We start from the raw sequence: 106,518 nt of genomic DNA on the forward strand, positions 1-106,518 counted from the left end.
TGATCTGTACGAACAGCAGGCAAAACAAGCTTTTCACTCTATCTTGGTACATGTGACAATAATAAACCAATTCCAATACTCAGCTCCCGTGAGCTGGGGCCAGTCTCCTCTCGGTACCGGATACAGACACTTTAGAACTCGACCAGACTTGTACATTTGTCAGGATCTGCGGTGAGTCATTCACTCCTGAGGCCAGGCAGCTGTCTGCACGTTCGCTCAGATTCCACCCTTATCAACTGTGACACAAGGAATGAAAAAAAAACAACCAACAACGTTGAGCAACTCACACAGTTTAATCCCTCCAAGTCTGATGGAAGTGAAACTTTAGAAAATGCCCCACTCGATAATGAGATTATAAAACAAAATTCTGGAAATACAGAATAGTCCACGGTTGGGACGGGGACCACTGTGTGTGAGGCAAGTTATCTCCAACCCCCACAAACCCTCAATGGACCAATTTCCAGTAAATCCACCCTATACCAGAACTTGTTTCTTTATATATTAATAAATTTAAATAATCACAAACAGCGCAGTACAGAAAATGTAGTTATAGATAATTTTTAATACACACAGAACCCACACCCTGCTAACAATTCCAAAACCAGGGATCACGTTACCAGTGGACCTGGACGATGCATCATAACTCCCCTCAGTGTTAGCACGCAGCGCTGGAACTCACCCATCTGCTGGTCTGTGGTCAGCACCCACAGGTCCAGGTGTACATCCACCTGAGGTGGTCTATGCCTAGCCAGACCCTGCCCATCCCGACCCCCTGCAACGGGGCAGCTCGGTACTAAAATGTACCAGGTCTGACTGACTGCCCATAGTAGCTGACCACAGTGGCTGTGACCACAGACCCCCATCACCACAAGGAGCTAATAAGTCAGCTCCCACTGAAAGCGCCCAATTCCCATGTATGACGACAGCCCCAAGGCTAAGAGATTGGGGGGGGGGGGGGAAAGGGAGTGTCAGGAGAGAACCGTCACCACTGCCGGGTACAACAGCACCAAGGCTGGGGGGGAGGTGGAGTTGCCAGGAGAGAGATGCCTACCCTGCCTGGTACAACAGCACAAGGGAGTGAGGTTGGGGGGAGTGAGGTTGGGGGGAGTGGGGTGGGGGGAGTGGGGTGGGGGGAGTGGGGTGGGGTGGTGCCAGGAGAAAGATACCAGCCCTGACAGATAAACAACAGCACAAGGCCGAGGGGCTGGTGGGGGGTGGGGGGTGGGGTGGGGGGGGGGGTACCAGGAGAGAGATACCTACCCTGCCTCGTACAATAGCACAAGGCTGAGGGGCTGGGGAGTGCCAGGAGAGAGCCGCCACCACTGGCAGATACCATGACAACCTCAAGGACGAGAGGCTGGGGAGTGGCAAGAGAGAGCTGCCTCTTGAGTCAGATTATGTACAAACCAGGGCTTTGTTTGGAGGGGGTCACACACTCTCCCATTGCTCCATAGTGTTTAATTTTGTAGGAAGATTATGAAGGCATGAAATCTGGAAATGATTCAACTTGAAGCAACGAGGAAATTTCCCTAAATTTCTAACATGTTTGAGTTGGATCAAACAGACAAGCCTTGGACAGGTGTTTGTGTTGGTCAGTTTAATGCAGCTGCCTGTGTTTGGGGCTGCCACTAATGCCGGAATGTCGCACTTGCCTATCGCTGAACCTTCACTGCTCCTCCAGCCAGGATGGCTTCTCTGAGCTCGGCCCCTTCAGCTTCACGTTAAACTGCTTCAGCGTCTGCTCCAGCTGCTGCTGGTTGCCCGCAAAGTAGGCAGAGATGGCGTTGTGGAAGAGGAGAAGTTGTTTATGCATTACTTTCACCTACAGGAACAGACACAGACAGGTCAGTACAGAAAGGCTAGCCTGCCAGACCCAAACTGACCCTTACCCTTACCCAACCACTGGGCCCAGACTGACCTCATCACTCTAAAATCCACACGGACAATCTCTAATACTTCCTTTAATTTATAAATGCTCCTGGTTTCCTCCACAAAAATCCCAGTGCAATGAGTAAGGTAGGCCTTACTGACCATCTCCATCCAGTGCGGAGATGTACTGTCTATCCCCACCTCATACAGAGCCGTACCATCCATCCCCACCCCCATGTGCAGACATACCGTCCATCTCTGCCACCTTCTCCTCTGCAGAGAGGCAAAGACCATTCCGCACCGGAGACGTACTGACCGTCCCTGCCCCCACGCAGAGACGTACTGACCGTTCCCACCCCCGAGGTGACGTACTGACTGCTTCCCCCCCACCCCCCATGAGGTGACATACTGACTGTCCCCTCCCCCTCGTGAGGTGACGTACTGACCTTCCCCCACCCCCAAGCGGAGACGTACTGACCTTCCCCCACCCCCACGTGGAGACGTACTGACCTTCCCCCACCCCCACGCGGAGACGTACTGACCGTCCTCCCCCCCCCCGAGGTGACGTACTGACCGTCCCCCACCCCCGAGGTGACGTACTGACTGCTCCCCCCCACCCCCCGGGAGGTGACGTACTGACTGTCCCCCACCACCCCCCCCCCGTGAGGTGACGTTCTGACCGTCCCCTCCCCCCGTGAGGTGACGTACTGACCGTCCCCCACCCCCGTGAGGTGACGTACTGACCATTCCCCCCTCCGTGAGGTGACGTACTGACCATCCCTCCCCCATGAGGTGACGTACTGACCCCCCCCGTGAGGTGACTTACTGACCCCCCCCGTGAGGTGACTTACTGACCGTTCCCCCCCGTGAGGTGACGTACTGACCGTCCCCCACCCCCGAGGTGACGTACTGACTGCTCCCCCCCACCCCCTGGGAGGTGACGTACTGACCGTCCCCCACCCCCGTGAGGTGACGTACTGACCAACCCCTCCCCCGAGGTGATGTACTGACCAACCCCTCCCCCCGTGAGGTGACGTACTGACCATCCCCCCCGTGAGGTGACGTACTGACCATTCTCCCCCCGTGAGGTGACGTACTGACCATCCCTCCCCCGTGAGGTGACGTACTGACCCACCCCCGTGAGGTAACGTACTGACCCCCCCCCCCGTGAGGTGACTTACTGACCGTTCCCACCCCCGAGGTGACGTACTGACCGCTCCCCCCGGGTGAGGTGACGTACTGACTGTCCTCCACCCCCCCGTGAGGTGACTTACTGACCCCCCCCCGTGAGGTGACGTACTGACCGTCCCCCACCCCCGTGAGGTGACGTACTGACCCACCCCCCGTGAGGTGACGTACTGACCATCCCCCACCCCCGTGAGGTGACATACTGACCACCCCCCCCATGAGGTGACGTACTGACCATCCCCTCCCCCCCCCGGTGAGGTGACGTATTGACCATCCCCCACCCCCGAGGTGACGTACTGACCATCCCCCACTCCTGTGAGGTGAGGTACTGACCAACTCCTCCCCCCCCCCCGTGAGATGATGTACTATCCTCCACCCCCATGAGGCTTGATGACCTTTGGCTTGTTAGGGAAAGTGAAGCAGTGATAAACAGGAGCTACAGGAAGGTAGTCACCCCGAGGCTACAGGAGACAGATAAAGGGTGACTATTAAGAGAGGGAAGGGAGTACCCCTCTAGCCGTCCCCACATTTTAAGTAGTGTTGGAGGGGCGTCCTACCTGGGGAAAGCAGCAGCGGCCGTGCCTCTGGCACTGAGTCTGGCCCTGTAGCCCAGAAGGGTAGGGAAATGAAGAGATTGGCAGCAGTTATAGGGGACTCTATAGTCAGGGCGACAAATGGGCGGTTCTGTTGACGCGGAAAGGAAACGGATGGTAATTTGCCTCCCAGGTGTCAGGGTCCGAGATGTTTCTGGACATGTCCATAATATCCTGAAAAGGGAGGGTGAGCAGCCAGAAGTTATGATACATACTGGTACCAATGACATAGGAAAAAGGAGATCCTGAAAAAAGAACCCAGGGAGTTAGAAAGGAAGGTGAGAAGCAGAACCTCCTAAGTAGTAATCAGGGGATTGCTGCCCGTGCCACATGACATTGAGAATAGGAATAGAGTGAAGTGCCAGATAAATGTTTTGCTGAAGAATTGGAACAGGAAGCACAGATTTAGATTTCTGGATAATTGGGACCACTTCTGGAGCAGGTGGGACCTGTACAAAAGTGACCAGTTGCACTTGAAACCCAATATTCTTGCGGGCAGGTTTACTAGAGCTGTTGGGAGCGGTTTAAACTAATATAGCAAGGGGATGGGAATCAGTATGATAGAGCTGAGGATGAACATAGAACAGTTCAGCACATTACAGGCCCTTTGGCCCACAATATTGTGCCAACCCTCAAACCCTGCCTCCCATATAAGCCCCCACCTTAAATTCCTCCATATACCTGTCCAGTAGTCTCTTAAACTTCACTATTGTATCTGCCTCCACCACTGACTCAGGGAGTGCATTCCACGCACCAACCCCACTCTGAGTAAAAAACCTTCCCCTAATATCCCCCTTGAACTTCCCACCCCTTACCTTGGAAAGCCATGTCCTCTTGTATTGAGCAGTGGTGCCCTGGGGAAGAGGCGCTGGCTATCCACTCTATCTATTCTTCTTATTATCTTGTACACCTCTATCATGTCTCCTCTCATCCTCCTTCTCTCCAAAGAGTAAAGCCCTAGCTCCCTTAATCTCTGATCATAATCCATACTCTCTAAACCAGGCAGCATTCTGGTAAATCTCCTCTGTACCCTTTCCAATGCTTCCACATCTTTCCTATAGTGAGGCGACCAGAACTGGACACAGTACTCCAAGTGTGGCTTAACCAGAGTTTTATAGAGCTGCATCATTACATCACGACTCTTAAACTCTATCCCTCGACTCTTGAAAGCTAACACCCCATAAGCTTTCTCAACTACCCTATCTACTTGTGAGGCAACTTTCAGGGATCTGTGGACATGTACCTCCGGATCCCTCTGCTCCTCCACACTACCAAGTAATCTGCCATTTACTTTGTACTCTGCCTTGGAGTTTGTCCTTCCAAAATGTACCACCTCACACTTCTCAGGGTTGAACTCCATCTGCCACTTCTCAGCCCACTTCTGCATCCTATCAATGTCTCTCTGCAATCTTCGACAATCCTCTACACTATCTACAATATCACCAACCTTTGTGTCGTCTGCAAACTTGCCAACCCACCCTTCTACCCCTACATCCAGGTCGTTAATAAAAATCACAAAAAGTAGAGTCCCAGAACAGATCCTTGTGGGACACCACTAGTCACAATCCTCCAATCTGAATGTACTCCCTCCACCACCACCCTCTGCCTTCTGCAGGCAAGCTAATTCTGAATCCATCTGGCCAAACTTCGCTGGATCCCATGCCTTCTGACTTTCTGAATAAGCCTACCGTGTGGAGCCTTGTCAAATGCCTTACTAAAATCCATGTAGATCACATCCACTGCACTACCCTCATCTATATGCCTGGTCACCTCCTCAAAGAACTCTATCAGGCTTGTTAGACACGATCTGCCTTTCACAAAGCCATGCTGACTGTCCCTGATCAGACCATGATTCTCCAAATGCCCATAGACCCTATCTCTAAGAATCTTTTCCAACAGCTTTCCCACCAGAGACGTAAGGCTCACTGGTCTATAATTACCCGGACTATCCCTACTACCTTTTTTGAACAAGGGGACAACATTCGCCTCCCTCCAATCCTCCAGCACCATTCCCGTGGACAACGAGGACATAAAGATCCTAGCCAGAGGCTCAGCAATCTCTTCCCTTGCCTCGTGGAGCAGCCTGGGGAATATTCCGTCAGGCCCCGGGGGCTTATCTGTCCTAATGTATTTTAACAACTCCAACACCTCCTCTCCCTTAATATCAACATGCTCCAGAACATCAACCTCAACATGAGCCAGCAGGTTTACAAGTAGATGATGGGTGTAACATGAATGTAAGGAAGGACAAGCCAATGACTGGGTACAAATACAGACAGAACAAAGAGTTAAATTGTACCACAGGGGCAAAATTCAAAAGGGCAAAGAATGCAGGACTGAAGTTGCTGTATTTAAGTGCACACTCGGAATAAGGTGGACAAACTTATGGCACAAATAGAGATTGGTCGGTATGATGTTGTGGGCATCACTGAGTCGTGGCTGAAAGAAGGCCATAGTTGGGAGCTTAACATCAAATGATATACTTTGTATTGAAAGAACAGGCAGGAAGGCATGGGCGGGGGTGTGGCTCTGTTGGAAGGAGATGGGATTACATCTTCAGAAAGAGGTAACATAGGGTCAGAGAATGTTGAATCTTTCTAGTTACGAAATCGCAAGGGTTTAAAAGAAAATCATGGGAATCATATACAGGCTTTCAAATAGCAGCCATGATGTGGGGTTGAGATGCAAAGGGAACTGGAAAGGGCACATCATAAGGGTAATGTCACAATTGTGATGGGGGACTTCAATATGCAAGGGGATTGGGAAAATCAGATTGGTGTCAGATCACAAGATGGGAATTTGTTGAATACCTACAAGAGGGCTTTTTAGAGCAGGTTGTGCTTGAGCCTACTCAGGGAAAGGACAACTTAGATTGGGTGTTATGTAATAACCCAGATCCTATTAGGGAACACACATCAAAGTTGCTGGTGAACGCAGCAGGCCAGGCAGCATCTGTAGGAAGAGGTGCAGTCAACGTTTCAGGCTGAGACCCTTCGTCAGGACTAACTGAAGGAAGAGTGAGTAAGGGATTTGAAAGTTGGAAGGGGAGGGGGAGATCCAAAATGATAGGACAAGACAGGAGGGGGAGGGATAGAACCAAGAGCTGGACAGGTGATAGGCAAAAGGGGATACGAGAGGATCATGGGACAGGAGGTCCGGGAAGAAAGACAAGGCGGGGGGGGACCCAGAGGATGGGCAAGAGGTATATTCAGAGGGACAGAGGGAGAAAAAGGAGAGTGAGAGAAAGAATGTGTGCATAAAAATAAGTAACAGATGGGGTACGAGGGGGAGGTGGGGCCTTAGCGGAAGTTAGAGAAGTCGATGTTCATGCCATCAGGTTGGAGGCTACCCAGAAGGAATATAAGGTGTTGTTCCTCCAACCTGAGTGTGGCTTCATCTTTACAGTAGAGGAGGCCGTGGATAGACATGTCAGAATGGGAATGGGATGTGGAATTAAAATGTGTGGCCACTGGAAGATCCTGCTTTCTCTGGTGGACAGAGCGTAGATGTTCAGCAAAGCGGTCTCCCAGTCTGCGTCGGGTCTCGCCAATATATAAAAGACCACATCGGGAGCACCGGACGCAGTATATCACCCCAGTCGACTCACAGGTGAAGTGTTGCCTCACCTGGAAGGACTGTTTGGGGCCCTGAATGGTGGTAAGGGAGGAAGTGTAAGGGCATGTGTAGCACTTGTTCCGCTTACACGGATAAGTGCCAGGAGGGAGATCAGTGGGGAGGGATGGGGGGGACGAATGGACAAGGGAGTTGCGTAGGGAGCGATCCCTGCGGGATGCAGGGGGGGGGGGGCGGGAGGAAAGATGTGCTTAGTGGTGGGATCCCGTTGGAGGTGGCGGAAGTTACGGAGAATAATATGTTGGATCCGGAGGCTGGTGGGGTGGTAGGTGAGGACCAGAAGAACCCTATTCCTAGTGGGGTGGTGGGAGGATAGAGTGAGAGCAGATGTACGTGAAATGGGGGAGATGCGTTTCAGAGCAGAGTTGATAGTGGAGGAAGGGAAGCCCCTTTCTTTAAAAAAGGAAGACATCTCCCTCGTCCTAGAATGAAAAGCCTCATCCTGAGAGCAGATGCAGCGGAGACGGAGGAATTGCGAGAAGGGGATGGCGTTTTTGCAAGAGACAGGGTGAGAAGAGGAATAGTCCAGATAGCTGTGAGAGTCAGTAGGCTTATAGCAGACATCAGTGGATAAGCTATCTCCAGAGACAGAGACAGAAAGATCTAGAAAGGGGAGGGAGGTGTCGGAAATGGACCAGGTAAACTTGAGGGCAGGGTGAAAGTTGGAGGCAAAGGTAATAAAGTCAACGAGTTCTGCATGCGCGCAGGAAGCAGCGCCAATGCAGTCGTTGATGTAGCGAAGGAAAAGTGGGGGACAGATACCAGAATAGGCACGGAACATAGATTGTTCCACAAACCCAACAAAAAGGCAGGCATAGCTAGGACCCATACGGGTGACTATAGCTACACCTTTAGTTTGGAGGAAGCGGGAGGAGCCAAAGGAGAAATTATTAAGAGTAAGGACTAATTCCGCTAGACGGAGCAGAGTGGTGGTAGAGGGGAACTGATTAGGTCTGGAATCCAAAGAGAAGCGTAGAGCTTTGAGATCCCAAGATCTACAAACCTGCCTGTCCTGGCCGACCTATTGTCTCAGCTTGCTCCTGCCCAACCAAACTCGTTTCTGCATACCTCGACACTGTTTTATCACCCCTTGTTCAATCCCTTCCGACCTATGTTCGTGACACTTCTCACGCTCTTAAACTTTTCGATAATTTTAAGGTCCCTGGCCCCCACCGCTTTATTTTCACCATGGATGTCCAGTCCTTATATACTTCCATCCCCCATCAGGAAGGTCTCAAAGCTCTACGCTTCTTTTTGGATTCCAGACCTAATCAGTTCCCCTCTACCACCACTCTGCTCCGTCTAGCGGAATTAGTCCTTACTCTTAATAATTTCTCCTTTGGCTCCTCCCACTTCCTCCAAACTAAAGGTGTAGCTATAGTCACCCGTATGGGTCCTAGCTATGCCTGCCTTTTTGTTGGGTTTGTGGAACAATCTATGTTCCGTGCCTAAGCAGTCAAAGGATTAGGCTTGAAATTTACTTTAAAAAGTATCGAAAAGGTTTGAAATACTTCTTTCCAATATTTTCCAAGACTTGGACATGTCCAAAACATACGAATGAGTGAAGCTTCTCCATTTATCACAATACGGAGATATATCTAAATAAAAACGAGACAACTTATCCGTAGTCATATGGGCCCTATGGACCACTTTAAATTGAAGGAGAGAGTGACAGGCACATAGCGATGAAGTGTTGACCAATTTAAAAATTTGATTCCGAGTTTCCTCAGAAACTGAAGTCTGTAAATGTTGTTCCCAAAGATTTTTAATTTTATCTAAAGGAACACTTCTCATTCCCAACAGCATATAATAAATATTAGATATGATCCATTATACTGTAAAAAGGTTTCAGATTAAAGATTACATCTAGTAGATTCTTATCAGGACTTTTAGGGAATGTACTTATTTAAGAGTGTAAAAAATCTCTTACTTGTAGATATCGAAAAAAAAGTTTTGGGCAAACTATATTTAGTTGACAATTGTTCAAATGAAAAAAGACTTCCCTCTACAAACAAGTCCTGAAAGTATTTAATACCTAATCTATCCCATCTTTTAAAGTCACATCAATCATAGAGGGTTTAAAAAAATAATTAGAAAAAAATGGGACTCAAAAGAGAAAGTCTCAGTAAGCCAAAATATTTTCGGAATTGTATCCAAATCCTCATAGTGTGTTTAACTACCAGATTATCAGTTAACTTACCCAAAGACAAAGGAAGTGAGGATCCAAGAAGAGAAATAATAGAGAATAAAGCTTTCGACTGAATTGAATGAAATTATTTATTTACAACTTTAGAAAAATTTAATTTTGGACCTGTTTTCATTCAATGGATTAAATTACTTTATTTAGCCCCTTCTGCTCAGGTTATCACTAATTTTCATAACTCCAAACCATTTAAGCTTCAATGTGGCACTAGACAAAGGTGTCTGTTGAACCTTTATAGTCATAGTCATACTTTATTGATCCCGGGGGAAATTGGTTTTTGTTACAGTTGCACCATAAATAATAAATAGTAATAGAACCATAAATAGTTAAATAGTTATATGTAAATTATGCCAGTAAATTATGAAATAAGTCCAGGACCAGCCTATCGGCACAGGGTGTCTGACCCTCCAAGGGAGGAGTTGTAAAGTTTGATGGCCACAGGCAGGAATGACTTCCTATGACGCTCTGTGTTGCATCTCGGTGGAATGAGTCTCTGGCTGAATGTACTCCTGTGCCCACCCAGAACATTATGTAGTGGATGGGAGACATTGACCAAGATGGCATGCAACTTAGACAGCATCCTCTTAGCCATTGCTTTCCAAGAATCTAATGATATCACCGGTATTTTAAGGAGAGACACTATTCATAAAGTCTCGTTGTACGTTGATAATTTGCTGCTATTTATTTCTGATGTTGAGACTTTGTTACCCCATGTGCTTTCTTTACTCTCCTGTTTCAGCCAGTTTTCAGGTTATAAATTAAACCTACATAAAAGTGAACTTCTCCCTTTGAACAATTTGATACCAATAAATTCTAACCTTCCTTTTAAAATTGTAAGAAACCAATTTACTTATTTAGGTGTAACAATCACTAAAAATTATAAGTGCCTATTTAAAGAAAATTTTCTTACTTTATTGAATCATGTAAAAAGAATACTATTAAATTGGTTGCCTCTTTCGTTATCATTAATTGGTTGAATTAACTCTATCAAAATGAATATATTACCTAAATTTATATATATTTTTCAGGCATTGCCGGCTTTCATTCCTAAATCCTTTTTTGATTCTCTTGACTCTATTATATTTTCTTATATATGGAAGAATGAGTGTTCTAGATTAAATAAAATTCATCTTCAGAAAGATAAAAGGAATGGAGGATTCGCCTTACCAAACTTTAGATTTTATTATTGGGAATTAATATAAGAAATCTTACATTTTGGTTATATTATATAAATTGTGAGGATTGCCTGATGTGGATTTTTCAGAATTCTGTTAGTAAATCCTCAAAGAATTCAATCAGATTCATAAGGCATGACCTGCCCTTGATAAAGCCACTCTGACTATCCCTAATAGGTTTACGTTTCTCCAAATGCTTGTAAATCCTGTCTCTCAGGATCTTCAACAACTTGCCCACCACTGAAGTAAGACTCACTGGTCTATAATTTCCTGGGCTATCTCTACTCCCTTTCCCGAACAAGGGAAGAACATCTGCATCATTCCAATCCTCCGGAACCTCTCCCGTCCCCATTGATCACCAGAGCCTCAGCTATCTCATCCCTCACATCCCACAGTAGCCTGTCCGGTCGTGGAGATTTATCTAACAATGCTTTTCAACAGCTCCAGCACATCCACTTTCTTAATGTCTATATGCTCAAGCATTTCAGTCCGCTGTAAAATCATCCCCACATTGCCAAGGTGAATACTGAAGCAAAGTATTTATTAAGTTGTCCACTGCCTCCTCCAACTCCATACACACGTTTCCACTATTGCGCTTGGTTGGTCTTATTCCCACACGCCTCATCCTCTTGCTCTTCACATACTTGTAGAATGCCTTGGGGTTTTCCTTATTCCAGCTCGCCAAGGCCTTCTCATGGCACCTTCGAGCTCTCCTAATTTCATTCTTAAGCTCCTTCCTGGCAACTTTGTAGTTTTCTACAGTTCTAACAGTACCTAGTTTCTTGAACCATTTCTAAGCTGTTCTTTTCCTCCTAACTAGATTTTCTACAACTTCTGTACATCATGGTTCTTTTACCCTACCGTCTTTTCCTTGCCTCAATGGAACATACCTGTGCAGAACACCATGCAAATGATCCCTGAACATTTGCCACATTTCCGTGAGAACATCTGCTCCCAGCGTGCCTTCACCCTGCCTTCTGTAGCTGGATCCTGGACTTTCTGTCAGATATAACCATATAACCATATAACAATTACAGCACGGAAACAGGCCATCTTGGCCCTTCTAGCCCGTGCCGAACGCTTACTCTCACCTAGTCCCACCAACCTGCACACAGCCCATAACCCTTCATTCTTTTCCTGTCCAGATAGCTGTCCAATTTTACTTTAAATGACAATATCAAACCTGCCTCAACCAGTTCTGCTGGAAGCTCGTTCCACACAGCTACCACTCTCTGAGAAAAGAAGTTCCCCCTCATGTTACCCCTAAACTTTTGCCCCCTAACTCTCAACTATGTCCTCATGTTTGAGTCTCTCCTACTCTCAATGGAAAAGGCCTATCCACGTCAATGCTATCTATCCCTCTCATAATTTTAAATACCTCTATCAAGTTCCCCCCTCAACCTTCTACGCTCCAAAGAATAAAGACCCAACTTGATCAACCTTTCTCTGTAACTTAGGTGCTGAAATCCAGGTAACATTCTAGTAAATCTTCTCTGTACTCTCTCTATTTTGTTGACATCTTTCCTATAATTCGGTGACCAGAACTGTACACAATACTCCAAATTTGGCCTTACCAATGCCTTGTACACTTTTAACATTACATCCCAACTCCTATACTCAATCAACACACATAAAAATTGCTGGTGAATGCAGCAGGCCAGGCACCATCTCTAGGAAGAGGTACAGTTGACGTTTCGGGCCGAGACCCTTCGTCAGGACGAACTGAAAGAAGAGATAGTAAGAGATTTGAAAGTGGGAGGGGGAGGGGGAAATCCAAAATGATAGGAGAAGACAGGAGGGGGACGGATGAAGCTGGAAAGTATTGACAAAAGGGATATAAGAGGATCATGTGACGGGAGGCCAAGGGCCTGGCCTGCTGCGTTCACCAGCAATTTTTATGTGTGTTGATTGAGTATAGGAGTTGGGATGTAATGTTAAAAGTGTACAAGGCATTGGTAAGGCCAAATTTGGAGTCTTGTCATCTTCAGAAGTTTTCGGATGACTCTGCCATAGTTGGATGCATCAGCAGGGGAGATGAGGCTGAGTACAGGGCTACGGTTCGAAACTTTATCACATGGTGTGAGCAGAATTATCTGCAGCTTAATGTGAAAAAGACTAAGGAGCTGGTGGTAGACCTGAGGAGAGCTGAGGTACCGGTGACCCCTGTTTCCATCCAGGGGGTCAGTGTGGACATGGTGGAGGATTACAAATACCTGGGGATACGAATTGACAATAAACTGGACTGGTCAAAGAACACTGAGGCTGTCTACAAGAAGGGTCAGAGCCGTCTCTATTTCCTGAAGAGACTGAGGTCCTTTAACATCTGTCGGACGATGCTGAGGATGTTCTACGAGTCTGTGGTGGCCAGTGCGATCATGTTTGCTGTTGTGTGCTGGGGCAGCAGGCTGAGGGCGGCAGACACCAACAGAATCAACAAACTCATTCATAAGGCCAGTGATGTTGTGGGGATGGAACTGGACTCTCTCACGGTGGTGTCTGAATAGAGGATGCTGTCCAAGTTGCATGACATCTTGGTCAATATCTCCCATCCACTACATAATGTATTGGGTGGGCACAGGAGTACATTCAGCCAGAGACTCATTCCACCGAGATGCAACACAGAGCGTCATAGGAAGTCATTCCTGCCTGTGGCCATCAAACTTTACAACTCCTCCCTTGGAGGGTCAGACACCCTGAGCCAATAGGCTGGTCCTGGACTTATTTCCTGGCATAATTTACATATTACTATTTAATTATTTATGGTGCAACTGTAATGAAAACCAATTTCCCCCCGGATCAATAAAGTATGACTATGACTATGAGAAAGAAAGGGGGAGGGGGGAAGCCCAGAGGACAGGCAAGGAGTATAGTGAGAGGGACAGAGGGAGAAAAAGAGAGAGAGAAAAAAAATTATATGTATGGTAATAATAAACAAATAACGGATGGGGTACGAAGGGGAGGTGGGGTATTAACAGAAGTTAGAGAAGTCAATGTTCATGCCATCAGGTTGGAGGCTACCCAGACAGAATACAAAGTGTTGTTCCTCCAACCTGAGTGTGGCTTCATCTTGACTGTAGAGGAGGCTGTGGATAGACATATCAGAATTCCAGCATCTGCACATTTCCTCGTGTTTGTGTCCTATACTCAATGCTCTGATTTATAAAGGCCAACAAACCAAAAGCTTTCTTCACCACCCTACCCACATGAGATTCCACCTTCAGGGAGCTATGCACCATTATTCCTAGATCCCTCTGTTCTACTGCATTCTTCAATGCCCTACCATTTACCATGTATATCCTATTTTGATTAGTCCTACCAAAATGTAGCACCTCACATTTTTCAGCATTAAACTCCATCTGCCATCTTTCAGCCCACTCTTCTAACTGGTCTAAATCGCTCTGCAAGCTTCGAAAACCTACTTCATTATCCACAACGCCACCTACCTTAGTATCATCTGCATACTTACTAATCCAATTTACCACCTCATCATCCAGATCATTAATGTATATGACAAACAACATTGGACCCAGTACAGGTTCCTGAGGCACACCGCTAGTCACCGGCCTCCAATCTGACAAACAGTCATCCACCACTACTCTCTGGTGTCTCCCATCCAGCCACTGCTGAATCCATTTTACTACTTCAATATTAATACCTAACGATTGAACCTTCCTAACTAACCTTCCGTGTGGAACCTTGTCAAAGGCCTTACTGAAGTCCATATAGACAACATCAACTGCTTTAACCTCGTCAACTTTCCTAGTAACCTCTTCAAAAAATTCAATAAGATTTGTCAAACATGACCTTCCACGCACAAATCCATGTTGACTATTCCTAATCAGACCCTCTCTACCCAGATAATTATATATACCATCTCTAATAATACTTTCCATCAACTGACGTCAAACTCACAGGCCGATAATTGCTAGGTTTACTCTTAGAACCCTTTTTAAACAATGGAACAACATGAGCAATACGCCAATCCTCCAGCACCATCCCCATTTCTAATGTCATTTGAAAGATCACCAGCATGTGGTAAGAGTGGGCTCCCTCACGTCTGTCCCTCAACACAGGAGCCCCCCAGGGCTGTATCCTAAGCCCCCTCCTTTACTCTCTGTATACCCATGACTGTGTTGCCACCCACAGCTCCAATCTGCTGATTAAATTTTTTGATGATACTACACTGATTGGCCTCAGCGCAAATAATAATGAGGCAGCCCACAAAGAAGAAGTCATCACCCTGACACAGTGGTGTCAAGAAAACAACCTCTCCCTCAATGTCGCAAAAACAAAGGAGCTGGTTGTGGATTACAGGAGGAATGGAGACAGGCTAACCCCTATTGATATCAATGGATCTGGGGTTGAGAGAGTGAACAGTTTTTAAGTTCCTCGGTATAAACATCACAGAGGATCTCACATGGTCTATACATACCGGCTGTGTGATGAAAAAGGCACAACAATTCCTCTTTCACCTCAGATAGTTGAAGAAGTTTGGTATGGGCCCCCAAATCCTAAGAAATTTCTACAGGGACACAATTGAGAGCATCCTGACTGGCTGCATCACTGCCTGGTATGGGAACTGTACCTCCCTCAATCGCAGGACTCTGCAGAGAGTGGTGTGGACAGCCCAGCGCATCTGTAGATGTGAACTTCACACTATTCAGGACATTTACAAAGACAGGTGTGTAAAGAGGGCCTTAAGGATCATTGGGGACCCGAGTTACCCCAACCACAAACTGTTCCAGCTGCTACCATCCGGGACATGGTACCACAGCACAAAAGTCAGGACCAACAGGCTCCGGGACAGCTTCTTCCACCAGACCATCAGACTGATTAATTAATGCTAATACAATTGTATTTCTATTTTATATTGACTGTTGTGTTGTACATACTATTTATTATAAATTACTATGAATTTCACATTAAGATTTTTACTCCTCATATATATGAAGGATGTAAGTAATAAAGTAAATCCAATTCATGTTCCCAAGTTCCTGTCTAATAGCATCATATTTTCCCCTACCCAAATTGTCTGCTCCTATCCCTCTCCAGCGCTATGGTAAAGGAGATAGAGGTGCTCACTATCTCCAAAATGCTCTCCCACTGAGAGATCTGACACCTGATCAGGTTCATTTCCCAATACCAGATCAAGTACAGCCTCTCCTGTAGTTGGCTTATCTACATATTCTGTCAGGAAATCTTCCTGAACACACCGAACAAACTCCACCCCATCTAAATCCCTTGGTCCAAGGAGATACCAGTTCATATTAGGAAAGTTAAAATCACCCATCACAACAACCTTATTATTACTGCACCGTTCCAGAATCTGCCTCCCTATCTTCTCCTCGACATCCTTGTTACTATTGGGGTCTATAAAAAGCACCCAGTAGAGTTATTGCCCCTTTCCTGTTTCCGACTTCCACCAACACTGACACAGTAGACAATCCCTCTATGACTTCCTCCTTTCCTGCAACAGTGATACTATCCCTGATTAGTAATGCTGCTCCCCCACCTCTTTTGCCTCCCTCCCTGTCCTTTCTGAAACATCTAAAGCCCGGCACATTCTGCGGCCATTTCTGCCCGAGACATCCAAATCTCTGTAATGGCCACAATATCATAGTTCTACATACTGATCCACGCTCTAAATTCACCCGTCTTGCTTATGTTACTCCTTGCATTAAAATGGACACATCTCAAACTATCTTTGCTCCATCATCTGCCTATCTTTCCTCACGAACTCTCTACAAGCTGTCACTACTTGTGAGCCAACTGCCCCATCCTCTGCCTCTTCACTTCAGTTCCCACCCCCCTGCAAATCTAGTTTAAACTCTCCCCAATAGCCTTAGCAAACCTTCCTCCCAAGATATTGGTTCCCTCCAGTTCAGGTGCAACCCATCCCACTTGTACAGGTCACCCCTTCCCCAGAAAAGGTTCCAATGATCCAAGAACTTGAAACCCTGCCTCCTGCACCATCTCCTCAGCCACTCATTCGTCTGTGCTATCTTCCTGTTCTGACCTTCCCCGCTCATGGCACTGGGAGTAATCCGGAGATTACCACCTTGGAGGTCCTGCTCTTCAGCCTCCTTCCCAACCCCTGAACCTACTGTGCACAGGGCCTCTACCTTCTCCAGCCTATGTCACTGGTACGAACATGTACCACGACCTCCGGCTGCTCACCCTCCCCTTCAAGAATAAACGCTCAGACAGCCTAACCCTGGCATCCAGAAGGCAACACACTATCTTGGCGTCTCTTTTGCTGCTGGAGAATCTCCTACCTGTCTCCCTAACTATAGAGTCCCCTATGACTATGGCTCCACCAGACTTCTCCCTACCTTTCTGAGGCTCAGAGCCGACCACAATGCTATTGGTCTGGCTGCTGCTGCTGCCTTGCCCAGATAGGTCATCCCCTCAGCAGTATCCAAAGGGGTATACCTGTTGCTGAAGGGAATGGCCACAGGGGGACCCTGCATTGACTTCTTTCTCCCTTTACCTCTCTTGGTGTTCACTCCCTGAATTCCACACTCTGGGTGTAACCACCTGCTCAAAGGTCTTGTCTATCAATTGCTCTGCCTCCCAAATGATCCTTAGTTCATCCAAATCCAGCAGGTAAAGTCATCAGGTTCCATGAATTCCCACATCCTACAGGAGGAGCATTCCACTGCCATATCTGCCATCCTGCCTGCACTGTACTATGGACAACCAAGACCAAATTAGCAATAACTAAAGGAAAAACCTAACCTTCTTGACTGTTTCTTTGGTGTCAGCCTCAGCTTGTCGAAGCCTCCTAAGTCAAAGCCTCTAAGTTCCCACTCTGACTCTGGCACCCACTCAACGATGGCAGCTCCGCTCGACGCCAACTCTCTTTTATGGTTTATGAAATAAAAAACGCCCACGCAAGGAGAAAGAACTCACCGTGTTTGGTGGTGCTCCACCTGCCAATGCCTTGAATGCTTCTCGCGCCTGCACACTGGCTACTGTTTTTAAGAAAAAAGCCCACACAAGGAGAAAGAACTCACTGCCTTGCGCTGCTGCCAATGCCTTAATGAGTACTCTGCCTTCACTCTGGCTGACACCAACAGTGTGCCAGAGAGCAGCAGTGAGTGCCATTGCTATTACAAAGGGAAAGGTGCTCGGCAAACTCAAAGGTCTTAAGGTGGATAAGTCACCTGGGCCAGATGGACTACATTCCAGAGTCCTGAGAGAGGTTGCTGAAGAGAGAACGGATGCATTGGTCATGATCTTTCAAGAATCACTTGATCCTGGCATGGTTCTGGAGGACTAGAAGATTGCAAGTGTCACTCCAATCTTTTAAAAGAGGAAGGCAAAAGAAAGAAAACTACAGTCTAGTTTGCCAAACCTCAGTGGCTGGGTAAGTGTTGGGGTTTATTATTAAGGATGAGGTTTCGGGGTCTTGGAGACTAATGAGAAAATACAAGGGGTGATTGATAAGTTCGTGGCCTAGGGCAGAAAGAGTCGATTTCAGAAAACCTAGCACATTTATTCTTCAACATCGTCACCTCCTTAGTACACACTTAGTCCAGCGGTTGTGGTTCATATGGTTCCCTTCTTTGTAGAAGTGGTCCACAGCAGGGGTGATTGATAAGTTTGTGGCCTAGGGTAGAAAGAGATGAGTAATAAACTTCAAACTTTCTGCATCACTGCATGTGCATGTAACGAGAGCTTCTTGGACCTCCAGGTGGTCCACACAGGGGTGATTGATAAGTTTGTGGCCTAAAGTAGAAGGAGATGAGTTATACAGCTCTCGTTACATGCACGTGCAGTTCAACTCTGAGTGAAAATGTAGAAAGTTTGAAGTTAATAACTCATCTCCTTCTACCTTAGGCCACAAACTTATCAATCAGCCCTGCTGTGGACCAGTTCTGGAGGTCCAAGACGCCGACTTCTACAAAGAAGGGATCCGTATGCTCCACGACCACCGGACTAAGTGTGTAAATGTAGGAAAAATAAATGTGCTAGGTTTTCTAAAATTGACTCCTCCTACCTTGGGCCACGAACTTATCAAGTCAAAAGCAGCATGGTGTCTGTGAAGGTAAATCTTGCCTGACAAATCTATTAGAATTCTTTGAGGAAGTGACAAGCAGGGTGGAAAATGGAGAGGAAGTGGATGTCATTGACTTGGACTTTCAGAAGACATTTGATAAGGTGCCACATGAGGTTGCTTAACTAGATAAAATGGTGCTACAGGAAAGATACTGTCATGGATAGAGGAATGGCTGACAGGTAGGAGCCAGCAAATGGGAATAAAAGGGGACTTTTCTGGTTGGCTGCCAGTGACTAGAGGTGTTCCTCAGGGGTCAGTATTGGGACCGCTACTTTTTACATTGCTTGTCAATGATCTAGATAATGGAATTAATGGCTTTGTGGCAAAGCTTGCGGATAATTCGAAGACAGGTGGAGGGGTAAGTAGTGCTGAGGAAGCAATGCGAACGCAGCAGGTCTTAGACCATAAGACATAGGAGCAGAATTAGGCCATTCAGCCCATCAAGTCTTCTCCACCACTCCATCAAGGCTGATCCCGGATCCCACTCAACCCTATACACCTACCTTCTACCAACATCCTTTGATGCCCTGACCTATCAGGAAACGATCAACTTCCGCCTTAAATATACCCACGGACTTGGCCTCCACTGCAGTCTGTGGTAGAGCATCCATAGATTCACTACTCTCTGTCTAAAAAAAATCCTCCTTACCTCTGTTCTAAAAGGTTGCCCCTCAATTTTGAGGCTGTGCCCTCTGGTTCTGGATACCCTCCACAATAGGAAACATCCTCTCCACATCCACCTTATCTAGTCCTTTTGGTAGGTTTCATTGAGATCCCCATGCAGTCTTCTCAATTCCAGAGCTGCCAAATGCTCGTCATATGTTAACCCCCTTCATTCCTGGAATCATCCTTGTGAACCCCCTCTGGACTCTCTCCAACGACAACACATCCTTTCTGAGATAAGGGGCCCAAAACTGTTGATAATACTCCAAGTGTGGCCTGATTAGTGTCTTATAAAGGCTCAGCATTATCTCCTTACTTTTATATTCTATTTCCCTTGAAATAAATTCCAACATTGTATTTGCCTTCTTTACCATAGACTCAACCTGTAAATTAATCTGCTGGGAGTTTTGCACGAGGACTCCTAAGTCCCTCTACACCTCTGATGTTTGAATTTTCTCACCATTTAGATAATAGTCGTACTATTGTTCCTTTTACCAAAATGCATTAGGGTCAATGTGGAGAGAATGTTTCCTATGGTGGTGGTATCCAGAAGCAGAGGGCACAGCCTGAAAATTGAGGGGCGACCCTTTAGAACAGAGGTAAGGATGAATTTTTTTTTGCCAGAGAGCAGTGAATCTGTGGAATGCTGTGCCTCAGACTGCGGTGGAGGCCAAGTCCTTGGGTATATTTAAGGCAGAAGTTGATCACTTCCTGACTGGTCAGGGCATCAAAGGACATGGCAAGAAGGCAGGTGTATGGGATCAGCCATGATGGAATGGTGGAACAGACTGGATGGCTGAATGGCCTAATTCTGCTATGTTTTTGGTCTTATTGTCATCCGTGCCCACAGGGAGACTTACTGATCTTACCTGCCTGTGCAGTGATGTACAGACCTCAGGCGCTCAATATTTAGCACATGCTCTCTAATCCAGAAGACATCCTGGTAGATCTTCTACACCCTCTTTGAAGCCTCAACATCCTTCCGGTAATGGGGTAGCCAGAACTGTGTACTACTCCAGATGCAATCTAACTAGAGTTTTATAAAGCTGCAGCCTAACTTCCCAACTTTTGAACTCAATGCCTTGACTAATGAAGCCTGCCACATGCCTTCTTAACCACCTGTGCAGCCACTTTCCGGGAGGCATGAACTTGGACCCTAAGGTCCCTCTGCTCATCAACAGTTAAGGATCTTGCCCTCGACAGTGTATTGTCTCTTCACATTTGACTTACCAACATGTCAGATTTCACTGGGTAAAACTCCATCTGTCATTTCCCCATCTGCAATTGATCTACTGTATATCCCACTGTATTCTTTGCCAAATTTCTACGCAATCTACAACACCACCACAAATCCTTGTATCTTCTGAAACCATACTAACCCACCCATCCACGTTCTGACCCAGATTATTTCCACTCATCCCACATGTCAGGCTAAAAGAGCCTGCACCCACTACAGCCACTCGGCACCTTGTTTTCCTCCAGGAATTTCAGCTTGATAGTGACGTCACTGCGTAACCGTTCATACTTCTCCTTGTGCACCGTGTACAGCTGCTGCGCCAGGTCAATCTTTGGTAGTGTGATGGGGTCCCGAGGACCCAGGTTCAGCTCCTCCAGGTCTGTGCGGTAAGCATCATATTCCAGCCTGTCACCAAAACAACAGGTCAGACACCGAGCTCCCTCTGCACTGTCCCATCACACACACCCTGGGTCAGACACAAAGTGAAGCTCCCTCCACACTGTCTCGTCACACACTCCTGGGGTCAGACAGAGTGAAGCTCTCTCCACACTGTTCCATCACACACAGCCCGGGGTCAGACACACAGTGAAGCTCCCTCCACACCGTCCCATCACACACTCCTGGGGTCAGACACAGAGTGAATCTCCCTCCACACCATCCCATCACACACTCCCGGGGTCAGATACAGAGTAAAGGTCTGTCAACACCCTCACGCTAGAGTAGTAATCTTTTGATATGCCCCGTCCTTTATTTCCCTCCTAAAGCTGCTTTGGTTTTCATGGTCCAACCAACTGGGAACAAGCACGGCAACAAGCCGATCGGCCCAATATGGCCATGCCAGCCCTCAAATCCCCATCTGTACCAATTCCCCCGTCTATATTAATCCCATTTACCGGCACCACTTGGTTGACTGACTTCGAATCAACTTTAGTTACTGTTGACACACACCAGTGAGGAAAAGAATAGAAAGATATGGCAGGTGACTGCGTGGCTGAGGAACTGGTGCAAGGGGCAGGGGTTCAGATTTACAGATCATTAGGATCTCTTCTAGGGAAGGTATGACCTGCACAAAAGGAGTATTTATACCTGAACGCGAGGGGGACAAATATCCTTGTGGTCAAGTTTGCAAGCATTGTTACGGAGGGTTAAAAATGATTTGGCAGGGGAATGGGAACCGGAGTGTTATTGCTGAGTATGAGGTAGTTGATTTACAAACAGAGGCAGTGTGTAATGAAACAGCTAGCAAGGAGAGGCTAATGAGAGGACAAAATTTCAGCCAATAGGATGAGTTGCAATGTAAACGGCAGACAAATTTGAAAAGGGTGAATACAGGATTGAAGGTGTTGTATTTGAATGTGCGCAGTATACGGAATGAGGTAGATGAACTTGCAGCACAGTTATGGATTAGCACGTATGATCAGCATGTATGACGTTGTGGCATCACTGAATTGAGGCTATAAGAAGATTATAGCTGGGAGCTGAACATCCAAGGATACACATTGTATCAAAGAACAGACAGGAAGGCAGAGGGGGTGGCGTGGCTCTGTCGGTAAAAAAGTGAAATCAAATCATAAGGAAAAGATGACATAGGGTCAGAAGGTGTTGAATCATTGTGGGTAGAGCTAAGGAACCGCGAAGGTAAAAAGAACCTAATGGGAGTTATATACAGACCCCCAAAGTGTAGGAAGGATGTGGTCTACAAATTACAATATGAGATAGAAAATGTATGCTAAAAGGGCAAAGTTAGAATAGTCAGGGGTGTTGTGCAATAGACCGGAATTTATTAGAGGGACTTAAGGTAAAGGAACCCTTGGGAGGCAGTGATCATAATATGATAGAATTCACCCTGAAATTTGAGAAAGAGAAACTAAAGTCAGATGTATCAGTATTAGTGGAGTAAAGGGAATTGGAGGCATGAGAGGGGAGCTGGCTAGAATTGATTGGAAAAGACACTGGCAGGGATGATGGCAGAGCAGCAATGACTGGAATTTCAGGAAGCAATTCAGAAGGCACAGGATATATACATTCCAAAGAGGAAGAAGTATTCTAAAGGCAAGATGACACAACTCTGTCTAACAACAGAAGTCAAAGCCAACATAAAAGCCAAAGAGAGAGCATATAATAATGCTAAAATTAGTGGGAAGTTAGATTATTGGGAAGCTTTTAAAATCCAATAGAAGGCAACTAAAAAGTCACTCAGAAGGTAAAGATGGAATATGATAGTAAGCTGGCCAATGATATTAAAGAGGATACCAAACGTTTCTTCAGATAGATAAAGTGTGAAAGAGAAGCGTGAGTGCATATAAGATCACTGGAAAATGATGCTGGAGAGGTAGTAATGGGGTACAAGGAATTGACGGATAAACTTAATGTATTTTCCATTAGTCTTCACTGTAGAACTGGGCCAGAAGTTCTAGGGTGTCAGAGGGGAGAAGTGTGTGAAATTACCACTACTTGGGAGAAGGTTCTTGGGAAACTGAAAGGACTGAAGGTAGATAAGTCATCTGGACAAGATGGAAAGAGGTAGCTGAAGAGATTGTGGAGAGGGTAGTAATTATCTTTCAAAAATCAATTGAGTCTGGCATTGTTCCAGAGGATTGGAACAATACAAATGTCACTCCACTCCTCAAGAAGGGACAGAGGCAGAAAGGAGAAAATTATAGGCCACTTAGTCTGACCTCAGTGGTTGGGAAGATGTTGGAGTCGATTGTTAAGGATGTGATTTCTGGGTACTTGGAGATACATGACAAAAATAGGCAGTAGTCAGCATAGTTTCCTCAAGGGAAAATCTGGCCTGACTGTTAAGGGAATCATATATAAGCTTTCAAATAGTAGCCAAGATGTGGGGTTGAGATTGCAAAGGGAACTGGAAAGGGCATATAATAAGGGTAATGTCACAATTGCAATGGGGGACTTCAATACACAAGGGGATTGGGAAAATCAGTGGTGTCAGATTGCAAGAATAAATTTTTAGAATGCCTATGAGATGGCTTTTTAGAGCAGCTTGTGCTTGAGCCGACTCAGGGAAGAGGCCATCTTAGATTGGGTGTTGTGTAATAATCCAGATTTTATCAGGGAGCTTAAGGTAAAGGAACCCTTAGGACACAGTGATCAGAATATGATAGAATTCATACTGTAATTTGAACTAGGAGGAGCGCAAGTCGCATGTATCATAATGGAATAAAGGGAATTACAGAGGCATGAGAGAGTAACTTGCCCAGATGGATTGGAGAAGGATACTGGCAAGGTTGACGGCAGAGCAGAGGTGGCTGAAGTTTCTGGGAATAGTCCACAAGGCGCAGGATAGATATGTCCCACAGAAGCTGTTGCTCTGAGATGGCAAGTGTAAGCAACTATGGCTGACAAGGAAAGTTAAGGACTGCATAAAAGCCAAGGAAAGGGCACATCAGGTAGCAAAAGTGAGTGGGAAGTTGGATGACTGGAACATTTTTTAAATCTAGCAAAAGGCAACTAAAAAAAGCCAAAAGAAGGGAAAAGATGAAATATGAGGGCAAACTAGCTAACAATATAAAGCAGGATACCAAAGACTTTTCAGTTATATAAAGAGTAAAAGGGAAGTGAGAGTTGATACTGGACCACTGGAAAATGATGCTGGTGATGAGGAAGTAATGGGGGACAAAGAGATGGTGTGTGAACTTAATAAGTACTTTGCATTGGTCTACACTGTGGAAGACACTAGCAGTGTGCCAGGTGTCCGTGAATGTCAGGAAGCAGGAGTGAATGCCATTGCTATTACAAAGGAAAAAGTGCTAGGCAAACTGAAAGGTCTTAAGGTGGATAAGTCACCTGACTGGATGGACTACATCCCAGGGTTCTGAAAGAGGATGTAAAAGAGATAGCAGATGCATTGGTTATGATCTTTCAAGAATCACTTCTTTCTGGCATGGTCCCAGAGGACTGGAAAATTGCAAATGTCACTCTTCTCTTTAAGAAGGGAAGAAGGCAAAAGAAAGGAAATTATAGGCCAGTTAGCCTAACCTCAGTGGTTGGGAAAGTGTTGGAGTCTATTATTAATGGTGAAGTTTTGGAGTACTTGGAGACTAATGATAAAATAAGTCAAAGTCAGCATGGTTTCTGTGAAGGGAAATCTTGCCTAACAAATCTGTTAGAGTTCTTTGAGGAAGTAACAAACAGGGTGGAACAAGGACAAACAAGGGAAAATCCACAGATATTGCAGAGTGACATCCAAAGTAAAGTTGTTTAAATAAAAGAAAAATGTGTCCTTGTGGTTTGGACGTCAACAGTGAAAGAAGAGGATGGTTTCCAATTATAGGACCCTGCCAGCATTTGATGACAGCAAGCCTTGTGAAATTGGAATACGGACTCGATTTACGGAACTGGAGAAGACAAAGCAAGCCTTGACTGTTGCATTGTTGCTTTTGGGAAGAGCAAGAGAGACGCAATGGGAATATCGCTGGTAGACTTGAACACAGATGACTGTACGAATATGCTAATAAATACACCACTTTTTTTAAGAAAGAAAAGAATCAAATTTATGAGGCATGTTCAGACTTTGACATAATTTATAGAGACAATTCTAAAAACTATGGCTGATTGTATTATTGATTTTGAACTAAAGTACAGTCTCATGCATAAATACTTCCTGACGCTGTATCAACTTTTAAATTGTTGTATACTGCGTGTCTAGACACAAAGGACAAACAGCTAGCGTTAACTGCTGAACAGAACGTAATAATCTGTAGCATTTGCATCTATGAAATCAGCAGTGAAGAGAATTTTTGGAGAAAAAGCCGCGAAGACAACAGTCAGAATTAGTCTGAGTCAGGAAACAGCACACTTCACTCAGCAGAGACAAGAATATAGCAAGCACAGATCCCAGAGGGATCAGACAAGGGTAATGGTACCTGGCACAAATCTAATACACAAGTAGAGTAGAAGATCAAAATGTGTGGTATGTCAAAGTATTTACCACTGGGGAAAAAAAATTGTCTGCACAAAACCAAACAAGTTAGGCTAATTGAAGAATCTGAAGATGTAGAAAAGTCCCATATCACACTGTCTGAAAAGGAAGCACTTACAAATTAAGAGATATCTGAGGCAGAGATTTTTTTAATAGAATCTCTAGGATCTGCTGTTACTGATATGCTGTGCATATGCACAATGTGTGGAGAAAAATGGCTTCAAAGCTATGTAAGTGAATGAAACCAGAATGAAGTGCAGAAAATGGTGAACACAGATAAACCTAGTACAAAGCATTCAAATTTGGAGATGGAAATATTGTATGTTCCACAAAAAAATGAAAATTCCCGCAAAAATAGGGCAGACAAAATGTTACATTGGAACAAAGGTGGTACCAGTGAACATTCCATTACTCTTGAGTAAATCTTCCTTAAAGAAAGTAGGAGCAGTACTAGATACGAAGAATGATCAAGCAACGATGTTTCAACTCACCAGATCTGGACATGACTGTGTGAACATTCTAGATAAAGATAGTTACAGAAAAATCAATGTGGGAATGAAGTACCAACCGTCACACAAAACATAGAACACAGAAACATAGAAATCTACAGCACATTACAGGCCCTTTGGCCCACAATATTGTGCAACTAAGTAACCTACTCTAGAAACTGCCAAGAATTTCCCTACCGCATTGCCCTCTATTTTTCTAAGTTCCATGTACCTATCGAAAAAAAAGACTCTATTGTATCCACCTCAAACAACAGGAATTCTGCAGATGCTGGAAATTCAAGCAACACACATAAAAGTTGCTGGTGAATGCAGCAGGCCAGGCAGCATCTCTAGGAAGAGGTGCAGTCGACATTTCAGGCCGAGACCCTTCGTCAGGACTAACTGAAGGAAGAGTGAGTAAGGGATTTGAAAGTTGGAGGGGGAGGGAGGTATCCACCTTTACCACTTTGATGGCAATGCATTCTGTGCACCCACCACACTGTGCGAAAAACTTAATCTCTCACGTCCCCCTTGTACCTACTAACAAGCACCTTAAAACTATGCCGCTTCGTGTTAGCCATTTCAGCCCTGCGAAAAAGCCTCTGACTATCCACACAATCAATGCCTCCCATCATCTTATACACCTCTATCAGGTCACCTCACATCCTCCGTCGCTCCAAAGAGAAAAGGTCGAGTGCACTCAACCTATTCTCATAAGGCATGCTCTCCAATCCAGGCAACATTCTTGTAAATCTCCTCTGCACTCTTTCCATAGTATCCACATTCCCCCTGTAGTGAGGTGACCAGAAATAAACATAGTACTCCAAGTAGGATCTAACCAAGGTCTTATATAGCTGTAACATTACCTCAAGGACCTTGAACTCAATTCCATTGTTGCTGAAGGCCAACACATCAAACACCTTCTTAACAACACTGTCAACCTGTGCAGCAGCTTTGAGTCTCCTATTGAGGTGGACCCCAAGATCTTGCTGATCCACCACACTGCCAAGAGTCTTGCCATTAATATATTGTGTCTTTAAATTTGACCTACCGAAATAAACCATTCCATACTTATCTGAATTGAACTTGATCTGCCACTTCTCAGCCCATCCCATCAATGTCACACTGTAATCCCTGACAACCCTCCAGACTATCCACAGCACTCCCAACCTTTCCGTCATCAGCACACTAACCCACCCTTCTACTTCCTCATCCAGGTCATTTATAAAAATCACAAAGACAAGGGGTCCCAGAACAGATCCCTGAGGAACACCACCGGTCACCAACCTCCATGTAGTATACGAACCATCTACAACCACCCTTTGTCTTCTGTGGGTAAGTCTATTCTGGATCCACAAAGCAATGTCTCCTTGGATCCCATGCCTCATTACTTTCTGAATGAGCCTTGCATGGGGAACCTTATCAAATGCCTTACTGAAATCCACAGACACTACATCCACTGCTCTACCTTCATCAATGTGTTCTGTTACATCTTCAAAAAATTCAATCGGGTTCATAAGGCACGACCTGCCGATGACAAAGCCATGATGAATATACTAATCAGATTATATCTCTCCAAATGCTCATAAATCCTGCCTCTCAGGATCTTCAACAACTTGCCCACCAATGAAGAAAGACTCATTAGTCTATAATTTCCCAAGTTATCTCTACTCTCTTTCTTGAAAAAGGGAACAAGGTTTGCAACTCTCCAATCCTCTGGTATTTCTCCCGCCCCCACTGATGATGCAAAGATCGCCAGAGCCTCAGCAATCTCCTCCCTCGCCTCCCACAGTAGCCTGGAGTATATCTCGTCCGATGCCGGTGACTTATCGGACTACCAATAGAGATTTCTCGGTCAGCGGCAGTTACTTAAAAAGAGAGCTTCGAGAGCATTTGCCCACTGTACGCGGCCTATCAGTGGCGTCAACAGAGCTCTACCAAGAGGGATTTCTTGCAGGCTGGCAACGGTTATTTAAAAAGGGAGCATTGAGAGCATTTGTCCATTGTATGTAGCCTATCAGCGGCATCAACAGAGCTCTACGAACTAAATAAAAGTACAGGAGGGATTAGCGGAGTGGCCATTGTCGGGAGTAGGCCAGTGACGAGAGCAAAAGTGACAGGCTTCGGCTAGAAAGAGGCATCAGCTCTGTGCAAAGAGTCTGTTAAGGTTTCCTTTTTGGTTTTTTTTTCCCCCCTCTTACTGTAATATTTAAATGGCTGTGGTGTGCTCTTTGTGTTGGAGAACTGGGAGACCCACAGTCTCCCGGGGAACTACATCTGCGTGCTGCATGCAGCTGCAGCTCCTTGAAGACCGTGTTAGGGATCTGGAGCAGCACCTGGATGACCCCCGGCTTGTATGGGAGAGCAATGAAATAACTGATCAAAGTTACAGGGAGGTCGTCACCCCGAAGTTGCAGGACGCAAGTCAGGAGAAATGAAAATAGGCAGTTAGAGCAGAGCACCCCTGTGGCTATTCCCCTCAAAAACAAAGATACCGTTTGGATATTTTGTGGGGGATGACCTCCCAGGAAAATGTCACAGCAACTGGGTTACAGGCACTGACCATGGGTCTGTGGTGCAGAGGGGAAAGAGAGAGAAGGGAGCAGTAGTGACAGGGGACTCAGTAGTGAGGGGAACAGACAGGAGATTCTGTGGGTGTGAACGGGACACCCGGATGGTAAGTTGCCTCCCAGGTTCCAGGGTCAGGGACGTCTCATATCATGTCCATAACATTTTCGAGAGGGAGAGAGAGCAGCTAGATGTCTTGCTACATATCGGTACCAATGACATAGGAAGGAAAAGCAATCAGGTCCTAAAAAGAGAATTCAGAGAGCTAAGTAGAAAGCTGAGCAGCAGGACCTCCAGGGTAGTAATTTCTGGATTGCTGCCTGTGCCACGTGCCAGTGAGGGTAGAAACAGGATAATTTGGCAGATAAAATGTGGCTGAGAAGCTGGTGCAGGGGGCAGGGCTTCAGGTTCTTGGATCATTGGGATCTCTTCTGGGGGAGGTATGACCTGTTCAAAAGTGACGGGTTGCATCTGAACCCAAGCAGGACCAATATTCCTGCGGGCAGGTTTGTTAGAGCTGTTGGGGAGGGTTTAAACTAACTTGGCAGGGAGTGGGAACCGGAGTGAAGGGACTCAGGTAGGACGGATGGTAAAAAGGTAAAGATAGCGTGCAGTCAGACTGTTAGGAAGGGCAGGCAGATGATGGGACTTAGTTGCAGCCAACAGGCTGAGTATCAAATCATTAGGGATGCAGAATCAGAAAGGTTAGCAAATACAGTACTCAAGGTGTTGTATCTAAATGCGTGTAGTATAAGAAATAAGGTGAATGATCTTGTTGCAATATTACAGATTGCCAGGTATGATGTTGTGGCCATAACTGAATCATGGCTGAAAGATGGTTGTAGTTGGGAACTGAATGTCCAAGGTTACACATTATATCGCAGGGATAAGAAGGTAGGCAGAGGGGCTGGTGTCGCTCTACTGGTAAAGAATGGCATCAAATCAGTAGAAAGATGTGACATAGATCAGATGATGTTGAATCCTTGTGGGTTGAGTTAAGAAACTGCAAGGATAAAAGGACCCTGATGGCAGTTATATACAGGCCTCCCAACAGTGGCTGGGAGGTGGACCACAAATTACAACAGGAAATAGAAAAGGCAAGTCAAAAGTGCAATGTTATGGTAGTCATGGGAAATTTTAACATGCAATTCAACTGGGGATATCAGGTTGGTAATGGATCTCAAGAGAGAGTTTGTTGAATTCTAAGAGTTAGCTTTTTAGAACAGTTTGTCGTTGAGCCTACTAGGGGATCAGCTATACTGGATTGGGTGTTATGTAATGAACTGGAGGCGATTAAGGAGCTTAAGGTAAAAGAAATATTAGGAATCAGTGATCACAATATGATTGAGTTCAACTTGAAATTTGATAGGGAGAAAGTAAAGTCTGATGTAGCAGTATTTCAGTGTAGTAAGGTAAATTACAGTGGTTTGAGAGAGGAATTGGCCAAAGTAAATTGGAAGGAGCTGCTGGCAGGGACGTCAGCAGAGCAGCAATGGTGTGTGTTTCTGGGGAAAATGAGGAAGGTGCAGGATATGTGTATTCCAAAAATGAAGAAATACTCAAATGGTAAAATAGTACAAACGTGGCTGACAAGGGAAGTCAAAGCTATTGTAAAAGCAAAAGAAAGGGCATACAGCAAAGCAAAAATTAGTGGGAAGGTAGAGGATTGGGGAGTTTTTAAAAACCTACAAAGATCAACTAAAAATATCATTAGAAGGGAAACAAGGTGCCACACATGAGGCTGCTTACCAAGTTAAGAGCCCATGGTATTACAGGAAAGTTACTAACATGGTTAGAGCATTTGCTGATTGTTAGGAAGCAGCGATTGGGAATAAAAGGATCCTTTTTTGGTTGGCTGCTAGTGACTAGTGGTGTTCTGCAGGGGTTGATGTTGGGACCGCTTCTTTTTATGCTGTATATAAATGATTTAGATGATGGAATAGATGGCTTTGTCACTAAGTTTGCAGATGATACGAAGATTGGAGGAGCGGCAGCGAATGTTGAGGAAACACGTAGGATGCAGAAGGACTTAGAAAGATTGGGAGAATGGGCAAGAAAGCAGCAAATGAAATATAATGTTGGAAAATGTATGGTCATGCACTTTGGTAGTAGAAATAAACATGGAGACTATTTTCTAAACAGGCAGAAAATCCAGGAATCTGAGATGCAGAGGGACTTGAGAGTCCTTGTGCAGAACACCCTGAAGGTTAACTCATGGGTTGAGCCTGTGGTGAGGGAGATAAGTGCCATGTTAGCATTCATTTCAAGAGGTCTAGATTACAAGAGCAAGGATATGATGCTGAGGCTTTATAAGGCACTGGTGAGGTCTCACCTTGAATATTGTGAACAGTTTTGGGCCCCTTATCTTAGAAAAGATGTGCTGGCATTGGAGAGTCCGGGAATGAAAGGGTTATCATACGAGGAATGTTTGATGGCTCTGGGTCTGTACTCGCTGGAATTCAGAAGGATGGAGGGGGGGGATCTCATTGAAATCTTTCGAATGTTGAAAGGACTAAACAGAGTAGATGTGGAAAGCATGCTTCCCATGGTGGGGGAGTCTAGGACAAGAGGGCACAGCATCAGGATAGAAAGGCGCCTTTTCAAAACAGAGATGCAGAGAAATTTCTCAGCCAAGGGTTGGTGAATTTGTGGAATATGTTGCCACATACAGCTGTGGAGGCCAGGTCGTTGGGTGTATTTAAGGCAGAGGTTGATAGGTTCTTGATTGGATATGGCATCAAAGGTTATGGGGAGAAGGTCAGGAATTGGGGTTGAGGAGGAGATTTTAAAAAAAAGGTCAGTCATGATTGAATGGCGCAGCAGACTCAGTGGGCCAGATGGCCTAATTCTGCTCCTATGTCTTATGGTCTTAATATCTTTCAACAGTTCCAGCACATCTTCTTTCTTTATTCCTATATGCTCAGACCTTTCAGTCTGCTGTAAGTCATCCCCACAATTGCCAAGGTCTTTTTCCCTGGTGAATACTGAAGCAAAGTATTCATTAAGTACCTCTGCTACCTCCTCCAGTTCCATGCACGTTTCCACTATCACACCTGATTGGTCCAATTCTCACACGGCTCATTCCCTTGCTCTTCACATACATGTAGAATGCCTTGGGTTTTTCCTTAATCCTGCTTTCTAAAGCCTTCTCATGGCCCATTCTAGCTCTCCTAATTTCATTCTTGAGCTCCTTCCTGGCACCCTTGTAATTTTCTACAGCTCTAACTGTACCTAGTTTCTTGAAACTTTCATAAGCTTTTCTTTTCTTAACTGGATTTTCTACATCCTTTATACACCATGGTTCTTTTACCCTACCATCCTTTCCCTGTCTCAATGGAACATACCTATGCAGAACGCCATGCAAATATTCCCTGAACATTTGCCACATTTCTGCCATGCATTTCCCTGAGAACATCTGCTCCCAATTTATGCTGCCTAATAGCATCATATTTCCCCCCACCCCAATTACTGTAAATATTTTCCAAAAATGCCTGCTCCTATCCCTCTCCAGCACTATGATAAAGGAGATAGAGTTGTGATCACTACCTCCAAAATACTCTCCCACAGAGAGATCTAACACCTGACCAGGTTCATTTCCCAATACCAGATCAAGTACAGCCTCTCCTCTAGTTGGCTTATCTACATATTGCATTAGAAAACCTTCCTAAACACAGCTAACAAACTCCACCCCATCTCAATGCCTTGCTCTAAGGAGATGCCAGTCAATATTAGGAAAGTTAAATTCATCCATCACAACAACCCTCTTCTTATTGCACTGTTCCAGAATCTGCCTCCGTATCTGCTCCTCCATGTGTCTGTTACTATTGGGGGCGGGGAGGTCTATAAAAAAGACCCAGTAGAGTTATTGCCCCCTTCCTGTCCTTTTTTAAACATTTAAAGCCCAGCACACCATATAACCATATAACAATTACAGCACGGAAACAGGCCATCTAGGCCCTTCTAGTCCGTGCCGAACTCTTAATCTCACCTAGTCCCACTGACCTGTACTCAGCCCGTAACCCTCCATTCCTTTCCTGTCCATATGGCTTTAACTTCAAATGGCAACATCTAACCTGCCTCAACCACTTCTGCTGAAAGCTCGTTCCACACAGCCACCACTCTCTGAGTAAAGAAGTTCCCCCTCATGTTACCCCTAAACTTTTGCCCTTTAACTCTCAACTCATGTCCTCTTGTTTGAATCTCCCCCACTCTCAATGGAAAAAGCCTAACCACGTCAATTCTATCTATCCCCCTCATAATTTTAAATACCTCTATCAAGTCCCCCCTCAACTTTCTACGTTCCAAAGAATAAAGACCCAACTTGTTCAACCTTTCTCTGTAACTTAGGTGATGAAACCCAGGTAACATTCTAGTAAATCTTTTCTGTACTCTCTCTATTTTGTTGACATCTTTCCTATAATTTGGTGACCAAAACTGTACACAATACTCCAAATTTGGTCTCACCAATGCCTTGTACAATTTCAACATTACATCCCAACTCCTATATTCAATGCTCTGATTTATAAAGGCCAGAATACCAAAAGCTTTCTTCACCACCCTATCCACATGGGATTCCACCTTCAGGGAACTATGCACCATTATTCCTAGATCCCTCTGTTCTACTGCATTCTTCAATGCCCTACCATTTACCATGTATGTCCTATTTTCATTAGTCCTACCAAAATGTAGCACCTCACATTTATCAGCATTAAACTCCATTTGCCATCTTTCAGCCCGCTCTTCTAACTGGCCTAAATCTCTCTGCAAGCTTTGAAAACCTACTTCATTATCCACAACTCCACCTATCTTAGTATCATCCGCATACTTACTAATCTAATTTACCACCCCATCATCCAGATCATTAATGTATATGACAAGTAACACTGGACCCAGTACAGATCCCTGAGGCACACCACTAGTCACCGGCCTCCAATCTGACAATGTTTTCCACCACCACTCTCTGGCGTCTCCCATCCAGCCACTGCTGAATCCATTTTACTACTTCAATATTAATACCTAACGATTGAACCTTCCTAATTAACCTTCCATGTGGGACCTTGTCAAAGGCCTTACTGAAGTCCATATAGACAACATCCACCACTTCACCCTCGTCAACTTTCCTAGTAACCTCTTCAAAAAATTCAATAAGATTTGTCAAACATGACCTTCCACGCACAAATCCATGTTGACTGTTCCTAATCAGACCCTGTCTATCCAGATAATTATATATAGCATCTCTAAGAATACTTTGCATCAATTTACCCACCACACTCAGCAGACATTCCTGCCCCTGAGACATCCAAGTCTCTGCTATGACCACATGACCATAGATGAGAAATGCAAGTATTGCTCACACCTCACAAGCATCTTGGACACACTTCAATTGATATGACTTCAGAAACTGCTCAGCAGTTCAGGCAACAAGATGCAGATCATTTTTTCATTCCAAAGCAGATAATTGACAGCTGTGAGACGTGCCAAAAGTTGGAAAGCCCAAACCTAAGCCTACAGTTGGTCTGGCAGTAGAATATGAATACAATGAAACAGTAGCCATAGACCTGCATGAATTGGGTCTATGAGTGTGGAATCCCCACATTATCGATGAGTGCTGGGAGCATCGTAAGTACAAAGAGACCCGCAGAAACAGTAAAAAAAGTTCATCCATTCCTGGATAAGTGTGAATGGTCCACCTCAGAAAGTATTCAGTGATAATGGTGGTGAATTTAATAATGATGAATTCAGTGATATGGCAGAGAACAGTCATATGGCAGGAGGAGAGATAGCAGCGCGCCGTGCGCGCGCAGCCCTCCGGTGAAAATGATATCGTATCTGTTAAATAGGGGCCGTGGACAATTCTGATTTGATGGAGACAGACGTGAAAGCACAGAGGAACATCCGGAGAAATTTCTGAAACGCTGGTTCGCTGCTGCTGCTGTTACTGTGCGATCGAGAATCTTCTGGAGGGAAGGCCCCAAAATCCCTGGCTTTGCCTGCTGTTGGCAACCGAGATTGAGGTTGAATTGTTCGGATGGTGCTCAGTACTCGGTGTCGGAGAGCTGATCAGAGGCTCGAAGTTTTCGGACGACTCAGAGCCGGACTGTGGTCGGGCATGGCAGGGAGAGTTTTTCTTCCTTCTCCCGTCTGCGTGAGATGTGGGACATTTGAGTGACTTTGAACTTTTACTGTCCTCATGGAATTCTTCATCAAGTTATGGTATTGTTGCACTGTTGTAACTATATGTTATAATTATGTGGTTTTGTTAGTTTTCTCAGTCTTGGTCTGTCCTGTGTTTTGTGATATCACACCGGAGGAAATATTGTATCATTTCTTAATGCATGCATTACTAAATGACAATAAAAGAAGACTGCGTGTCTTCATAATCTAAAAAAAACTTGAACACTGAAACAAAAACAACAGTGGTATATAGTCCTTGGAGTAATGGACTTCTGGAGCAACACAATCAAAAGCTTACTGAAATAATGCTGCAGGTAAAGAAAAGCAATGGCTGTGATTGGAACACAGTCCTCATGGCGAAGAAAACCTTGCAGAACGTACAAGGTTATAGCCCATATCAACCAGAGTTTGGCCAGATTCCAAACCTTCCCTCTGTACTGGTTGACAGGCCAGCTGCTGTAGCGGGCAGTACAAGGAGTGAGTGGATGGGAAACATTTTTCAGCACTGCATGCATCAAGGAAGGCAGTCACTGAAGCAGAGTGTTCAGAGAAATTCAAAGAGCACTGAGGCACAGATCTGACCTACAAATGGCAAATATGACACAGGGGGCAAAGTGTATTACAAAAGAGCGGAATGTACAGAATGGAAAGGTCCTGGAGTCGCCATTGGTCAGGAGTTGTGGTATTCCTGAGACATGAAGGTACATATGTGAGGATACGTCATTCCAGACTACATAAAGCACAAACTGAAGACCATCAGAACTCCATGGAGAATGGCACAAAAAATGAAAAGCATTTCACTGGCACACGGTCATATAGCAGAGACAGGGATGAGGAGAGTGCAGCTAAGGACCCAACAGAGTTGCTGTACAGGGGTGCAGACAGCGTGAAAAGAGTGCAATTGAGTACTCAACGGACTTGCCTGAACAGAAATGATCACAAATGCAAAGACAACATGGAAGTTTCAGTCTTAAAACAGGATAAGCTGTGAGATTTGTACACCAAAGCACTGGTGTCTCACACAAAGCTGAAGTCTTCGGGCGAGCAGGAAAAGCCAGTGGGAGAAACAAAAGTTGGTACAACTGGAGTTACCTAGAACCAGTCACTGTCGATGGCACTGCAGGGTCAGTCGACATGTCACGTGTAGACAGGCTTCATACTGAACCAAGTATACATCAGGCAGGACCATCTGAGAAATATCAAGATGAAGATGTCCTAGTAACTAAAGGGGTGCCGTTTGAATCTGTAAAACAGGATGAAATCAGAAGTTGGAGAAATAATGGAGTGTTCGAGGAACTAGAGACAATGGCTAAAAGACAACATGCACCCTGCAAGAAATCCCAACAGGAATTATACCAAAAGCACGTCTGGTGGCTAGAGCTTTTGAGGGACTAAATGTAGAAGACCCTGAGAAGACTCACCAACCTGTGCTTCAGAGTCTCTCCGACTACTTCTCTCAGTGCTATGTCGAAAGCATTGGCAACCCCATTGCATGGACGTAAAACCCACATTCTTCCAGGGAATGGAGCTGTCAGTGACACTTACATTAAACCTTCTCCTGAAGCGAAGGAACTCTGTGGAAACTCAAAAAGTGTACGAAAGGTCTAGCAGATGCATCATTCTGCTGGTATAAAACGGTCAAGGAAATAATATTGAAAACAGGTGGAAAGATGTCACAAGTGGATCCAGCTGCTTTTCACTGGCAAGATTCAGGCTATCATGTGAATGGAATACTTGCCTGTCATGTAGATGACTTCATATGGAAGGTTCGCAAAACTTTACCACAACAGTTTTCCCTCAGCTTAAGTCAGCCTTTCATGTTGGACGTGAGGAACATGACACATTCTGCTATGTAGGGTAGACATCCTTGCTGTTGACCGAACAGTTCAACTGCACCAAGAAAGCTACATCAGGAATCTTCAGACAATCCGCATGGAGTCCTCATATGCCACACAGCGGGATGCATCCCTCAGTGAAGCTGAAGCAGAACAGCTTAGATCAAATATAGATCAGATTCTATGGATGGCAGGGCAGAGCAGACCTGACATCATGTTTGATACCTGCAACTTGGCATCCAGCACAAAAAATGCCACAGCACAAACTTTACACGAGGCAAACAAGATAGTGCGCACAATTCAATCAGAAAAAGTAGCCTTAAAGTTTCAACAGCTTGGGAAAGATGGCTCACTGAGGCTCATTGTCTTCAGTGATGCCTCACTTAGAAATCTTCCTAATGGGGGTACTCAGGGGAGCATTTTATTGTACTAAAGGGAGAAGAGGGAAGATTTTCACCTCTGTATCAGCAATCAAAAAAAATCTGAAGAGTTGTACAGAGTACATTGGCAGGTGAAACCATTACAATGTCTGAAGGCATTAACAATTCTGTTTTCCTGGCCACACTCTATTCTGAGCTTTTCCATGCTGACCCAAAGAAGAACAGACAACTACTCTTTGGTTGATGCCATCAAATCCACCAAGTCAGTTACAGAGAAGAGGCTTTGTCTAGAGATAAGTAGCATCAAAGAACTTATCCAAGCACGGTAAATTCATCATGTGCTTTGGTCAACTACGAAAGAACAACTAGCTGACTGTCTCACAAGGAAGGGAGCTCCAGTGCTTGTGCTGTTAAAGGCACTTAGTGAAGGCATTTGGTAACTTAAGAATTGTATTAACTTCAATGGTTATGATATGGAAACTAATTCCCATGTCCTAATGGACATTTGAATTGTCTTTAAATTTGTTTCAAATTTAATTTTTTTAATATCTACATAAAAAGGGAGATTGTTGAGTTTTGTTCATTTGGAATATATATTTAATACACACCCACAGTTTCCCTGTTATACACGTGGAGGGAGATGAACTGTGGAATGTAAAGGTGGTGGCCCTCAGGTATTGAAGAGGGACGTTGAGAGAGGTTCCAGTGATGTCATCGTCCAGAATGGCAGCTTAAATCAATAGCTCCTCTAGAAAATCTCATATTTTGCCCCATTAATCCATCAAATATAAGATCTTTCAAAAATATCTAAATTGACAAGGGGGCAAGAATGGAGATAAAAAAAAGCATCGCTGTAGAGCCTATGGAAGTGAGAGGCACGACGAGCGGCTCTCCTACACGTGCGTGTGGTGACAGGGCTGACCCGGGGCCTCGTTTAGGCAAAGCGGCAAATATGATAAGGATTCTGGAAAAGATAAGGGAAGTCCAAAAAGATATAAAACAGCAACTAAATGATATAAAGTCAGAGGCTCGCCAACGTCAATCAGAAAATAGCGATGGCAGAGACTCGAATTGAGAAGGTGGAAGATCGCGTGCAAAACATGGAACAGATACTAAGTAAGATGGGAAGATCGCGACAGAAAAATATCAGGATTTATAATGATCCCGGAGGGGATGTCGATGATGAAGTTTGTAGAAAAGTTGCTGCGGGACACGCTGGAGATTCCCCCAACTGTGGAGATTGAAATTCAGAGGGCGCATTGTGCGCTCGTCCCGAGGCCTCCAGGAGACAGAGAAAGTAAGCCGCGCTCAATAGTACTTAGATTCCTTCGATTCAAGAGCAAGGCGGAGATTGTACGAAGGGCCTGGGGTAAGAAGAGGGTGCTTTGGAATGGGAAGTTAATATACTATGATCATGATTATGCCCCGGCGGTCCTACAGAAATGGAAGAGTAAGACCATATATTTTGGGTATATACCTCAAGAATGGTTGAAAAGAGATAAATATTTAATGAATATACTGCTGGTGGCTGGTAAAAAGACCCTTACCAGGAAATGGTTATCACAGGAGAGCCCAACTTTAAATGCATGGATGGAAATTACAATAGACATTTACAAAATGAAGATAACAGCATCTGTTAATCATAAGTTGGAACAATTTGATTCATATTGGGAAAGATGGTTTAACTACATAACATCTCATAGGCCTGATTTTATTCTCACAAGTCAATGAATATGTTGTAAAAAAAAGATCACTCCCTACTTTGTACATAGTTTTCTTCTTCCGATTGTTCTTTCTTTCCTCTCCTTTCTGTAAGTGCATACCTCAGAAAAACATGTGGAGATTTATGACAAATATGATTATATGATATATATGTACAGTATCTGAATTACAATTATGGAAACGTTTGTTTGATGATGAGCTTCAATAAAAAATAAATAACAAAAAAAAGAGACATTGAAAGTAAAGTTGTTTACACAAAAGAAAAACCTTGTCCTTGTTTTTTGGGTGTTAACAGTGAGGAAGGCAAATGTGATGTTGGCATTCATTTCAAGAGGACTAGAATATAAAAGCAAGGATGTAATGTTGTTGCTTTATAAGGCATTGGTGAGACCTTACTTGGAGTATTGTGAGCAGTTTCGGGCCCCTTATCTAAGAGAGGATGTGCTGACATTGGTGAGGGTTCGAAGGAGGTTCACAGAAATGATTCCAGGATTGATAGGCTTATCATATGAAGAGTGTTTGATGAGTCTATGCCTATACTCACCAGAATTCAGAAGAATTAGGGGTGACCTCATTGAAACCTATTGACTGTTGAAAGGCCTTGATAGAATGGGTATGAAGAGGATGTTTCCTATGGTGGGGGGAGACTAAGACTAGAGGACACAGCCTCAGAATGGAGGGGTGCCCTTTTATAACGGAGATGAGGAGGAATTTCTTTAGCCAGAGAGTGGTGAACCTGTGGAATTTACTGCCAGGGGCAGCTGTGGAGGCCAAATCACTGGGTACATTTAAGGCAGAGGTTGATAAGATTCTTGATTGGTCAGGGCATGAAAGGATACGGGGAGAAGGCAAGTGACTGGGGCAGAGAGGAAAAATGGATCAGTCATGATGAAATGGCGGAGCAGACACAATGGGCCAAATGAACTAATTCTGCTCCTATATCTTATGATCTATGTCACAGTGCTTGACGAGATACTCCTGAGATGTAGTGAGAACCTCTGACTCCTTCAAACAGTGCCTTCCAGATTCCAGGGAAGGGGGTGTAGTTTTTCTAACCCCTCAGTCTTCTACACCTCAGTCAACTTCTTAAGCTTGAAGGTAGCTTTAATATGGATGTTGCAGGAGGAAATTAAACTGGAGCAGGGCAAATTATGAGAGCATCAGGCAGGAATTAGAGGGAGCGTGGAAGCCATAGAAAGGGTGCAGAGGAGATTTACAAGGATGTTGCCTGGATTGGGGAGCATGCCTTATGAGAATAGGTTGAGTCGACTCGGCCTTTTCTCCTTGGAGCGACGGAGGATGAGAGGTGACCTGATAGAGGTGTATAAGATGATGAGAGGCATTGATCGTGTGGATAGTCAGAGGCTTTTTCCCAGGTCTGAAATGGTTGCCATAAGAGGACACAGGTTTAAGGTGCTGGGGAGTAGGTACAGAGGAGATGTCAGGGGTAAGTTTTTTACAGAGAGTGGTGAGTGCGTGGAATGGGCTGCCGGCAATGGTGGTACAGGCGGATACAATAGGGTCTTTTAAGAGACTTTTAGATAGGTACACAGAGCTTAGTAAAATAGAGGGCTATAGGTAAGCCTAGTAATTTCTAAGGTAGAGACATGTTCGGCACAACTCTGTGGGCCGAAGGGCCTGTATTGTGCTGTAGCTTTTCTATGTTCTATGTTCCAGTTAATTGGGAACAGATGTTTTTTGGCAAGTCCATACCTGGCATGTGGAGAGTATTTAAAGACCAACTGCATAGAGTATAGGAGATCTTAGATCATATAGGGGGTATATAGAAATGTCAAAGAATTGATTGGGTGAATTTAGTCAGGAAGGTAAAGGAAAAAGGTTTAGGAAGTTAGAACCAAGCACAGCCCTTGAGGATTATAAAGCCAGTAAAGAACTCAAGAAAGGAATTAGGAAAGCCAGGAGAGCCAATAAAAGTCCTTGTCAAGTAGAATTAAAGAGAATACCAAGGCTTTCTATACATACATCAAGAGCAAGAGGACAACCAGGGAGAGGGTGGGACCGCTCAAGAATAAAGGAAGGAACTTTTCTTGCATGTGGAGAAGGTGGGTGAGATCCTTAATGAGTATTTTTCATCAGTATTTATCAAGGATAAGGATGTGGAGGATAAAAGGATCAGTACATGCTCATTTGGTTTAGCATTTTCAGATAAAGGAGGTACTGCTGGGTCTCTTAAAGGACATAGAAGAGTACAACATAATACAGGCCCTTTGGCCCATGATGTTATGCCGACCTTTTAACCTAATCTCAGATTAACCTAACCCTTCCCTCCTACATAGCTCTGTAATTTTCTTTTATCCATGTGCCTATCTAAGAATCTATAAAATGTCTCCAATATATCTACGTCAATCACCAGCCTTGACAGTTGTGTTCCATGCAGCCACCACTCTGTGTAAAACAAACTACCTCTGACATCCATCCTATACTCTCTTCCAGTCACCTTAATATTATACCCTATCATATTAGCCATTTCCACCTTGGGAAAAAGACAGGCACAACACCTTTAAGAGGATGAAGGTTCATCAGCATGGTCAAAATCTAGTTAGGAGGGAGGGTGGGGATACAAGCCAGGCTGAAACACAGAGGGATGAGGCCTCCTCCATCCAGTCCTTTGTTGGCAAATGCGCAGTTACTGGAGAACAAAACTGAGGGCCTGAGGGCAGGATTACTGTATCAGAGAGAAATGAGAGCCTGTTCTATTGTAGACTTTCTCTGTATCAGAGAGAAACGAGAGACTGTTCTATTGTAGGCTTTCTCTGTATCGGAGAGAAACGAGAGACTGTTCTATTGTAGGCTTTCTCTGTATCAGAGAGAAATGACAGCCTGTTCTGTTGTAGGCTTTCCCTGGTCATGCAAGATAGTGATCAGACCCGAAGTTTCTCAGTTTAAGAAAGGACTGAATTGCTGATTCAGAAAAGTTAAAAGGTGGAGATGTGTGTTTCATGATAAACTCTTGGTGGTGCTCCAATGAGGCGGTTTTGTCAAACTAATGTTCCGCTGACTTGGAACACCTAATGGTCAAATGGCATCTGTTCCACTTACCTAGAGGTTCTCACCTGTGATCCTGACTACAATTTACATACCACTAGCAGCCAATGATAATCAAGTGCTCGCGATACCACATGATACCATCTCCAAACAAGAAATAGTCCATCCCAAGCATTCAAATCATAGTTGGTGACTTCAAGCAGGCTTGTTTGAAGAAAACCTCACCCAATCACCATTAGTATATAACCTGTAGCACCAGAGGTCCCACCATACTGTTCTACTAACATAAGGAATGCCTACCATTCCATGCCGAGACAGGCTGGTGCGTTTACTGAGATCATTAATCTCTTGCTTCGGCAGTGTGTGGTACCCACCTGCTTCAATCACTAGGGGACCAGCTATTCTGGATTAGTTGTTGTCCTATGAACTGAAATTGATTGGAGAGTTTAAGGTAAAACAATACCCTTAGCGGTAAGTGGTCATAACATGAACAAATTCACCCTAAAGTTTGAGGAGATGCTAAATTCAGATATATCAGTGTTATAGTAGAGTAAAGGGAATTAGAGGCATGAGAGAGGAGTTGGCCAGAATTGATCGGAAAAGATGACTGGCAGGGATGACGTCAGAGCAACAATGGCTGAAATTTCTGGAAGCAATTCAGAAGGCAGAGGACACATACATCCCGAAAAGGAAGAAGTATTCTGAAGGAAGATGACACAACTGTGGCTAAGAAGAAAAGTCAAAGCCAACATTAAAGCCAAAGAGAGGGCATAAAATATAACAAAAAATCATGGAAAGTTAGAGGATTGGGAAGCTTTTAAAAACCAACAGAAGGCAACAAAAATGTCATTCAGAAGGAAATGATGGAATACAAAGGTAAGCTTGCCAATTATATTAAAGAGGACACCAAATGTTTCTTCAGATACATAAAGTGTAAAAGAGAGGTAAGAATGGATGTTGGGCCACTGGAAAATGATACTGGAGAGGTAGTAATGGGGGACAAGAAAATGGCAAACAAACCTTAACAGCCTTAACTGTGGAAGACACTAGCAATATGGTGGAAGTTCCAGGTGTCAGGGATCAGAAGTGGATGAAGTTACTGTTACTAGGGAGAAAGTTCTTGGGAAACTTTAAGATCTGAAGCTAGATATACCACAAGGACCAGATGGTGTACACCCAAGGGGGTCTGAAAGAGGTGGCTGAAGAGATTGTGAAGGCATTAGTAATGATCTTTTGAGAATCAATTGATTCTGGCATGGTTCTAGAGGAATGGAAAATTGAAAATGTCACTCTACTCTTCACAAAGGGAGAGGGGCAGAAGAAAGGAAATTATCGGCCAGTTAGTCTGACCTCAGTGGTTGGAAAGATGTTGGAGTTGACTGTTAAGGCTATAGTTTCGGGGCACTTGGAGGCACATTATAAAATAGGCCATAGTCAGCATGGTTTCCTCAAGGGAAAATCTTGCCTGACAAATCTGTTGGAATTCTTTGAAGAAATAACTGGCACGACATACAAATGAGAATAAGTTGATGTTGTATATTTTGGATTTTCAAAAGGCTTTTGACAAGGTGCCAAAGATGAGGCTGCTTAACAAGTTAAGAGCCCATGTTATTATTGGAAATATTCTAGCATTGATAAAGCAGTGGCTAATTGGCAGGAAGCAAAGAGTGGGAATGTAGGCAGCCTTTTCTGATTGGTTGCCGGTGACTAGTGGTGTTCCACAGGGGTCTGTGTTGGGACGGATTCTCTTTACGTTCGATATCAATGATTTGGGTGATGGAACTGATGGCTCTGTTGCAAAGGTTGCAGACAATCTGAAGATATGTGGAGGACTGATGAAGGGTCTCAGCCTGAAACGGTTGACTATACTCTTTTCCATAGAGGCTGCTTGGCCTGCTGAATTCCTCCAGCATTTTGTGTGAGTTGCTTGGATTTCCAGCATCTGCAGATTTTCTCTTGTTTGAGATGGAATAAATGTTGGGAAGTGTATGGTCATGCACTTTGGTAGAAGAAATAAAAGAGTAGGCTATTTTCTAAATCGAGCCAAAATTCAAAAATCTGAGGTGCAAAGGGACTTAGGAGTCCTTGTTCAGGATTCCCTAAAGATTAATTTCCAGTTTGAGTCTGTGGTGAGGAAGGCAAATGCAATGTTAGCATTCATTTCAAGATGACTAGAATATAAAAGTAGGGAAGTAATGTTGAGACTTATAAAGTATCGGTGAGGCCTCACTTGGAGTATCATGAGCATTTTTGGGCCCCTTATCTTAGAAAGGATGTGTTGACACTGTAGAAAGGAGGTTCACGAAAATGATTTCAGAATTGAATAGCTTCTCATATGAACAGCGTTTGATGGCTCTGTGACTGTAATCACTAGAATTCAGAAGAGGAGGAACTTCTTTAGCCAGAGAGTGGTGAATCCGTGGAATTCGTGCGACAGGCAGCTGTGGAGGCCAAGTCTTTACAAATAGCTAAGGTAGAGGTTGATAGATTGTGATTGGTCAAAGCATGAAGGTATATGGGAGAAAGCAGGAGATTGGGGCTGAGAGGAATAATGGATGAGATTTGATGGGCTAAATGGCCTAATTCTATTCTTTTACCTTATGGTCAATTTGCCTATTGGAAGGGGTCCACAGCAGATGCCATCTCCTTGGAGCTTTACTCGACTCTGGAGAGATGCACACATCAGGATGCTCTTTACTGACTACAGATCAGCATTCAATACCAACATCCATTCAAAGCTAATCAATAAGCTTCAAGACTTTGGCCTCATTATCTTCTTGTGCAGCACACACAAAATGCTAGAGGAACTCAGCAGGCCAAGCAGCACCTATGGAAAAGAGTAAACAGCTGATGCTTCGGATATTTGCAGATCTTCTCATGTTTGTGGACCTTCTTGTGAAATTGGATCCTGGATTTCCTTACTTGCAGACCTCAGTTAGTTCAGATTAGCAACATCTCCTCCACGATCTGCATCAGCACAGTGCATCACAAAGCTGTGTGCTTAGACTCCTGCTCCACTCACTTTACACTTATGACTATGTGGTTAAGATTAGATTAGATTAGATTCAACTTTATTGTCATTGTGCCAAGTACAGATACAAAGCCAATGAAATGCAGTTAGCATTTGACCAGAAATGCAAAGAATAGTGTTATTTACAAAATAACTGGGAATAAAAAGTATAACAAAATAACTGCGAAGAAATGCTACAGCACACACATATAAAAGTACTGAGACAGTACAATATGGGTGCAATACTGCTTAGCGCTGTGATGTGAGGCTCAACAGGGTCACAGCCTCAGGGTAGAAGCTCTTCCTGTGCCTGCTGGTGCGGGAGCGGAGGCTCCTGTAGTGCCTACCAGATGGGAGGAGAGTAAAAAGTCTATGGTTAGGGTGAGATGCATCCTTGATAATGTTTTTCGCCCGCCCAGGCAGCGTTTATGGTAGACGTTCTCAATGGTGGGCAATTGGGTGCCGATAATCCGCTAGGCAGTTTTCACCACACACTGGAGTGCTTCGCGGTCCGATACGGGACAATTGCCATACCACACTGAGATATGGTTGGTGAGTATGCTCTCAATGGTACAGCGGTAAAAGTCCGTCAGTATCCTGGGACAGAGGTGAGCTTTCCTGATTCTCTGCAGGAAATAAAGGCGCTATTGCGCCTTTTTGATCAGGATAGAGGAGTTCAGGGACCAGGTGAGATCCTTGGAAATGTGGACACCAAGGAATTTGTAGCTTGGTACACGCTCTACTACAGCTCCACTGATGTAGATGGGGATGTGAGTGTGGCTCCTAGCATGCCTGAAGTCCACAATGATCTCCTTGGTCTTCTCTGTGTTAAGGGCCAGGTTGTTGTCAGTACACCACGCCGCCAGGTGCTGGACTTCATCCCTGTAGGCCGTCTCATCATCCCCTCTGATCTGGCCAACCACCGTGGTGTCGTCTACGAACTTGATTATGGAGTTAGAACCATGTACAGGAACGCAGTCATGGGTGAAAGGGGAGTACAGAAGAGGGCTCAGCACACAGCCTTGAGGTAGGCTGGTATTCAGGGTGAGAATGGAGGAGGAGAGGTTGTCTAACTTAACTGACTGGGGTCTGTTAGTCAGAAAGTCCAAGGTCCAATTGCAGAAGGGTGAGCTGATAACAAGCTGGCGAAGTTTGGCGATCAGCTTGGAGGAGATAACAGTATTGAATGCCGAACTAAAGTCAATGAATAGCATTCTGATGTAAGAGTTGGGGCTGTCCAGGTGGGTCAGGGCAGAGTGAAGTGCCGTGGAGATGGCGTCCTCTGTTGACCTGTTGGTGCGATAGGCAAATTGATGGGGGTCCAGGGTAGAGGGCAGACAGGATTTCAGATATGATAGAACCAGTCTCTCAAAGCACTTTGCAATGATGGGTGTGAGTGCAACAGTTCCATTGCCATATTCAAGTTTGCTGATGTAGGCCAAATCAAAAGTGATGATGAATCAGCATATAGGAGGGGAGACTGAAAATCTGGCTGAGTGGTGTAATAACGACAAACTCAATGTCAGCAAGACTAAGGAACCAATTATAGACTTCAGGAGGAGGAAACTAGAGCTCCATGAGCAAGTCCACATTGGAGGATCAGAAGTGGAAGGTTACCAACTAAGTTCCTGGGTGTTAATATCTCGGAGGACCTGGCCAGGGTCCAGCATCGGTGCAATTACGAGAAAAACACGGCAGTGCTTCAGACTTTACGGAGATTTGGCATGACATCTAAAACTTTGACCAACTTCTATAGATGTGTGGTGGAGAGAAAATTGACTGGCTGCATCATAGCCTGGTGTGGAAACACCAATGCAACATTGCCTTGTAGCTCTTCAACTCAAATTCCCCAACTAGTGAAGAACAACGCACCACATGCCTTCTTAACCACCCAATCAACATGCGTGGCAACTTGGACCCCGCAGTTCCTCCACACAGCTAAGAATCCTGCCACTAACCCTGTATTCTGTCTTCAGGTTCGACCTTCCAAAATGCATCTTAACACTCTTGATTACCTTCATCTGCCATATCTCAGTCCAGCTCTGCATCTTCACAATAACCCACTGCAACCTACAACAATCTTCTGCACTATCCACAACTCCATCAACCTCCGTGTCATCTGCAAACTTTGTAACCCGCTGAAAAAGGATCTAGTGCTGTCCCAGCTTATATGATGAATAAACTCTTCTCAGGCTACCAGCCAGGTACAGGCACTGATTATAACCAACGCTTTGATGACGTCCGTGTTTATCTAACCTGATGGTTATTATACCCCCATAGTCTGTCCCTCCTGATTGGTTAGTTCTCATCCAATCAGGTTTCAACTCTCCCACCTTATTTTCAATTGAATTCCAGTTCTTACTTCGACTGATAGATAGATAGATAGATAGATACTTTATTGATCCCAAAGGAAATTACAGTGTCACAGTAGCATTACAAGTGTATAGACATACAAATATTAGAAGTAAGAAAGAATAAAATAAAAGTTACCTCAAACTGTCTAACATGGCGGGTGGGGGGTTGTCATTACTTCCCTGGCTATAAGTTGACTCATTATAAAGCCTAATGGCTGAGGGTAAGAATGACCACATATAGGGCTCTTTGCAGCACCACAGTTGTCTTAGTCTATTGCTATAAGTGCTCTTCTGTTCAGCCAAGGTGGCATGCGGAAGGTGAGAAACATTGTCCAGAATTGCCAGGATTTTCCACAGGGTCCATTGTTCTAGCACAGCATCCAGGGTTCAGTTTGACTCCAATAACAGAGCCAGCCTTTCTAATCGGTTTATTGAGCCTGTAGGTATCACCCATGTTGATGCCATTTCCCCAACACACTGTCACGCAGAATATTATACGAGCAAAAACAGACTGGTAGAACAGAGGGAGACCTTTGTCTTTGTTAAAATTCTTTTCCTCTAGTTTTATTTCAATGGCTTCCTTTGCCAGGCAGTCCCAAAAACCATTGGCACGGCACAGGAGATTTGCATCAAATTCAATCCTATGGCCATTATGAGCGCAATGTTCTGCTAACACCGATTTCTCTAGGTAACCCCAACGGATACATCTCCTGATGCGGGTTTCCCCTATGCATTCTGTCTGGCCGATATATATCGCTCCGCATTCATGGTATCCTGTAAACCAGGTCACCGTTGATCTGCATAAACTGTGATTTGAGCTTCCTGACAGGTTTGTGGATGATATTAATCTGATATTTCTTTAGGATCCTGACAATCCTTCCAGAAGCCATGGAAATATAGGGGAGACAGGGGTAGCGATGGGCTCCTCTTTGTGTTAGGTTTCCTGGTTTTTCCACTGACCCTTTTAAGGACCCACTTGGTTTCCCTCAGCTTGTAGCGATTCTGTAGAAACATCACGTGTAATCATCTTATTTCCTCGGGGAGACTCTCTGGTCTGAAATAGTTTTTGCATGGTTAATTAAAGTACAAAGAACCACTTTACATTGGGAGGCGTGATGGTGGCTATTATTGTTGAAGTAAAAGTCTGTGTGAGTGAGTTTCTGATAAATGCCATGTCCGAGGCTACTGTCCGGTTTCCATTGTATTAGAATGTCCATGAATGGGAGGCAACCAGTCTTCTCCAACTCCATCGTAAGTTGAACGCTTGGATGTATGCTGCTCAGATGGTCATGGAACTGTTGGAGTGACTGAAGTCCATGAGGCCACACAACGAAAGTGTCTTTGATGTATCTGAAGAAGCACTTGTGGCATAAGGGCGAGGAACTCAGAACCCTCTCCTCAAAGTCCTCCATGTAGAAATTGTAACCCACCCTTGCACTTCCTCATCCAAGTCATTTATAAACATCAGAAAGAGTAGGGGTTGCAGAACAGATCCCTGTGAAACACCACTGGTCACCCAACTCCAGGCAGAATATGCTCCATCAACAACCCTCAGAATTCTATTGGCAAGTCAATTCTGTATCTACAAAGCCATGTTTCCCTGGATCCCATGCCTCCTGACTTTCTGTATGAAGATTATCATGGGAAACCTTATTAAATGTCTTACTAAAATCTAATTACAGATATGGAAGGAGAATTGACAGCTGGAGTTTAACCCAGCTAAATGTGAAGTGTTGCACTATAGGAGATCAAATGTAAAGAGACAGTACACTGTCGAGGCAAGACCCTTAACAGTGTTGATGAGCGGTGGGATCTTAGGTCCAAGTTCATGCCTCCCGGAAAGTGACTATGCAGGTTGACAAGATGGTTAGGAAGGTCATGACATGCTTGCTTTTATTAGTCAAGGAACTTAGTTCAAAAGTCAAGAAGTTATGTTGCAGAATTTTAAAACTCACTTAGGCCACATCTGGAGTATTGCATGCAACTCCAGTTGCCCTATTACAGGAAGGATGTCGAGACTTTGGAAAGGGTGCATAAGAGGTTTACCAGGATGCTTCCTGGATAAGAGAGCACATGCCATTAGGAAAGGTTGGACAAATGAGCTTTCTCTGGAGGAGCAGAGGCTGAGGGGAGACCTAATGGAGGTTTATAAGATTAAGAAAGGCCTAGATAGAGTGAACAGACAGTATCTTTATCCCTGGGTTGAGATGTCTAATACCAGGTGAGAGGGGGCAAGTTCAAAGGGGAAGTGCAGGGCAATTTACTTTTACAGAGAGTGGTGGGTGCCGGAAGTGCCCTGCCTGGGGTGCTGGTAGAGGCAAACCAGTAGAGGTGAGAGGGATTGGGGGGGGGGGGGGGGTCTCATTGAAACCTACTGAATATGAAAGGCCTAGATAGAATGAATATAGAGGGTATGTATCCAATAGTGGAGGAGGCTAATACCAGAGAGCACAGCCTAGAACAGAGGGATGTCCATTTGTAACAGAGATGAGGAAGAGTTTCTATAGCCAGATGATGGCAAATCTGTGGAATTCGTTACCACAGGCAGCTGTGGAGGCCAAGTCATTGGGTGTATTTAAGATGGAGATTGATAAATTCTTGACTGGTCAAAAGTGTGAAAAGCTATGATAGAATGGCGGAGCAGACTTGATGGGCCGAATGGCCTAATTCTGCTTCTATTTCTTATTGTCTTATAGGTGTTTAAGAAGCTTTTAGATGGGCACATGATGTGCAGGGAATGGAGGAATATAGACATTGTGTAGGCAGGGGAGATTTGATTTAGTTGGACATTTGATTTCTTTGTCACAGTACTGTGGGCTGACTGTGTTCCTGTGCTATAGTGTTCTACATATAGTCTCACTTTCTTCTTCTATTCAAATTCTTAACTTCCTTCATCATTGCTATCTGAACGGCTACAATTGAAGCAAGCGTGATTAACCCAAGGACAACCTGTCCTACACCCTGAGGAGGGGAACCCCAGACAGACCTGGCATTCTCGAAGAGTTTGATTGTGAGCAGAGTATCCTCCATGGTTTTGTTGACAAGGGTGTTGATACTGGACACAAAGAAATTGACAGCACCAAGTAGTGTCTCCCCATTCTTGCAGAGTAGTTTCTGAGTCTCAGCGTTGTATCCAAACTCCTCCTGGAGGGATGGGGTGGGGGCACACACAACATACATTTATTTATTTAGAGAAACAGTTTTGAACAGGCCCTTCTGGCCTAACAAGCCTCATCACCCAGCAACCCACCTACTTAACACTGGTGTAATCACAGGACAACTTACAATCACCAATTCAGCTAGGTTTTTGGAATAAGACTATAAGACATAGGAGCAAAATTTGGCCCATTGAGTCTGCTCTGCCATCCCATCATAGCTGATTTATTATCCCTCTCAACCTCATTCTCCTGCCTTCTCCCCATAACCTTTGATGCCCTGACAAATCACGAACCTATCAACCTCCACTTTAAATATACCCAAGGACCTGGCCTCCACAGCTGTCCATGGCAATGAATTCCACAGATTCACCATCCTCTGGCTGAGGAAATTCCTTCTTATATCTGTTCTAAAGAGACATTCTTCTATTCTGAGGCTGTGCCCTCTGGTTCCAGATTCACCTACTAATGTGGGAGGAAACCTACACGAACACTGGAAGGGTGCACAATCTACTTACTGATGACACCTGAATTGAACTCTGATACCCCACGCTGTAGTAGCACTGTGTTAACCCCTACGCTATAGTGGCACGGCCATACCCCCATGGGGGGAATGTGGAAGGGAGCAACAGGAGAAGAAAAGCATTGTTACTCCAATACAGCACAAAAAAACCACAATAAGATAAAGCACACAATAAATATAAATACATATGTCCCAGACCCTCCCTGCACTCAGTGTTCCCTTGCTCACCCCTTCCTTTCTCCTTTCTCTGTACCACAGCCCAGTTTCCCCTCTGCTCTCCCACGTCCCCGCACCTGGCACCCTTGCTCACGAAACGTTTTGCAAGCCCTACTTGCTCACCTGCAGCTCTGGGGATTTCTGGCTGAGGTCGGAAAAAGCCTCTCCCAGGGCTCGCTGGGTCTGCACAAGGCTGTAAAAGTGAGTGGTGAGGGCACGCGACAGACGCAGCACGTTCTCATACTTGCGCTTGGTGTCCCTGAGCACCTCGATCTGCGCTTCCAGCTCCAGGTCGACAGTACGAGAGCCCCGTCCGAAACGTTCCGAGATCAGCTGTTTGGTGCACTGCGGGTGGAGGGAAAGAGTGGGAGAGCAAGTGGCATCATCAGTGGAGCAAAGGATCAATGCCACCCACGCAGCACAGCAATCTGCAAGGTGTTCACTATTTTGCTCAGTCCTAAAGAAGGATCTCAGGCCGAAATGTCAACTATACATTCATTTTCATAGATTCCACCTGACCTGTTGAGATTCTCCAGCATTTTGTGTGTTACTCTACACTATTTAGCTGTACTGTGCATTACATGCATTTTGAATTATATTTTATTAACTTACCTGTGAGGCTGAACCTGGAGTATTGTGTTCAGTTTTGGTCACCAAATTACAGGAAGGATATAAATAAGGTTGAAAGAGTGCAGAGAAGGTTTACAAGGATGTTGCCGGGACTTGAGAAACTCAGTTACAGAGAAAGGTTGAATAGGTTAGGACTTTATTCCCTGGAGCGTAGAAGAATGAGGGGAGATTTGATAGAGGTATATAAAATTATAATGGGTATTGATAGAGTGAATGCAAGCAGGCTTTTTCCACTGAGGCAAGGGGAGAAAAAAACCAGAGGACATGGGTTAAAGGTGAGGGGGGAAAAGTTTAAAGGGAACATTGGGGGGGTTTCTTCACACAGAGAGTGGTGGGAGTATGGAATGAGCTGCCAGACGACGTGGTAAATGCGGGTTCTTTTTTAACATTTAAGAATAAATTGGACAGATACATGGATGGGAGGTGTATGGAGGGATATGGTCCGTGTGCAGGTCAGTGGGACTAGGCAGAAAATGGTTCGGCACAGCCAAGAAGGGCCAAAAGGCCTGTTTCTGTGCTGTAGTTTCTATGGTTTCTATGGTTAATATTTTGTTTTATGTGCTGTGTGTGAAATATGTTTTATAGGTGGACCATGGTCTGGAGGAACATTGGTTATATGGTCAGATGACAATAAACTTGAAATTGAACTTGAATTAAGCAGCTCTGGGCCCTATGAAGCAATCACATAGCACCCGGCACCAGCGCAATACACTGCAACTGACATAACAATAATGCAGCTCACCACCTGAATATTCATTCACATGTCTTAGCACTGCACGTCCCGTAATGCAGACCTTGAACATGCAGCTGGATGCCACCAGCCACACCCCCACCCACCATTCCCTCTCAACATCAGGACCGCAGGGTAACTGCAGCCCTGTGTGTTGCATTGGTAGAACTCACCCCACCAACGTTGCCCACCCTCCACACCATATTATATGGAGACTGGCCACAAGAACTAAAAGGGCTTTTGAAACCTATTGAATATCAGAAGGCCTAGATAGAATGGATGTGGAGAGAATGTTTCCTACAGTGGGGGAGTCCAGGACCAAAGGGCACTGCCTCAGAATAGTAGTTTAGAACAGAGATGAGGAAGAATTATGTATTTTTTATTATTGTGTTCTTTATCTTATCGTGCTTCATTTTAGATCATAAGACCATAAGATATAGGAGCAGAATTAGCCCAATTAGGACAGAGACCCTCTATCCTGAGGCTGTCCCCTCTGGTCCTAGACTCTCCCACCACAGGAAACACCCTCTCCACATCCACACCCACACTGTCAAGGCCTTTCACAATTTGAAATGAGGTCACTCCTCATTCTTCTGAATTCTGGTGAATACAGGCCCAGAGTCAAACGCTTTTCATATGACAAGCCATTCAATCCTGGAATCATTTTTGTGACTTCTTTTGAACCTCTCCAGTTTCAGCACATACTTTCTAAGTGCCCAGAACTCCTCACAATACTCCAAGTGAGGCCTCACCAGTTCTTTATAAAGTCTGAACATTACATCCTTGCTTTTATATTCTAGTCCTCTTGAAATAAATGTTAACATCGCATTTGCCTTCCTCAGCCAAACTCAACCTGCAAATTAACCTTTGGAGAATCCTGCACAAGGACTCCCAAGTCCCTTTGTGCCTCAGTTTTTTTTTATTTTCTTTCCATTTAGAAAATAATCAACCTTTCATTTCTTCTACCAAAGTTCAAGACCATACACTTCCTGACATTGTATTCTATCTGCCTCTCTACTTCCTCAAAACTACCTGCACCTCCACTTATCTTCATATCGTCTGCAAACTTTGCAACAATGGCATCAATTCCATCATCCTAATCATTGATGTATAACGCAAAAAGAATCAGTGCCACCAAAGGCCCCTGTGGAACACCACCAGTCACCAGCAGCCAACCAGAAAAGGCTCCCACTCTTTATTCCCACTCTTTGCCCCCGCCAATCAGCCACTGCTTTATCAATGCTAGAATCTTTCCTGAAGTCAGACTAATACCATGGGCTCGTAGCTTGTTAAGCAGCCTCATATGTGCCACCTTGTCAAGGGCCTTCTGAAAATCCAAGTACACAACATTAATCGATTTTCCTTTGTCTATCCTGCTTGTTATTTCTTCAAAGAATTCCATCTGATTAGTTAGGCTAGATTTTCCATTGAGGAAACCATGTTGACTACGGCCTAGATTTACACATACCTCCAAGTACCCTAAGACCTCATCCTTAATAATCGACTCCATCTGCCCAACCACTGAAGTCAGACTAACTGGCCAATAATTTTTTTTCTTCTGCCTCTCTCCCTTTTGTGTGGGAGAGTGGAGTGGCATTTGCAATTTTCCAGTCTTCCAGAACCATTCAAGAATCTAGTGATTCTTGAAAGATTAGTAATGCCTCCACAGTCACTTCAGCCACCTCTTTCAGAACCCTGGGGTGTACACCACCTGGTCCATGTGACCTATCTACCTTCTGAACTTTCAGATTCCCAAGAACCTTCTCCCTAGTAACAGTAACCACACATGACCCCTGAGGGGCAGAGCTTAGGACGATGGCACCTAACGGCGACTCCTCTGCTTGCATCTTCAGAAACAGCTCTATTTCCATCTTTAATATCAATTTTTTTTCCTTTTCAGGGTTCTTTTGAAGACCCTGACCTGGAGTTATATGCTGACTTTGGTTCTTTACGGAAATGGGACCCACTCTCAGGGCACCATGACCAGCCACTTTTCAACATGCCAAGGATGCGGCCTGGAAGACTAGCGCACTTTCAGGGTGCTGGATTTTCATGGCTCTGGAGGCAGGAGGATTCGAGGCCGGTGTTGCCGTCATCTGATGTGTCATGAGAGTACATGGAAGATCGAAAGCAGCGAGCTGGCTACTGACTGTGTACCCAGTGCCCCGAATTCTTTGGGCACAGAGTTCGGAAAAAGCGAGGCAACAGACTTTTCACACCATAAATCAGCAAGTTGTTTTGTTAATGTCTCCCTCTTGCTGTGAAACGGGGCCACCTCTTTTTCCCAATTTAGGGAGAGACAGAGCTTGAGGTATGTTGAATTACCAGGTGAACAAGTAGTCTTTGGGGGAATGCAAGTCTGTGACATTATTGATATTTTGCTGCACACGAGCGCACAGTGGCGGGTGCAGAAAGTTTTTTGCTGGTGGGGGAATCGTTGCTCTGCTGCTGTTTACGCATGGGAGGGAGGGCCACTGGGGGGGGCTTTGGGGTTCTAACATTTAACTGTCATTCATTCTTCGGGGCACTCTTCTGTTTTTGTGGATGCTTGTGAAATGTATATTGTATACATTTCTCTGACATTAAATGTACCTATTGAAAACTATTGACAGCTGGAACATCCACCATACTGTTAAGTGTCTTGCACAGTGAAGACTGATGCAAAATACTTATTCAGGTCACCTATCGTTTCCTTGTCCCCATTACTACCCCTTCAGCATTGTTTTCCAGGAGTCCGATATTCACCTTCGCCTCTCTTTTATACGTTACCATATCTGAAGAAACTTTTGGTATCCTCTTCACTATTATTGGCCAGCTTACTTTCGTATTCCATCTTTACCTTCTTAATGACTTTAGTTGCTTTCTATTGCTTTTCAAAAGCTTCCCAATCATCTAACTTCCACAACTTTTTGCTTTAATATATGCCATCTCTTTGGCTTTTATGTTGGCTTTGACTTCTTTCATTAGCCATGGTTGCTTTACATTTCCTTTAGAATACTTCTTCCTCCTTGGGATGTATAATCCTGTGTCTTCTGAATTGCTTCCAGAAAATCTAGCCATTGCTGCTCTGCCATCATCCCTGCCAGTGTTCTTTTCCAATCAATTCTGGCCAACTCCTCTCTCATACCTCTGGAATTCCCTTACTCCACTGTAATACTGATACATCTGACTTTAGCTTCTCCTTCTCAAATTTCAGGGTGAATTTGATCATATTATGATCACCTGCCCCTAAGGGTTCTTAACCAACTGTGCTTCATTGCACAACACCCAAACGAGAATAGCTGGTCCCCTAGTGGGCTCAACTATCAGCTGCTCTAAAATGCCATCTCATCTAGAAACTCCCCCTCCTGGACTCGAGCATCAATCTGATTTTCATAATCTACCTGTATATTGAAGTCCCCCATGACTATTGTAACATTTCCCTTTTGGTATGCATTTTCTATCTCCCGTTGTAATTTGTAGGCCACATTTTAACTACTGTTTGGGGCTCTGTTTACAACTCCCATCAGGGTCTTTTTATCCTTGCAGTTCCTTAGCTCTATCCACAATGATTCAACACTTTCTGATCCTATGTCACTTCTTTATAATGACCTGATTTCATCTTTTACCAACAGAGAACATCACCCCTCATTTCCTGCTGGACCTCTTGATACAATGTGTATCATTGAACATTAAGCTCCCGGCTATAATCTTCTTTCAGCCATGATTCAGTGATGCCTACAACATCATACTTGCCAATCTGTAACCGTGCTACAAGTTCTTCTACCTTATTCCATATACTGCACGCATTCAAAGACAATACCTTCAGTCCTGTATTCACCCTTTGAAATTTGTCCACTTTTTACATTGCAACTCATCCTGTTGACTACAGTTTTGCCCTATCAACAGCCTCTCCTCACTACACATTGCCTCTGTTTGTACAACAGCTACCTCATCTTCAGTATTATTATCTGCCTTTCCTACGATACTACTTACATTCAGGATACTAGTCGCACCATGCTAAACCTTTTGATTCCTAACTTTATCTGAGGTCTTACCAACAAGTGTCTCCACAACGTCTCCACTAACTGTTCTGGCTCACTGGTTCCCATCCCCCTGCAACTTTAGTTCAGACCCCGCCGTGCATCATTAACAAACCTTCCCACTAGGATATTAGTCTCCCTCCAGTTCAGGTGCAAATCATCCCTTCTGAACAGATGGCACCTTCTCTGGAACGGAGCCCAGTGATCCAAAAATCTTATGCCCTCCCTCCTACATCAACTCCTAGCCACATATTAGACTGTATAATCTTCCTAGTTCTGGCCTCACTTGCACGTAGCATGGGTAGCAATGCTGAGATAACTGCTCTTTAACTTAGCACCCAACTCCGTGAACTCTCGATACTGAACTTCATCTATCATCCTACCCATGAAATCAATACCTACATGGACTACAACTTTTGGCTGTTCATCCTCCCAGTTAAGAACGCTGAGGACTCAATTCAGTCCCTGGCACACAGGACTCGTACTCTTGCCCGCAGAACCTTCTGTCCATTTCCCTAACGAATTTCCTATCACCACAGCGTGCTTTCCTCCCCCCTTCCCTTCTGAGTCGCAGAGAGACTCTTGGTTGTAGTTACCTCTCTATGTGTCCTATCTATCACCCCCTCAGCCTCCTGAATGAACATCAAGTGCCAGCTCCAACTCAGACAATGGCCGCTGCACTTCCTCTGCCTTCCTTTACCCTCTTGCTAATCAGAATCAGGTTTATTATCACTGGCAAGTGACGTGAAATTTGTTAACTTATTGATGGCCGGTCAAAGCTCTTTTTTGCTGTAGCGATCTGCTGCTGCCTTTTGTACTCGGCCAGTGGACCTGATTGGAGTATTCTCCTCTCAAAACTTCCTACATCCAGACTGGCCCCTGGTCCAAGCTCGTTTTTGCTGTAGCAACCCTCTATATGGGATCCAGAGAAACAATTATACTGTTCTCCTTCACACTTGTGTACTGGAAATTACATTAAACAATTGTGAATCTTGAAGGGAGTGAGGGCTCGGGAGTATCAGTGACTGTTTGTTTTTGGTGTCAATGGTTTTCCACAGAGTCCATACTGAGCCTGTTCATGTCCCTCCTGACTTGCCCCCTCCTATAGCTCACTCTGTTCCCCATTTCCCCCTTCTATAGCTCACTCCGTTCCCCATTTCCCCCTGGGAGGGGAGACAAGGCCATGGCAGCATTGCAGTTAGCAGTTAGCGCAACACTATTAGAGCTTGGGGCATTGGAGTTTGCAATTCGATTCCAACGTCCTCTGTAAGGAGCTTATACACCCTTCCCCTGTATATATGGGTTTTTCCAGGTGCTCCGGTTTCCTCCCACATTAGTGGTTGAATCTAGAACCGGGGATACAGCGTCAGAATAGCAGGATGTCCCTTTAGAACAGAGATGAGGAGGAATTTCTTCAGCCAGAGGGTGGTGAATCTGGGGAATTCACTGCCACAGATGGCTGTGGAGGCCAGGTCGATGGGTATATTTAAAGTGGTGGTCAATAGGTTCTTGATTGTACAGGACATCAAAGATTATAGAGAGAAGGCAGGAGAATGGGGTTGAGAGGATTAATAATCGGACACGATGGAATGGCACAGCAGACATGATGGACCAAATGGCCCAATGCTGATACCATGTCTTATGGTTAAATTTTGCTCACAGGATTGGCAGAGAGAGAGGGATTTAAGGGGAAGCTGGAGAGGCTGAGAGGGGAGAAGGACAAAGGATCCTGCTGATGAGTGGATCCATCACAAGAAGGCTTGAGTGTCCAGGCTGAGGGGCCAGGTTACTTGTCTGTAACGCTGTACACAGCGACAGTCGAGTGGGACAGTATAGACCATAAAACCATAAGACATAGGAGCAGAATTAGGCCATCTGGCCCATCAAATCTGCTCCACCATCCAATCATGGCTGACCCTTTTTTTATTCTCCTCAACCCCAGTTTCTGGCCTTCTCCCCTTAACCTTTGATGCCATGTCCAATCAAGAACTTATCAATCTCTGCCTTAAATACATGCAACGACCTGGCCTGCATGTGGCAACAAATTCCACAAATTCACCACCACCCGTTGGCTAAAGAAATTTCTCCTCATCTCTGTTTTAAAAAGGCTCCCCTCTATCCTGAGGTTGTGCCCCCTTGTCCTAGACTCTCCCACCATAGGAAACATCCTTTCCACATCTACTCTGTCTAGGCTTTTCAACATTCAAATGATTTCAATGAGATCCCCCCCCCCCTCATCCTTCTGAATTCCAGTGAGTACAGACCCAGAGCCATCAAACTTTCCTCATATGATAACCCTTTCATTCCTGGAATCATCCTTGTGAACCTCCTCTGGACCCTCTCCAATGCCAGTGCATCTTTTCTAAGATGAGGGTCCCAAAACTGTTCACCATACTCAAGGTGAGGCCTCACCAGTAACTTATAAAGCCTTAGTATCACATCACTGCTCGTATTCTAGAAATGTATCCTCTTGAAATGGATGCTAACATGGCATTTCCCTTCCTCACCGACTCAACCTGCAAGTTAACCTTCAGGGTGTTCTGCAGAAGGACTCCCAAATCCCTTTGCGTCTCAGATTTTTGAATCTTTTTCCCCATTTAGAAAATGGTCCACATATTTATTCCTACTACCAAAGTGCATGACCATGTATCTTCCAACAATGTATTTCATTTGCCACTTTCTTGCTCATTCTCCTAATCTGTCTAAGCCTTTGTATCTTACCTTTTTCATCAACACTACCTGCCCCTCCACCAATCTTTGTATCATCTGCAAATTTGGCAATAAAGCTATCTACTTCATCACCTATATCACTGACCCCTGCAGAACAGCACTAGTCACTGGCAGCCAGCTAGGAAAGAATCCTTTTATTCCTAATCACTGCCTCCTACCAGCCAATGCTCTAACCATGTTAGTAACTTTCCTGTAATACCATGGGCTCTTAACTTGGTAAGCAGCCTCAGGTGTGGCACCTTGTCAAAGGTTTTTGAAAATCCAAATATACAACATCCACTGCATCCCCTTTATCTATCCTACTTGTAATCTCCTCAAAGAATTCCAACAGGATTGTCAGGTAGGATTTTCCCTGAAGGAAACCATGCTGACTTTGTACTATCTGTTCCTTGGAGTTAAGTTGTCAAAACAGCTGACACGGACCACCAACACCTTGCTGTTTGTAAAAAAGGCAGAACAAAGACTCTTCTTCCTCAGAAGGCTGAAGCAGGCCAAACTCCCACAAAAGCTGTTGCTTAACTTCTACAGAAGCACAATTGAAACCACCCTGACCAGCAGTGCCACCGTGTGGTATGCCAGCTGCACAGCCGCTGAGCGACAAGACCTGCATCGCGTGGTGAAGGCGGCCCAGCGAATTGTCAGGATGGAGCTCCCAGGACTGGACACCATCTATTCCAGCAGACTCAGGAGGAAAGCAATCAGCATAACCAGAGACACCACACACACCAGCCACTCCCTCTTTGACCCGCTGCCGTCCAGCGACAGGTTCAGGACACTAAAAGCCAGAACAAATAGACTGAGGAACAGCTTCTGTCCCAGAGCTGTGGCCTCCATCACACCACTCCCACAGAACAATGACTGAAACTGTGAGCACACACAAGGACTCAAATACTTGCACTAACGGCACTTTGTGCATCACTGTGATACTCTGGTGCGGCTGCCACTTATTTTCTGCACTTATCTATTTAATACTGTTTTTCTATTACTGTCTTGTTTTTATCTACTGCTTTATTTAATTGCCTGAGAGGAAGCCAAACAGAGTTTCATTGTACCTATGTATAATGACAATAAAGATCACTCAATTCAATTCATCTTGTCCTGTGTCACCAAGTACTCCATCACCTCATCCTTAATAATTGATTCTGACTTCTTCCCAACCACTGAGGTCAGGCTGACTGGTCTATAATTTCCTTTCTGCTGCCTTCCTCCTTTCTTAAAGAGTGGAGTGACACTTGCAATTTTCCAGTCCTCTGGCACCATACCAGAGTCCAACGATTTTTGAGAGATCATTTCTAATACAACCACAATCACTAATGCTACTTCTTTCAGAACCCTAGGGTGCAGTTCCTCTGGTCCGGGTGACTGATGTACCTTTAGGTCTTTTAGCTTTTTGAGCACCTTCTCTCTTGTAATAGTAACTGCACCCACTTCTCTCCCTTCACACACTACAACATCAGGCATACCGCTGGTGTCTTCCACAGTGAAGACTGATGCAAAATACTCATTTAGTTCATCAGCCATCTCCTCGTCCCCCGTTAGTATTTCTCCTGCATTTTCCAGTGGTCTATGTCCACTCTCATTTCTCTTTTTTCTAAACATACTTGAAAAAACTTTTACTATCCACTTTGATATTATTTGCTAGCTTGCTTTCATATTTCATCTTTTCCCTTCCAATGATATTTTTAGTTGCTCTCTGTAGGTTTTTAAAAACTTCCCAATCTTCTATCTTCCCACTAATTTTTGCTTTGCTGTATGCTCTTTCTTTTGCTTTTACAATAGCTTTGACTTCCCTTGTCAGCCATGGTTGTACTATTTTACCATTTGAGTATTTCTTCATTTTTGGAATACACATGTCCTGCACCTTCCTCATTTTTCCCAGAAACACACACCATTGCTGCTCTGCTGACGTCCCTGCCAGCGGCTCCTTCCAATTTACTTTGGCCAACTTCTCTCTCATACCACTGTAATCTCCCTCACTCCACTGAAATACTGCTACATCAGACTTTACAAATTTACATCCCTATCAAATTTCAAGTTGAACTCAATCAGATTTTGATCACTGGTTCCCAAGGGTTCTTTCACCTTAAACTCCCTAAATGCCTCCAGTTCATTACATAACACCCAATCCAGTACAGCTGATCCCCTAGTAGGCTCAATGACAAACTCTTAGGCATCTCTTAGGCATTCAACAAACTTACTCTCTTGAGATCTATTACCAACTTGATTTTCCCAATCATCCTGCATGTTAAAATCTCCCATGACTATCATAACATTGCCCTTTTGACTTGCCTTTTCTATTTCCTTTTGTAATCTGTGGTCCACCTCCCAGCCACTGTTGGGGTGCCTGTATATAATTGCCACCAATGCCCTTTTACTCTTGCAGTTTCTTAACTCAACCCACACGAATTCAACATCTTCCAATCCTACATCACATCTTTCTACTGATCTGATGCCATTCTTTACCAGTAGAGCGACACCAGCCCCTCTGCCTACCTTCCTATCCCTCCGATATAATGTGTAACCTTGGACAATCAGCTCCCAACTACAACCATCCTTCAGCCACAATTCAGTGATGACCAGATCATCATACCTGGCGATCTGTAATATTGCAGCAAAATCAACCATTTCACTTTTTATCCTACACGCATTTAGATACAACACCTTGAGTACTGTATTTGCTAACCTTTCTGATTCTGCATCCCTAATGATTTGATACTCAGCCTGTTGGCTGCAACTAAGTCCCATCACCTGCCTGCCCTTCCTAACAGTCTGACTGCACGCTATCTTTACTTTTTTACCATCTGTCCTATTCTGACTCCTTTCACTCCAGTTCCCACTCCACTGCCAAATTAGTTTAAACCCTCCCCAACAACCCTAACAAACCTGCCAACGCTGAAGGAAGTATGGAGTGTCCAGGCTGAAGGGCCAGGTTACCTGTCCATTACCTCGTATTCAGTGACTATTCAATGGGACAGTATGGAGTGTCCAGGTTGAAGGGCCGCGTTACCTGTCCATTACCTTGTATAGAGCGACCGTCCTGCACACTCACCTTGTAGGTGTTGATCCCCCACTTTTTCACAACGTCAAACTTTTCCACAGCGATGCCACGGGCGGGCTCGCTGCTCGCCGTCACCGAGTGGCTCTGGGTCTGGTGAACATTACTGGACCCTGAAACAGACCAAGGAATGAGGATCAGAAGAACGCAGAGCTGGGAGCCTCCCATCGCCAGGCGGAACTGTTGGAGGCCGAGAGGCAGACAGATCTGCTCCCACATCAACCCGGTTTCTCAACATGTAAAGAAATGAAGAGACTCCACATGCAAGGAATGCAAGCAAACAGACTGGTGCAAGTGTGAACACGGCAGCAGCCTGCTGATAACAAGCAGAGGTGGACTGTGCACAGGAAGACCACAGGGGAGAAGGGTGGTGGGGCTAAGACAGCCTTTCCCTGAATAGGTTCAAGCACAAACTGTTCTAAAACTAGAGGGCACAGCCTCACAACTGAGGGGCAAGCTTTTACAACAGAGGTAAGGACAGTAGTGAACCTGTGGAATGCTCTGCCACAGGCTTTGGTGGAGGCCACATCCATATATTTAAGGTAGAAGTTGATAGTTTCCCGATTGATCAAGGCATTAAAGGATATGGCGAGAAGGCAGGTGCATAGGGTTGAGTGGGATCTGGGATCAGCCATGATAGAATGGCACAGCAGCCTCAATGGGCTGAATGGCCCGTTTCTGCTCCTATGTCTTATGGTCTTATAAGATATAGAAGCAGAATTAGGCCATTTCGCCCATCGAGTCTGTTCTGCCACTTCATCATGGCTGATCCAATTTGCCTTTCAGCCCCAACCTCCTGCCTGCTCCCCGTACCCCTTCATTACCTGACCAATCAGGAAACTATCAACCTCAACCTTAAATATACTTAAAAACTTGGCCTCCACAGCTGCCCGTGGCAACAAATTCCACAGATTCACCATTCTCTGGATAAAGAAATTCCTCCTCATACCCTCTATTCTGTGGCTGTATCCTCTGGTCTTAGACTCTCCCACCATAGGACACATCTCCACATCCACTCTATCAAGGTCTTTCACCATTTGATAGGTTTCAATGAGGTCACCCCTCATTCTTCTGAATTCCAGAGAATACAGGCCCAGAGCCATCAAATGCTCTTTGTATGACAAGCCATTTAATCCTGGAATCATTTTTGTGAACCTCCTTTAAACCCTCTCCAGTTTCAGCACATCCTCTCTAAGAAGAAGGGATCAAACCTGCTCACAATACTCCAAGTGAGGCCTCACCAGTGCTTTATAGTCTCAACATTACATCCTTGCTTTTATATTCTAATCCTCTTGAAATGAATGCTAACATTGCATTTGCCTTCCTCACCACTGACTTACCTGCAAATTAACCCTCAGGGAATCCCGCACAAGGACCCCCAAACCCTTTCACACCTCCGTTTTTTGTATTTTCTCTCCATTTAGAAAACAGTCAACCCTTTCATTTCTTCTACCAAAGTGCATGATCATACATTTCCTGACACTGCATTCCATCTGCTATTTCTTTGCTCATTCCCCTAATGCGGGCATTAATGAATCACGGCTGAAAGAAGACAATAGCTGGGAGCTCAACATCCAAGGGTACACATTGCATCGAAAGGACAGGCAGGTAGGCAGAGTGTGGTGGGGGGGCTCTGTTGAATAGAAATCAAATCATTAGAAAGAAATGACATCGGGTCAGAAGGTGTTGAATCATTGTGGGTAGAGCTAAGGAACTGCAAGGGTAAAAAGACCCTGATGGGAGCTGTAGACAGCCCCTCCCCCAAACATAGTAAGGAAGTGGGCTATAAATTACAGTGGGAGATAGAAAGTGCCTGCCAAAAGGGAAATGTTACAATAGTCATGGAATATTTCAATATGCAGATAAATTGGGAAAATCAGGTTGGTGCTGGATCCCAAACGGCTGAATTTCTAGAATGCCTACCAGATGACTTTTTAGAGCAGCAGGATAGACAGAGGAGAACCTGTGGATGTTGTGTACTTGGATTTTCAGAAGGGCTTTGGCAAGGTGCCACAGATGAGGCTGCTTAACAAGTTAAGATCCCACAGTATGACAGGAAAGATAGTAGCATGGATAATGCAGTGTTGATTAGCAGGAGGCAAAGAGTGGGAACAAGGGGAGCCTTTTTATGTTATATGTCAATGACCTGGATGTGGAATTGGTAGCTTTGTTGTCACGTTTGTGGATGCTACCAGGATAGGTGGAGGGGCAGATAGTTTTGAGGAAGTAGAAAGGCTGCTGAAGGAGACAGAATAGGAGAACAGGCAAAGAAGTGTCAGATGGAATACAATGTTGAGGAATGCATGGTAATGCACTTTGGTAGAAGAAATAAAAGGGTAGACTCTTTAAATGGAGAGGAAATGGAAAAATCAGAGGTGCAAAGGAACTTGGGAGTCCTTGTGCAGGATTCCCTAAAGGTTAATTTGCAGGTTGAGTCAGTGGTGAGGAAGGCAAATGCAATGTAAGCATTCATTTCAAGAGAACTAGAATATTAAGTGATAGAGTATCAGTGTACTCGTCAAGGACACTGGATATTCTTCAGACATATGAAGTGTAAAAGAGAGATGAGAGAAGACCACTGGAAAATGATGCTGATCCAGTGGCCACAATGCCATTAGTTTCAAAGTAAACGTGCAAAAAGATAGGTCTAGTCTGCCAGTTGAGATTCTAAATTGGAGTAGGGCCAATTTGATGGTATCAGAAATATCTGGTAAGTGTGGATTGGGACAGGCTGTTTTCTGGCAAACACATACTTGGTCAGTAGGACCCCTTCAAAAGTGAAAAGTTGAGAGTACAAAGCTTGTATGTGCCTGTCAGAATAAAAAGGTAAAGATAACAAGTGTAGGGAACCTTGGCTTTCAAGCGATATTGAGGCGCTGGTTAAGAGAAAAAAGGTGCAGCAGGAAAAGGCAGGTAGGAACAAATCAACTGCCTATGCAGGAAGTGCAAGGGAACACCTAAGAAAGAAATCAGAAGGGCTAAGAGAAGGCACGAATCACTCCAGCAGACAACGTGAAGGACGATCGTAAGGGATTCTACAGATATGTTAACAGCAAAAGGACTGCAAGAGACAAAATTGGTCCTCTGGAAGATCAGAACAGTAATCCATTCATGCAGCCAAAACAGAATTCTTTTGCATCTGGATTTACTCAGAAGATGGATACAGAGTCTACGGAATTGAGGGAAAGTGGCACCAATTTCATGGACCCTGTACAGATTACAGAGGAGGCGTTTGCTACTGAGGCAAATCAGAATAGATAAATTCCCAGGGTATGGCAAGGTGTTTCCTTGGACCCTACAGGAGGCAAATGCAGAAATTACTGGGGCCCAAGCAAAGATATTTAAATCACCCTTAGCAATAAGAGAGGTACCAGAGGATTGAAGGATAGCCAGCGCTACTCCACTGTATAAAAAACCGCTCTACACATAAACCAGGAAATTATAGGCTAGTGGACCTGACACCAGTTGTGGGAAAGTTACTGAAGATATTCTAAGGAACCAGATATACAAGTGTTTGGATAGACATGGACTGATTAAGGATTGTTAACATGGTTTCATGCTTAGTAGGTCATGTCTAACCAAAATATAGAGTTTTTTGAGGAAATTACCAGGAAAGTGGATGAAGGCAAGGCAGTCACAAACAAGGGAAAATCTGCAGATGCTGGTCCTTCTGAAGGGTCTCGGCCCAAAACGTCAACTGTACAGTTTTCGATAGATGCTGCCTGGCTTGCTGAGTTCCTCCGCATTTTGTGTCTGTTGAAGTCAATGCAGTGCATGTTGTCTACATGGACTTTAGCAAGGCATTAGACAAAGATACATGTGGGCGATTGGACAAGAAGGTTCAGTCACTCGGCATTCAAGATGAGATAGTAAATTAGATTAGACATTGGTTTTGCAGGAGAGTGACAGTAGCTGGTTGCCTCTCTGACTGAAGGCCTGTGACTACTGGAGTGCTGCAGGGATCGGCACTGGCTCTTTTGTTGTTTGTCATCTATGATCTGGATGATAATATGGTAACTGGATCAACAAATTTGCGAATGATATCAATTGTAGTGGACAGCGAGGAAGGCTATCATGGCTTACAGAGGGATCTGCATCAGCTGGAAAAGTAGGCTGAAAAATTGCAGATGGAATTTAATGTAGACAAACGCGAGGTTTTGCACTTCGGTAGAACCAACCAGTATAGGTCTTACACAGTGAATGGTAGGGCACTGAGGAGTGTGGTATAACAGAGAGATCTGGGAATAATTTGTTGAAAGTGGCATCACTGGTAGGTAGGGTCGTAAAGAAAACTTTTGGTACACTGGCCTTCATAAATCAATATATTGAGTACAGGAAATGGGCTGTTATGTTGAAGTTGTAAAAGATGTTAGTGAAGCCTAATTTGGAGTATTGTGTACACTTTTGGTCACCTACCTACAAGAAACTCACAAAGAAGGTTGAAAGAGTACAGAGAAAATTTACAAGGATGTGGTTGGGTTTGGAGGACTCAAGTTATAAGGAAAGATTGAATGCGTTAGGACTGTACTCCTTAAAATGTAGAAGATTGAGAGGACATTAGACGGAGGTATGTAAAATTATGAGAGGTATAGGGTAAGGCAAGAAGGCTTTTTCCACTAAGGTTTGGTGGGACTACAACCAGTGGTCATGGGTTATGGGTGAAAGGTGAAAAGCTTAAGAAAACATGAGGGAAATTTCTTCACTCAGAGGGTGGAGAGAGTGTGGAATGAGCTGCCAACACAAGTGGTGTATACAAGCTCAATTTCAATGTTTGAGAGAAGTTTGGGTGTGTACATGGATGGTCGGGGATTGGAGGGCAATGGTCCCGGTGCAGGTTGTTGAGAGTAGGTGGTTTAAATGGCTCGGCATGGACTAGATGGGCCAAAGGGACTGCTTCTGTGCTGTACATCTCTATGACTCTATAAAAGCAAGCATGTAATGTTGAGACTTTATAAAGCACTGGAGAGGCCTCAATTGGAGTATTTTGAACAGTTCTGGGCTCCTTAGAAAGGATGTGGTGACACTGGAAAGGGTTCAAAGGAGGCACATGAAAATGATTTCAGGATTGAACAGCTTGTCATATGAAGAGCATTTGATGGCTCTGGGCCTGTATTCACTAGAATTCAGAAGAATGAGGGGTGACCTCATTGAAACATATCGAATGGTGAAAGGCCTTGATAGGGAGGATGTGGAGAATATGTTTCCTATGGCGGGAGAGTCAACGACCAGAGGGGACAGTCTCAGAATAGCGGAGCGTCCTTTGGAACTCAGATGAGGAGGAATTTCTTTAGCCAGAGAGTGGTGAATCTGTGGAATTTGTTGACACAGGCAGCTGTGGAGCCAAGTTTCTGATGTATATTTAAGGCAGAGGTTGATAGATTCTTGACGAGTCGGGGCATGAAGGGATATGGGGAGAAGGCAGGAGAATGGGGCTGAGAGGAAAATTGGATCAGCAATGGTGAAATGGCAGAGCAGACTCGATGGGCCAAAATGCCCAAATCTGCTCCAATATCTTCTGGTCTTAAGAGGTGGCCCTCACAGTGTTCCCACAGGCCCAAGCCAGCTGAGATCCAACCAGAACACCCACGTGGGGTCCTTACAGACCCTGGCCAGCTGAGATGTACCATAACAGCCCTCAGAGGTCTGACAGACTCGAGAGGCTGGCAATCACCGTGAATAGGTCCAGTGCAGACACTTCAGTGAACTGCAGTGTGCTTGGAATAGAACAGCTTAAGCTTAGCAGAGGGAGTGGGGCAAGGGGTGCGGCAGGTCAGGGCGGGGCAGCAACAGAGGGGCAGTGTACAGCTGTACCTGGTGACGAGCAGCCCTGATTGGCTATCCGGCTGGCCGCTGACCTGCTGGGGGAGATCAGGAGGCCACAGGGTGCAGGGGTTTTCACAGGAGCACCTGAACACAGCCAGGATACGGGCCAGGATGGGAGAGTGGAGGGACATGGCCGGGGGGGGGGGGGGCGTGAATTGGTGGGACGGTGGGACAGAAGGGCAGAAGGGTGGAGGGACAGAGAGACAGTGGGGTGGAGGGATGCGGGATGGAGGAGTGGAGGGATGAGGGGAGGTATTAGAACAAAAAGAGAACAAATCAATGGATCAGAGTGTGACAACTGATGAGCGATGGAGGCAGTACAAACAGTCAGGAGCTGTAACACTCAGTGCATAGCCAACAGGTGTTCAAAACAGTATTAAACAGTGTAACCCTCCCTCAGTACCACCCCCTTTTTTAACAAAACTCTAAAAGCTTATTTATACACAAGGTACAGTAAGGTACAAGACAGTAAGTATACTCAAATTAAGTATGATTACTACCATCTATAAAGCAGTCAGTACCCCGGGTGGGGGGCACCGCTCCCGGAAGCCCCCCAGTGTGCCCGCTGGGACCACTTGCTCCCTCTCTAAGGACAACTGGGCACGAACGTATCCTCGGAAAAGGGGGGCGGGCAGGCAGTCGTCCCGGGCAGCAGCCTCCACTTTCCGCCACCGAGACCTGTGAATGGTCATCTTGGCCAGACCCAGGCCCAAGCCCACCAGGAGATCCTCCCCACGCCCCGCTCCCTTCTGTACTGGGTGCCCGTATACAAGGAGCAAAGGACTAAAGTGCAGCCAGAACCTCAGCAGCAGCACCCTGAGAAACTCAAACAGGGGCTGAAACCTCTCACGTTCTGTGTACGCATGGTACACTGACTCCTGGCCACAGAATGGACAGGTGGACGGGGTGTCAGAGAACCTGCTCAGGAACCTGTTGTACGGGACTGCCCAATGCAACACCTTCCACCCCAGGTTCCCACTGTACAGGGGAAGGACCCCAGTGTAAAGAGATTTCCACTGGGGACCTCCTCTGCTGCCTGACGGTAACACGGATCACCAAGGCAAGGAAATGAAAGGTGAGCAGGAGCAGCCCATAGAAGAAACACTTTGAAGCTTCACGGAACAGTAGTCGGCAGTCATCAATCCCAGGGGAACATGGGTTTGCGCCTCTGGTGGACTGTGTCCTCTCCAGCGCAGGAAGATTTGAAGAACTGGCTGTTGCCAATGCAGCTGGTTCCCCCTCTCCACGTCACTGATGTAATCCAAGGGAAGGGCAAGCGCTAATACAGCCTGGCACCAGTGTCGTCGCAGAGGTTGCCAGAGTGAAGTTGTAAGCAAGATCAAACTGCCTTAGGGACCTTGGCACTGGATTTCTTCTTGGGGTTTACTCCTGAAGCCTTTCCCATGGATGGTATGGCTGCAAGGCAGCGGAGGTTTAAACTCAGAGCTTTCCTTCTTCCAGGTGAGCTGCCTCCAAGGCTAAGGAGCCCCACCTGCCCGAGGTCACGGAACGGCATAGTGGGCACCCCCGCGAGACGGCTTATGTTGTGCGGGACCCTCTCTCACATGGTCTCTCCAGGCCTGGGTCCGAAGAGCATATTGGGTGGTAGTGCAGCTGGAACCCTTCCACTTGCCCACACCCACCCGACACTCACTGTAATCGGATCAGGACCAATCCACCCCCCCAGCAGCCAGAGCACCCTGCCTGGATGAGGCTAGACCACACACCCCCTCTACAGACCCGGCAGAAGCGGGGTAGAAGCACGCAGACTTAGACCCATTCATCTCTTGCAGAGAAGGCACAGGAATGACTCCAATGCAAACCGAATACAGCTGACTCGACATGGGGCACCCCCATGCCAAAGCAAAAGGGTGCTATCAGGGACCATTCACCTTCACTAGGCACTCCACGGCAGCATACAGCAGTCGGACGTGGCCAAGACCGAACTTTCACAAAGTCCCAAAGAGGTACACATGGTTCACCCTTTCGAACACCTTCCCTTGGTCGAGAGAGAGAGAGAGAAAGGCAACCGACAGACCAGTCCCCCGTACAGGGAAATTAGATCCTGGACAAGATAGGACTGATCAGGTTGGACCACTTCTGCCAGCACAGAGCCCAGGCATTGGCCATCGCCCGGGCAAAGACTCTGCGCTGAGGAGGGATATTGGGTGCCAATTCTGCAGGCTACAGAGATCCCCCTTCTGTGGCAGCAAGGCCACGACTGCTTTGCCCCAAGAAAGGGGTTTCTCACCTGTCACCATGCTCTCCCCCAATACCCCTGCATAATCAGCCCCTAGGATGTCCCAGAAGGCCTGGAGAAACTCCACCGTGAACCCATCTAGTCCCAGGAACTTGCCTCCCGGCAGCTGGTTGAAGGCACTGGTCAACTCCACTAAAGATAGTGGTGTATCGAGCTGATCACCCCCCAGTGCTGACCCTCGGCAAGTCCTCCCACAGAGCCCTGTGTGCACCCTCACTGCGCCAATCTGGTGAGAAGAGAGCCTCGTAAAAGGAAAGAACTTCGTCGGATCCGTGAAGGAGGAACCATCCTCTGCTAGCAATTCCACCAGCTGCCTGCGGACACCCCTCCTCCTCGAGAGAGAGAGAGAGAAGAAGGGCGAGGCATGGTCCAGGTCCTCACGTAAGCACCTCAGGACCTCTCGAGCTACAGGTGCCTCAGTGCCTCCTTCCTCCGCTGGTACTCATCCCAGAGGGGCTGGTCCCCATTGGTCAGCCCCAGCCAAGACTCCAGGTCGACCAGCTCCTTCTCAAGCCGATCGATCCCGGACATCCGCCGCTTGGTCAAGCCGTGCGCATATTCCCTGCAGAACAGCTGGATGTGAGCCTTGTCCACATCCCACTAGAGCCTCAGGGAGGGGAAACTCCCCGCTTCTCCTGCCAGGACTCCCAGAACAACCGGAACGCACCCTGGAACCGGCCGTCCTCCAGCAGCCGGTTGTTGAAATGCCAATACACAGACCCCGCCCGTGCAGGCAGCACACTCAGCTGCATCCACACCAGGTGGTGGTCCAGGCACGTAACCGGCCACATGGAGACGGCCAACGCCCAGGAGACGTGCGCCCTAGTTATCGATCCGCGAGCCTCCTTGAGAAAGCACACAAGTCAGGGTGAAGGTTCCAGCAGACATCGACCAGGTCCGATGACACGGCCAGCTCCCAGAGCTGCCTCATCGATGCTCGGCTACTCTGGGGGCCGGTGCGATCCCGTCCCACGAGGGTGCAGTTGAAATCAGCCTCCATGATTACGCACTGGCTCTGACCTACGGACGCCAACAACGCAGACACGTCTCGGAACAGGCACGCCTGCATCAGGCCAAGCTCAGGGGCGTACACATTGACAAAGGGCATTGGTACGTCACCCTGATGCACAGCGAGGTGAAGCAGACGGCCTGGCATGAGTTCTTGGACCTTGATTACGTTGGGCAGGTAAAAGGGGGCCAACAGGATGGCCACCCTGCTGGAAGTGGAGCCGAGGTAGTTTTAAGGCAGGGATATGTTCAGCACAGCTTTGTGGGCCAAAGGGCCTGTATTGTGCTGTATGTTTTCTATGTTTTGTGGACCACCCCCTCCCCCCACGTCATTCCAGGAGCCAGGTGGATTCGTTTCCTGGAACAGTATGGGTTTCCTGCAGGAAGCTCACTGCATATCTCCCGTCCTGGAGGACAGTGAGCTGATGAAATCTGCAGAGAGCCCCCCCGACCGCCACTTATGTTCAGGGTCGCGACACTGAACTTCATGGCGCATTCTTACTGGGACCCCTCACCAGAGCCCCTGGACAAAGCAGCAGAGTTTTCCTTCGAACCCTCCCCTGCCTTCACCCTCTAAACCTTCTCCAGGGTCTCCAGAAGCCTCTCGAACTGACACCGATCCTTATGTATCTTCTCAGCTCCCCTCCCCTTCTTTTGGAGGATCATGCGGATCGACTGGACGACCCCTCCCTGACCTGACCAATGATCAGTAGCCAACTGGGCCTTGAAAGACATCCTCCAGTAATCCTGCAAAAACTGCCAGATCTCCTCAAGACAGATGAGCTGCGACTCGGTGCTGGGGTCGAGCAAGTTGGTTATCTCGGCCTCAAAAGAGTCCCCTTCTTCCTCACCAGGTGCACCGCTCTTATCCCCCTCCAGGCAGTTGTCATCAACACCCGATGTGACCACCTCACTCCTTACCCGCACTGTAGGCCTGACCACGGGCTCTACCCCATCTCCGGGACCAGTGACAGAGGGAAGCCCCTCCAGCTCTGGATCCAGAGTACCTGCCACATCCTGGGCACGAGCTTGCTGGGTCGTATCCAGCTCTACACCCTCACTCCCTTCCCTGCAAACAACACTGGCAGAGTCCCCTCCCTCCTGACCCCTCAAGACACACTCCTTCCGTCTGGCTGCAAGGGGTGACACTTCCAGGTTGCACTGGCTCCCCTTGTGGACTGCGCGCGCCTCAGCTGAGCACTTTGCCTCAGTCGAGGCAACAATTTGGAAGACCAGTCCCCCGGTGACCCGTTACCCAAAGGTGACCCATGTCCCACAGGGCTTTGCCCTTCCCCAGGGAGTAAGCACTCTGAGTGCACAATTCCAAATGGAGACAGGTCCACCTCCCCACATGGCTCCCCCTTAGTGGTGCCACTCATGGGCCTGGAGGCCCCGCGTTCCGGAGATGTCCCCCCAGCACAGGGCCCCTGCATAACAGGGCAATCCTCCAGCCCTAGGGGGACAAACTCTGCACACACGGTCTTAACCAGGGGTACATCTTCCTCCGTTTCAGGCTGCAAATGTGCTGAGGCACACTGATCTCCACCTCAGAGGCATCCTTAACCTCCGGCATTACCTCCCCTCCCGACTTCCCAGGCTCTTGCTGAATTTCTGGAGCCACGGGACCCTCTGGGCTCAGTTCAACAGCAACAACCTGCTCCTTCTCTGGGGGAGAAGCCTTCAGAAGCTTTATTTTCTTCTTTGCCTTCCTGGCCACCACATGAACCCACCTGTCCCGGTCACCCGCCCCGTGTCCAACCACGACTTCCACAGCCGGTGACACAGAAGGGGGTAACGGGGAGGCTGGACAGTCAGAGGGGGGGTCAGCGCAGGAAGGCCCAGCGGCATCACCCTGTGCCTCCAAGGCCAAGTTGGCAGCCTGACAATTTGGGCAATTCTTCCAAATATGCCCAAATTCTTTACAGGCATTGCACCTCAGGCAACCCACAGACCAGGGGATGGTATCGTATTGCCCCTCAGCATCCCTACCCTGCTCCAGCTGCATAAGCAGATGGTGCTGGAATGAGAATAGGTGCTCATAGCCCCACGGAGGTGCCCTATACCATATCGGGGTTATTTTTGAACACACCTTGCCGATGGAGCACAGATAGGGAAATAGGGACTTGTCAGGGAGATGAGGGTAGACGTCAGGGAGTATTACCACCTGCATGGGGCTCCACCTACATAAAAACCCTCCCCACCCTTAACCCCTGACTCAGGGCCAAAACCACACCCCTCAGTGACATCAAATGGAAAGTAGTTTTCCCATTCAAAACCGCTACCGCAACAATGCCCTCACGGCCTCCAACAGACTCCGCCATGGCCTTTATGGCAGCATTCCTACGGACTGAAGTAGGCACAGTACACAGTACAGCGTTCTTTAAGGTCAGGAATCTGAACGGGTGGCCCTCTTCGTCAGCTGCCGCTCCTGAGCCAGTAGTTTGCATGTAGGACTTAGGCCGCGCCATCTTGGAGCCGCGCCCAGCCATGACGCAGTTCAAGTTCAAAAGTTCAAACAGTACCGTTGGGGGGGGTGGGGAACACAGTCTACACCCAGCGGAACACCAGCAAACAGTTAAAAATACCATTCAGAGATGAAACTGGACCAGACGGGAGGAGAAAAGGAGTGGATGGACAGGGAAGTCCGTGCAATGTTAGAAGAAACCTCAGCGCCCTCTGCGCAGCAATCACGAAGAGATGAAACTCTTCCCTGGCCAGTCCACTGCTCGAAAGTCCAAAGCCCTCTTCACCGAGCCGCCCTGGACTAAGCACTCCGAACAGGAGGGGCATTTCGTTATTACAAAGGGAATAAATCGGTCCCTGTTCCCGGCAAGGTCAGACTCACACTTTGGCAAACCGCCAGCTGCACTCACTGCTGAGCGCTGAGAAAACTTCACCGAAGTAAATCCTCCCAGGCAAAGAAACTGTTTCAGTCATTGCCGAGGTGATATTTCACTCTCCCAAAGTCTCCAAAACAGTTATCTGGCAAATTTTGCCGCAAATTCTAACTTTAGGAGAGAGAGCTCCCACAGTGTGAGCCTCTCTCAGTACAGCCCTGCCCACACAATTTGGTCAAGGCAGGCAGTGGGAATTTAATCCACAGCCATGTACACAAAGTTAGCAACACAGCAAGCAACAGTTGAACTGCACTGCAATGGGCAAACTTGCAGCTTGCGGACCAAACTGGCCACCTCAGGAAGTGAACACGGGTCAGAGGTCGGTGATGGTGCATGGTGATGCGCACTGAACCAGAGCCATAACCTTCATTGAACACGAGAGAGTCTGCAGACACTGAAAATCTGGAGCAATACACACAAAATGCTGGAAGAACTCAGCACGTCAGGCAGCTGCCCACCTGCCAGCTTGCCACTTCTCCCACATCTTCTGGCTTCTTCCCCCTTACTCTCTAGACTTGATGAAGGATCTCGGTCTGAAATGTTGACTGTTTATTCCTCTCAACAGATTCTGCTTAACCTACTGAGTTTCTCCTGTATTCTGTGTGTTACACTTTTACGGAGCGGGACAGGTGTAAATGAAGCCAACCCCTTCTGCATTCACATCAGATAGTGAGCCACTCGGGCCACTCTGCCATGCTAACCCTCTGGGAGTCCTCGGCATTTACCACACCTCTGGCTGGTCCGTATTGCCCTTCCCCTTTCCTGCGTCCAGCTGGGCTGGCATGGTAGCATAGTGGTTAACACAACGCTTTACAGTACCGCGCTGCACGGAAAGCAGTTTGTATGTTCTCCCCGTGGAATGCGCAGGTTTCCTCCCACAGTCCACAGACGTACAGTTTGGTAGGTGAATTGGTCACTGTAAATTGAATTGTGATTAGGCTAGAGTCAAATAATGGGTCACCGGGCAACATGGCTCAAAGAGCCTGTTCTGCACTGAATCTCAAAATAAGCTCTGCAGAACCTGCTCAGAGCCCAGATTACAGCAGGGAAAGTCCATCCACACTGCCTTGATCACAAAAGGTTATGCCCTGTGGGTACGGTCCCACATGCACACACTGACCCTCACTGGGGAACGGACCCACACACACACTGACCCTCACTGGGGGATGGTCCCACACACACACACACACTGACCCTCACTGGGGGACAGTCCCACACACACACTGACCCTCACTGGGGGACGGTCTCACACACACTGACCCTCACTGGGGAACGGACCCTCACACACACTGGCCCTCACTGGGGAACGGACCCACACACACACTGACCCTCACTGGGGGACGGTCCCACGCACACACTGACCCTCACTGGGGAACGGACCCACACACACACTGACCCTCACTGGGGGACGGTCCCATGCACACACACTGACCTTCACTGAGTGATGGTCACACAGGCACACTGACTCTCACTGGGGGACGGTCCCACACACACACTGACCCTCACTGGGGGACGGTCCCACACACACACACACACACACACACACACACACACTGACCCTCACTGGGGAACGGACCCACACACACACTGACCCTCACTGGGGGACGGTCACACACACACACACAGACCCTCAATGGGGGACGGTCCCACACACACACTGACCCTCACTGGGGGACGGTCCCACACACACACACACTGACCCTCACTGGGGAACGGACCCACACACACACTGACCCTCACTGGGGGACGGTCTCACACACACACTGACCCTCACTGGGGGACGGTCACACACACACACACACACACACACACACACACACACACACACACACACAACGGTCCCACACACACAGCAGGATAGAGTGGAATTCGTTGGTGGAGGTGAAGTTAAGATGGCGCTAAACAGCAACTCCTTTGCTTGCATCTTTCCAAACAGCTCTATTTCCATCTTTAATATCTTTATTTTTCCTTTCAGGGTTCTTCGGAAGACCCTGACCTGGAGTTACATGCAGACTTTGGTTCTTTGCGGGAATGGGACGGGTTCTCGGGGTTTCAGGACCAGCTGTTGTTCGGCACACCAAGGGATCGGCCTGAGAGGCGGCTTAGTGTTTGTAAGCCTAAGATGTTATTTGTCATATACATTAATGATCTGGATGATGGGGTGATAAATTGGATGAGTAAGTATGCAGACGATACTAAGATAGGTGGCGTTGTGAATAATGAAGTAGGTTTTCAAAGCTTGCAGAGAGATTTAGGCCAATTAGAAGAGTGGGCTGAAACATGGCAGATGGAGTTTAATGCTGATAAATGTGAGGTGCTACATTTTGGTAGGTCTAATCAAAATAGGACATACATGGTAAATGGTAGGGCATTTTAAGAATGCAGTAGAACAGAGGGATCTAGGAATAGTGGTGCATAGTTCCCTAAAGGTGGAATCTCATGTGGATAGGGTGGTGAAGAAAGCTTTTGGTATGCTGGCCTTTATAAATCAGAGCATTGAGTATAGGAGATAGGAGTTGGGATGTAATGTTGAAATTGTACAAGGCATTGGTAAGGCCAAATTTGGAGTATTGTGTACAGTTCTGGTCACTGAATTATAGGAAAGATGTCAACAAAATAGAGAGAGTACAGATTAGATTTACTAGAACGTTACCTGGATTTCAGCACCCAAGTTACAGAGGAAGGTTGAACAAGTTAGGTTCTTATTCTTTGGAGCGAAGAAGGTTGAGGGGGGACATGAGTTGAGAGTTGGGGGGCAAAAGTTTAGGGGTAACATGAGGGGGGACTTCTTTACCCAGAGAGTGGTAGCTGTGTGGAACAAGCTTCCAGCAGAAGTGGTTGAGGCAGGTTCGATGTTGTCATTTAAAGTAAAATTGGATAGCTATATGGACAGGAAAGGAATGGAGGGTTATGGGCTGAGTGCAGGTCGGTGGGACTAGGTAAGAGTAAGCGTTCGGCACGGACTAGAAGGGCCGGGATGGCCTGTTGTGCTGTAATTGTTATATGGTTTATAAGATCTTGGGGCTCTGGAGACGGGTGGATCGAGGGTCGGTATCACGGCAGGAGACTCGTGTGTTGTCGGGGAGGCGGAAAATCTGTCGCCATGGGCCTGAAGACCTGAGATCTTTGCGATCTTCGGGCACAGAGCTCGTAAAAAGCGACGAAATGGACCTTTTAACATCGTAAAACAGTAGGTTGTGCACTACAGCAGGCAGCGCAGCAGCAGTGGCCTTTCGGATCTGGTGTTACTTTAATTTTTTAATTTAATTTTAAGGCACAATTTTTGATTAGGGCACATGGATAACAGAGCGACTATCTACCATCACCAGATACTGCTACAATACAGAGACCACCCAAAAACAAACCTTCATGAAGATCTGCTGGTTAAATTACGCGACCTCGGCTTGCTGAGGGGATCGGGCCTACTGTCCTCGGAGTCGCCTGATGCCAGTGGCCGGAGGTGAGAATGTCGTAAGCGATGTGCGAGGAAGCGGAAGCAAGGCAAGCAGGCAGGAGACCGTGCCAGGCAAAAAGCAAACCCTAGCCGGCTGGCTCTCCCGTCCATTCTGCTCTCCAATGTCCACTCCCTGGACAATAAATTGGACTATATCCGACTCCAATGAAGTACTCGGTGGGAGTGCAGAGTGCAGAAACTGCTGTGCATATATTTTCACGGAAACGTGGCTCTCCAGTGGAATCCTGGACGCCGCTATTCAGCTGGGCGGGTCCGTCTTGTTTCGAGCGGATAGGGATGCAGCTCTTTCCAGTAAGACTCGCGGTGGCAACTTGTGTGTTTACATCAATACGGAATGGTGCAAGAACTCTGTGCTGGTTTCAAGATACTGCTCATCGCTAGTGGAGTTTGTGCCTGTTAGATGCAGACCATTTTATTCCCCACGAGAATTCACCACTGTCCTTATAGTTGGTGTCTACATTCCCCCAGCGCTAATGCTAAGGAGGCGTTCTGTGAACTGCATGGGGCTATTAGTGAACTGCAGAACGCACACCCTGATGGACTGTTTATTGTTGCCGGAGATTTTAACCACGCGAGCCTTAAATCAGTGCTCCCCAAATTCCATCAGAACGTGGACTTTGCAACGAGAGGGGCGAACGCGTTGGACCTTGTTTACACAAACGTTCCCGACGCTTACCAGACGGAGCCCTGCCCCCACCTCAGTTACTCAGACCACATCTCTGTTATGATAATCCCAGCATACAGACCGCTCGTCAGATGCTCCAGAACAGTTCTGAAGCAGGTGAAAACCTGGACAGCAGGAGCCATCTCTGCTCTTCAAGACTGCTTTGAGTGCACTGACTGGCACATGTTCAGGGAGGCTGCAACCAATGGCGACTCTACCAACTTAGAGGAGTACAGGGCATCAGTGACTAGCTACATCAGCAAGTGCATCAATGACATCACTGTGTCCAAGACCATCACTACACACGCTAATCAGAAGCCATGGATGACCACGGAGGTGCGTGCACTGCTGAGGACCCGTGATTCCACCTTCAGAGCAGGTGACAAGGCAGCCCTAACAACAGCGAAGGCCAAACTGTCCCGGGCCATCAGAGAGGCAAAGCACTCACATCCATCATCATGAAGTGTTTCGAGAGGCTCGTCATGAGGCACATCAAGACCCCCTGCAGTTCGCATACCGTCCCAACCGTTCAACAGACGATGCCACTGCCATCACCCTCCACCTGGCCCTAACCCACCTGGACAAAAAAGACACGTACGTTCGAATGCTGTTCATAGACTTCAGTTCAGCATTCAACACAATCATTCCTCAGAAACTGAATGGAAAGCTGAAACTGCCGGGCCTGAACACATCCCTCTGCAACTGGATCCTAGACTTCCTGACTGGGAGACCTCAGTCAGTCCGGATTGGAAGCAGCATCTCCAACACCATCACACTGAGCACGGGGGCACCCCAGGGCTGTGCGTTCAGTCCACTGCTGTTCACTCTGCTGACCCACGACTGTGCTGCAACACACAGCTTGAACCACAAGTTCACCGATGACACGACCATGGTGGGTCTCAACAAGAACGATGAGTCAGCATACAGAGAGGAGGTGCAGCAGCTAACTGACTGGTGCAGAGCCAACAACTTGTCTCTGAATGTGAACAAAACAGATGGTTGTTGACTGCAGGAGGACACGGAGTGACCACTCTCCACTGAACATCGACGACTCCTCCATAGAGATCGTTAAGAGCACCAAATTTCTTGGTGTTCACCTGGCGGAGAATCTCACCTGGTCCCTCAACACCAGCTCCATAGCAAACGAAAGCCCAGCAGCGTCTCTACTTTCTGTGAAGGCTGAGAAAAGTCCATCTCCCACCCCCCATCCTCACCACATTCTACAGAGGATGTATTGAGAGCATCCTGAGCAGCTGCATCACTGCCTGGTTCAGAAATTGCACCATCTCAAATCGCAAGACCCTGCAGCGGATAGTGAGGTCAGCTAGGAAGATTATCGGGGTCTCTCTTCCCGCCATCACAGACATTTACACCACACGCTGCATCCGCAAAGCAAACAGCATTATGAAGGACCCCATGCACCCCTCATACAAACTCTTCTCCCTCCTGCCATCTGGCAAAAGGCACCAAAGTATTTGGGCTCTCACGACCAGACTATGTAACAGTTTCTTCCCCCAAGCCATCAGACTACTCAATACGCAGAGCCTGGACTGACACCAACCTACTGCCCTCTACTGTGCCTATTGTCTTGTTTATTATTTATTGTAATGCCTGCACTGTTTTGCGCACTTTATGCAGTCCTGAGTAGGTCTGTAGTCTAGTATAGTTTTTGTGTTGTTTTACGTAGTTCAGTATAGTTTTTGTATTGTTTCATGTAGCACCATGGTCCTGAAAAACATTGTCTCATTTTTACTGTGTACTGTACCAGCAGTTACGGTCAAAATGGCAATAAAAAGTGATTTGACTTGACTTATGTCTCCCGCTCGCTGTGAAAATGGAGACACCTCGGAGAGGGAGAACCTGTGGGATGCTGAATGCCGGTTGAAATGCGATAGTCTTTGGGGTAACTGCAAAGTCTGTGTCTTTGCTTTCGCTTAGCTCACGCTTGTGCTTGCCACTTACACACGGGAGGGGAGATCTTTGGGGTTCTTACATTTAACTGTCGTTCGTTCTTTGGGGCACTTCTCTGTTTTCATGGATGTTTTGCGAAGAAAAAGCATTTCAGGATGTATATTGTATACATTTCTCTGACATTAAATTGAACCTTTGCATTCATCATAGTCAGTCTGAGCCAGTGTGCAATGGGGATCTCTATACTGGTTATATAAACCAAGCACAGCAAGTTAAACTAGAACTACCCCAACTGTAACTGGTCAGAGTTCTTTGACTGGGCAATGCTCCTTGGGGACCCTGTTCTCCAGATGCAACATAACTCTTGGATACATCGCTCTCAGTGTGTAATTAACTGTGATAACTATAACATTAGCCTTAACTGTTAACAAGCTAGTTAATAATTCACTGCCTACTAGGTTTGCAAATCCTGACTTTCGGCAACAGATTGAACAAGGATTTTCCGTCCTTGGGACTTCCTACTGCCCTGTGCTTCCACGGAAGATCTACTGCCTCTAGCTTGGCTGCAAGTTAGAAAAAGAGGAGAAATTAGACACAGGCCACATCTTGTTTAACTGGCAGAATTGCAGCAGAGATGTTCCTGTTCCTACCTACTTCATCCCCGGTGTACCATCGCAACCTCATCAAGACTCCACTCACCCTCCATCCGAGCCCTGTGGATATGGCCATCCACCTCCCTCCCAATGGACTGTCCAGCCCAACCCTGACCACAGCTTCCACCACTTCCACCCAACAGACAGGCTAGGCCATCCCTGACCACAGCTTCCACTACCTCCCACGCAATAGATAGCCTCGCCCATCCCCGATCCCACATTCCACCACCTCCCATGCAATGGACTGTCGAGCCCATCCCTGACCCCAGCTTCACCACCTCCCACACAATGGAGAGCCTCAACCATCCCTGACCACAGCGTCCACCTCCTCCCACCCAATGAACTGTCCAGCCCATCCCTGACCCCAGTTTCCATTAACCCAAACCCAATGGACTGCCCAGCCCATCCTAGACCACAGCTTCACCACCCCCCACCCAATGGACTGCCCAGCCCATCCCAGACCACAGCTTCCATCACCCCCCCACCCAATGGACTGTTCAGCTGATAGAAGACACTACTCTTCACATTGTTTGTCAATAATTTAGATAATGGAATTGATGGCTTTGTGGCAAAGTTTGCAGATGATATGATGATAGGTGGAGTGGCAGGTAGTGCTGAGGAAACAATGTGATTGCAGCAGGGCATACAAACTGGAAGAATAGGCAAAAAAGTGGCTGATGGAATAGTGTTGGGAAATGTATGATAATATATTTTCTGTACAAGGAACAATACTACGAACTATTATCTAAAAGGGGAGAAAATTCAAACATCAGAGGTGCAGAGGGGCTTAGGAGTCCTCGTGCAAGACCCAGAAGGTTAATTTACAGGTTGAGTCTGTAGTGAAGAAGGCAAATGCAATGTTGGCATTCATTTTAAAAGCAGGGAGGTGAGGCTGAGCCTTTATAAGACACTAGTCAGGCAGCACCAAGTATTATCAATGGTTTTGGACCCCTTATCTCAGAAAGGATATGTTCTCAATGGAGAGTCCAGAGGAGGTTCACGAGAATGATTCCAGGAATGAAAGGGTTAACATATGAGGAGGCCTGTACTCACTGGAATTTAGAAGAATGCGGGAGGATGTCATCGAAACCTACCAAATGTTGAAAGGACTAGATAAGAGTGGATGTGGAGAGGATGTTTACTATGGTGGAGGGTATCCAGAACTAGAGGGCACAACCTCAAATTTGAGGGGACAACCTTTTAGAACAGAGGTAAGGAGGATTTTCTTTTTAGCCAAAGAATAGTGAATCTGTGGAATGCTCTGCCACAAACTACAGTGGAGGCCAAGCCTGTGAGTATATTTAAAGTGAAAGTTGATAGTTTCCTGATTGGTCAGGGCATCAAAGCATGTGACGAAAAGGCAGGTGTATGGGGTTGAGTGGGATCCGGGATTAACCATGATGGAATGGCAGAGGAGACTTGATGTGCTGAATGGCCTAATTCTGCTCCTATGTCTTATGTGCCTACCTAAGAGTCTAAAACATACCCCTATACTTTCCTCATAAAATTACTCCCCCCCGTGGGCCATTCTAGGGAAGAAGTCTGGCTATGCCTTTATCATCTTGTACACATATATCAAGTTAACTCTCATGCTTCTTTCATCCAAAGAGAAAAGTTGTAGCTCACTCAACCTCCCCTCATAAAACCTGCTGTCTAATCCAGGCAGCAGCCTGGAAAATCTGCTCTGCAAGTATAGATGGGCAAAAGGTTAGTATGACTGTGATGGGCTGAAGAGACTATTTATGTTCTGTATACTCTATGACCTTAGGAATCTTGTTATGAATTGCGTTGCTCAGAACTTATCCACAGCATCCCCCCTACCCCAGAGTTGTGCCTAGCTTGTCACATATCACTGCCTAACGAATACCTCTCATTGCAGACACAACTTTTGACAGTCCAGCTGGCCCAATACTCAACTTCAGCGAGACTAGACACTTTCAGATCAGATCAGCCCGTGAAATGGAAACACTCTGTTTTATCAAAAGCACAGACACAAGGGAAGCTAGAGGGCAGCCCATCAGTGTTATGAACCACTTCCCTTTCCACACACAGTCACAAAGATGTGCCTAACAGGGACACCCTCAGAACTTAAATGTTTACGATGACTAATGGCAACACTTCAGGCTGAAAGGGGCTGCTAGTGTGACCACCCCTCCAACCCCCCCCCCCCATTTACCACTTCACAACACATTCTCCCTTGTCCATTCCACTAACAGGATCCTCCAACAATACAGAACCCACTCCCCAATCATGTCTCCTGCCCCCACCCTGAGAAGCTCACTGATCCACTCCTCTCCCCCTACCTCAGACACCTAATCTTAGACCCAGTGCTATAAGGCCTGCACTAACCACCAAGTTCCATGGTGTCTGAGGAGTAGATCAACCATCCCCAAGTGAGGGTGGGGGCAGGGGAGAGGATATGTAGCAGTTAGCGCAATAACCCCTTCCTTATCCATTCCACTTTCCCAGAATCCTCCAACAATACAAACCCCATTCCCCAATCCTCTCTCCTGCCCATCCCAAGGAGTTTGCTAATCCGCTCCTCAGACACCAAAGTGCATGGTGATTAGTGCAAGGCTCTAAGATTAGGATTCAATCCCCATTGCTGTCTTTAAGGAGGTTGTACATTCTCCTCGTGACCACGTGGGTTGCCTCCGGGTGCTCCAGTTTCCTCCCACATTCCAAAGACATACGGGTTAGGGCTAGTAAGTTGTGTGGGCATTCTATGTTGGTGCTGGAAGCATGGTGATATTTGTGGGTTGTTTCCAGCACATCATCAGCTAATTTGATTTGGCACAATGTATTTAACTGTATGTTTCGACGTACATGTGACAAATAAAATTAATCTTATTTTTTCAATTACCTAGTCTCTTTCCCAGGTAATTCCTCAGTCTGTCAGAACACACATTGACCTTGCAACTCTCTCCCGTCCCTCAGGCATAGACTGTTCCCCACTGCAGGGGCAGGCCAATCTTCACCACACCATTCATTATGATCACAGCCGATTGGACCTACCTTTGATAGTGCCGCTGGCGATGATCCCCTCTGCTGTCCCTCCGTAACCTCCGGAAACAATACTGGTCTCATTGAGATTTGGTCCAGAAACCATCACCTGCTGGAGGTCCTGCAGACCAAGGAGAGAGAACAGAACCAGTTTGAGTGTGGAGCAGCCTGGTGTTTAAGACAGCCTCAGCGGGATCAGCGGAGGGTGGTCTCTGCGGCAGCATCCCGGCAATCACAGAGACCTGTGCCGACTGATATATAGCACACGCTGCAGTAACTAAAAGCCACTGGCTGGGATTCAGCCTGAGCTGACAGCCAGGGGTGAGGGTGAATTCAAGGGACAAGGTCTGAGGATGAATTACTGTGGGTTTTGGTAGCAGCAAGCGCAACAATTTACAGTACCAGTGATCTGGATTCAATTTCCGCTGCTGCCTGGAAAGAGTATGCACATTCTCACCGTGACCACGTGGGTTTTGTTCCAGGTGCTCAAGTTTCCTCTCATATCCCAGAGATATAGCAGTGAGGGTCAGTAAGTTGTGGCCATGCTACTTTGGCACTGGAAGCACGGTGACACTTATGGGCTGCCCCCAGCACATCCTTGGAGTGTGTTGTTTCACTCTATGTTTTTATGTACACTGACAAATAAAGTAACCTTTAATCTTTATCTTTCCATATTTGAGGGTGGGAACAGGTCTGCTGGACAGGGTCCGTGAAGGGCTGCAGAAGCAGTGAGTTGCATGAACGTGTTTGAGATTGAGTCGGAATCTTTCAAGGTCTATTTGGACTGAGTTTGAGAGTTGAGATCTGAGTGAGTGTCAGTGTGTGTGAGGAAGTCTGAGTGTGCAGCAGGGTTAGAGTTGAGTGTGTCAGAAATATCTACAGCTTACGGCCTAACCCTATCAGGACCTTGCCATCTTCTTACAACAACCATCAGGCAGCAGGTACTGAAGCCTGAAGTCCCATACCACCAGGTTCAGCAACAGCGACTTCCCTTCAGCTATTCAGTTCCTTAACCAATTGGCACAACCCTAATCACTAGTTTAAAATCAGAATCAGCTTTAGTATCACTGGCACATATCATTAAATTTGTTTAGCAACTCTATGACTACTTTAGCAATATACACAAAATGCTGGATGACTAGTGAAGGGTCTCAGCCCGAAACTTTGACTGTTTATTCATTTCCACATATGCCATCTCATCTGCTGAGTTCCTCCAGCATCTTGTGTGTGTTACTCTGGATCTCCAGCATCTGCAGAATCTCTTTGATCATTTTGCACTACATACTCTTTTTTTTGTTCTAATTGTGAACTTTCTTGTAAAAATTTGCATAATTTCTGTTTATCAAACACTCTGCCCCTGTGATACTTCTGCATGTTTTTCATTCTACCTGTGTGCACTTAACCATATAACAATATAACAATTACAGCACGGAAACAGGCCATCTCGGCCATTCTAGTCCGTGCCATGCTCTTACTCTCACCTAGTTCCACCAACCTGCGCTCAGCCCATAACCCTCCATTCCTTTCCTGTCCATATAGCTGTCCAATTTAACTTTAAATGACAACATCGAACCTGCCTCAACCACTTCTGCTGGAAGCTCGTTCCGCACAGCTACCAGTCTCTGAGTAAAGAAGTTCCCCCTCATGTTTCCCCTAAACTTGTACTCATGCATCGGACAATAACCTTGACTTTGACACAGTGAAATCTACAGCGTACACAATGCCTGGATATTCACATTGTGCTCCTCCGTAGGGAGGGAATGAGTGTGGATCAAGTTGGTTCTTCAACTGGGAAAGTACACGAGTAAAGTTTTGGACAAAAACAAAGATCTTGTAACCTCATCGCCAACACCAGTCCACATCCGTGCTGGGGTGCGCTTGCAATCACATCAAGGAGTAGTGACTTGTTCCCCAACACCATTCCATATCTGTTCTGGGACATTCCTGCCTAACACAATGAGGGACCATTACCTGTTCCCCAACACCAGTCTACATCTGTACCAGGGCATTGCTGCACTTACCTGCTCCAGGCTGTCGTCCTCTGGCAGCTGGGCACTGTCACCGTTGCTGTTTATAGTGATCTCCATCGTGGCAGCTTTCCCCATGATCCCGTCACTCATTGTTTACGTCTGCTAGGGACACACAGAATCCAGAGAACAGTGGGTCAGTACAGTGACATCCTCGGGTCCCAAATCCTTTCATGTTCCAAGTATAAAATGGTTCCCATATTGGCCAAGGGAAGCAAGAGGGGAAGGGTGGGAGCGACAGGAATACAGACACACTCTTAAACAGACTGGAAACAGCAACAGAGGGGAATAACTGACCTTTGCTCTTCCAATGATCCTCACACCCTCATAACACACTGTTAGCCTGTGAAATCGATTGGCACATAGAACAGTAACACACTGGACACCAGTCCAGGGTAGGGACAGGAGTCAGCCACTAACCTGGTGAGCCTGTGTAATCGATTGGCACATAGAACAGTAAAGCACAGGGACAGGATTTTCAGCCCACAATGTTACGCTAAAACAATTAAATTAGTAATCAAATGGCCATCCAAACTAATCCCTTCTGTCAACACAATGTCCATACCCTTCCATTTTCTCACATTCATCTGCTTATCTAAACATCTCTTAAAAGGCCCTGATGTATCTGTATTTACCACCATCTCAGGCAGTGCATTCCAGTCACCCACCATTCTATGTGTAAAAATACTTGCCCCTTGCATCACCTTAAATGCATGCCCTCTGGTACTAGACATTTCAACCCTGAGAAAAAGATATTGTCTGTCTCTCATAAACTTTGATCAGATCTCCCCACAGTCTCCACCGCTCCAGAGAAAACAACCCAAATCAGAGTTGATCTGAATGTCACCTTAGCCCGGAGGAAAAGTTTTATTATTGTCACAGGTACCAAGTACAATGAAAAGCTTGTCTTGCAAACTGTTCATACAGATAAGAATACAGAGCACATTGAGGTAGAACAAGGTAAACAATAAATATAACAGAACAAGATAAAGGCCTTTGTCAACTGGGACATTGAATACAAGAACAGAAGGGTTCTTGTATGACTTTGTAAAACACTGGCTAGGCCACACCTGATGTACTGTACAGAGTACATTGGTTAGGTCACAGCTAAAGTACTGTACAGAGAACACTGGTCAGGCCTCAGCTGGTGTACTGCACAGAGAACACTGGTTAGACTTCAGCTGGCATACTGCACACAGTACATTGGTGAGGCCACAGCTCATGTACTTACTCTACAGAGAATAGTGGTGAGGCCACAGCCCATGTACTTACTGTACAGACAACACTGGTGAGCCCTTAAGACCATAAGACATAGGAGCAGAATTAGGCCATTCAGCCCATTGAGTCTGCTCCACCATGGCCGATTCCAGATCTCACTCAATCCCATACACCTGCCTTCTCCCCATATCCTTTGATGCCCTGGCCAATCAGGAAATGATCAACTTCTGCCTTAGATATACCCAAGGACTTGGCCTCCATCGCAGTCTGTGGCAGAGCATTCCACAGATTCACTACTCTCTGGCTAAAAATATTCCTCCTTCCCTCTGTTCTAAAGGGTTGCCCCTCAATTTTGAGGCTGTGCCCTCTAGTTCTGGATACCCCCACCATAGGAAGCATCCTCTCCACATCCACCTTATCGAGTACTTTCAACATTCAGTAGGTTTCAATGAAATCTACACCATTCTTCTAAATTCCAGTGAGTACAGGCCCAAAGCTGCCAAGCGCTCCTCATATGTTAACCTCTTCATTTCTGGAATCATCCTCGTGAACCTCCTCTCCAATGACAACACATCCTTTCTGAGAAATTAGGGCCCAAGACTGTTGACGATACTCCAAGTGTGGCCAAGACTGTTGACAATACTCCAAGACTAGTGTCTTATAAAGGCTCAGCATGATCTCCATGCTTTTATATACTACTCCCCTTAAAATATTTGCCAACATTTCATTTGTCTTCTTTACCAGACTCAACCTGTAAATTAACTTTGTGTCCTTGCATGAAAACTCGCAAGTCCCTCTGCAACTTAATGTTTGAATTTTCTCCCCATTTAGAAAATAGTCTGTACTATTGTTCATTTTACTAAAATGCATTGTCGTACATTTCCCAACAATGTATTCCATCTGCCACTTCTTTGTCCATTCTTCCAACTTCTCCAAGTCCTGCTGCATTCACATTGCTTCCTCAGCACTACCTACCCCTCCACCTATCTTCGTATCATCCACAAACTTTGCCACAAAGCCATCAATTCCATTATCTAAATCACTGACAAACAATGTGAGAAGTAGCGGTCCCAATACTGACCCCTGAGGAACACCACTAGTCACTGGCAGCCAACCAGAAAAGGCCCCTTTTATTCGCACTCGCTGCCTCCTGCCTGTCAGCCATTCCTTTATCCATGCCAGTATCTTTCCTGTAATGCCACAGGATTTTATCTTGTTAAGCGGCTTCGTGTGAGGCACCTTATCAAATCCCTTCTGTAAATCCAAGTAAATGACTGCCTCTCCTTTGTCAACCCTGCTTGTTATTTGCTCGAAGAATTCAAACAGATTTGGCAGGCAAGTTTTCCTTTTACAGAAACCATGCTGACTTTAACTTATTTTATCATTAGTCTCCAAGTACTCCAACACCTCATCCTTAAGGCACACACTCAGCGATTCAGGAACAGCTTCTTCCCCTCTGCCATCTGATTCTTGAATGGACTTTGAAGCTTTAGACTCTACCTCACTTTTTTTAATATACAGTATTTGTTGTTGCACATTTTTTAATAATCTATACGTAATAATACGTAATTGATTTACTTGCTTATTTATTATGCTTTATTTTATTTTATTTTTTTTCTCTCTCTGCTAGATTATGTATTGCATTGAACTGCTGCTGCTAAGTTAACAAATTTCACGTCACATGCCGGTGATAATAAACCTGATTCTGATTCTAAATAATAGACTGCCTACTTATTTCTTTGACCAAAGTGCATGACCATACACTTTCCAACATTGTTTTTCATTTGCCACTTCTTTGCCCGTTCCCCTAAACTATCTAAGTCCCTCTGCAGGCTCTCTGTTTCCTCAACACTACCTGCTCCTCCACCTATCTTTGTAACATCAGCAAATTTAGCAACAAATCCATTAGTCCCATAGTCCAAATCACTAACGTACATCGTAAAAAGCAGCAGTCCCAACATTGACTCTTGTGGAACTCCACTGGTAACCAGCAGCCAGCCAGAATAGGATCCCTTTATTCCCACTCTCTGTTTTCTGCCGAACAGCCAATGCTCCACCGAAGCTAGCAACTTCACTGTAATTCCATGGGCTCTTATCTCACTAAGCATGGTGCATGGAGCTTAGAAAAACAGAAGTCTATGGGTAAGCCTAGTAATTTCTAAGGTAGGGACATGTTTGGCATAACTTTGTGGGCCAAAGGGCCTGAATTGTGCTGTAGGTTTTCTATGTTTCTCTGTAAGCAGCCTCATGTGCGGCACCTTGTCAAAGGCCTTCTGAAAATCCAAGTACACCACATCTACTACATCTCCTTTGTCTACCCTGTTTGTAATTTCCTCAAAAAATTGCAGTAGGTTAGTCAGGCAGGATTTTCTTTTCAGGAAACCATGCTGGCTTTGGCCTATCTTGTCATGTGCCTCCAGGTACTCTGCAATCTCATCCCTAACAATCAATTCCAACAACTAACCACTGATGTCAGGCTAAACAGGTCTATAGTTTCCTTTCTGTTGTCTCCCACCCTTCTTAAACAGCGGAGTAACATTTGCAATTTTCCAGTCATCTGGTACAACGCCAGAATCTATTGATTCTTGAAAGATTATTGATAATGCCTCTGTAATCTCGCCAGCTACTTCCTTCAGAACCCGAGGGTGCATTCCATCAGATCCAGGTTATTTATCCACCCCAGACCATTAAGCTTCCTGAGCACCTTCTCAGTCGTACTTTTCACTGCACATACTTCACTTCCCTGACACTCTTGAACGTCCGCTATCCTGCAGATGTCTTCCACTGTGAAGGCTGATGCAAAATACACATTCAGTTCCTCTGCCATCTCTGCGTCTCTCATTACAATATCTCCAGCGTCATTTTCTATTGGTCCTATATCTATCCTTCACTCTCTTTTACCCTTTATATACTTTAAAAAGCTTTTAGTATCTTCTTTGATATTAGTCGCCAGCTTCCTTTCATAACTGATCTTTTCCTTCCGAATGAACTTCTTAGTTTCTTTCTGCTGTCCTTCCTGCTGGTGTCACTTTCCAGTCAACTTTGGCCAGTTCCCCTCTGAGGCTATTGTAATTTCCTTTATTCCACTGAAATACTGAGACATTGGAATTTAGTTTGTCCTTCTCAAATTTCAAAGTGAACTCGATCATATTGTGATCACTGTTCCCTAAGGGTTCTTTAACCTTAAGTTCTCTTATCACCTCCGGATCATTGCACAACACCTAATCCAGCACAGCCGATCCCCTGGTGGGCTCAACAACAAGCTGTTCTAAAAAGCCAAACCTTAGACATTCTACAAATTCTCTCTCTTGAGGTCAAGGACAGTCTGGGTTTCCCAATCCACTTTCATGTTAAAATCCCCAACGATTATCATGACATTGCCCTTCTGACACACCTTTTCGATCTCCTGCTGTAGTTCATATCCTGGCTGCTGTTTGGAGGCACATGTGGCACCTTATCAAACACCTTTTGAAAATCCAAGTAAATGACATCCACTGCCTCTCCTTTGTCCACCCTGCTTGTTACTTCTTTGAAGAGCTCTAACAGATTTGTCAGGCAAGACTTCCCTTCACAGAAACCATGCTGACTTTGATTTATTTTATCATTAGTCTCCAAGTAACCTAAAACTGCATCCTCAATAATAGACTCCAACACTTTCCCAACCACTTAGATTAGGCTAACTGGCTTATAATTTGCTTTCTTTTATCTTCCTCGCTTCTTAAAGAGTGGAGTGACATTTGCAATCTTCCAGTTCTCCGGGACCATACCAGAATCAAGTGATTCTTGAAAGATCATGACCAATGCATCCGTTATGTCTTCAATAACCTCTCTCAGGACTCAAGGATGTCATCCATCTGGCCCAGGTGACTTAACCACCTTCAGACCTTTGAGTTTCCCTGGCACTTTTTGCTTTGTAATAGCAATAGCACTCACTGACTTCTGGCACACAGTGAAGACAGATGCAGAGTACCCTCTAAGTTCATCTGCCATTTCTTTGTCTCCCACACCTAACCGCACCAGCATCATTTTCCAATGGTCCAATATCAACTCTAACCTCCATTTTCCTCCTTACATAACTGAAATCTTTGGTATATTGCTTTATATTATTGGCTAGCCTGTCCTCATATTTCATCTTTTCCCTTCTAGTAGTTTTTTTAGTTGCCTTTTGTTGGATTTTAAAAGCTTCCCAATCATCCAACTTCCCACACACTTTTGCTTAAATGCCCTTTCCTTGGCTTGCATGCAGTCCTTAACTTCCTTTGTCAGCCACAGTTGCCTACCCTGCCATTTGAGAACTTCTTCCTCTGTTGGACATATTTGCCATCATCCCTGCCAGAATCCTCCTCCAATCTACCTAGGCAACGTCCTCCCTCATGCCTCTGTAATTCCCTTTATAATCAGCTGTAATACTGATACATGTGACCTCTGCTTCTCCCTCTCAAAGTGCAGAATGAATTCAATCATATTATGATCACTGCCTTCACGCTAAGCTCCCTAATAAGATCTCAGTTGTTCCACTCCCTTGCAAACCGACACCAACCTGATTTTCCCAATCCCCTCACAGTTGCTGACAGTGCATGGGGTACTGGAAACTAGTCAAATGGAGAATGAGCTGAGAATCAGTCTCTGACAGCACGCAGGAAAACGTTTGAATGCAGAATGAGTGAAGAATCACAATCACTGACAGTACACAGGGCAGCAGTCCATAGAAGAATGAACTATAATCACAGTTGCTGACAGAGCACTGGGCAACAGTCAAAAGGAGAATGAGCTGAGAATCACAGTCACTGACAGTGTGCGGAGAAACGGTCCAAAGGGGAACAAGCTGAGAATCGCTGTCACTAACAGTGCATGGGGATACAGTCCATAGCGTCATGAGCTGAGAAACACATTTACTAACAACTCCTGGTGAAATAGTCAAAAGGGGAATGAGCGGAGAATCACAGTCACTGACAGTCCGCAGGGAAACAGTCAAAAGAGAAATGAGCAGAAAATCAGTCACTGACAGTGAACAGGGAAACAGTCTGAAGGGGAATGAGCAGAGAATCACAGTCACTGACAGTCCGCAGGGAAACAATCAGAAGGGGAAACAGCCCAAAGGAGAATAACCTGAGAATCACAGTCACTGACAGTCCACGGGCTAACGGTCCAAATGGGAGACAAACAGAATTCCAATTAACTGTATCTAGATCACAGCCTCTCATGTTCCATGATAATTTCATAACACCCACATTTTGGGGAACAAGATAGCAAAAAGCAAGTAGAGAAGAGATGATACAGACAGCTTAGAGAGATGTACAAATACACACACAAACATGGACACAGACTAGGAAGGAGATGCAGCAGCTGAGAGTATAGGTGAAGGATGTTTAAGTCTGTTCTGTTTGCCACATTGTACTGCAAAAAAGCGGCAATCCAGGTGCTCAGACAGCAAGAGAAGCTCCAGGTTCTGACTCGCTCGCAGGGAGCATCAGTTCCCCACCCTCTGACTCAGTACTTACAGGATGCATGGCATTACATGTTGGCCGCTCCCACATTTCAGCAATATCCTTTTCCTGCATGGCCAACTATCCAAAAATGCTAAATGCCTGTTTACAATACTGGGAGAGGACACGGTGACTGACAGAAGTATGGGATAATAGGAGGTGTTGAAAGGGCAGTTAGCATTGGGTTCTCAGCGTTTCCCAGGGATTGCGAGGAGTGTGTCAGTATTTACAGGGGTCCCAGTGAGCATGTCAGAATTTACAGTACCGCTGATACAAAATAATAAATTTTACATCTTATAAATCAGTAATGATAAATGTGATTCTGATATTGTTCTGATTTGTTTTTGTTGAATTGTGCACTTTCATCTGAGGATCATTCTTGTTCTTATTAATGCCTGGATGGAATTGGAACTGGAATTGCACCACAACGTTGGTACATGTGACAACAATAAAATAACCGTGACCGTCAGAATGCGTGGTGTCACGTGTGGGCTGCATCCAGGTTCTACAGAATCAAGGTACAATGAAAAAGCTTGTCTAATACTCTTCATACAGATCAATTCATTACACAAAACAATACACTTCACGTCATCTAAGCAGTGAGGATCAATTGGATTGGGATAGGGGGCAAGCACTGGGATTTGACAGCCCCACTTCCTCAAAACAAGACCAGAGTCAAGATTGCTTATTGTCATTTCCTGTACCACAGTGCAAAGGAGAATGAAACCATCGTTACTCCTGATCCAGTGCAGCACCAGGATAAGACAAGATAAAGAGCACAACATTAAAAACAACACAATAAATATAAATACATAAGATATAAGATAGCTGATATACACAGATTGATTGTATGCCCATAAGATGATGCCTGGTACAGGAGTGTCTCCATAAGGCCACTCTAACAGGAAATGATAAAGTAGGGGTAACACACATAAAAGTTGCTGGTGAACGCAGCAGGCCAGGCAGCATCTCTAGGAAGAGGTGCAGTCGACGTTTCAGGCCGAGACCCTTCGTCAGGACTAGGGGTAGTTGGGAGTGGGTTAATGGCTGGAGGTGTTGATCAGCCTTACTGCTTGGGAAAAGTAACTGTTTGTGAGACTGGTGATTGTGGTGTGGATGTTGCGTAGCCTCCTCCCGGAGAGGTGACTGCAGACCATACCTACAGTAGCTCTGCTGGCACTCGCCTGATTCAGAGGCAAGGGCTCTGCTCAGCAGGCAAGGCCCAGAGACAACTCCAGCTCAACCCGAGTCACACCTCTCCAGTGGTAGTGTTTATAAAACACATCCAAAAGCAGATGCTCCAAAAATGAAAAACAGACGTCAGTGCACAGCCGCCCCTCCCTCACCCTCAATGCAGGAGGGACAGTGACATCAGGGGTGGATGGTGCCAGTGATGGGGGGGGGGGGGTGAATGAGAGAGTAGATACAGGAGCAGCAGCAGGTCAGGAGAGGCAGTGTGAAGGGGAGCTGCTAAAGAAGTGGTACACTGGTACGACAGGTGAGGAGAGAGGGAGAGTAGGGGGTTACAACTGGGGAGTTACTCGTGGTTGGTAAGTTGATGGAGAAGATCCTGAGAGGCAGGTTTTATGAACATTCAGAGAGGCATAATATGATTAGGAATAGTCAGCATGGCTTTGTCAAAGGCAGGTCATGCCTTACAAGCCTCATTGAATTTTTTGAGGATGTGACAAACAAGTTGATGGTAGAGCAGTAGATGTAGTGTATATGGATTTCAGCAAGGCATTTGATAAGGTAGCACATGCAAGGTTCATTGAGAAAGTAAGGAGGCATGGGATCCAAGGAGACCTTGCTTTGTGGATCCAGAACTGGCTTGCTCACAGAAGGCAAATAGTGGTTGTAGACGGGTCATATTCTGCATGGAGGGTGGTGACCAGTGGTGTGCCTCAGGGATCTGTTCTGGGACCCCTTCTGTTCGTGATTTTTATAAATGACTTGGAAGAGGAAGGATAGGTTAGTAAATTTGCTGATGACGCAAAGGTTGGGGATGTTGTGAATAGCGTGGAGGGCTGTCAGAGGTTACAGCGGGACACCGATAGGATGCAAAACCGTGCTGAGAAGTGGCAGATAAGAGTTCAATCCAGATAAGTGTGAGGTGGTTCATTTTGGTAGGTCAAATATGATGGAAGAATATAGTATTAATGGTAAGACTCTTGGCAGTGTGGAGGAGCAGAGGGATCTTGGGGTCTGAGTCCATAGACACTCAAAGCTGCTGTGCAGGTTGACTCTGTGGTTAAGAAGGCATACGGTGCATTGGCCTTCATCAATCGTGGGATTGAGTTCAAGAGCCGAGAGGTAATGTTGCAGCTATATAGGACCCTGGTCAGACCCCACTTGGAGTACTGTGCTCAGTTCTAGTCGCCTCACTACAGGAAGGATGTGGAAACCACAGAAAGGGTGCAGAGGAGATTTACAAGGATGTTGTCTGGATTGGGGAGAATGCCTTATGAGAATAGGTTGAGTGAACTTGGCCTTTTCTCCTTGGAGCGACGGAGGATGAGCGGTGACCTGATAAAGGTGTATAAGATAATGAGGGGCATTGATCATGTGGATAGTCAGAGGCTTTTTCCCAGGGCTGAAATGGCTAACACAAGAGGGCACAGTATTAAGGTGCTTGGAAGTAGGTACAGAGATGTCAGGGGTAAGGTTTTTTTTACACAGTGGTGAGTGCATGGAATGGGCTGCCGGCGATGGTGGTGGATGCAGAAACGATAGGATCTTTTAAGAGACTCTTGAAAAGGCACACGGAGCTCAGAAAAATAGAGGGCTATGGGTAACTCTGGATAATTTCCAAAGTAAGTACATGTTCGGCACAGCACTGTGGGCAGAAGGGCCTGTACTGTGCTGTAGGTTTCCTATGACACTGGTAAGAGGGGAAGGGTGAGGATGGGGGAGAGTGGCGTTATAACTGGGACATGTACTAGGGGTGAGGTGAGGAAAGGGGAGAGTGGGGGCTACAGTTCAGACACTGGTATGGGTAGAGTAAGGAGTGGGGAGAGTGGGGGTTAAAACTGTGTCATGTACAAGGGGTGGAATGAGGAATGGGGAGAGTGGGGGTTACAGTCGAACACTGGTATGGGCAGAGTAAGGAGTGGGGACAGTGGGAGTTACAGTCAGACACTGGTATGGGTGGAGTAAGGAGTGGGGAGAGTGGGGGTTACAGTCGGACACTGGTATGGGCAGAGTAAGGAGTGGGGAGAGTGGGGGTTACAGTCGGACTGGTATGGGCGGAGTAAGGAGTGGGAAGAGTGGGGGTTACAGTCGGACACTAGTATGGGCGGAGTAAGGAGTGGGGAGAGTGGGGGTTACAGTCGGACACTGGTATGGGCAGAGTAAGGAATGGGGAGAGTGGGGGCTACAGTTCGGAGACTGGTATGGGCAGAGTAAGGAGTGGGGGTTACAGTCGGACACTGGTATGGGCAGAGTAAGGAGTGGGGAGAGTGGGGGCTACAGTTCGGAGACTGGTATGGGCAGAGTAAGGAGTAGGGAGAGTGGGGGTTACAGTCGGACACTGGTATGGGTGGAGTAAGGAGTGGGGAGAATGGGGGCTACAGTTCGGAGACTGGTATGGGCGGAGTAAGGAGTGGGAAGAGTGGGGGTTACAGTCCGACACTGGTATGGGCGGAGTAAGGAGTGGGGAGAATGGGGGTTACAACTGTGTCATGTACAAGGAGTGGGATGAGGAATGGAGAGAGTGGGAGTTACAGTCGGACACTGGTATGGGCAGAGTAAGGAGCAGAGACAGTGGGAGTTACAGTCGAACACTGGTATGGGCGGAGTAAGGAGTGGGGAGAGTGGGGGTTACAGTTCGGAGACTGGTATGGGTAGAGTAAGGAGTGGGGAGAGTGGGGGTTACAGTCGGACACTGGTATGGGCGGAGTAAGGAGTGGGGAGAGTGGGGGTTACAGTTCGGAGACTGGTATGGGTACAGTGGGGAGTGGGGAGAGTGGCGGCTATAGTTCAGACACTGGTATGGGCGGAGTAAGGAGTGGGGAGAATGGAGGTTACAACTGTGTCATGTACAAGGGGTGGGATGAGGAATGGAGAGAGCGGGAGTTACAGTCGGACACTGGTATGAAAGGTGCGGTGACGAATCGGGAGAGTGGGAGTTATGGTTGGGCCACAGGTACGAAAGTGGGTTGAGGAAAATGAAGAGTGGGGGTTATAACTGGGACACTGGTACAAAGTGGGGTGAAGAAAAGGGAGTGTGGGGGTTACAGTTGGGGCATTGGTATGATGGGTGGGGTGACGAATGGGGAGAGTTGGGGTTACAAATGGGACCCTGGTGGGGTGAGGAATGCGGAGAGTTGGACTGTGGTACAAAGGCTGAAGCGAGGATCAGGGAGAGTGAGGGGTAGGGTGAGGGGTGGGGAGAGTGAGGGGAGAGTGAGGGGAGGGGAGAGTGAGGGGAGAGTGAGGGGAGGGGAGAGTGAGGGGAGAGTGAGGGGAGGGGCGAGGATCAGGGGGAGTGAGGGGTGGGGCGAGGATCGGGGCGAGTGAGGGGTGGGGCGAGTGAGGGGTGGGGAGAGTGAGGATTGGGGAGAGTGAGGATTGGGGAGAGGATTGGGGAGAGTGAGGGGTGGGATGAGGATTGGGGAGAGAGGGGTGGGATGAGGATTGGGGAGAGAGGGGTGGGATGAGGATTGGGGAGAGAGGGGTGGGATGAGGATTGGGGAGTGTGAGGAGTGGGGTGAGGATTGGGGACAGTGAGGATCGGGGAGAGTGAGGGGTGGGGCGAGGATCGGGGAGAGTGAGGGGTGGGGCAAGGATCGGGGAGAGTGAGGATTGGGGAGAGGATCGGGGAGAGTGAGGATTGGGGAGAGGATCAGGGAGAGTGAGGATCGGGGAGGGTGAGAGGAGAGTGAGGATCGAGGAGGGTGAGGTGTGGGGCAAGGATCAGGGAAGGTGAGGTGTGGAGCGAGGATTGGGGAGAGTGAGGGGAGAGTGAGGGGTGGGGCGAGGATCAGGGAGAGTGAGTATTGGGGAGAGGATTGGGGAGAGGATTGGGGAGAGTGAGGATCAGGGAGGGTGAGGATCAGGGAGGGTGAGAGGAGAGTGAGGATCGGGGAGGGTGAGGTGTGGAGCGAGGATTGGGGAGAGTGAGGAGTGGGGAGAGTGAGGGGTGGGGTGAGGATTGGGGAGACTGAGTGGAGAGTGAGGGGTAGGTGAGGATTGGGGAGAGTGAGGGGTGGGGTGAGGATCGGGGAGAGTGCAGGGTGGGGTGAGGATTGGGGAGAGTGAGAGGTGGGGTGAGGATTGGGGACAGTGAGGATCGGGGAGAGTGAGGGGTGGGGCAAGGATCGGGGAGAGTGAGGATTGGGGAGAGGATCGGGGAGAGAGTGAGGATCGGGGAGGGTGAGGATTGGGGAGAGGATCGGGGAGAGAGTGAGGATCGGGGAGGGTGAGGTGTGGGGCGAGGATCGGGGAGAGTGAGGGGTGGGGTGAGGATTGGGGAGAGCGAGGGGTGGGGCGAGGATCGGGGAGAGTGAGGGGTGGGGCGAGGATCGGGGAGAGTGAGGGGTGGGGCGAGGATCGGGGAGAGTGAGGGGTGGGGCGAGGATCGGGGAGAGTGAGGATCGGGGAGGGTGAGAGGAGAGTGAGGATCAGGGAGGGTGAGGTGTGGAGCGAGGATTAGGGAGAGTGAGGAGAGAGTGAGGGGTGGGTGAGGATTAGGGAGAGTGACGATTGGGGTGAGGATTGGGGAGAGTGAGGGCTGGGGTGAGGATCGGGGAGAGTGAGGATTGGGGAGAGGATCGAGGAGAGAGTGAGGATCGGGGAGAGGATCGAGGAGAGAGTGAGGATCGGGGAGAGAGTGAGGATCGGGGAGAGAGTGAGGATCGGGGAGGGTGAGGTGTGGGGTGAGGATCGGGGAGAGTGAGGGGAGCATGAGGGGTGGGGCGAGGATTGGGGAGAGTGAGGGGTGGGGTGAGGATCGGGGAGAGTGGGGGGCGAGGATTGGGGAGAGTGAGGGCTGGGGTGAGGATCGGGGAGAGTGAGGGGTGGGGTGAGGATCGGGGAGAGTGAGGATTGGGGAGAGGATCGAGGAGAGAGTGAGGATCGGGGAGAGAGTGAGGATCGGGGAGGGTGAGGTGTGGGGTGAGGATCGGGAAGAGTGAGGGGTGGGGTGAGGATCGGGGAGAGTGCGGGGTGGGGTGAGGATCGGGGTAGTGAGGGGTGAGGTGAGGATCGGGGAGAGTGAGGAGTGGGGTGAGGATCGGGGAGAGTGGGGGGCGAGGATTGGGGAGAGTGAGGGGTGGGGTGGGGATCGGGGAGAGTGGGAGGCGAGGATTGGGGAGAGTGAGGGGTGGAGTGAGGATCGGGGAGAGTGAGGGGAGAGTGAGGGGTGGGGCAAGGATTGGGGAGGGTGAGGGGTGGGGTGAGGATCGGGGAGAGTGGGGGGCGAGGATTGGGGAGAGTGAGGGGTGGGGTGAGGATCGGGGAGAGTGGGGGGGCGAGGATTGGGGAGAGCGAGGGGTGGGGTGAGGATCGGGGAGAGTGAGGGGTGGGGCAAGGATTGGGGAGGGTGAGGATCGGGGAGAGTGGGGGTCGAGGATTGGGGAGAGGGATGGGGTGAGGATCTGGGAGAGTGAGGGGTGGGGTGAGGATCTGGGAGAGTGAGGGGTGGGGCGAGGATCGGGGAGAGTGAGGGGTGGGGTGAGGATCGGGGAGAGTGAGGGGAGCGTGAGGGGTGGGGCAAGGATTGGGGAGAGTGAGGGGTGGGGTGAGGATTGGGGTGAGTGAGGGGGGTGAGGATCGGGGTGGGGTGAGGATTGGGGAGAGTGAGGGGTGGGGTGAGGATTGGGGTGAGTGAGGGGGGTGAGGATCGGGGTGGGGTGAGTGAGGGGGGTGAGGATCGGGGTGGGGTGAGGATTGGTGAGAGTGAGGGGTGGGGTGAGGATCGGGGAGAGTGAAGGGGGTGAGGATTGGGGAGGGTGAGGAGTGGGGCGAGGATTGGGGAGAGTGAGGGGTGGAGAGGATTGGGGAGAGTGGGGATTACGATTCAGACACTGGCATGAGGGGTGGGAGAGGATTGGGGAATGTGGCAGTTACATTTGGGACACTGGTCTGATGGGTGTGGAGAGGATTTGGGTCGGGGGGTTACAGTTCAGACACTGGTATAAAGGGTGGTGTGACGATTGGGGAGAGAGAGGGTTATGAAAGGATCACTGGTACGAGAGGTGGGTTGAGGATAGGGAGAATGGGGGTTACAACTGGTGCGCTGGTACAAGGGGTGGGATGAGGATTGGTGAGATCGGAGGGTAAGGTTGTGATACTCGTACAAGGGGTAGGGTAAGGAATGGAGAGTGGGGGTTACAGTTCAGACAGGTATGGGGGAGTGTGGGGTATTGGTCAGACACTGGTAGGGGGGTGGGGTAAGGAATGGAGAGAGTGGGGTTTATGGTTCAGACAGGAATGGGGGGAGTGGGAGTTACAACTGTGACACATACGAGGGGTGGGATAAGGAATGGGGAGAGTGGGGGGGACAGTTGAACCCTAGTTTGAGTGGTGGGGTGATGAATAGGGAGAGTGCAGGTTACAACTGGGGCACTGGTAGAAGGGATGGGATGAGGAGTGGGTGAGGGTTACAACCGGGACACTGGTACAAGGGGTGAGGAGAGGATTGGGGAGAGTGGGGGTTACAACCGGGACACTGGTACAAGGGGTGAGGAGAGGACTGGGGAGAGTGGAGGTTACAGATGTGACACTGGTCCAAGGGGTGAGGAGAGGAATAGGGAGAGGGTTGGGTGAGGTGAGAATTGGGGATAGTGGGAGTTACAGATCGGACACTGGTGTGAGGGGTGGGACAAGGAATGGAGATGATGGGAGTTACGGTCGGACACTGGCACGAGCAGTGGGGTAGTATTAGGGAGAGTGGGAGTTAAAACTGGGACACTGGAGAGGGGGGTGAAGACTGGGAAGAGTGGGGGTTACAATTGGGAAACTGGCACAAGGGGTGGAGTGAGAACTGGGGAGAATGAGGGTTACAGTCGGTCACTGGTATGAGGGGTGGGGTGAGGACAGGGAGAGTGGGGTTTACAGCTTGGACACTGGTACGAGGAGTGGAGTAAGGAAAGGGGAGAGAGGGAGTACGGTTGGACACTGGTATGGTGGGTATGACACTGGGGTGGAGTGGGGGTTACAAATGGGACACTTGTACGAGGGGCTGGGTAAGGAATGAAGAGTTTGGGGATTACAGTTCAGACACTAGTAAGGGGGTCTGTGAGGAATGAGGAGAGTGAGGGTTACAATAGGGTCACTGGTGGGGGGTGTGGTGAAGATTGGGGAGAGTCAGGGTTACAGTACAGACACTGGTATGCGGGGTGGGGTGAGGATTGGGCAGAGTGGGAGTTACAGCTATGACACTACTATGAGGAAAGGGGTGAGGATGGGGGAGAGTGAGGGGTTAATGTTGGGGCCCTGGTCTGAAGGGTGGGGTGAGGATAAGTGGGGTTTATCGTTCAGACACTGGTACGAGAGGTGATTTGAGAAATGGGGAGAGTGGAGGTTACAACTGGGACACATACGAGGTGAGGGGTGAGGATTGGGGAGAGTAGGGAATCACAGTTGGGAAATTGGTCTCAGGAGTAGTTGAGGATCGGGCAGAGAGGGGGTTACAGCTGGTCTGAGGAGTAGTTGAGGATTGGGCAGAGAGGAGATTACAGCTGGTCTGAGGAGTAGTTGAGGATCAGGCAGAGAGGAGATTACAGCTGGTCTGAGGAGTAGTTGAGGATCAGGCAGAGAGGAGATTACAGCTGGTCTGAGGAGTAGTTGAGAATCGGGCAGAGAGGGAGTTACAGCTGGTCTGAGGAGTAGTTGAGGATCGGGCAGAGAGGGAGTTACAGCTGGTCTGAGGAGTAGTTGAGGATCGGGCAGAGAGGGGGTTACAGCTGGTCTGAGGAGTAGTTGAGGATCGGGCAGAGAGGCGGGTACAGCTGGTCTGAGGAGTAGTTGAGGATCAGGCAGAGGGGGTTACAGCTCGTTTGAGAATTAGTTGAGGATCGGGCAGAGAGGGAGTTACAGCTGGTCTGAGGAGTAGTTGAGGATCGGGCAGAGAGGGGGTTACAGCTGGTCTGAGGAGTAGTTGAGGATAGGGCAAAGAGGGAGTTACAGCTGGTCTGAGGAGTAGTTGAGGATCGGGGTGACAGGAGGTTACAGCTGGTCTGAGGAGTAGCTGAGGATCGGGCAGAGAGGGGGTTACAGCTGGTCTGAGGAGAGTTGAGGATCGGGGTGAGAGGGGGTTACAGCTGGTCTGAGGAGTAGTTCAGGATCGGGCAGAGAGGGAGTTAGAGCTGGTCTGAGGAGTAGTTGAGGATCAGCCAGAGGGGGTTACAGCTCGTTTGAGAATTAGTTGAGGATCAGGCAGAGGGGGTTACAGCTCGTTTGAGAATTAGTTGAGAATCCGGCAGAGAGGGAGTTGAGGATCGGGCAGAGATGGGGTTACACCTGGGGAATTGGTCTGAGGAGTAGTTGAGGATTGGGCAGAGAGGGAGTTACAGCTGGTCTGAGGAGTAGTTGAGGATCGGGGTGAGAGGGGGTTACAGCTGGTCTGAGGAGTAGTTGAGGATCGGGCAGAGAGGGAGTTACAGCTGGTCTGAGGAGTAGTTGAAGATCGGGCAGAGAGGGAGTTACAGCTGGTCTCAGGAGTAGTTGAGGATCGGGCAGAGATGGGGTTACACCTGGGGAATTGGTCTGAGGAGTAGTTGAGGATCGGGCAGAGAGGGAGTTACAGCTGGTCTGAGGAGTAGTTGAGGATCGGGCAGAGAGGGGGTTACAGCTGGTCTGAGGAGTAGTTGAGGATCGCGTAGAGAGGGAGTTACAGCTGGTCTGAGGGGTAGTTGAGGATTGGGTAGAGAGGGAGTTACAGCTGGTCTGAGGAGTAGTTGAGGATCGGGCAGAGAGGAGGTTACAGCTGGTCTGAGGAGTAGCTGAGGATCGGGCAGAGAGGGGGTTATAGCTGGTCTGAGGAGTAGTTGAGGATCGGGCAGAGAGAGGGTTACAGCTGGTCTGAGGAGTAGTTGAGGATCGGGCAGAGAGGGAGTTACATCTGGTCTGAGAGTAGTTGAGGATCGGGCAGAGAGGGGGTTACAGCTGGGGAATTGGTCTGAGGAGTAGTTGAGGATCGGGCACAGAGGGGGTTACAGCTGGTCTGAGAAGTAGTTGAGGATCGGGCAGAGAGGGGGTTACAGCTGGGGAATTGGTCTGAGGAGTAGTTGAGGATCGGGCACAGAGGGGGTTACAGCTGGTCTGAGAAGTAGTTGAGGATCGGGCAGACAGGGGGTTACAGCTGGTCTGAGAGTAGTTGAGGATCGGGCAGAGAGGGGGTTACAGCTGGGGAATTGGTCTGAGGAGTAGTTGAGGATCGGGCACAGAGGGGGTTACAGCTGGTCTGAGAAGTAGTTGAGGATCGGGCAGAGAGGGGGTTACAGCTGGGGAATTGGTCTGAGGAGTAGTTGAGGATCGGGCACAGAGGGGGTTACAGCTGGTCTGAGAAGTAGTTGAGGATCGGGCAGACAGGGGGTCACAGCTGGTCTGAGGAGTAATTGAGGATCGGGCAGAGAGGGAGTTACAGTTGGTCTGAGGAGTAGTTGAGAATCGGGCAGAGAGGGAGTTGAGGATTGGGCACAGAGGGAGTTACAGCTGGTCTGAGGAGTGGTTGAGGATCGGGCAGAGAGGGGGTTACAGCTGGGGAATTGGTCTGAGGAGTAGTTGAGGATCGGGCAGAGAGGGGGTTGCAGCTGGTCTGAGGAGTAGCTGAGGATCGGGCAGAGAGGGGGTTACAGCGGGTCTGAGGAGTAGTTGAGGATTGGGCAGAGAGGGGGTTACAGCTGGTCTGAGGAGTAGTTGAGGATCGGGCAGAGAGGGGGTTGCAGCTGGTCTGAGGAGTAGTTGAGGATCGGGCAGAGAGGGGGTTACAGCTGGTCTGAGGAGTAGTGGAGGATCGGGGAGATAGGGAGTTACAGCTGGTCTGAGGAGTAGCTGAGGATCGGGCAGAGAGGTTATTACAGTTGGTCTGAGGAGTAGCTGAGGATCGGGCAGAGAGGGGGTTACAGCTGGGGAATTGGTCTGAGGAGTAGTTGAGGATTGGGCAGAGAGGGAGTTACAGCTGGTCTGAGGAGTAGTTAAGGATTGGGCAGAGAGGGGGTTACAGCTGGGGAATTGGTCTGAGGAGTAGTTGAGGATCGGGCAGAGAGGGGGTTACAGCTGGTCCGCTGGTACAAGGGGTGGGATGAGGATTGGTGAGATCGGAGGGTAAGGTTGTGATACTCGTACAAGGGGTAGGGTAAGGAATGGAGAGTGGGGGTTACAGTTCAGACAGGTATGGGGGAGTGTGGGGTATTGGTCAGACACTGGTAGGGGGGTGGGGTAAGGAATGGAGAGAGTGGGGTTTATGGTTCAGACAGGAATGGGGGGAGTGGGAGTTACAACTGTGACACATACGAGGGGTGGGATAAGGAATGGGGAGAGTGGGGGGACAGTTGAACCCTAGTTTGAGTGGTGGGGTGATGAATAGGGAGAGTGCAGGTTACAACTGGGGCACTGGTAGAAGGGATGGGATGAGGAGTGGGTGAGGGTTACAACCGGGACACTGGTACAAGGGGTGAGGAGAGGATTGGGGAGAGTGGGGGTTACAACCGGGACACTGGTACAAGGGGTGAGGAGAGGACTGGGGAGAGTGGGGGTTACAGATGTGACACTGGTCCAAGGGTGAGGAGAGGAATAGGGAGAGGGTTGGGTGAGGTGAGAATTGGGGATAGTGGGAGTTACAGATCGGACACTGGTGTGAGGGGTGGGACAAGGAATGGAGATGATGGGAGTTACGGTCGGACACTGGCACGAGCAGTGGGGTAGTATTAGGGAGAGTGGGAGTTAAAACTGGGACACTGGAGAGGGGGGTGAAGACTGGGAAGAGTGGGGGTTACAATTGGGAAACTGGCACAAGGGGTAGGGTGAGAACTGGGGAGAATGAGGGTTACAGTCGGTCACTGGTATGAGGGGTGGGGTGAGGACAGGGAGAGTGGGGTTTACAGCTTGGACACTGGTACGAGGAGTGGAGTAAGGAAAGGGGAGAGAGGGAGTACGGTTGGACACTGGTATGGTGGGTATGACACTGGGGTGGAGTGGGGGTTACAAATGGGACACTTGTACGAGGGGCTGGGTAAGGAATGAAGAGTTTGGGGATTACAGTTCAGACACTAGTAAGGGGGTCTGTGAGGAATGGGGAGAGTGAGGGTTACAATAGGGTCACTGGTGGGGGGTGTGGTGAAGATTGGGGAGAGTCAGGGTTACAGTACAGACACTGGTATGCGGGGTGGGGTGAGGATTGGGCAGAGTGGGAGTTACAGCTATGACACTACTATGAGGAAAGGGGTGAGGATGGGGGAGAGTGAGGGGTTAATGTTGGGGCCCTGGTCTGAAGGGTGGGGTGAGGATAAGTGGGGTTTATCGTTCAGACACTGGTACGAGAGGTGATTTGAGAAATGGGGAGAGTGGAGGTTACAACTGGGACACATACGAGGTGAGGGGTGAGGATTGGGGAGAGTAGGGAATCACAGTTGGGAAATTGGTCTCAGGAGTAGTTGAGGATCGGGCAGAGAGGGGGTTACAGCTGGTCTGAGGAGTAGTTGAGGATCAGGCAGAGAGGAGATTACAGCTGGTCTGAGGAGTAGTTGAGGATCAGGCAGAGAGGAGATTACAGCTGGTCTGAGGAGTAGTTGAGAATCGGGCAGAGAGGGAGTTACAGCTGGTCTGAGGAGTAGTTGAGGATCGGGCAGAGAGGGAGCTACAGCTGGTCTGAGGAGTAGTTGAGGATCGGGCAGAGAGGGGGTTACAGCTGGTCTGAGGAGTAGTTGAGGATCGGGCAGAGAGGCGGGTACAGCTGGTCTGAGGAGTAGTTGAGGATCAGGCAGAGGGGGTTACAGCTCGTTTGAGAATTAGTTGAGGATCGGGCAGAGAGGGAGTTACAGCTGGTCTGAGCAGTAGTTGAGGATCGGGCAGAGAGGGGGTTACAGCTGGTCTGAGGAGTAGTTGAGGATAGGGCAAAGAGGGAGTTACAGCTGGTCTGAGGAGTAGTGAGGATTGGGCAGAGAGGGAGTCGCAGTTGGTCTCAGGAGTAGTTGAGAATCCGGCAGAGAGGGAGTTGAGGATCGGGCAGAGATGGGGTTACACCTGGGGAATTGGTCTGAGGAGTAGTTGAGGATTGGGCAGACAGGGAGTTACAGCTGGTCTGAGGAGTAGTTGAGGATCGGGGTGAGAGGGGGTTACAGCTGGTCTGAGGAGTAGTTGAGGATCGGGCAGAGAGGGAGTTACAGCTGGTCTGAGGAGTAGTTGAAGATCGGGCAGAGAGGGAGTTACAGCTGGTCTCAGGAGTAGTTGAGAATCGGGCAGAGAGGGAGTTGAGGATCGGGCAGAGATGGGGTTACACCTGGGGAATTGGTCTGAGGAGTAGTTGAGGATCGGGCAGAGAGGGAGTTACAGCTGGTCTGAGGAGTAGTTGAGGATCGGGCAGAGAGGGGGTTACAGCTGGTCTGAGGAGTAGTTGAGGATCGCGTAGAGAGGGAGTTACAGCTGGTCTGAGGGGTAGTTGAGGATTGGGTAGAGAGGGAGTTACAGCTGGTCTGAGGAGTAGTTGAGGATCGGGCAGAGAGGAGGTTACAGCTGGTCTGAGGAGTAGCTGAGGATCGGGCAGAGAGGGGGTTATAGCTGGTCTGAGGAGTAGTTGAGGATCGGGCAGAGAGAGGGTTACAGCTGGTCTGAGGAGTAGTTGAGGATCGGGCAGAGAGGGAGTTACAGCTGGTCTGAGAGTAGTTGAGGATCGGGCAGAGAGGGGGTTACAGCTGGGGAATTGGTCTGAGGAGTAGTTGAGGATCGGGCACAGAGGGGGTTACAGCTGGTCTGAGAAGTAGTTGAGGAT

The 106,518-nt window shown here is 47.1% G+C and overlaps 1 protein-coding gene across 1 annotated transcript; it reads right to left on the bottom strand.

Annotated features, from left to right (window-relative positions):
- Positions 1–274: 274 nt before the first annotated feature.
- LOC140199935 (arfaptin-2-like) lies at positions 275–85,985 on the bottom strand. Its single transcript, XM_072262423.1, has 7 exons — positions 85,879–85,985; positions 83,870–83,978; positions 62,158–62,276; positions 51,120–51,341; positions 50,089–50,246; positions 20,854–21,028; positions 275–1,822 (listed from the first exon to the last, which is right to left on the bottom strand). The coding sequence occupies exons 1-7, from the start codon at positions 85,975–85,977 to the stop codon at positions 1,667–1,669; spliced, it is 1,038 nt and encodes a 345-aa protein (XP_072118524.1). The 5' UTR covers positions 85,978–85,985; the 3' UTR covers positions 275–1,666.
- Between the last annotated feature and the right edge of the window lie 20,533 nt (positions 85,986–106,518).

This window comes from Mobula birostris, chromosome 7 (genome assembly GCF_030028105.1).
Source record: "Mobula birostris isolate sMobBir1 chromosome 7, sMobBir1.hap1, whole genome shotgun sequence".
NCBI classification, from domain to species: Eukaryota; Metazoa; Chordata; class Chondrichthyes; order Myliobatiformes; family Myliobatidae; genus Mobula; species Mobula birostris.

What these genes read in the sequence shown, in the direction of transcription:
- LOC140199935 (XM_072262423.1), bottom strand. Translation starts at nt 85,977, where the DNA reads ATGAGTGACGGGATCATGGGGAAAGCTGCCACGATGGAGATCACTATA. An exon ending in AGGACGACAGCCTGGAGCAG is followed by an intron (nt 83,979 to 85,878) that starts GTAAGTGCAGCA and finishes CTTGGTCTGCAG; the next exon opens with GACCTCCAGCAGGTGATGGT. An exon ending in AATTCCTGGAGGAAAACAAG is followed by an intron (nt 1,823 to 20,853) that starts GTGCCGAGTGGC and finishes CTGTTCCTGTAG; the next exon opens with GTGAAAGTAATGCATAAACA.